The 127334-nt window shown below is 36.3% G+C and overlaps 1 protein-coding gene and 1 long non-coding RNA gene across 2 annotated transcripts; one reads left to right on the top strand and one right to left on the bottom strand.

Annotated features, from left to right (window-relative positions):
- Window positions 1-40130: 40130 nt before the first annotated feature.
- LOC140712919 (uncharacterized) lies at window positions 40131-124610 on the bottom strand. The gene is made up of 3 exons (XR_012094757.1): window positions 124482-124610; window positions 51505-51759; window positions 40131-40312 (listed from the first exon to the last, which is right to left on the bottom strand). It is a non-coding gene; the product is annotated as an uncharacterized lncRNA (long non-coding RNA).
- CYP1D1 (cytochrome P450 family 1 subfamily D member 1) lies at window positions 76451-100345 on the top strand. Its single transcript, XM_007969498.3, is given in 7 exon segments — window positions 76451-76908; window positions 80495-81333; window positions 83194-83317; window positions 94017-94106; window positions 94187-94307; window positions 97251-97337; window positions 99976-100345. Coding segments are annotated over 6 exon segments (1614 nt in total). The 5' UTR covers window positions 76451-76908; window positions 80495-80511.
- Window positions 124611-127334: the final 2724 nt, after the last annotated feature.

The following is a 127334-nucleotide window of genomic DNA, read 5'->3' as shown; positions in this document are numbered from 1 at the left end:
AGTTTCCAATAAATTCCTCATTTCCGTCTGAGACTTCATCAGCTTGGTCTTCACTGTCCCTATTTCTATCACCATTTTGGTCACAATCACTTAACCAGTTTCCAAGAAGTTCCAAACTTTCTCTCATCTTTCCGTCCTCTTCTGAGTACCCCCTCCTCAACAAATTCTTCGAATTTCTTCCTGTTACCCAGTTCCAAAGCTGCTCACATTTTCAAGTATCTTTATAGAAATGCCTCACTCCTTGGTACCAATTTTTGATGTTAATCCATTTTATGTTGCTATAAAGAAATACCTGAGACTAGATAAACTAAATACACTTTTTTAAAGAGGTTTATTTGGCTGACAATTCTGCAGGCTGTACAAGCATGGCACCAGCATCTGCTCTGCTTCTGTTGAAGCCTCGGAAAGGTTTTACTCATGGCAGAAGGCAAAGAAGGAGCAAATATGTTATATGGTGAGAGAGGGAGAAAGAGTTACATTTTAAAAACCTTCCAGTTTTGGTTGCATTATAAATATTTATTATATTGTCAAAGTATTATGCAGTAAGTAATGATTTCTCTGAAAGCCATTGCTTTTTAAAATAATTATTGTATTTGGAGAATACAAAACTTTTGGTTTGCATTTGCTTGCTTGAATTTGTTTTCACATTTTAGAGTTATACATACATATCCAGATCTATAACCACAATCCAAATTTATCTTCCAGGCCCTGGCTTTACATTTCAACTGCTTGTCAGATAACTAAGCTAAATGCCACACCTCATCATGTAGCTGGGTTTGCAAACCTGAGAGCCTGCATATTTGTTTTATGTGAACTGTGCAATGCTGTACAAATTAGAAACATTTAAAACCCCAGATTTTAACTTCTTCAACTGTCAGAAGACCTGCAGAATAGTTTTAGCCTGTCTGCTACCCATTAAAATCACCTGGGGAATTCAAAACAAACAAAAAATAAAAGATTCTGATTCTGTAAGAACAGTTTGAGCCCAGGTGTGTTTAAAGTGCCTTAGGTAATTCTAATGTGTGGTCAGCTGTCAGAACCATTGAGGCAGCTCTGGGTTCCATTTCCTCATAGTGGAACCATGAAGCTGAGTAGTAAAGGTTTCCAAAGTTGGAGCAACATCTACATCCACTGGAAACCTTTTAGAAATGCAATGTCTGACCCCATCTTAGACCTACTGAATCAGAAACTCTGGGGTGGGGCCCAGCAATTTGTGGTGGAACAAACCCTCCAGGTGATTCTGATTCATGGTCAAGTTTGAGAATGACTGCACTCCGACATAGACCTCGATCTATCTCTATTATTTATTCTAGTCTACTTTCACTTAGGTTACTACCTAGTCCTTTATTTTATATTTTAAGACCACTAAAGGAACTCATTATCATTTTTGCAAACATAATCTTTTTCTTGAACTTCCTGTCTCTGATTAGAACAAAACAATACCAACCAAACTTCAGGCTTTGGCAGTTTCTTAACTTTTTTTTTTTTTTTTCTGTTAAAATATTAATCTTATTTAATGAAACAAATTAACACTTTCAACTTCCCAGTGTCCTTATATTTTAGATTTAGATTTTAAAGAGCATATAGCTGGACTGTTTTTTAATCCAATCTGTCTTTATTTAATGTTTATGTTTAATAGGCATTTAATGTGTATATATTTACTCCTTTCTTTATATCTATTGTAATAGATATAAACTTGTGCTTTCTTTTTGTCTTTAGATCAGTTAGGATTAAATTTGGCTGCCTCTGATGGAAAACCCAAAATAAATATTCAAGATGGAAATGGATTCTTCTCTCACATAAACAGATTGTAAGTAGGTTGTCTATGGCAGCCATGGTGTCAGAATGGAAAGACAGAAGCTGCTTCCAGTTCACTGCTCTAACATCCCTATGGTATGGCTCTTTACCTCTTCATAAGAGAAGACTGCTATAACTCCAACTATTACATATAAATTCCAGGGTTCAGAGGAAAGTGACAAAGGTCTAGGGGTTCATCTACATTTTGAGGAGGTTTCCCTGAAGCTTGGAGCTCATTGACCTTAGCTTATTCTCATATCCTAACACCTACCCATAAGGGTAAATAAAGATTGTAAACTTTCTCTAGGTAGCCTGGTTCATAGTTAAAAATCAGTGCCTGTAAGGGCTAATATCCAGAATTTACAAAGAACTTAAATTTACAAGAACAACCCCATCAAAAAGTGGGCAAAGAATATGAACAGACACTTCTCCAAAGAAGACATTTATGTGGCCAAGAAACATATGAAAGAAAGCTCATCATCACTGGTCATTAGAGGAATGCAAATCAAAACCACAATGAGATACCACCTCACACCAGTTAGAATGGCAATCATTAAAAAGTCAGGAAACAACAGATGCTGGATAGGATGTGGAGAAACAGGAACGCTTTTACACTGTTGATAGGAGTGTAAATTAGTTCAACCATTGTGGAAGACAGTGTGGCGATTCCTCAAGGATCTAGAACCAGAAATATCATTTGACCCAGCAATCTCATTACTGAGTATATACCCAAAGGATTATAAATCATTCTACTATAAGGACATATTCATACATATGTTTATTGCAGCACTATTCACAATAGCAAAGACTTGGAACCAATCCAAATGCCCATCAATGATAAATTAGATAAAGAAAATGTGGCACATATACACCGTGGAATACTATGCATCCATAAAAAAGGATGAGTTCATGTCCTTTGCAGGGACAGGGATGAAGCTGGAAACCATCATTCTCAGCACACTAACACAGGAACAGAAAACCAAACATCGCATGTTCTCACTCATAAGTGGGAGCTGAACAATGAGAACACATGGACACAGGGAGGGGGAACATCACACACTAGGGGCTATTAGCGGGTAGGGGGGCTAGGGGAGGGATAGCATTAGGAGAAATACCTAATGTAGATTATGTAGATTATGGATTGATGGGTGCAGCAAACCACCATGGCATGTGTATACCTATATAACAAACCTGCACATTCTACACATGCATCCCAGAACTTAAAGTATACATATAAAAAAGAATTCAGTGCTTGTTTTATTAAAAATGGGGAGAATGACTATTGCAGAGGTAACTAGCAGTTTCTGCCCCATACTCTTCTTCTTGCCTATCTTCTGTTTTACTGATTATAATTTATTTATTTCTGGCCAGGCGTAGTGGCTCAAGCCTGTAATCCCAGCACTTTGGGAGGCCGAGGTGGGCAGATCACTTGAGGTCAGGGGTTTGAGACCAGACTGGCCAACATGGTGAAACTCCATCTCTATTAAAAATACAAAAGTTAGCCAGACGTCGGGGCACATGCCTGTAGTCCCAACTACTCAGGAGGCTGAGGCAGGAGAATCACTTGAACCTGGGAGGCAGAGGTTGCAGTAAGCCGAGGTTGTGCCACTGCACTCCAGCCTGGGCAACAGAGGGAGACTCCATCTCAAATAATAATAATATTAACAATAATGGTAATTTATTTATTCCTACTTTTCCACTTTTGTTCTTGTTTGGAAGAAATGCTTTTTGTAACCTAAAAATTGTAACAAACTTACATGTAAATTTAATTGCCATTTTTTTCTTACAAAGAATTCAGGGATTTTTGAACACTCTCATTGTCCTATTCTACATATTATAGTTATCTGTTATAAATTTTTGTTCCACCTTGATTTATAGCACCCCAATGAGTCATAATTATATGATTATTATTTTATTCACTCAATTCCTATTTTACTTTACTTGTTTAATAAATTTTCTTCACCTATTATTCATTATTTAATCTCAGTATTTCCTTCTTGGTTTAATTTCACTCTTTGAGAATCTGTAGAGGTTCCCATTCTCGACCCGTCTTGTCAGGAGATTGTGAACTTTGCTAGTTTTTTTTTTTTTTTTTTTTTTTTTTTTTTTTTTTTTTTTTTTTTTTTTGAGACAGAGTCTCGCTCTGTTGCCAGGCTGGAGTGCAGTGGCTGGATCTCAGCTCACTGCAAGCTCTGCCTTCCGGGTTCAAGCAATTCTTTTGCCTCAGCCTCCCAAGTAGCTGGGCCTACGGGCACATGCCACAACACCTAGGTAATTTTTGTATTTTTAGTAGAGATGTGGTTTCACCATGTTGGCCAGGATGGTCTCCATCTCCTGACCTCGAGATCTGCCTGCCTCGGCCTCCCAAAGTTGCTGGGATTACTGGCCTAGTTTTTCAAAGAATTTTGGGCTTTGTTGATCCTTTCTACTATATGTTTGTTTGTTTTTATTAATTTCTGTTCTTATTGTTTCCTTCATTCTATTTTCTTTACGTTATTTTGACATTCCTTCTCTAACTTCTTGATACTTAGATAATATAATTTTCCAGCTTTTCTTTTTTTTTTTTCATTTAAAGCCCTAAATTCCCCCTAAGCATTCCTTAGCAGCATCCATAAATTTCTGTATAGCATTTTCTCTTTTACTCAATTCAAAATACTTTTTAACTCCCATTATGATCTTTTCCTTGATTCATGGGTTATTTTGATGTGCACTTTAAAATTTCTCTATTGGTTAGTAATAAACAACCTCAAATTCTTTGTAGCTTACAAGAGTAAGGCTACTTTTTATGTGCTTACAAGTTTAGAATAAATAAATAAATACAACACAAATGTGACATATACGTTCCATTTGTTTCTTCTTTAATTTTTCACAGTCTTTTCTTTGGTACTTTTTATATTTAGTATAAGTGATAAACTTGGCTTGGATCTTTCTAAGCTTTTCCAGACTTACTGAGGTATACTTGACAAATAAAAATTATATATATTAAAAGTATACAGCTTTATAATTTGATATATTTATACATTGTAAAATGATTACTAGAACAAACTACCACATCAATCATCTGTCATAGTTACGATTACAATTCCTTGTTGTATTAGTTTGGAATTATATATTATCTTTACTATTTTTTTGTGGTTATTCTAGAAATTGCATGTATTTTTTAATTTATCAAAGACTAAAATTAATTAGTACTTTTACTCTTTTCCTCAGCGAATCCAAACACAATAGAACATTTTAAATTCTATTTACATCTCTCCCAACATATATCATTGCAACATCATTGTTGCTGGGTATTTACTTAAATGTTTGAATGTATATTTATATTACTGGATGTTCTAGTTTTTACTCTAGATTTATTTCACCTTTTTTTGTGGTGAGAACACTTCAAATCCACTCTCAGCAGATTTCAAGTATGCAGTACAGTATTATCAACTATAGTCACCATGCCGTACATTAGATTTCCAGAACTTATTCATCCATATAACTGAATATCCATACCCTTTGACCAACATATCCCCATGGCCCCCACTTCCCGCACCTGGTAACCAACACTTTTCTCTTTGCTTTTATGAGTTCCACTTTTTTAGATTCTGCATGTAAGTCAGGTCATGCATGTCATTCTGCGTCTGTCTTATTTTACTTAGTGTGATGTCTTCGAGATTCATTTATGTTATTGCAAATGGCAGGTTTCCTTCCTCTTAAAGGCTGAATAATATTCTACTGTATATGCATCCCACATTGTGTTATTCATTCATCTATCCATGGATACTTAGATTATTTCCATATCTTGGCTCTTGTGAATAATGCTGCGATAAACATGAGGGTGCAGATATCTCTTAATGATACTGATTTTAATTCCTTTGGATAAATAGTAAGTCCTCACTTAATGTCATTGATAGGTTCTTGAAACAGCAATTTTAGGAGGAATAGCATGTAACCAAACCCATTTTACCATAGACAAATTGATATAAAAAAGAGTTAAATTCCTATAGCATGTTTCTGGTCACAAAAACATCACCAAACTTCTGAGTAAGGACCAAAACACTTCTAATATTAAACATTGAAATAAATGTGAGCTATACATACATTTAAGAAAGATTAGTACAAACAAGATGATTATTTACCTGCTGATTCCATTTCAGGGTTGTGGGTCGCTAAACCTATCAAGCAGCTCAGCACACCGGGTGGTAACTAATCTTGACCAGGGTGCCATCCCATTGCAGGGCAAACTCACACAAACACACCTATACTCTTGCAGGCTGGGCCCACGTAGGCATGCCTGTTCACCTAACCTAACATGCACAGATTTGAGATGTGAGAAGAAACCAGAGCGCCCGGAGAAAGCCCACACAGACATGGGGAGAATCTGCAAACTCCTCACAGACCGTGGGCCCTGCTGGAAATCGATTTTTTTTTTCCTCAGCAATGTTATAATGAAAAGATGTTTAACAAAGCAATGTTATTGGAGGACCTGCTCTATACCTAGAAGTGAGATTGCTGGATTATATACTAACTCTTAGTAACATTTTGTGGTTTTTACTGTGCATGTCTTGTACCTGATCTTTTGTCACATCTATTCCTAAGTATTTCAGTTTCCCATGCTCTTGTAAATGGCATTTTAAATTTCAATTTTCTATAGTTTGTTGCTAGTCTGTAAAACGCAATTGATTTTTGTATATCGATCTTATATCCTGAAACCTTGCCAAACCCACTTGTTACTCTTATTATCTTTTGTTTTCCTGGTAGATTTATTTAGATTTTCTACATACGTAAACAAGTCATCTGCAAATAAAGACTATTTTACTTCTTCCTTTTCAATCCACGCCCCATTTCATTTATTTTTCTTGCCGGATCATGTTGTATAGAATATGCAGTAAAATGTTAAATAGAAGTAGTGAGAGGCAAATGTCCATCTTCTTTCTCATCATGGGACAACGTCTTAAATCTTCATTATAATGTTAGCTGTTGATCCGTCTTAGAGACCCTTTACCAGGTAGAAAGTGTTCCTACTCTTAGTTTGCTGAGAGTTCTTTCATTTAAATCATGAATGGATGGTGAATTTACCAAATGCTTTTCCTTCATATATTGAGACAATCAGATGGTGAATTGCACTGACTGCTTTTTTTTTTTTTTTTGATGGAGTCTTGCTCTGTTGCCCAGGCTAGAGTACAGTAGCCTGATCTCTGCTCACTGCAACCTCCACTTCCCAGGTTCAAGCAATTCTCCTGCCTCAACCACCTGAGTAGCTGGGATTACAGGTGCCCACCACTGTATCAGGCTAATTTTTGTATTTTCACTAGAAATGGGGTTTCACCATGTTGGCTATGGTTGGCCAGGCTGGTCTCGAACTCCTGACCTGAAGTGATCTGCTTGCCTCAGCCTCCCAAAGTGCTAAGATTATAGGTGTGAGCCCTGTGACCCGCCATTGAATGCTTTTTAAAAGTTAAACCAGTGTTCCACTCCTGGGATAATTCATACTTGGTGGTGAAATAGTAACTTTGTCTATACCTAAAATTTTAAGAATTTTGGCACCTCTGTTTCCGAAGGATATTATCTACAATTTTTTAAATGTTTTTGTTCAGTTTTGTTACCAGGATAATCCTGACTTCATAGAACGAGTTCAAAGCATTTCTTTTTCTTTGATTTTTTTGGAAGAGTTTTGGTAGATTTTGTAGTTACAGGTTTGGAGGCAAATCCAGTCTTTTTAATTTCCTCTTGGCTGGGAGCAGAAATCTGTTCTTTTGATTTCTTTTAAATGTTTTAAAAATCATTTATACATATACATAGCATAAAAATTCAAGTAGATCTCAAACAGATATTTTAAATACAACCAGACATTATATTTATATTGTTTTATACATTTGTTGAGATACATTTGTTTAGATATATTGACATATTTTTCCTTTCCATTGTTCTTTATTCCTGCATCTCCAAACTCATACCTAGGATAATTTTATCTCTACCTGAAAAATGCCCTTTAGTGATTCATTTTATTTCTTTGAGTGAAATTTTGCTGGTGATGAATTCTACCAGATTTTCTTTTTTTTTTTTTTCTGGTCTAAAGATGGCTTTGTTTTACCTTCATTCTTGGAGTAAATTTTGGCTGGAAAAGACATTGTAGGTGGGCCGTTATGTTAGCACTTTGAAGATACCATTCCAATGCCATCTATTTCATTTGCTTATATTGTCCCATCAACTGTCAACCTAATGGTTGTTCCTTTGAAGAAAATTTGTCTTTTTGGTTGTTCTTGTTAATAAAAGTGTTTTCTTCTTTTTATCTGTTTCTTTTTCTTCAGCTTCACTGAGATGTTCCTGGGACTGGATTTCTTTTGATTTTCTTTTATTCTTCCTTTTTAAAAAAAAAAAAAAAAATAGATGGGGTCTTTCTATGTTGTCCAGGCTGGCCTGGAACTCCTGGCCTCAAGAAATCCTCCTACCTCAGCTGGGATTTCTTTGTATTTGTCCTGCTTCATAGGGCTTCTTGAACCTGAGTCTTTTTTTAAAAAAAAAATAAACTTTTATTTTAGATTTTGGGGTACATATGCAGGTTTGTTACATGGGTATATTATGTGAAGCTGAAGTTTGGGGTATAAATGATTCTGTCACTCAGGTACTGAGAATGGTATCCAGTCGATAGTTTTTCAGCCCTTATCCCTCATGCACTCTCTAGTAGTCTCCAGTGTCTACTGTTCCCATCTTCATGTCCGTGTGTAACCAATGCTTAGCTCCCACTTGTAAGTGAGAACATGTATTTATTTTTCTGTTTCTGCATTAATTTGCCTAGGATAATGGCTTTCAGCTGCATCCATGTTACTGCAAAGGACATAATTTTCTTCCTTTTTATGTCTGCGTAGTATTCCATGGTGTGTATGTACCACATTTTCTTCATCCAATACACCATTGTTGGGCACCTAAGTTGATTCCATGTATTTGTTATTGAGAATAGTGCTGCAATAAATGTACAAGTGCATATGTCTTTTAGGTAGAATTATTTATTTTTCTGTGGGTATATACCAAGTAACAGGATTGCTGGGTCAAATGATAGTTCTAAGTTCTTTAAGAAATCTCCAAAACTGCTTTCCACAGTGGCTGAACTAATTTACATTTCCACCAACAGTGTGTAAGTCTTCCATTTTTCTCTGCAGCCTCACCAGTATCTGCTGTTTTTCACTTTTTAATGATAGCCATTTTGACCTGTGTAAGATAGTGTCTCATTGTGGTCTTAATTTGCATTTTCTGATGATTAGTCACGTGGAGCATTTTTTCATTTGTTTGTTGGCTGCTTGTATGTCTTCATTTGAGAAGTGTTGCTCGTGTCTTTTGCTCACTTTTTAATGGGGTTATTTTTCACTTGTTGAATTGTTTAAGTTCCTTATAGATTCTGGAAATTAGACCTTTGTCAGATGCAAGGTTTGCAGATATTTTCTCCCATTCTTTAGGTTATTCGTTTACTCTGTTGATAGTTTATTTTGCCCTGCAGAAGCTCTTTAGTTTAATAAGGTCCCATTTGTCAACTTTCGTTTTTGTTGCAATTGCTTTTGAGGATGTAGTCATAAACTTCTTCCCAAGGCTTATGTCCAAAATGGAATTTCCTGGGTTTTCTTCTAGGAATCTTGTAATTTGAGGTCTTACATTTAAATCTTTCATCCATCTTAAGTTAATTTTCATATGTGGTGAAAGGTAGGGGTCCAGTTTTATTCTTCTGCAAATAGCTAGGCCACTATCTCAGCATCATTTATTGACTAGAGAGTCCTTTTCCCATTGCTTATTTTTGTCAGCGTATCAAAGATCAGACAGCTATAGGTGTGTGGCTCTATTTCTGAGTTCTCTATTCTGTTCCATTGGTCTATGTGTCTGTTTCTGTACCAGTATCATACTGTTTTGATTACTGTAGTCTTACAGTGTAGTTTGAAGTTGGGTAATGTGATGCTTCCAGTTTTGTTCTTTTTGCTTAGGATCACTTTGACTATATGAGCTCTTTTATGGCTTCACATAAATTTTAGAATAGTTTTTTCTAGTTCTGTGTAAAATGATGTTGGTAGTTTGATTGGAATATTATTGAATCTGTAAAGTGCTTTGGGGAGTATGGCCATTTAACAATATTGATTCTTCCAGTCGATGAGATGGAATGTTTTTCCACGTGTCTGTGTCATCTATGATTGAATCTGAGTCTTTATGCCATTCATAAGTTTAGGAAAGTTCTGAGATATAACTTGTGTTCTATTCTTCCTCTCCTTTTCTTTAAGAACTCAAGTTATGCTTTATTAGATTATGGCACTGCATCCTTTAGTCATTCATCCTCTCTTCTCTATTTTTTACTATTGTATCTCTTTGTGATTCATTATTGGAATTTTCTTCCACCCTAACCAATGTATTAATTCTTCCTTCAACTATGTCCAATTCCTATTAAACAGTTTATCCAGTGAATTCTTCATATAGGTCTTTGTTAGTTTAATAAATTTTTTTTTTTTGTTACTCTTTTTTGGTTTCCAAGCCTCTTCTGAATTTTTCAGTTTTGTCTTTTAAACATATATATTTTAAAGTCTATATTTGATAAATCCAATATATGAAACCTTTCAATTTCTCTTCGTATTGTCAGTTGTTTCTTCAGAATTTTGTTCCAGATTTCTTTTTCTATAATCCTGCTAGACATTATGTCTTAGGCATTGAATTTAAAATTTTGTGTATAGAAATAAGCACAGACCTATGACAATATTATATTCTTTCAAAGAATATGTGTATTTGCTACTGTTAAGCTCCTGGTATCTCTAGCTTTTCCAAACTAACACTGGACTCTAGTATTCTGGCATCAAAGTAAGTGGCTTTCATCAGAATTATTCCCACCGCTTCTCTGCATGCTCTGGGCTAAGTACCATGAAGTTGGAAATTGTGTAGCACAGCCTCTCAGATATTCAGGTATACCTTCGGTACTCAGAAAATTCCCCCAAAGTAAAGTTAACCCAAACACTGGGATTCCTTTCCAGGACTTCCATCTTGCCCTAGAATCTAGCCCAATAGTGTGTCACCATCTAGTTAGCAATTTTATGTGTTTAAGATATTTGTTTATATAAATATCTTGTCCAGATATTATAGTTGTTCTTCATGAAAGGCTTCAGTCCAAATTATTTGTTTTTCCATTATCATAATCAGAAGTTGGGAAACTTTCCTTTTTTTTGACATTTTCTTCATTAAAAATTTGGATTAAATAATATTTCTATGTAATCAGCTTATTTTTTTCTGTCAGTCACTTATACATGTCATCTTCTGTCTTTCTTTTCCATGATATTGTTTTTGCTATGATATTTCTAAATGTTTATTCTTTTGTGGATTCAGTCTGATACCTTAATATGGGTTTCATTGTTTTCATTAGTTTTGAAGATTTCTTAGCCTTTATTTTTATTAGACGTACATTGGACCTTCTCACTCTAACCTCTGTGTTTTTTCATCTATTTCAGGATTCCTGTATCTTGATCTCCTCTGCTGCATCCTAGATAAATTTCTCATATCTGTACTCTATTCTACTTAGTCTCTATTCAGCTATTTTTAAATTTGCTGTTTGTTTTACCCATTGAGTTTTTAATTTCAGTGACTTTATTTTGTAGAACTTATTTTGATCTTTTAAAAAACCATTGTGCTCTTTTTGGTATTGTCTTGTGTTGACTTCAATTAAAAAAAATAGTCTCAAATCATTGTTTAACTAAATAAGTCAACAGAATTATAAGATGGATTATGTCTTTATGCATAAATGAAAGAAGAAATTCTAAAGTTATTCTTCTGGACTTACTATAAATATCTCAAAGTAATTTACCAATTTAAATAGCATTAGTTAGGCAATACACATGCAAGAACATTTGGAAGATACATTGCATAAAACACAGCAATAATCTTCAAAGTCTGAATGTCTTAAAAGGCTTGTTTGTTTAAATAACACTTCCAAGGATGTGCTATGGAATAGAACAGGATTATACACTTATACAAATCTCTATATGGGAAAGAAGAATCATATTGAGATGATTTTGTAAATGTTCTCAATTTACCACATAATCAGAACTAAATGCAAGATATAAAATTGTATCTGTTCCTTTGTTACCTTGGAGGATGAAGAAACATTTTATTCTATCTTTCTGATATTCCTTTGATAGGCATTTGGGAGGGGCTGTAGTTTTAAGTCTAAGTGCTGAAACACTGACAATGAGTATGGAAGGAATAACTTTTTTTCCCCACCCACACCACAGCCCAGGTTAAGAGCTATGATCATGTTGCCTTCCCATCCAGGCATTCAGAGAACATATTTTTCTATTATACTCTTTCGTGACTGTAAGCTATTCAAAGATGTGACCTCTGAGTTCCTGCTTCCTCTTCATGCAACCCTGACTGCTCCCCTTACTTGGCTATTAAGCTATTTGGCTATTAAAGCTGAAAATTCTCAAGGGCAGGAATAGTTTGTTTACCGCCCAATTCTTAGTTTCCTCTTTGTTCTTTTGACTTATTGAGATTTTCTTCCTTTCTTATCTAGCAAAGTATGCATTTGATGGCTACTTATTATATTTGTATCTTGCATTTTTAGTTGTGTTTTAGAAGAAGAATTTTCACATTATCTAGCTTGCTATATTGAGAGAAATGGAATTTTTTTTCAATCAGAAGAGAAAAACAGTCACAGTCATTTAAAGAAAAAAACCCACTGAGCTATAAATCTGCTAGATTTTTATAGGTCTTCATTTTGAGTTAGTATTTATTTTGTGAAGCTTTTTCTTATGAAAGCAATTGATATAAGAAGATGTTCTTTCTTACATTATAGTTTTATTTTTGCTTAACTGTCATGTAGATACACAAATGCATGTGTGTTGGAAGATCTTTCCTAATTTGAATATGTTCTTTCACCCTTTCCCTTTTACAGACACTCTTGGTTAATTTACTGTTAAACATTACAAAATTATCTCAGTTTGTTATTTTTCCAATATAAAGTTTTATGTTTGTATTTAGATAGAGTTCCACATTGAACCTAAATTCAAGCTAAAATCCATGCCTGTTGAGACATTTTTAAGTGTGTCTGGAGGAATAATTACACATGGCCTATCAGGAGCGTCTTTAAAAGATGGGATAAGATCTTCTTGGAAATATCAGTCTCTAAATGAAGACAGCAGCACATAAGTAAATTTGGGTCTGTAATATGCTTTGATTGTCAGGGATGAGAGTTGTATCTGATCTCAACTGGCCATTTGCTATTGAGATTTTCTTTCTGACCCAGCACCCTCTCTCAGAAAGATGGTCTCTAATTATAATGGTAGAAACAAAGTAGGCTGAAATTAATAAATAAAAAAGTGCTTCATTAATGAAAAGTCATTCTCCATCATAGGCAGAGAAATTACAGGGGTAAGTGATTCATTTTTATTATCCACATGATAAAGAAAAATGCAAAAGGGAAGAGAGACATATTCTACCCACAGTGGCTTAGGGGCATGAATGAATCCAGAAAATACATTATCGCTGGCATTTTTGAAGATTCCTGTATATTGCTCATGGCAGCAAAAATTCACAGGAGATAGGGTAACCAGGGATATTTGATAGCAGCCAGGCTGCAGGGGGATATTGCAGCTTAGTAACCACCAAAAGTGAGATTGTACCCTTGGCTCTAGTATCAGCTTTCTTACGTTGTAAATGGTGGCAGCGAGGTACTGTCAGATGACTTTATGGAAGCAAAAGCCATGGTAAGAACCCTCACTAAAAAGAATGAAAAAGAATGAATCAAGAAAGGAGAAGCAGATGAGACATCACACAGATTGGCGATTGCCAGGGGCTGTGGAGAGTGGGAATAGAGAGAAACTGCTTAGTAGGTTAGCGGTTTTACTTTGGAGTGATAGAAATGTTTTGAAACTAGATAAGCGTAGTGGCTGTAACACTTTGAGAATGTACTAAATGCCACTGAGCTGCTCACTTTAACATGGTTAGTTTTATGTTATCTGAATTTCACTTCAATAAATTATTTTGAAAATATAAAAGAGAAGCAGAGAGATACTCTTTCAAGTATAATAACCCAAGACCTACCCCAAATAATGGATGATTTTTTGATAGGGGATAGAGACTTTCCAACATCAGAGATATTAAAAGCCCAAGAAACACAGTTTTTATTATTTTGAAACTGACTCAGCAATGGATGCACTGGGGAAATGTACATTTCATACCATTTAAAATATTTTGTTCCTATGTTATATTGGTTCAATTGCAAGTCTTAGGTATTGTGATGATATAAATAACGATTAGCATGTATTGGATAGATCTTCAGGAATATTCTAAAAGGGTAACTTTTGTATATATTTTTTGTTATTTCTGATCATTTTCTGAAAAACTAAAGATGATTTATCTTATGTTCTCCCTCATTTAAAGACTAACACAAAAGTAGATATTAATTTATAATATTAATATGTCATCCTCATTAGTTTTGGGAAGGACCTGTACAAGATCCTGATAATTAGAAACTCATTTCTCTCTGAAGTCAGATTGCAACAGCTTTATAGCAAGGAACATTAATGTAGAATATGGGATTCAAACATTTAAAAAACAAATGGTATATGAACCTAAGAAATAGTTTCCCTCAGGTGATAGTATCATGGTCTGTCCTGGACCCAGATTTCAAAGCCTCTCTCTAAACCATTGTGAGATATTTATCCTACGGTCTAACTTTCCTAGCCAAAAAAGTAATGGAACATTTCTTTCCCATATATTCCAATATGAAGACTGATTTCTTAAATAGATGGGTCATAAACTCCATAAACACGTATTATCCCCTAAAATTATCTGCAGTCACTCCAATTTATATCTTCAAGAAAATGGATGTCAACAATTCAAAGTCTTGGAAAGGCTATGGTTCATTTAGTTTCACTTAGCATTAACAAGTTTATTTTCCATTTCCAAATAAGCAAAAGAAAAAAACAAACAACCCCATCAAAAAGTGGGCAAAGGATATGAACAGACACTTCTCAAAAGAAGACATGCATACAGCCAATAGATACATGAAAAAATGCTTATTATCACTCACCATCAGAGAAATGCAAATCAAAACCACAATGAGATACCATCTCACACCAGTTAGAATGGCAATCATTAAAAAATCAGGAAACAACAGGTGCTGGAGAGGATGTAGAGAAATAGGAACACTTTTACATTGTTGGTGGGACTGTAAACTAGTTCAACCATTGTGGAAAACAGTGTGGCGATTCCTCAAGGATCTAGAACTAGAAATACCATTTGATCCAGCCATCCCACTACTGGGGATATACCCAAAGGATTATAAGTCATGCTGCTATAAAGACACATGCACACGTATGTTTATCGCAGCACTATTCACAATAGCAAAGACTTGGAATGAACCCAAATGTCCATCAGTGACAGACTGGATTAAGAAAATGTGGCACATATACACCATGGAATACTATGCAGCCATAAAAAAGGATGAGTTCGTGTCCTTTGTAGGGACATGGATGCAGCTGGAAACCATCATTCTCAGCAAACTATCGCAAGAACAGAAAACCAAATACTGCATGTTCTCACTCATAGGTGGGAATTGAACAATGAGATCACTTGGTCACAGGAAGGGGAACATCACACACTGGGTCCTATTGTGGGGCGGGGGTAGGGGAGAGATAGCATTAGGAGATATACCTAATGTAAATGACGAGTTAATGGGTGCAGCACACCAACATGGCACACGTATACATATGTAACAAACCTGCACATTGTGCACATATACCCTAGAACTTAAAGTATAATAAAAAAAAAAAAAGAAAGAAATTAAGTCTTGAATCCAATCCCTCTAAACTGCAAAATTCTAAGAAGCACCCAACTAATGCTAAAAATACTTTCGTTGTTGTTGTTGTTTGGATTTTAAGAAGCAACCATGTTCATAGACTCTACTTTGCTCTACAGAATTGCAAATTATTCATTCTTTACCACTTGACTCAAGTAGATGTCTCAGGGGAATTGAAATTGACATTATGTAACTATTCTTAATTCAACTACCATTTGAGGTCATCTGATGACTGACTCTTTAGAAATGCTTTTTATGTTTCTTCATATCTGAGCTGCCAATGATATGTGCATGTAAAAATTATTTTATCCTAGTCAACATATAGAAAGTGGCCAGTGGAGTTCTTCCTCAAAAGTGTAAAATGGGAAATTCATAAAATTGGGTTAATAAAATAATTCTTTCTAAATATAAACCAAGGACAGAAAAACCTTGGTGCCTCAGTCTCTTGTAGGCATCTGGCATAGAAAAGGCATTTCACTCAGTAAATCCATACTAAGTCCTGTGGCATTCTGGATTCATACCAATGAAATATCCAGCAGCTGATGATTCTATTCCACGTGCCTGGCATCCTACACTCCAGTGTTTTCAATTGTTGGAATCTTGTTCATCATCCCAAATCAAACTTTCAAAGAATTATGTTAACTAAAACACAAACAGCGACAATGACATCTGGCAATTATTTCTAGCTATTGTGAGCATGATTCTGCTCTAAATGCTTTATAGGTCTGTGTCCAAAGTATTATTATTTCTTCCATTGTACAGATGAGAACACTAACATTTGGTGAGGTCAATAATACCCCCAGAGTTCTACTGACCTCCTAGCCATTCCAAGTCAATTTAGTCCCTACCTCCTGTGACTGGCCACCCACTACAGAAATTTGATAATCTTATTTTGATATATCTCTTCATCTAGCTCCCATAAATACTCTGGCTCATCATTCTAGTATAAATTGAGGGAATGGCCTGCGTCACTCAGCTTTGTACCAAATGTGGTGCAGAGGGAAATGCTTTGCATATGATAGAATCTTTCATAATTATTTTCACATTTTGAAAATTACCGACATTGATGTTAAAGAAAAGTACCTAGATTTGGGTATAGACCACCCAGTATCTATTCAATGAATAGCTAATGATTTATTAGTTCTAAGTTTCCCAAGCAATAGTTCAACTTGAGTTGGCACAGATAGGATACTCATATTATAGTTTAGAAACAAGATTCCCAACCAGCATACTTGGTCCAAAGTATGAAAGTCATTAGAAAAGGTCATTTAGAAAGTCATTAATACCAATTTTTCATTTACAAAACTATGCATAAACTGCTTAAGAAAACAAGAGACCTGGTGAGGATTTTTTATGATTAATATACAAGGCTATTTCCACAAAACTGTGTATTTATTTGCCTTGTGAGACAAGGAGACCATGACCATATCACCTCACCAGTGTTCTTAATCTGTGGCAATTTTGTGTCACTAGTTTTTTTTTTTTCCTCTTAGTTTGAGGTTAATTTATTCTGTGATCACATTGTTATTCTGCCAACTTTGTTCTCATAGAATAACTAAATATATAGATGTTTTGGTGACTAGAAAAAGATTATATTTCCTTCTCTCATCTCTAGTGAAAGAGAGAGAAATTATGAGAATCGTTCATAATTCAGTTTGAAAGTAGAAAGCCCCAAAGAATTTTTATGGACTTTTCTTCCAAGAAGATATCGTTAGTGTGTTACTTGATCATCTCCACATTTGGAAGCATGTTCTTTACATCTCTGTTTAGTGTGGATTGGGCTGGTGTTCTTCTGCTAGGTAGACAACTGTTACTCCCTCTGAGGGAGAAACTGATACTTTCCCACCAAAATCGATGACCCTCATCTTCCATAGCAATAATACCAAGGCTGGCACATTACTGCACAGCACGTTTCCAGAAGTTTAGCATGCCACTTCTTGGTCTGTGATTTTAGACATTGACTGGACCCCCTCCATGTTCTCCCGCTTTCCCACCAGCAGGAAGCTAGATGAGGTGGAAATTCAGGTCTGATCATATAAATAGTGACAGTGCCAAGGATATAGAAGGAATTTGGTCTATGAATGATCTCAAAGAATAAGGTTTTCCTGAAAACCTGGCGTGAACTCATGTGGACCTTTATGGGAGAAAGACATGGGCTGCTCTGATCAATAGGCCACTGGATGTTGGACATCATTTACAGTAGTTTAGTCTTATCCTGACAAACACACCCAGTCTGTGAGTGGATATCCCCATACTACAGGGATTATAGCACTAACACAAGAACAGAAAACCAAACGCCACATGTTTTCTCTCATAATTGGGAGTTGAATAATGGGAACACATGGACACAGGGAGGGGAACATCACACACCAGAACCTGTCAGGGCATTGGAGGCTAGGGGAGGGAGAGTATTAGGGGAAACACCTAATGTAGATGACGGGTTGATGAGTGCAGCAAACCACCATGGCACATGTATACCTGTGTAACAAACCTGCACTTTCTGCACACGTGTCCCAGAATTTAAAACATAATAAAATAAATAAATCAATAAATATTTATCAGTTTCACCTTTTACCCATGAATTTTTTATTTGCCCAGAATCGACTTTGTCTTAATGCTGTCCTAACACAATTTATTGAATAGTTCCTCTTCTGTCCCTCTTCCATTCTGCCATAAATTAATTTTTAATACATATATTACTTTGTTTCTGTTTTCTTTATTTGATTGAACTCAGTCTTTGTCCAAATACATACAATTAGTTTACATAATATGCATACAATTTTGTATACAGTTTATTTCAAAAGTTACAAAACCACTTTCCAGATTTCCACAGTTTTGTAACTATAATATTTATGCCTACATACATTTTTACAACATGTGTTCTATCCATTTGCTTACTGTTGGCCAGTTAAGCTTTTCTCAATATATTTGATATTATGGAGAATGCTAAATGATTATTTCATGCATATATCTTTTTCCTCTGCTGAATAATATCCTTAGATTATAATCATAAGGATAGAAATACTAGGTAAGATCAAAGATATTTTATGGTTTTGAATATTATAAATGAAATATTGCCATACTCCATTCCAAATGATGATTTCACTTTAATATTTTTAAGTCCCTGCTTCCAAGTTGTTAGTAATAAATGATATGTTAGCTGAGTTTTAATTTAAATTTATTTGATTGCCTATAAAGCTAAACAAGTCTCCACAAGTCTCTTTATTGTGCCTTTCTCTTCATGAGTGGGCCTCCTGCTCATTCTCTTTATACTGAAGTCTTAATGTTCACATGAAGATTTGAATGAGCTCTCTATAGGCGATAGGTTTATACTAGATAATATATAATTCAATTTTTTAAGAACCAAATTTATTTTAAGCTCCTACCTAGCTTTTCTTTTTCTTTTTTTTTTTTTTTTTTCATTTCATCATAAGGAACCCATCACTCAAGATTAATCCTGAATTTTTGAATAGAGGTAATGGATGCTTTTTTCAGCTACATTTTGGCACAGACATGGCATCATCTCTCTGAAACCACTGTCACTTATACCTCTGGGAACTGGAGATTGAATTACTGCTCTGCTTGGAGTTACCCGCAAAGACTGGCTTCAAAGATGAGGGTTTAAGTTTTATCCCATTCACAGCAGTGGCAGGCATGGAAGCAGAGCACAGTGAGTCATCATCATCCTTTTCTGAGCACCCAGCTTAGCTGGTACTCACATCTGACAGTGCTCAGCTTTTAGGTGAAGGAACATCAAGTGCTATGTTAGTTAATTACACCAAGCTTAGAACGTGACTTCTGTACTACCTGGGAGGAGACGCACACGCAGCCTTTACTTCTTCACATTGGTTATTCACTAGCACGCAATAAACCACAAAAGTTTCCTTGGACTGAACCCCAAGAAGAACTAAAAGATCTCATGCTTCTTTCACTCATTTTAGCTAAAATGTACCCCTTTCACTAGTCTAGGTTTCATGATGGAAAGTGTTTTACAGATAACATCATGGCCCCTCATTCTCCCTCTCGCCACCCTCACACAGCTAGTGAGTCTTGCTCATTCAGGATTCACACACTTTGTGTATATCCTCTCTTCTTTAGCTATATTGTTATCACTCATCTGGATTACTTTAATTCCTCAGTACAGCTCTCTGCTTCCGTTTTTTTCTGACTTTTGCTTCTGATATTAGTGAGAAGATTTTAAACTACAAATACGGAAACTCAAACTATGCTAACAAAACAAAACTAAACCAACGGAACTTATAGAACCAAAGAATTGCAGTAAGAGAGTTGGCTTCAAATATAGCTGGATACAGGGGCTCAGATGATGCCATCAGGATTCTGTTTCTCTATTAATCCTCAGCTCTACTTTCTGACACTTTTGCTTATAATCTTAATCATACTGTTTTATAATTATGATTATATATCTTTTCTCTCCTAGATTTTGAGCAATTTGAAGGCAGAAATCATTTTAATTGTCTGCTTTCTCCGCCAAACCCTGTACTATAGCTCCTAGCTAATGCCTGAACAAATACATGTTGATTAACTGAATGCATGCATGAAATAAGATCCCAGATTTTTGTGTTAAAAGATTATTGAAGGTCTGATGTTTCCAACCAAATGAATCTAGTTGCTCAAAAAGTAATTTGTGCTGAGGGACCTCATCTAATAATGTGACTCAACAGGGTGGCAGAAACATGTTGGCACAGTAATTTATTTGCAATGCTGAAGACATTCTGCGGTTTGGAAGCATTTCCAAATAGTGGAGTGAAACATTATATAACAATCCAAGAGACTAAAGTCCTGAATAATGCAGTATATTAAAAGTATTTCCTTCTGGGACTTGGATCCCCTGGCTCCCATCCAGTACTCTGCATTTCTAACTACTTATATGTGAACAGTTGCTTTAAGACTCACACATTTTAGATAAGACAGGGCATAGTATGTGTTCATGAAATATATGTTTGAATACATTTTAATTTTTTGTATGTTTCCCTCTCATGGATATCTACAAAATGGTTGTTAAAGAACAGAAGACAACCATTTTAGCAAGACGTGAACTATTATGATCAAGCATACCCTGAAACTTTTTACTACGTGGCCTTTCTCAGAGCAACTGTAGATTATCGCTTTCTTTTCTACTGACCCCCTCAAGTCCTTACCAAAGAAGTGATTATTTTCACTAAGACAAGGGCATCAGAGTCACAGAATTCTGGGAGACACTATTCACACATAAAACAATGTAGTCACATGAAATTCACTTGTGTTTACTAGGGTTCTGATGTCTGTAAGTCAAGCTAGAAGTAGAATTGTGGTGCAAACAGCAACACCTACCACAAAAATGCTCTTATGGGTACCACCACACCAAATATAAACAAGATTCCAGGTGTATACACAAGGAGTATGCCGTGTTGCAAAAGACCATAAACAAGGGCCTTTTGTGTTGTAATGAGGTGCAAAGTTATGCGAATGCCATGGGAAAAGATAAAGGTGTAGATTTTCTTTTTGTGGATTATATAACAGTGATATGAAAGTTAGTTTATTATCTTTATCAGCAAATGCTGACTTACTGGGCAAGAAATTAAAGGTCACACTCTAACATATAGATTAAATCCAAAGAAAACTGAACTCTCCTCAGATGAAAAGACATAGTCTTTGTCAAAAGATGCTGTATGAAGTCATATGCCCATTAGTGATTTTTATTTCGTGTATTAAATTATCATCAAGATGACAGTCACATTCAGAACCCTGTGAGATGCACCTAATGGTGCCATCTGGCAGAGATGCCACAGTTCAGGTGTGCTCTTTATTAACAGAATCATTCTTTTACATATACACACACACACATTTGTAAATAATATATATTCTAGACTAGTAGTTTTATCTTTACCCAAGGTATTAGGGTGTAAGGTCTTAAGACTAGGAACTGATTTAGAGATCATCTAGTTTCACTGTTTCATTTTGCAGGTTAAAGGAGTAATAAAGAAATATTCATTAGGTATTACAAACTAGCTACAAAATACCGAATACCAATTATTTAGGCCAAGTGGGAGCCTATTAATGATTTGTGAATGCATCCAGTCCCCCTGCAGTGATAATTTGCCATAATTATTGAGCAGTTTTCCAAAATGCCTTTTTTCTCATTTAGGGCTTTACATTTTCTATAGCGGTTTCATAATTTTCAGAAATGTGAGACAAATAGTTGGCCATTCAGTGGTGGTGGGGGCAGTGATGAAATTGTCTGCAGGTATCCAAATAGACACAACATTTTAGGGCCCCCCCACTTCAGTGGTCCACTTTGAACTGTGGATTATTGTTTTCTTTTTCTTTTTCACTTCACTGGAAAGATATTTTGTCCATTTTCTTCTGCTTCGTATCCTGAGTCAATCTGAAAGAAGATTCTGATCTACATTTTTGGCTCTTTAACGAGTAGATTTCTTGATATAGTCTCAAGTGTTAGTTCTTTGATCTTCTACCGAAGCCTGCTACCCACAGAGGGAGTTATTGTGTATGCTGGGGTTTGGGGAAAAGTGTGCTTTCAATAACCCTACCTCTGTTCTATGTTACTGCTCAGATCTTTATCTCATGTCCCTTAGTATTTTGTAAACCCTTTTCAGCTGTTGCCAGCATTACTCGCTGATAGCTTAACTACATGATGGGAGATGTGTTTATGAACAATGCAGAGTGTCTTTCATTCATCTCTGGGCTTTTCATGATAAACAACCAATTTTCTTAATAGTTAACCTCACGTGTTTTGAAAAGACATATGAAAAGACTATGCTGAAGGATTAAGGAAATGCTGACTTTCTCAAACAAAATCCAGAACTTCAAAAGATTTCTCACTGGAAGCAGAGTCCCCACGGAGACGTCCATTTTGAACAAAGTGACTCCAACCTTGTTCTCTTGAGTTTCCACTTTCCCATGGTGCTGGTGGTAGGGGAGAAAGTTCTTTCTACATTTTACGTTATTTTTTTTCCTCTCCATACAACTAAGCCAGGCTAGATTTTCAGAGACTTTTATATACAAAGAACAAAAAGGAAATAAATGCAGAAAATACATGATGGACTTTCTTTTAGTGAAAGATATGTAGATCTCCTTCAGGGCCAGGAATTAGCCTTATTTCTCTAAATCCCTGACACTTAGGACAAATCTTGACACGTAACAACTGTTTGATATCTTGAATTAATGAATATTCCAGTGACTAAAATATGTGAGTAATCTGGATAACAGAGTACCCATGGCTAGCGTGCAAGTAGGTTCTTTAAGTTTCTAAACCACTGCCCCAAAAGACTGGACTAATTTTATATTCCCCTTGCTTTGCTTTCTTGTTTCCTAGGTCTGGCCTCTGGAGAAGTGGAGATCACTATCTTAAAACCCTTGCCCTTCAGTTGCCTCCTGGACATGCAGGCAAAGCCATAGTGAGGAGAGGCGGATCCTATTCTGCTGCTCAAGGAGGCTCCAGGCTGTTGAACAGACAGATGACACCCAGAATGTCTCCATCTCCACCAACCCATGCCCTACGGTGCAGGCAGAATAGTCTTTCAAAATACCAAAAGGATCACTCCATTCCTTTCCTCAGAAAACCAAATACCGCATGTTCTCACTCATAGGTGGGAATTGAACAATGAGATCACTTGAACACAGGAAGGGGAACATCACACACTGGGTCCTATTGTGGGGAGGGGGGAGGGGGGAAGGATAGCATTAGGAGATATACCTAATGTCAATGGCGAGTTAATGGGTGCAGCACGCCAACATGGCACATGTATACATACGTAACAAACCTGCACATTGTGCACATGTACCCTAGAACTTAAAGTATAATTTAAAAAAAAGAAAGAAAAACAAAACTCTTCAAAAATTTACTCTTACTTGTAGGCTAAAGCATAAAATTCTTGACAAGGATTACAACTATTTTTTAAATGGCATATATATATATATCTTTAATATGGCTTAAACAGTATTTTTCAACTGACAAATCAGAAAATCAGTCAAAGTAATTGTCAAACTAAAATGTAATGTCAGTTCAGTAAGTTGAGACCAGCATTTACAAAAATAAAATGCAGTGGAATATGTTAGTGTGTGCTGCATGTAGAAAGAGTCAGTATTATTCACGAACTTAAAAACAAATGATGCTTATGTAACCATATGTGATATATTACAAGTATAAACTATATTAAATATGACATATAAATATATCACATTGTACATTACCTCAATATTTGCTGGAAATGATGAAAGTTTCTGAATGCACTATCTCTGAGAAATAACTGTGTCATGGGGATAGGGTACCTAAGCAGATTTTTGAAAGTTAAGCAGCATGACTCATTCAAAGGAACACACTTCTAAGGAGGAATCTAGGCTTCTGTTATTAGCAGGACATTCTGCCCAGGTTTCTTTTCAAATCTGGCCATCATAGCCAAAGTTGGGCAATGATCCGCTGGGTCCACAAATCTTACAGTGAGAGCACTCAATGCAGAGAATTCTTATCAGGATTAAAGTTTCTTAGGAGTAGTCCCAAGTTCAGAATCTCAAACTCTTTTCAATTCTTTACCCCCACCAACTTCATAATGATGGTGTAGAAGACCTACCTTTGTAAATCGTCTTCCTAGGCAACTTTGTGATGTTTGAAAAATCTACAGTTTGCTCTATGTTTTAGGAGACTATGAAGCATAAACTGTTTTTCTTAAGCCTATTGTAAATCAAACCAGTCTGTTAAAAAAAATGCTTTGAAAGAAAACAGTGAATCTAATCTAGATGTCTTCTGGGGTTACAAAATGACTTAACAGACAACTTTTGGTGAATACATCACAGGAGTTACCAGAAATCAGATAATGTGCCTGGGAATGTTAGTCAGTTATTAAGAATTATCCTCAAAATTGTTCCAAAAGAGTTAATTTGACTTTATGTACCTACTAAAGAACACAATATTATATGTAAAGTCTGCCTGCATTTATGAAATTTAAGCTAAATACTGGCAATGGGAAGCAAAAAGCAGAATAACTGACTAAAATATCCCCCATAGAGACGAATCATTGAGATAAGTATAAAAATAGGTGCAGAAATACAAAAATCATCATTTTAAATAATTTTTCACAGTCTATTGACAGCTGCAATTTGGAAAATTCTCACAAAAAAATTAAAACACTGGATTAAGTGGAGAGGATCCTGATTCCAGTCAAGAGTCAGTGTCTCAGTTCCAGTCATCCGAAAGTCAACGATGTAGGCCTGGACAAGGACAGGTGCCAGGCTCTCAAGACCTCCGTTCCTAACTGGAACACAATGCTTTAGAGCACATGGACCTGCCTTTCAAGCTCTGTGCTCCATGATTCCACGTCCACTTTATTCTCTCAGGCTGCTCATTAAGGTACTTATTTGCCATGGAAATTCAAATTATGTATCTATAGAAAACAAATTTAACATTAACATGAAGTTTTCCAACCTTAAAATTAAACTATTTTGCATGCAAATATTTAAGGAACAGCTGACTTAAGTTTTCTCTATTAAATATAATATAAATACAAAAAACAAAATCCTTATCCCCACATCAGGTTGTAGATAAAGTTGTTAATCATCAACTTGCACTGTTAAAAGCAATTGTGGTTGAACAGCTTTCAGCTTTCACTGCAGCAATCTGTTTCAAGGTCAAGATTCAGATAGCTGCTTGATTTTTACATGTTGGATATGTGGGCAGTAAATCTATAGATAAATATTTTTGCAGTTAGGCATCACACTGATGACGCTGCATTTTGAGAGAGGTAAAGAGGAGAACTGACTACACAAACGTAGTTACATAATAACAAGAAAGAATTGCTTTATGGTGAAAGCTTTTGCCTATATACCATTTCAAAAGGCCATATGCAAAGTGCTAAGTCATTCTATTACAACTGGGGTTAAATTAGTTTGATGGTAAAGTTCATAGATAAGAGAAAAGTTACTCTTTAAACCACCCCTCCCCCGCCTGAATGCTTCGTGATAGGATGTCATCGTTAATGATTTGAGTTCCCTAAAGAAAGCTCCGTAGCCTTAGGAGAAAGCTAACGACCTGTAACAGAAATTTACTAGAAGGATTCGTTGTTTTTCTATACTTATACTAGACTGTATAGTACAAGAGGAAATTATTTTAAATAATATTTCATCTGATATTTATTGAGCATCTGAAACATTCTTGGCATTGTGCTCTACATATAAGGGAAAGAAAATGTTGAATAGATCACTAAATATTCTGCCAATCTTGGCCCTTCTAATTTTTTCTCCACAGAGGCAGTCCATTCCTTGTAAAACACAAATGTAGTCATCACGCCACTGCTAATGAACAAGCCTGTTCAGTGTCTCCCTGTTGTACTCCAGCTGATAAAATTCAAACTCCTTAGTGTGCTGTGTTAAACTTCCTTCATGTTGTAGGCCTAGCTTACCACCTCTAACAGCCTCACCTCTGTACTTCCTTGCCCATAAATTGAGCTTCATCATGTTACTTTATCACCCTGAATAGAACTCCCTCTTTGGCTTATGGGAATTGGAATATGATATTTTCTCTATCTATATATTTTCCTCTCTCTCTCTCTTTTTTTCTTCTTGCCCATCTTTCCTCTCTCTCTCTCTTCATTTGGTTAATTACTATTTCAGGTCTCAACCTTGATATGACGTTATTCTAGGAAACCTTCCATGGCTCCTTAGCAGTGGGGTCAGTGTCTTTCCTTCATGTGGTCTAATAGATGTTTGATTCAAAGCATCTAATGACTTCTGATCATGGAACTTACCACACTATGGTGTCTATGAATCTGTCATTTGCACTTAGCTATTACAGGACTGTGTCTTGCTAGCACTGTATCCCCAGAAACTAATATAGCACGTGACTTAAAGTAAGTCTGTTCAATACATAATTATTAAATATAAGAGTAACACATATCATGGTCCTAGAGGGAGATGCAGGAAAACATTTTCTTTGTGTACCATATTCATAGCAGATTTTTACAAAAATTGTTCTGAAGACAAAGTACATTAAATTGTTAATCACCATGATTCCAAAGCCTAAGGTTTGTTCCAAGAGAGCTGTGGGCAGCAAAATATGGAATTATTTAGAGACTCTCTGGCAGTAACATTGGAATTGTGAGGAGATTGTTTAATATAACAACGTAGAGTAAGTCCCTGGGAGGAGTATGCCTATAAAAAGTAACTGTGCTTCCATTTTTAGACATCTCCCTTCAGCATGGTGCCAGGTACATGCCGTCTCTTGTTTGGCAGCCCAGCATAGAGTTACACCCTCTGCATTACATTTCATTCCCTTTATAATTTACATAATCCTTCTGCCTGTGCCTATCATTTTACAGAGCAAAAGGAATCCCATCATGAGTACACTAAGCCATATACTTGGCTGCATCACACAAATGTTTTACCTGGATTATGTCTGGCAGTGCAAGCCCCCAAGTGATGATAATTTCATTGTACTTAACACAAAGTCTCCCTAGAGACAGTGGGAGCTGGGGGAGAGGATACCTGAGGTATAGAGAAATCAAGCCTGCTAAGCATAATCACCCTTGATAACTTGTCACCTTTCAACAACTTGTGCTTTTAGACATGCATTCTCATCTAGGGTATTTAAAACTTACCTATTTCAATAAAATGGTTCCAGTGTCAGCCCCTTTTGAAAACTTTATACTCACGCCAAACTACCACTGTGATCACTTGTGAAATACTGGCGTTGAGAGGAAAGATGGTTCAATTTTTTTTTTTTTCTGAAATGATGGTGCTTATTAGATCTCTAAATATTTTTAAAGATAAGACAGGCCACCATGTTAACTTTTAAAAAAAATGTATCAAATGAAAATACATAGAAATTACCAGAAGTAAACTGAGAAAGAAGCAATGCTCTGAGTAAAGGGATACACAGTAAATCTTGTCTGCAAACTATAAAACAATTATGATAGTGCTCACAGTTCATTTACGTTTGCACAAATTTACAGGCTAATGAAAACAGAGCACTAATGCATTCAACTGTCTGAAAGTGCCAAAAGAACTGAGTACCATTTCACTGGTGTACTTCAGATAAATTTTTTGATAACAAGATGAAGGGAAGTAACAATGATATTTGAGTACATCAGTGTGGTTTTGTTCACCAATGTCCTACAAGAGATATTTTACTTCTCAAACAGAAGCGCTAAAGCTAATTTCACAAAGATTTTGTTGATCACTCTTTGGCATTCAGATGTGCCCATTTGTAGAGCCAATAATCAGAGGGCCAATAATTTCTAAATCATCTTTAAAGACAAGAAATATTTAATAAAAATTATTCATTACTCATATTCTCATTTATTTTTTGCATGATTAAAATATGACTATGCTGTCATTAACTTCTTCAAGTTAATAAAGCCCTGGAGAAGTTCTGTTTCAAGTATTACCCAAATAATCTTTAAATACAGGTGTAAGAGGAGCTTGATGATCACACAAATGTAGGGTCTTGGGCGATTAGATCTAGGCTGAGTCTAGGCACTTGCATTCTAGGCTGATTCTACCGACCTGGGGCAATTCTGTTTTGCCTTTCACTAGTCAATGGTTCTCAAACTCGTAATCACCTGGGCAACTTGTTAAAATAAGAATTGAGGTCTCCTATCCCCAGAGTTTCTAATTTAGTAGATTGGAGTGGTGTCCAAGAATCTGGATTTCCTAACAAATTCGCAGATAATTACTAATGCTTCTGCTATGGGACATATTTTGAAAACCAGGGCAATAAACACATGTCACAACTTGCTCTTCTTTACAAGAGGGCAGCAGAGGGGTGACAGATGTAGCATTGTAGAATGATCTTTGGATGACAACGTGGGAGTAGCGTGCTTTCATGGGAATGGAGTCACAAAAGGAGGGAGGAAGAAATTTTGGATCTAACTCCCAATATTCTCGGTTTATTTTAGCAAAAAGAACATGGGAAATGAATTGCAACCACGTTCAAAAACCCAGAGTAGACTAGAGAAGAGTGAAGAATGTGTCAGAACATTCTAAGCACATTCGCTAGCTCTGTCCTTGCCCTACTTATATCCTGGAGCTTAAAAATCCAAAATTATACGAGTGTAAAGGGGCAAAGCCAACCAACAGCTATCCTCCTGGGGGGAATCAAAGGTCTTTCCTTACATACAAAGTGACAACTCTCATCAGCTTTGTATTTAAAGAAGAACAACAAGGTTGAATGTATTTTGTTAAACAGAATGTGAAGAATTACTGTGTTTTAACTAGACTATGTTTAAATTTAAACAAAAGTAGACATGTAATATAATATAAATACATATTCACCTTTATGTGGCTAAATATGGCATTATAAATTTATGAAAAACATATTTTCTAGTAGGAACACCAAAATAAGAAAAGATTTAGTTAGTTCATAAGCTTGTAAGTGATATCAAGATGGAGCTCCCTTTTTAAATTCTGGAGTGTAAATCCCTCTGTTACTATTGTAATTAAGTAAATGTATGTGAAAGAATGTTTTTTTCTACGTTTTAACTGGTGTATTACTTACTACAAGCAGCATTAAATACAATAAAATGTTAGTATAAAAATTGTTCGCAAAGGGAATTTTTTTTTTTTTTTTTTTTTTTTTTTTTTTTTTTTTTTTTTTTTTTTTTTTTAGCAGAGTCTCGTTCTGTTGCCCAGGCTGGAGTGCAGTGGTGCCATCTCATCTCACTGCAAACTCTGCCTACTGGATTCAATTAACTCTCCTGCCTCAGCCTCCTGAGTAGCTGGGATTCCAAGCGTACACCACCATAAAAAAAAATAGCTAATTTTTGTATCTTTAGGAGAAATGAGGTTTTCGCCATGTTGGCCAGCCGGGTCTCGAACTCCTGACCTCAAGTGATCCACTTGCCTCGGCCTCTCGAAGTACTGAGATTACAGGCATGAGTCATGGCTCCTGGCTTGGATTTGTTTTACAAAAGCTATTGTTTCTTCAAGAGATGAGGCTGCATGCTTTTCTTATTCGCACATCACTTTCTGCATAGAATTCTCCTTTGTCACTGCAATTCACTGCCTCTTCAGGGAATTACCAGACAATTCAGCATATTTACAGGGCCATGAATTACATTACTGAAATAAGTATTACAATGCCGCCCTATTCTGTCATGAAAAGAAACATAACAAGACATCTGCTTCCGGAAACTGCATGAGCACTCTGTGTAATTTTCAATGAGAAAGAGAACACTTTGATAACCTAGAACCGGTTTGTGTCATTCACCCATAAAAGTCATTCAAGTTCATACCAACTAAAGTCCAGACATGAAGTTGTCTGTGTAGTTGTCTGTACAGATTTTGCAAACTCAAAAGGTTCAGTAAGAGAAAGACTTGCAATTTTTAAATAATTAATTGGCCCTCAGTACTGTAGACACTTTTTTAGTGACTGGCCTTGGGTAGGAAAATTTATATAAAGCACTAGACAAGAAAAGCTTATAGTATGATCTTTCCAGTATATACTTTTAAAACAACATAATTTGTAAGGAAAACAATTTTATATGATTTTCTGTTATAAAAATTTGGTCTTTTTCGCCTTATCAATGTGTCAAACAAAAGGAAGTTAGTTTAAGATATATGTATTTTAAAGGTATAAATAATTTGAACAAATAAAATTATGATTAATGAAAATATTTAATTTCTGAAATAGGTACACAGATTTGACAGATATTTTTACACATTAAATTAATGCAAACTTTATGTTCAAAAATTTAAGTTCAATTAAGTAAAAGCACATCAAGAATTTGAATAATATGTATCCATTTACTTGGAGAGGAAAGATTATTATATTTGATTTTGCTTCTCACATAATGGTGACAATAATAGTATAAATAATATAATAAATTTTCAAGACTTTCTTCCATAAAAATAATGCATCTTGTCTCTAAAAGTTGAACAGTCTTCAGAATATATAGAAGGAATATAAAAGTAGAAAAATTGTATAATATAACTTGGAATAAACATTGAGTTTTAAAAAAAAGTTTGGTATATTTTTGCAATTCTTCTATTGTGCCAGGGGCTAGCAGAGTTAGTGGTGAAGAATGAATATTCTAAATTGTGTTCATAATTTTATTTTTCAAGTTGCAGCTTTAAAAACATATATAAAGCACCAAATTTTTCCTGTCTCTTTCCTCTACATCAAAAAACCACTCTTATTATCAAAGAAAGAAGCTGAGTTTTTCACTTTTTTTCTTGAAAGTAAAAACAGGCAGGCAAAGTTTGATCATGTTAGAAGATTTGAAAATACTTTTTTGTTACTGAGGCAGCATCTGAGTTATTCATATTTTGAGCAGAAAATTGTGAATGTAACCATTATAAATATAAACGTCACTTTTTGACAAAAAGATGACAGTTGCAAAGTTAATAAGCAAATACAGGGAAACTAATATTTTAATAAGGTTGACTTCTATTACTCTACAAAATCTTTTCTATAAACCTCATATGTTTTATTGAAATTATTACTTTTTTGTATTTGATTAATAACTTATCTTTTTAAAACATAAAGAGAGTCTTGCTATGTTGCTCAGGCTGGTCTAGAACTCCCGGCCTCAAACAATCCTCCTGCGTCAGCCTCTCAAGTAGCTGAAATTTGATTAATAACTTCTTTATACGAATATCATTTTAAAAATGTTTGCCATGTAGTCAGATACCGTATCTTTAGAAAATCTAAAAGCATATCTGATGATTACTAAATAAATATTTGAAAAATTTTATAGTAGCTATATAAACTAACTGCACCATCCTGCATAGTAGCTGCAGGCCACATGTAAGTGCTGAGCACATGAAACATGGAAAGTATGACTCAAGAACTGATTTTTAAATTTTACTTTAAAAAATGTTAAGTCTGGGCATAGTGGCTCATACCTGTAGTCCCAACACTTTTGGAGGCTGAGGCGGGCAAATCCCTTGAGCCCAGGAGTTTGAGACCAGCCTGAGCAACGGGAAGAAACCCCATCTCTACAAGAAATACAAAAATTAGCCGGTGTGGTGGTGCATGCCTGTAGTCCCAGCTGCTCAGGAGGCCGAGGTGGGAGAATCACTTGACCTGGGAGAGCAAGGCTGCGGTGAGCCGTGATCGCGCCACTGCACTCCAGCCTGGGTGACAGACTGAGACTCTTTCCCAAGAAAAGAAAAACGTTAAATAAACTTGGAATAACTTTCTCGATCACAAATTTTATAAAATGTAAATACAGATAAAGCATATCTGATGAAAATTTAGCTTTTGGATTGAGATTTGCTTTAAGTATAAGACACACAATTATGAAAAACAAAGAAAGGGAAACAGGTATTGGTTTTTAATATTGTTTATGAGTTGGATTAATAATATTTTGGATATGTGGGATTAAACAAAATATATTATTGAACTTTTTAAAAATTCACCTATTTTAATTTTTTAAAAAAATGACTCCTAGAAAAATTTAAATTACATACATGGCTTATTATATTTTAAACTGGACAACATTGATCTACATTGTAGATAGAAATTAAAACTCACCAGTCTTTGCAGTTTATAAAGTCTGTGGCCAATTATCATATGTATTTTTGAGCTTATCTATTAAAACTGACTAAAGATCAGGTTTTCATAACAGCCACAGCTAAACTAATCACACAGGGCAAAAATTTCTCCTTAACTTGTGGGACCATTTCAATTGCTAGTAAAGTGCTCAGAGCCCCATATTAGGTTAGTTTTTATTTTTAGTAAAAACCTGAGTTTATAATATCCAAGTATCTTTGCAGGGTCACAGTGTACAGTTGGAAAGGTTATTTATAACACAGGACTGCCGACTAAAAGACCCAGTTTGTACTACGCTCATGAAACCTTGCCCCTGGCAAAAACCTGCATTTGTCTGGCATAAGGAGCTTCTTTCCTAATTGGCACAAAGACAGCATACAGGCTAGCTAACTCTGCATGTTTTCATCAACATGCAATATTATAAAAAACATTCTCAGATGATTGTTTTCTGCCCAAATCATCCAGGTGGAGTGTATTACTGAAAGTAATATGCAGTGAAAATTCTGGGACCACCTTACATTTGCCAAAGGTTTTACTATTCCCCCAACTATCACATACATTTTATCAGTGTTCTTGTAGTAATACAAGGAGATGTTAAGCAGCTATTGTCCTCATTTTACAGCCATGAAACTGGAATTGAAATGTCTCTTTGGATTGGTATAGAATTCAGAATAATCACATTTGCCCTTTGCAATAAAATTATAGTTCCTATAGCTTGTGAAGCAGTCTCATAGACATAAACATTGCAACTAAAATTGAATATAACATTTATAGGCTAAGAACAGACCCAACCATATGTCTCACTGAATTTTGGTTTCCAATAAAAACATGTAATCATATTTTATTATTTAATTTATGTGTTTTAATTAAAAGACCCAAAGAGTATACATAGTATCTCCCCAAAGTTAACATATTTTTATAATTACTTCTATATAACTTATCTACCTGAATCCATGAATAAAAGTTCTCCCTTGAAAATGTTCCTGCAAATAATAGCTACCTTTAAGAAACAACTTTGCATTATAGTCAGTTAAAACCTATTTATTTTTAACATTGTTAAAAATAAACAATGTTTTCATGCTATATATTTTATTTAAAGATAAGGGAAACAACTTAGCTGGTGCTTTTATGAATCTAGAGGGCTCTGAAGAGAATATCTTTAGGATAATTCCTTAATATCCCTTTTGGAAGAGTATTAGTAGTTTCTTATTCAATGTAGATTTCTTAAGTAGCTGACATTTATTTTATTTCCTACCACCTGATCTTGGTACCTTAAAATCTGTTTTTTATTTGTTTTACATTTATTCATGTTCTAATGGCTCCTAGTGATTTTCAATTAGAATTTTCTTAAGGAATGAGTTTTAAGATCTTTCTCCCTATACAATAGTATTGTTGGTACCTATATATTTAAAAAGATCTGTATTTTCTAAACAGTGATGACTCATTGATTATACTTTTAATAGTTACTAATTTTAAACCACTAAATTGGAAGCTTATAGTTACTTGAATGCAGTAAATGGCAAGTATATTTAATTATATCAAATATTATGCCCCTTTTGGTGTTTTTATAGATATATTTGTGCACTGAGATTCAGAACAGGCCTACCTCACATAGATTTTGAAGAAAGTCTTACGTTTATAACAAAAGTTGGCTCCCCAAATCTATACCCCTAAGCGAAGTTTCCTTTTGGGGTATCAAACCATACCACAGTTGCCAGGTTTTCAATATGATGGAAACACTAATATTTTATGTTTATTTCATTCTCATGTTTATCAAACCCTTGTGGTCACCAAAAGATTATTCAGGCATATACTTCATCCACATGGATTTGAAGGGGAATTTTAATAAAACATGACAAAATGGAAATTTATTTTAAAAGTAAAAATGTGAATTCACACACAACTATCACACACATTACTCATTTGGTAAATCATTTAATGGACATTGTCATTTTGACATGTAGAACATTTCTCTTCCTCCATCACCTTTGAATTAATTGGATTGTAAGGGCGGGTAAAGGAAAAAGAGGTGGCATTTGGAATTCCCAATGGCTCCCATTGCTATTTATATCATTGAATCATTTTGAAGTCAGGTAGATGTTAACCTAATAAGGGAAGCCCCACTGGCTTTCTGTCTCCTCCAGACAATACAATGGCATAATTGTGTCTGTGCTTCTCTTTTCAATTGTTCTACTATAACACAGATGGAGAACTAACCACAGACTCTAATTAACTCAAATTAGACTAATGAGAGAGATGATAAGTACTACAACATGAAGATTAAGAAATTAATCCTAATTTGAAACCTCCAAGATGTTGGGTACAAAGGAAATAAATGTTAAAAGGACAAATTGGGCCACTACTTCATAAATGTTGAAAGCAAGACTAACCAATCAATGGCTGTAGCCCATTTGAATAAATGTTTCTGACTTTCTAGAAGGAAGAATTTCAGCACCTACAGAAAAGCAGACCAAGTTTCATAATGATATTAAAGCCTTTTCTTACATTTAATTCTCTACTTATCATTAGCTTGGAGATGGGAGGAGTGGAGGTGGCAGGAATAGAAAAATAACTTATTGATTTAAAAATCTGTGCTCAGCAAGTTTTTTCCAAGTATAGAAAATTTAGAAAAAACTAAACGATTACAATATATTTTGAAAGACATTATGTAAAAGTATAATGAGAACTTTTAATTTTATTGTTTGAGGAAACCCTTAATTATACATGTGCATTAAGGAAGTTTCTTATTTGAAATGTTCACACTTTCTATTTTCCCATGATTTACAACTCATTAAAATGTATTTCTTTTACAATGAGCACTCAGCTTTTATACTGTTGCTTCTAATGCTCACTCATTTCTCTGAATTTGCAGTTATTTACTATGAAAATAAACTGATAGAGAAGAGATAATCTTATTTAGTGTTACAGAATTCTATAACAGTCTGGTTTGAAATCCATTTTATATATAAGTTTACTTGTAAGTATATGTTTGTATTTTGAATTATTGTGGTTCTACAAAGGATATAAGGCAGCAAAACTTAAATACAAATTAAGCGTTATATAAAACATAGAGCAATATTATCAGAATTAAAAATAAAGGCCACACAAGGGAGGAAAACGAAAATAAAAGCTGTTTGGATGATATTAGAGGACATATAATTGAACATCAAACTTAACACAGACTTCTCTGGAAGCCAAAGTAAAAAAGGTAAAGTAAGCTACATGACTCAGGATTTATAAAAGTAGAATATCATTAATTCCTCAGTGCTTTCAAGAAATATTTGAAGTCTTTAGAACAGGAACTCATATGTGGGACACTAAGTAATCATTCTTTCAACACCTGCAGTTTATAGTACATACTTGGCACATTTGTAAGAAAAATTTGGATTGATATTCCAAATAATACTAAAAAGAGAATTTTGGTAAAGTGCATTTAGGCAGTTTTTCCATTCACCGTTTTTAGCCTCTTTCAGTTGATTTTCTAGTACACTCGCTTTTCTCCCTCTTTCTCCACATTAGAAGTAGCTATAAGCTCTATTTCCTCTCTCTCTAACATACCAGGTGGGATGTTACATGAAAGCTGGTTTCTGACAAAATTTAGCATATGACAGATTTGTTGTCAAGTAGGTACAAAAACATTCGAACAATCGGTTCTTTAAAGTAAGTGAAATTCCATCTCTCTGCCCTTTAAGCACTGACCAGTACTTTGCACAAAATATTCTCTGGAAGCCCAGTGACAATAGTCTTGAGGAAAAATGTGCTAGTCATCTAGCCGTAATTAGGTGAATCCTTTATTACGCCAATGGCCCACGGATGAGAACAGGAGTTCTAAGACTAGGACACAGCTTTTAAGGATGTTAGGCTCCTGGCTCCTCAGGTTCTCAAAATGGAAAAATGTGTTTCAAAGAGCTCTTCTGTTCAAATGCAGATGGAGGTAGTGATATTACAGTCATTGTGATATGAAGTCATTGCACTTGGAATAACCTCCGTTATGAAATAATGATTGTGACCTTTGTTTTTTTGTTTTTGTTTTTATTTTTGAGACAGTCTTGCTCTTCATCCATGCTGGAGTACAATGGTGCCCTCTCGGCTCATTGCAACCTCTGCCTCCCGGGTTCAGGTGATTCTCCTGCCTCAGCCTCCTGAGTAGCTGGGACTACAGGGGCGTGCCACCAGACCTGGCTAATTTTTGTTTTTTGGTTTTTTTGGTAGAAACAGGATTTCACTATGTTGACCAGGCTGGTCTCGAACTCCTGACCTCGTGATCTACCCGTCTCAGCCTCCCAAAGTGCTGGGATTACAGCCGTGAGCCACAGCACCCTGCCATGATCTTTCAAATGCTCTAACCATTCCTGGAGGGTAGATCTCTAATTATAATACTTCAAATGTTAACAATTCACTCTAGCAAGTAGAGTACAGTTAACTTATTCACTCATCTATGGCATACTTTGTTTTCCTGCACTTCACTTCATTGTATGTCACAGATACTGCATTTTGTACAAACTGAAGGTTTGTGACAACTCTGCTTCAAGTAGGTCTATGGGCACCACTTTTCCAACAGCATGTGCCCACTTCATGTCTCCATGTCACATTTTAGTAATTCTTGTAATATTTCAAACTTTTTTATTATTTCATCGCTGTTATGAAGATCTGTGATCAGTGATCTTTGATGTTTCTACTGTAATTGTTTTGGAGTGCTATGAGCCATGCAAATGTAACAGGGTGAACTTAATTGATAAATGTTGTGTGTGTTCTGCTCCACCGAACAGCCATTCCCCCGTCTCTCTCCTTCTCCTCAAGCTTCCCTGTTCTCTGAGACATGACAATATTGAAATTAGGTCAACGTATAAACCTACAATGGGCTTTAAGTGTTCAAGTGAAACCAAATGTTGCACAACTCTCACTTTAAATGAGAAGTTAGAATGATTAAGCTTAGTGAGGAAGGCGTGTCAGAAGTCAAGATAGGCCAATGGCTAGGCCTCTTGGGCCAAATGGTTAGCCAAACTGTGAATGCAAAGAAAATGTCCTTGAAGGAAATTGAAAGTGCTGCTCCAGTGAACACGCGAATGATAAGAAAGTAAACAGCCTTATTGCTGATAAGGAGAAAGTTTTAGTGTTTTGGAAAGAAGATCAAACTGACCAAAATGTTCCCTAAAACCAAAGCCCAATCCAGAGAAAAGTCCTAACTCTTTTTAATGAAAAGAGTTTTTTTCTTTTTCTTTTTTTGTAATAAAGTGTTTTTAATTAAGGTATGTATAATTATTTGGTAGACATAATCTTATCCCACACTTAATAGACTACTGGAAAGTGTAAACATAACTTTTAGGTGCACTAGGAAATAAAAAAATTTGCGTGACTCACTTTATTGCGGTGGTCTGGAACCAAACCCACAATATCTCCAGGCTATGCCTGTGTCATACAATCTATGATGAAGTATTTAAAGTGAATTGCAGGTAACATGACAGGAGTTGTTGTAATCTACCCATAAGAAAACATTAAGTTTTACTGAGATGTCTACATCAAATCTTTCCCTCAAATGTCTACTAATAAACGCATCATTCTTCATTAATTACACAACATATTTAATGTATAATAATAAATGCAAACATTCTTTTTAGTACTTTATTATGCATAGTATTTTGTGTTTCAAATTATTTCCCATACATCATTTAATTTAGTGACTAAAACACTGTAAATTGGAATACAATAGTGACCAGTACCTTTATCATACAAAAGAAGACAGAAGGACTCACTCTGGTAAAATCTTTTTTACCAGAGCCACACAGCAAATCGTGACAGACTTGGCATGATCTATTGAGACAGACCATGGTTTTCCAATGAGTAATCTTTCTTAGTGATCTTTTGTGAAGTTTTTTCAACTGTTTTTCCAGGAAAGTCTACAAGAGGAACGCATTGATATTCTTTTATATGTTTCACTTCCTTTCATTATCCAATAAAATGACTTTAAAACATACTTTTGGCTGGGTAGAAGTTCTTTAATGCTTCCTGAAAAAAAAAATTCTTCAGGATGAAATTTAACTATAAATCGAGCACCATTTTTATTTAGCAAAATTTGAAGCCTGTACTTCACAAAACTCAAAACCTTCACCATATAATAAGCCTCACTTAAAATATAAGTGGGAAATCTTGTCCATTTTTGTTATCTGGGAGATAATTAGGTTGAAACTGTCTTAGTTTATAATGTATTTCTTCTCTACCTTCAATGCTTTCTTTAAAACAGAATTAGCTCCTCCATGGAAAATACTCTTGATTCACAAAAACACGCTAAATACAAGTCATACGGAATGAGTTTTTGTCTTATTTGTGCCAGTTATTTGCTAATTGACTGCCTCATTCTTATAACTGCATTAAACCTAGATTGAATCTGAAAAGAGGCAGTCATATGAATTAGAATGTTTTAGGGTTCATGGGAGTACTAAATAGGGGCAAAATATGTTAGGGTCTGGTATCTGTTTTCCTGGAAAGGTCTTATTTCTTCAGATTCCAACTCAGCAAAACCTCCTCTGAGCATCTGTCTCTTAAATGTACCCTCTTACCCACCTTACTAGGTACACTCTTCTCCGTTTTTTGCTTGTATCTGTAATTGCATTTTGTGCAGTGTTTACCTGATTCTTTGCTTCTCTTGTAAGACTAGTAGTCCATGGAGAATAAGAACACGTTAGTATGTAGCTCCACTCCAAGTACAGTGCTAGATACAGAGCAGATTCTCAAAGAAGTTTGTTAAATGAATGAATGGATAACAAATGAATGAAATCCAGTGGAACATAGGAAATATTTACCCATCTATCTTGCAGGATTGTCGTGAAGCTCAAAATTGATAATGTGTGATAAGTTAAATGAAACCTTGTAAACCTAAGTGCCATGGACAGTTTCCCTTAACTTGCATAACTTAAGTAAAAGGCTGGGGATTTGAAATAAATTAACTAAAACCCAACCATACTCAGTTTGTAAATGCTGACCTTGTGCAGACTAAATCTAACAGCCCTTGAGTGAAGTCACCTACCCCAGCAATTCATCCTCCTTGGCATGGCCCTTGCTAAGGTTAATAGGGACTGTGGATATCTCAGACTGCCAAAACATAAGGAGATATGACAGGAAACCAAACGGGAAACTGCTGGCTGCCTTGGGCTCACTGAGATCTGTGTCTAACAAGGCAGACTTGTCGCTGGGCTCTTTGGAGGTGAAATGAAGCGATGGACTAATGCTGGGCACAGGAGGCGCCAGGTCCTGACAGGCTAAGGTGTGACCTGCTGAATCCTAACCATCCCAGACATCTTTGGAAGAACAGTGAGCTGGGCGATGGCCAGGGGCAGGCAAGGTTGCAGGGGAAGGAGGTGTATGCGGAGCCCACAGAGAGTAGAGAAAGAAAGGGCAAGTGAGATTACTGGTCATCTGGTGTCTTAGATCACACGCAAAACAAACGTCAAGCACAACAGCAAACACAACCTTTGAGCATTACTGTCTCCAAAGAGTATTTACCAAGTGCTGTCTGGCTTGATCTCCCAGACTTGGTTAAATATGCATTCTGTTAATGTTGTGTTTCTGACTTTCTTTCCTTTCCTTTTTTGTTATTGTTATTATTTCTATTTTTAAAAATGTAAGACTTTACTTGCTTTGACACTGAGGAAAGGAAGGTATAAGAGTGAGAAGAGGGAGGAAAATTCCACAAAGCATTTTTTAAAAAACTTTTCCAATAGAAATATAAAATGTAATTAGGTATGTATAATCATATTCTTAAATATAATTTATTAGTAAGCATATTATATTATTAAATATAATATATAGAAGATTCTTTATATTATTAAATATAACATATACATAAAATTCTACAAGTTATTCTTCATTTTAAAATACTAATACTAATACTGACAATTCATTTAACTCGTCATTTTTATAAGCTACCTTTCTTGGAAAAACAATATCAGTAATAACATTAAAATACATTTTACTTGATGACTGAAGGCATACAAATGCATCAAAACATTTAAATATATTATTGTATTTTATTATATAAAGAAGAATTGAAAAATGAGAACGTATAAATGAGGTGAACATTTTTATATACCTCTATTGTGGCAATTTCATCACTTTTTTTTTACAGTTCTTTGTTTATGTGAACTCTGTTCCAAATGAATCCAAGATCTAGGGAAATACGAACGATATCTTGCTCATCCTCGAATTTTCAGCATCTAGCAAAATTTGGGGGGAATAATAGGTTCTTAATTAAGGATGTACAATAAATTTTAACATCATAGCAAAACTAAGTGGAAAGTATAGAGAATTCCCATATACCCTCTTTCTCCACAGAGGCACAACTGCCAACTATTTGACCTCCCACACCAGAAGCGTGCATTGGTTACCATTGATGGACCTGCACTGTCAAATCACTATCACCCGAAGTCCATAGTTCACACTAGGGTTCACTCTTGGTGTTGCGCATTCTGTGGGTTTGGGCAAATATAAATGACATGACTCCATTATTGCACTGTAACACAGAACAGTTTCACTGCCCTAAAAATCCTCTGTGCTGTGACTATTCTTCTCTCCTCCTGCAAACCCTGGCAACCACTCATCATTTTACTGCAAAATTTAGCCTTTTCTAGATTTCCCTAGAGTTGGAGTTATACAGAATGTAGCATTTTCAGACTGACTTTTTCACTTAATAATAGGCATTTAAGCTTTCTCTATGCCTTTTTATGGCTTGATAACTCATTTCTTTTCAGCCCTGAGTAATAGACCATTGTCCGAATGTACCATGTGTACTTATTTACCTACCGAAGAACAACATGGTTGCTTCCAGGTGTTGGCAATTGTGAGTAAATCTGCTGTAAACATCCATATGCAGATTTCTGTGTGGACTAGTTTTCAATTCATTTGGGTAAATACCAAGGAGTGTGATTTCTGGATCATATGGTAAAAGTATGTTTTATAAGAAATTGCTAAACTATCTCCCAAAGTGTCGGTACCATGTTGCATTCCCACTAGCAATAAACAAGAGCCCTTCCTCCTCCACACCTTTGCCAGCATTTGGTATTATCAGTGCTTTGAATTTTGGACATTCTGATAGGTATGTCGTGGTATCGCATTGCTGTTTTAATTCTCAATTTCCTACTAACATAGAATATTGAACCTTTTTTCCTATGTTTATTACCATCTGTCAATTTTATTTGGTGACTTGTCTGTTCAGGTCTTCTGTCCATATTTTAATAAATGTGTCCGTTGTCTTATTGTTGAGTTTTAAAAGTATTTTGGTATATTTTGGGTAATCATCCTTCATCAGATGTATCTTTTGCAAATATTTTCTTCAGTCTGTGGCTTGCCATCTCATTTTTAAAAACATTTTCTTTGGCAGACCAGAAGTTTTTAATTTTAATAAAGTTCAGCTTATTATTTATTTATTTCATGGGCCATGCCTTTAAGGGTATATGTAAAAAGTCAGTGTTATACCCAAGATCATCAAGGTTTTCTCCTATGTTACCTTCTAGGAGTTTTATAGTTTTGTCTTCTCACATTTAGATCTACGGTCCATAATGAGCTATTTTTTTGTGAAGGCTGTAAGGCATATACCTAGACTTATTTTTTGGCATGTGGACTTCCAGTTGTCCCAGCACCATTTGTTGAAAAGACCATCTTTGCTCCCTTATATCTTTGCTCCCTTGTAAAGGCCTTTGTTCCCTTGTCTAAGATTAGTTGACCCTATGTATGTAGGTATATTTCTGGGCTCTCTATTGTGTTCCATTAATGTATTTGTCTATCATTTTGCCAATGCCATACTGTCTTGATTACTGAAGCTTTACAGTAAATTTTGAATTCTGGTAGTGCAGGTTCTCCTACTTTGTTTCTCTTCTTCAACATAAAGTTGGCTATTCTGGGTCTTTTGCCACTCCATATAAACATCAGAAATAGTTTATCAAAATCCACAAAATAACTTGCTGGAATTTTGTAATTTTATTCACTGTATAAATCAATTTGGGAGAATTTATATCTTGGTAATATTGAGTCTTTGTAGCTATACAACTGAAATATCTCTCCGTTTGTTCAGTTCTTTTTGCTATCTTTCATAAGTGTTCTGCAGTTTTCCTCATACAGATCTTGTATATATTTTGTTTACATTTAATGGAAAGTATTCCATTTTTCTGGAGTGCTAATGTAAATGGTAACATGTTTTTAGTCTGAAATTCCACTTGCTCATCCCTGGTATATAAGAATGCAATTGACTTTTGTATGTTAACCTCATATATAGCAACGTTGCTATAATCACTAATTAGTTCTAAAAATTTTTTTGATTATTATAATGTCTTTTTCTGGTTTTGATACTGAGATAATGCTGGCCTCATAAAATGAGGCATGGAGTATTCTCTCTGCTTCTATCTTCTGGAAGAGATGTAGAAAATTGATACAATTTCTTCCTTAAATGTTTGACAGAATTCACTAGGGAACCAACCTAGGGTGTTGTGTGTTTTAGAAGGTTATTAACTATTGATTCAATTTCTTTTTACATATAGGCCTATCCATATTGTCTATTTATTCTTGTGTACATTTTGGCACATTGTGTCTTCTAAGAAATTGGTAGAATTTTGGAGTATAGAGTTGTTCATAATATTCCTTTATTTTCTTTAATGTTCATAGGTTCTACATTGATGTGCCATCTGTAATTTTAATTTTATGTATTTACTTATTTATTTGTTTTTTTGTTTTGTTTTGTTTTGTTTTTGAGACAGTGTCTCACTCTATTACCCAGGCTGGAGTGCAGTGGCACAATCATGTCTCACTGCAGCCTCGATCCTGGGCTCAATCTCACTCCTGGGCTCAATCCTCTTGCCTCAGCCTCCTCAGCAGCTGGGACCACAGGCATAGATCACCAACCCTGACTATTTAAAAATATATATTTGTAGAGATGTGGTCTTACTATGCTGCCCAGGCTAGTTTTGAACTCTTGGATTCAAGTGATCCTCCCACCTCAGCCTCCCAAAGCTCTGGGATTACAGGTATGAGCCACTGCACCCAGTCCCATCTTTAATTTTTCATGTAAGTAATGTCTGCCTTATTTTTTTTTTAAAGCTAGCCTGGCTAGAGGCTTATCAAGTTTATTTATCTTTTCAAAGAATTAATTTTTGGTTTTGTTGATTTTCTCCATTGATTTCTTGTTTTCAATTTCATTAATTTTTTTCTCTAATTTTTTTTTTTCTTCTGCTACTTTGGGTTTAATTTGTTTTTTTTTTTCTTCTAGTTTTCTAAGGTGGAACTTCAGATGATTAATTTTAGATCTTTATTCTTTTCTAATATATGCATTCAATCTATATATCTTTCTCTAAGCGCTGCTTTAATGCTTTTCACACATTTTGATACATTGAATTTTCATTTTGTTTTAGTTGAAATATTGTTAAATTACCCTTGGGGTTTATTTTTGGACACATGTGTTATTTTGAAAGGTATGGCTTAATGTTTAAGTATTTTGGAACTTTCTAGCTATTGTGTGGACATGTTTGTAGTTCATTTAGGTAAATACCAAGGAGTGTGATTTTTATTAAACTTGTTCGGATATGTTTTATGGTCAAAAATGTGGCCTATGTTGGTGAATGTTCCATGTTAGCTTAAGAAGAATATGTACTCTGCTATTGTTAGATGTAGTCTTTAGATGTCAATTTTATTCAGTTGATTGACAGTGCTGTTGAATTCAATTATATCCTTACTGATTTTCTGCCTGCTAAATCTATCTGACATATAGCTCTGACAGACGGGTGTTAAAGTCTCCAAATATACTAGTTGATTCATCTATTTCTCAATAAAGTTCTATTAGTTTTTGCCTCATATATTTTGACACTTGGTTGTTAGGTACATACACATGAACAATTGCTGTGTGCTCTTGGAGTTTGATTCCTTTACCATTATATAATGCCTCGCTTTACCCCTGATAACTTTTCTTGCTCTAAAATGTGATCTGTCTAAAAATAATGTAGCTACTCCCACTTTCTTTTGATTAGTGTTAGCATGATATACTTTTCTCCATTATTATTTACTTTTAATTTGTATTCGTCTTTAACGTAGTTTTTTGTAGATAGTATATATTGAGGTCTTGTTTTTTTTGATTCATCCACACAATCTCTGTTTTATAACTGGTATATTTAGATCACTGATGTTTAAAGTGATAAAGTTGAATTAATATCTACTATATTTTTTACTGTATTTTGTTATCCTTGTTCTCTGTTTCTATTTTGGTCTTCCATGCCTTTTCCACATTTTGTGGTTTTAGTTAAACCTTTTATATGATGTTCTCTCCTTTCTTATCATATTAATTATACTTCTTTTTTTTAACCCTTTTTAGTGGTTGCCATAGAGTTTGCAATATACGTTTACAACAAATCTATTTTCAAATAACACCGTACTGCTTCATGGATAGTGTAAATATTTTATAAAAATGAAATGTTCCTAATTCCTTACTCCTGTACCTTCTATAATTGTCATTCATTTCATTTATACATAAGAACATATATACACACACACATACACATTTATATGCATATATAATCAAATATATTGCTGTCATTATTATTTTCAGTAAACTGTTAACTATTTGATCAATTAATATTTTCAGTAAACTGTTAACTATTTGATCAATTAATACTAGAAAACGTTTTTTACTTTCAATTATTCTCTGATGTTTTTCATTTTTTGTGAATACCTGAGTTTTTGACCTATATTGCTTTCCTTCTCTCTGAAGAACATCTCTTAAATTTCTTATAAGACAGGTCTACAGGCAACAAGTTTCCTCCTTTTTTTTTTTTTTTTAAATAAGTTTTTATTTCTCCTTCCTTTTCTTTTTTTTTTTTCTTTTGACAGAGTTTCATTCTTGTAGCCCAGGCTGGAGTGCAATGGCGTGATCGTGGCTCACTGCAACCTCTGCCTCCCGGTTTCAAGCGATTCTCCTGCCTCAGCCTCCTGAGTAACTAGGATTAAAAACGCCTGCCACCATGCCTGGCTAATTTGTTTTGCAGTTTTAGTAGAGACTGGGTTTCATCATGTTGCCCAGGCTGGTCTTGAACTCCTGACCTCAGGTCATCTGCCCACCTCGGCCTCCCAAAGTGCTGGGATTACAGGCATGAGCCACCATGCCTGGCCTCTCCTTCACTTTTGAAGGATTATTTCACAAGTTATATAATTCTAAGTTGGTGGATTTATTTTCTCTCAACACTTTGAATAATTTACTCCACTTTCTTCTTGCTTGCATGGTTCATTCAATCATGATTTGTTGAGGTCTGTGTGTGGCAGGTAATCTAATAGAAGACCTGCCCTACACCCAGAGAGAAGGAATCCTTGCTTTAGTAAGTCAAGGGGCAAGTTGTCCTTGGGACCAAGGAAAATGTTTTTCCCTCCTAGACCATGATCTGGGTAGCAGAAGCCTGAATTCCCTGTCCAGATAGCTCTGAGCCCCTTTCCAGTGCTTAAATAGTCGACTTAGGCAAATGTAATTCTCTTTGTTCCTCTATAGGTAAGGTGTTCTTTCCATCTGGCTTCTTTCAAGATTTTTCCCTTGCCTTTGATTTTGTTGTTTGAATATGGTATACCTAGGTGTAGGGTTTTTGGAATTTATTCTGCTTGTTATTCCCTCGGTTTCCTAGATCTTTGGTTTGGTTTGGTGTCTGAGATTAATTTGGGGAAATTCTCAGTCATTATTGTTTCAAATATTTCTTCTCCTTTTTTTTCTTTCAGTTTTTTTCCCATTATCTGTATGTTATACCTTCTGAACTGTCCCACAGTTCGATATTCTGTTCTGTATTTTTCCAATCTTTCTTCTGTTTGCTTTTCAATTTGGAAGTTTCTATTGTTATATCCAGAAGCTCAGTTATTCTTTCTTCAGTTGTGTCCAATATACTAATAAGCCCGTCAAAGGAATTCATTTCTGTTTCATTGTTTTTGATCTAAGGCATATCTTTTTGATGCTTTCTTAGAATTTGCATCTTTCTGCTTACATTATCTATCTGTTTTTGAAGGTCGTTCATTGTTTCTATTAAGTCTCTGCCTTATTTTGAATGTTCCCTCCAAAACTCATGTTGAAACGTAATCCCCAATGTGGCAGTATTGAAAGGCAGGGCCTTTAAGAGGTGACTGGATCATGAGTGCATTTATCCATGAGTGGATTAATGGCTTATCCTGGGAGGGTAACTGGTGGCTTTATAAGAACAGGAAGAGAGACCCATGCTAGCATGTTGGCATGCTTAGCCCCCTCACCACATGATGTTCTGAACTACCTCAGGATGCTGCAGCGTCCCCACTAAAAAAGAATGCTCTCACCAGATGTAACCCTTGAGCAAATTGTTAAATATTCAATAATTTCAGAATAGGAAAGCTTTTTTTTTTCCTATAAGAAGGTAATTCATTTTCTTTATAAATCACCCAATTTTAGATATTCTGTTATAAGCAAAAGAATGTATACAAATTACATTCTGAAACTTACTGTAAGTCAAATTAAATCACTTTTGTTAAAGGTCTAAAGGATCTAGCAAATTGTGTGTTTCAAAAGGAAAAATATATATTCTTCTTACTGCTTTATGTATTCTAAATATATGTTCTAAATACCACATAAAGATAAAAATTTGGCTGGGCGCGGTGGTTCACGTCTGTAATCCCAGCACTTTGGGAGGCTGAGGTGGGTGGATCACCTGAGGTCAAGAGTTTGAGACCAGCCTGACCAATATGGTGAAACCCGTCTCTACTAAAATTACAAAAATTAGTTAGGAGTGGTGGCAGGCGCCTGTAGTCCCAGCTACTTAGGAGGCTGAGGCAGGAGAATTGCTTGAACGTGGGAGGCAAAGGTTGCAGTGAGCCGAGATGGCACCACTGCACTCCAGCCTGGATGACAAAGCAAGATTTCAACTCAAAAATAAAATAAAATAATAATAAAAAAAGACAAATGTTTATTATGGGCTTTAGAGAAAGTGCCTTATAACCTTCAACTTATTAGAGTATATTCATATAATAAGTGTCTTCTCCTATTTTCTAATTTTCATAGAGCTGAAAATACAATGTAGTCAATTAAATATTCATTGCCAATGATAAGCCCATTGGAAAATCTACCCGCTCAGACTTCTGGTTTCTGATTCAGCATGCAAGGAGCTTACCATGCTCATGTTTGCCTGTCTGAGTGTGTGTGGGGTGATATTCTATTGCTACATTCATTTGTTTACATTCCGTTAGTGAAGTTGAGCATCTTATTAATATTGTTGGCCATCCATAATTCCTCTTCTGTGAAATGCAGCACCTCTTCTTCTTTTCAGTGCAGGATCAAAGCTACTTTTCTTTTCAAGGTCTGAGATCAATATAGCAATAGCATGTTGTTACCACCTTATTGTAACAACAAGTAACAAGCTGGACAAACTTAAAAATCAACTCTTCCAAATCCATCAGAGAGGTGAGGCCATAGGAAAAACTGCTACTCCAAAATTTTAGAGACAGACAGGCAGATATAGAGAATTACAACTTACTGTACCAGAAACCTCCGTGGGAATCAATTCCAGGCTAGGAAAATCTAAGTTGTAATTAACAAATTGTTGGAGTCTCAATGTGAACAAGTCTGAGAGCTAAAACATGCAGGGGTACTAAGTCATAGAGGGAGGCCCACACTCCATTGATTGTATGATTATATAAGCAATGCATAATCTTTGTAAAACTTCAAAGAATACACCAAATTATAGGGAAGGATGAAAAAAGTCCTTTGAAATCCTGCTACTCTTATATATACTGATGTGTAGTATTTTGGTTAAATTCATTGATGTATTTTTATGTAATATCACACTTATGTATAAAACAGCATAAATGGAAAAATATCTTACATACTGGGACACATATTTAATAAATACTGTTGTTTTTGTGAACTGACGTATCTTCTCCCTGTACTCAATCCTACCCTCCCTACCTCGTCCCCCACTCACCAATTATGCAACCAAAAGTTAACCGCCTGGTATATATCTTTCTATAACTTTCTCCATTATCTTAGATTCGTATACACATACATACAAATATGCATGGTACCTATGAAACACATTTTGCCACTTTGTTTTACATAAATGGAATATTGTATCTGTTTCTCCATACTTGCTTTTTTCCTTTGGTGTTTATCAAGAACATATTTCCAGGGAAATATATATAGATCTGGGTCATTCTTTCAAATGGCTAGGTGATAATGTATGAAATTATCACAATATATTAAATTATGCCTCATTGTGTAGACATTTACTTTGTTTCCAAAATTGTCAAATATCTCTTTGTCACTATATCCTTATGCATTGAAACTTTTATTTTTATGGTATAGAATACTAAGAGTAGGGTTACTGAATAAGAGGCTATGTGGATTATTAATTTTAACACATAGCACCAGAATGCTTTTCTAAAAGGCTATATCTGTTTATACTTCCACCAGTGATAGATGAGAGTTTCCTTCCTCTCTTGTTACCATGCTCATGTTTGCCTGTCTGAGTGTGTGTGTGTGGTGATATTCTATTGTTACATTCATTTGTTTACATTCTGTTAGTGAAGTTGAGCGTCTTACTAATGTTGTTACCGTCCATAATTCCTCTTCTGTGAAATGCACCACCTCCTCTTCTTTTCAGTCCGGGATCAAAACTACTTTTCTTTTCAAGGTTGAGATCAACGTAGCAATAGCATGGAAAATTAAAGTGCTCTCTGTGAGGCCGCGTTTTGGGGAAAATACAAGCACTATACGTAAAATAGTGGTTTACTCACAAAACTCCAGACCATTCTCTGAATTGATTTGAAGTTGATTAACAAAAGTAAAACAACCATTTTCCTGGAGTAAAAACTAAGGAGTTAATCACCTTAAGCCCCTGACAAACACTAATCAAATTTCTGTGTCTGTATACTTGCCTATTCTGAACATTTCATATGTAAAGGACATCATACAACACGTTACTTTTTCTCTCTGGTTTCTTTCACATGATAATTTCAAGTTTTGTCCATTTTGTAGCATGTATAAATTCTTCATTTTTTTTTTTTGTTGTTGTTGCTCAATTATATTTCATTGTACGGCTATACCACATTTGTTTATTTATCAGTTGGTAGGCTTTCGGGTCAATCTAATCTTGGTTCAAATCCAAGTTTTAACATTGATTTCCTTTTTGAAGATGGGTATGTTAAAAGAAAAAAGTTTAAATTCAATTTTATCAGCCTCAATACACTGAATTATACATATATACATGTATATGAGATTGAATATTATATATCCAATACACTGGAATACACACACACACACACACACACTAGACCTCACAGGGTTTGTGAAGATTAAGTAAAACAATATATGTAAAATACAGTATCTGGCCCATGTAATAAGTACTCTTATCAGTCAGGAAATCGGAAACCACACTAATTATAATAACAGAAAGAATTTAGTATGGGGAATAGCTAAAGAAGTAAAAAAGGAACATGAAGGGAACAGATAAATTAACTGCAGGAAGTAGCTTTGCCAGTAGGACTGAGGGAAACAGGAAGGTGTTGGGGTGGGTTATCAGAGCCCAGACGCTGGGAGGGGTTCCCACAGAGCGAGATCCAGACAGTTCAGGGAAAGATTCTGCTTGCCTTACTCTGTTGACTTTTAAGATGTTGTTTTTACTGCTGCTAGGAAAAGGATCTGAGTAGGGAAATGTTGAAAGAACAGTAAGCAAATAGGATGGAGTCTGCCTTCCTCCCTTCTGCCTTCCGTTCTCCCGCCAGTGCCTTCTACTAACAGAACCTAGAAAGGCACAATCTGGTAAGAGAGAAAAGTAGATCGTAGAGTCTCCACTGAGCATAGAATGAAGAGTTTGAAACTGAGAAAAACTAGTCTAATAAACTGGCATAGTTCACTCCTTTGACTATTCTACATCTATACACCTTTCTATTAATTTTTGAATTTCCGTAAAGCAAAAGCTATGCTATTGTCTAGAAAGATGAAGCAACTATCCATCCTTTACTCTCTCCTCTCTCTGAAAGACAGAGCCATAAAGTCCCAACCACAGTAACAATTTCCAGAAAAAGTCATGGTATCAATTTCTCAGTGATGTTCATTACTCCTCAAATTCTATCACAGTCCCACCTAGAAGTTGATAATATAAAGTCTAAAGTGTAAAAGTGCCATGATCCAATGAGTTATATGTAAAATAAGGAGTGAAAAACAGAAAGAAAATAAATATAAATTAGCTAATTTGTATTACTACAAATATACCTGTAAGTAACAAGAAAGGCAGAAAGTTTACATCACTGTTCTTGTCCTCATTTCTGAAACTAATCACGGGAGCATGGTTAACATTTCTATCTTTCTTCTTTTGACGTCTATACCATGCCCACCTTGTCCTCAGCTGACTCGATTTCTTTACTAGTGGGCTTATCTAAACTTTTGTTTCTGAAGGATCTGAATCCTCAATAACAGGCTTTTGTGTAGTTGCTTCGTTTTCTAAGTGCAGTGGCACGATCTTGGCTCACTGCAGCCTCGACCTCCAGGGCTCAAGCAATCCTCCCACCTCAGCCTCCTGAGTAGCTGGGACTACAGGTGCATGCCACTATGCTCAGCTAATTTTTGCATTTTTTTGTTGTTGTTTTGTTTTTGGTAGAAGCAGGGTTTTGTCATGTTGCTAAGGCTGGTCTTGAACTCCTGAACTCAAGTGATCCACCCACCTTGGCCTCCCAAAGTTCTGGGATTACTGGCCTGGACATAAAGTGTTAATAGGTGCTCAGAATATCCAGTCAGTGTGCCCTCTGCCTCCCTCGCTGTTTGGAAGCTAGTCAGGTTCCCTTTGGTAAATATGAACATCAATTGCTCTTCTCCATACAACAACCTCCTTCAAGTGTTGACCCAATGGTGTGAGCCCAGGGTGTCCAGGCTACAGTTTTAACTTCCAGTTTAATGGAGTTTTTGGTGTCTGTGTGTACATTCCTTCCTTGGGATCTAACCTTCTGTACACTAAGCTCAAGGTTTTCTTTCTCAGTTATAAGGAATTCCCTTGGATTGAGTGAGAGAAGACAATGAAGATGGAGTAAGTCTCAAAGGACGTGAAGGACAAATTGAGGCATTGAACCACCTTCTCATGTGCATCTCTAGCAAGCATATCCACTTGATGATTAATTGCTTACCAAACTTACGGCTTGGTGGACCATATAACACCCAGTTTATGAGGGGCAGTTCGGATTGCACAGTTATTTTGATGTTCCTTGGTCAGGCTTTCAGGCTCTACAATTATCAAAAGCATTCCAGTAACTGTTTCTCAAAAAAAGAAGCGAGTATGTTGAAGACATAGATTTGCTCCCAAACCCTAGAGGTCTGCATTGTAATCCTCCTATGAGGGCTTGCAAAAGACTCCATGTGGTGCCCCTGTATACCACAGATACTTACGATCTTAGGAACTGTTGCTGATCTTCAAGGGGAAGTATAGCTTGCACTACAGTCTGCACTTGCTGGAGAGCCTTCGCTTGCTCTGGTCTCCACTCAAATTTGGCAGTGTTAGATGTGACTCAATAAATGGGAACAGTAGCTGGGAATCAGATCTCTGAAGAAAGGATACTTGCTTCATGCTAGTACTACCAATGGGGTATGAGAAGGCTTGCTCTGGGAGTGCTGAAGGAAGCCGGGGCACTGCCGGGACAAAACCTACAGAAACAACAAGCAAATAGGAAGACCATGTTCCTTCTCTTCTTTCTGTCTTTAAATTTCCCTTAGCTCCTTCACTGGTTTTTAACAGGAAAGCAGCTAGAAGGGAGCAAGATTATTTGCAGAGTTGTGACCTCAGTGTCAGAAAACTAAGCCAAAAGGGTAAGATAGCAGATGACACGGAATAGCTTAATAATCAGCACAGAATGAAACTGCTCATCGACTTACTCTACTGCACAACATTTATAAAAGCATCTTACACTGGCTTATTTTTCATATTACAGAAGTTGTGTGTATTTATTGTGGAAAATTTATAAAAAAGAATAAAATAAAAATTATTCACGATCACACTTTTTCTAAATTTAGCTTCTACAGCCCTTGTTATACACACATTGACACATTTGGAATGTTTTAAATGTTTTCAATAACTTGTATTAATAAATAAATACTTTTGTTGAAAATTGTTTGCAGTTAGTGATATGCTAAATTATGAAGAAATGTCTACTCTACCCTTATTACACTGTGTTTGAATCTTAGAGATATTTACTCTCTATATAAATTCTTCCAAAAGTAGTATTTGCCACGTAAAGAAAAGCAATTTCTTAGAGATATTTACTCTCTATATAAGAAAAGCAAAATCTTTGAGATGTTTACTCTCTATATAAATTATTTTAAAAGTAGTGTTGGCCACATTTAAAAAAAGCAATTTCTTGAATAGAAGCTTAAATGCAAACTTCCTCCTTCTCTATCCCTTCCTGTCTCTTTCCCTCCCTTCCTTCCTTCTTGTCTTTCTCCTCCCTCCCTTCCTTCTTTCCTTTATTCTTTCCTTCTTTTATCATGTTATGGTGTGAATATGAAGACATTATTGGATTATTGCACATTCCTTTCTGGAGCAGAAATTATAACGAAAAATGCATATGAGGAAAGAGTTTTTGACTGTGGGTAGTGACGAGAACAGCTGGGATGTAGACTGCAGGAAATGGCAAGGACATTCAACATAGATATAAATGGAATTGCTTAGCAGATAAACTTGGAGTTTCTTGTGCTAGGAGCATACATTTGAATCAAATATATATATATATTCTTTCTTATAAATATAAAATGCTAAATCTTAAAACCATCTGTGCTCTCTCTGAAAGTTTGAAACTTGAATTTAGGTAAGTCAAATTGAAAAAGTCTAGGGATGCTGTTGTGTTGCCAAGCAACATTACTAATCTAAGATCTCACAATCAAGTGCCGTGAAAAATTTGGCCACAATAAATGTGTTCCCAGAGCAAGTGAGTCAGCATCAGCTATTTCAGGAAGAATTTGTAGGGAGCCCAAAAAGTCTCTCAAGAGGATGAAATTATCTTCAGGATATTTTGCCTTTCTTTTGCAATGCAAACTCTTACACCTCAACTCAGTGGTCCCCAAATCAGACATAATGAAGGAGATAAAATGTATCCTAGTCCATCCTATGAAGGTCCACACATTGAAATGAGAGGATCACCTCCATATGCAGAGACTAGAAACCCATGCCCTTATTCAGAGGATGGAAGCCCGTGGCTAGAATCGACTAACTGGGAAGTGGGTGTCCCGTCTCGATCACCACATCAGACTGAAGAGCAAGAAGAGGATGAGAAAGTGTGCTTGTGCTCTTTTTCCTGGAAATGTTCCATTTAAATTCCAGTATTTCTTTCCTTTCTTGTTCAAATATCAGTTCCACTTGCCGTTATTTTTTTCTTTTATCTTGTTTTCCCTGCCCCAAAAGAACTGTCCTAAAATGAAATTTGTTAAAGATAGAAATTTGTCATTCTCTTTAATGAGTCTGGCCAAAGTGGAACTTCTGAGAATGGTAAGAAAATGATTTGAAATTGCTAGTTGGGCCTCCTCCCCGCCTATGAAGACATATGTTTATTTAAAAGCCAAAGAACTTTAAGCCTTGATTTCCTAAGGAGTTAAGAAAGAGAATTGACGGAGATAACCCAGAAGAAAGCCCTTCTCCTCTCTGACGAGAATAAGAAGCGTAGAATGGATAATGACATTAACGTCCACAAATTGATTTATATCTTTAAAAATTTTTCTTGGAATGCATACACCTTTCATGGCTGTTCTTGAATGAAGATGTCAGCATCTGTTAATTGTTGGCCTAGAAAGTTGTGATTGGATTTAACCCAGTAGGGAAGGTCTGTTATCTACCAAAAGAATGTAATTAAACATGGAAAATACTTTTGGGTTTTAGTCTTTGAGAAGGTAGGACCCTTTACTTTTTATTATTCGTCTCCCATTCAGACATATATAGTTATTTTCTATAAGGTTAAGTTATGGTGTTTGGACTAGCTATTATAAATTTGTGTGTACATTGCTTATATATGACAGGGCAATATTGTTAACCTGTTATTGTTAGTTATTATGTCAACTTATAGAAATGATGTGATACTCCTGTATTCCTTTAGTGTGCCATTGTAGAACATTATTTGATGTAATTTTTTGAATTTTATAAAAGCGTTTCAATACATCTACTATGAATTTATTATTTATGTTACTGGGGTACTGAAACTTATTTCATGCCAAACCAAATACTAAACTTGGAATTATATGGGTTATTGTTTTCAGGTTATTTAGGAGATGTTTGCTATTTCAAATTGCTAATCTTCTCAAATAAGTAATTATTTATTTGATTTTTTGTAGCAGAATTTTGTAACACTGTGTAATGATTTAAACGTTATACCAGCTGATACTAGAAATTAAGGAAACATTAGAAACACTTAAGAGAAAAAAGTTATTCTGCATTTGCAGCATTCAAAGATGTAAAAGGTTAATTTCCTTCTAGTTTTTAACTATCTTTGACCCTTCTGATCATTACAAAATATCTTTCTTTTTCTCTAGTAACAATTTTTTGTATTCTTCTATGTTATACTCTATGATTTTTATATATTTCTATGCAAAAACCATATATAAAATAGGTAAAATGCTGTTGATCTGAAATACTACATGTATTCTATGTATATGTAAATACTGTGTGTAATACTACATATGCAATATATATAGAGATAAGAAAATAATCTTTTTATTTAATTTTAAAGAGTAGTACTAGTTTCTTATGTGAATCCAATGCCATATTAATAGGTCTATTTGTGGTGATCCAGTAAGTCAGAAACAACGAAATATGTATTTTGGTGGCTGTAATATATTTTTGCTCCATTATAAATGTGCTTGATTCAACAGTAGTGTGTAATTGTGGTTATTGTTTTAAACACTTACTTCTGTTTCTTTGGAAAACATTTTATGTTGTTGTTGTTTCTTAATATAGCTGTGGTCATGAATATGGGCAAAATTACAAGTTTTGCCTTGAGATTTGCACTTAATCATCTCTTATTTTCTTTTTCTGAAATATGAAATTAATATTCTATAGGAAATAAAAGAAATTTGTAGTGGTTTAAACAATAATACTTCTGAAGAGGAATCATAATGTTGTTTAGTAAAATAGCTATATCTAATTTGGGATGTTTATTTTGGCAAGTATGCTTTCAAAATATTAACGTTTCCAAATTTGTGGTCGTTTTTAGTAATATCCTGCCTACGTTGTATCTGGAGAAGAATGGTTAAAGAACAATATTGAATAAGTGCAAAGCGTTGCTGTCATTCTCAAAAATAATCTAAAATTTGACCTTGCTCAAATGATCAATGTTATCTAAAGATAAATCATAGTCTCTGAGACTTGTAAATGTTTGTGAATGTACTTCCTAATGCATCTAGTATGATTCACTAACACCTCAAATTTGTTTTTATGTGGCTAATCTAAAAGTGTAAATCTGGGACTTAGATAGATAAGCCTGTGGAGAAATCACGCCTAGAATCATATATACCTATAATGAAATGTATATCATTGGAGTCTTTAATCCATCACAAGCACTCAGTGAATAGCACAGCATAATGATTTAAAACACTGACATTGGACTAGATTGGCTGGCTTCAAATTTTGCTTTTGTCATTTACAAGCTGTGTAACCTCAGGGAAGTTATTCAGTCTCTTTGTGCTTTAACTTATCATGTGTAAAATGGGAAAAATAATAGTACCTGCTCTTGTAAGAATTAAATGCGCTAATATATTTAAAGCACTAAGTCTGGCATATAGTAAGTGCCATGAAAATATAAGCTACTTTTCTGGTTACTGTTAACTTAGCACCCTTCTATGCTCTATGAGGACTTTAAAAATGCCTGCTTCCAAGAAAGGTTAAAATATAATACAGGAGATAAGAATTATACATAAGATACAATAATAACAAAAATGTATTAGTGTAGTATTAATCTTCTACTTTTAAGATGACGTTATTTCTGACATTTCTCATCTTCAGTATGGTTATAGCCTTTACCCCTTCTAATACCAACAAATCTACCAGGTCGGTGACTTTGGAAAAGTTACTTAACCACTCTGTGACTCAGTTATTGTGAGGATTAATAAGTTAATAAGTGCAGGGCTTAGAGCAGTGCCTTGCAGACAGTAAATTCTCCATGAGTATTAGCTATCATTATCATAATCATATTTTACATTTTACATAAGGCTATAGTCTTCACAGTTTCAGTTTAGTGGTAACAAATCCTTACTGAGTGCCTAAAATGAGTGAGGCACTACTAGGAAAAGTATGCTGAAAGACATTTAAAAAGTAGTTTCAATTAACAGTCATAATATTTATTAACTATCTTCTGTTACACAATGTGTACTGTTGCAAGCTCTAATTATATTATGAAGAAAGAGTCAGAGCAAGAGTGAGTGAGAAAGAGAGAGAGAGAAGTTCTGATAAAAAGAAATTTATAGTAGAAAGGAACCAAAAATTTTTCTTTCTTTCTTTCTTTTTTTTTGGAGACGGAATCTCATTCTATTGCTCAGGCTAGAGTGCAGTGGCACGATCTCTGCTTACTGCAACCTCTGCCTCCCAGATTCAAGCAATTCTCCTGCTTCAGTCTCCCGAGTAGCTGGAATTACGTCCCCACCACTATGCCCGGCTAAGTTGTTGTGTTTTCAGTAGAAATGGGGTTTCACTATGTTGGCCAGGTTGGTCTTGAACTCCTAACCTCATGATCTGCCTGCCTCGACCTCCCAAAGTGCTGGGATTATAGGCGTGAGCCATCTCGCCCAGCCAGAACCAATAAATTATTAAATGAATAACCAATGAAGTAACTTCAGATACTTATTATAATATGAGAAAACGTAAAAGGAATAAATGATTGAGAGTCATGGCATAGAATGTTCCAGCTAGGTTAGACAAGTCATTTTTGGAAATGTGACCTAAAGAAAAAAATTAAAAACTTCAAAACATAAAAGAAAGAAAATGAAAATCTTTCAAAATACCAGAACTGCCAAAAAGGAGCAAAAGAAATGTATCATATATATGTTTATAGTCAATATAATATAAAATGGTGGAACCCAGTTAAAATATGTAAGTTATAACAATGTATAAATGGACTTGTTTTTAACTTACTAAAGGCAGATATTTAGATTGGTTCACAAAACAGAAACAAAACTCCACATTGTAATGTGAAACATGGTTTTAAAAAAGTAATTCAGAAAGTTTAAAATGAAAGGATGGACAATATATTTCCAGGAAAACATAGCAAAATGTCACATTGTTGATAACACTACTAGATTGATAACACTACAAGGTATAATTCCACCTAAAAATAATTTAACAAGATTAAGAAGAAAACACTAGGATGCTTAAGAAGTCTACAAGTTATAATAAAGATAAAATAGTTACCTCAATAATAACAAATATATCTGATTTTTAAGTATTTACGAAAACATTCACCCAAATTGATATTCTATTAGATCACATAAAAGACCTCATTACATTCCAAAGAATAGACAATGCAAATAACATTCCCTGAACACAGTTCAACTAATTAGAAAGGATCAATTAATTTCCACTTGGAAATAAGCATTTCTATTAAATGATCATTGAGTCAAAAGGGAAGTACAAACAAAATTTCAGCATAGAAACAATAGAAAAAATAATAATTAAGACATTATATGCCAGAATTTGTAAGATTCAGCAAAAACAATGCTTACAGAAAAATTTCACCTACCTTAATGAAAAGAAAATACTAGTGGTACTCAAATAGTTTCAGAGCATAGGAAAGAAATACAAATGTCCAAATTTGTTTTATGAAACAAGAGCAATACTTTTTAAAATTAATAATTGAAAAAATAAATTATAGGATAACACATTAATATTGATGTCAATATCTTAAATAAAATATTAGCAAGTAGAATCTTACATCATTAATATATCCCAGTCAGATTTGGTTTACTCTTGGAATGCAAAAGTGCTTCATTATTAGGATAATATTAATAAATATTAGAAAATAACTTATATAATCACCTCTAAAGGCATTTGACAAACTTAAACATCCATATAGACACCCTCAGTTTTATATATATATATGCACATATATTTGTGTTATATACTTTATACCAAAAGTCAGCATAATACTGCTCATATTATTTTATGGCACCCAAATGATTAACTTATAATCCATCTAGCCTTTAGCTGTAGCTTCTTGTTTACAATATTTTAATAGAGGTAGGAGGAAGAGAAATTCTAGTCAGACAGGGGTGTGTGACCAGTGAAACAAAAGCTTTAAGACAAAAAAAAAAAAAAAAAAGTGGCCAAAAGTGAGAACTTCTATTCCTATTTGCTCACCCTCTCCTGACTGATTTTTTCTGAATAATGCCCTTTTACCAATAGAATGTTGCCTTTTCCAAAACTACCTACTGCCTACCCCATCCCCATCCTGTGCCTATAAAGACTCCAGACTCAGTTAACAAAAGGGGAGATTGCTGGACTTCATGGAGAAAACTTGAATTTGGGGAATAGATGGCCAAACTTCGGGGAAGAGACAGCCGAACTATGGAAGAGATTACCTGACTTCAGGGGAAGACGACCTGCCCATTCTATCCCCTCTCCAGCTCCCCTCTCTGCTAAGAGCCATTTTCATTGCTTAATAAAAACTGTTTGTTTGCCTATTGCCTCTGGATGCATTTTTATTATGATAGCTGTGTTGAACAGTTGCAACAGAGAGCATAATGCTCACCACAACCTAATATATTTATCATTTTTAGAGAAAGTTTGTTGACCCCTGTTATAGGCTGTGCTAGGAGTTTTGCCTTTGTGAAAAAGTAATAGAATGTCTTCATCTGTGTGGGAAAGATGCCTCTTGTTATAATGTGGTGAACTCACTGAACAATCAGTAGATTGATTATAAAGCCATGAGGCAGTAGTTCAGGTGAGAGATGAAGATGTATTAGGTGGTATCTCACTGCGGTTTTGATCTGCATTTCACTAATGATTAATGATGCTGAGCATTTTCATATGCTTATTGGCTACTTGTGAATATTCTTTGAAGAAATGTCTTCAGTTCCTCTGCTCATTTTTTAATTGGGTTTTTTTTTTTATGTTGAGGTGTAGGAGCACTTTGTGTATTTTTGATATTTACCCCTTGTCAGATATATGATTTGCAAATATTTTCTCTCATTCTGTAGGTTACATTTTCACTCTGTTGACAGTGTCCTTTGATGCACAGAAGTTATTAAGAATAATATAGTATAATTTATCAATTTTTTCTTTTGTATCCTGAAATTTTCATGTCATACACAAGAAATAATTGCCAAATCCAATCTCATAAAGTTTTCTGCTATACTTCCTTCTAAGAATTTTATGTTTTTATCTCTTCCATTTAGGCCCTTTGATCCATTTTGAATTTTGATATATGATATAATGTAAGGATCCAAGTTCATTCTTTTGCAGGTGAATATTCAATTTTTCCAACACCATTTGATGAAAAGACTGTCTTTTCCTCATTGAATCATCCTGGCATGCTGGTTTAAAATCATTTGACTACATATTCAACTGTTTATTTCCGAACTTTCTATTTGATTCCATTGGCTTACATATCTGTCTTATGCTAAATAGAACCATACTGTTTTGATTACTATAGCTTTGTAATAAGTTGTGAAAGCAGGAAGTGTGAGGTCTCCAACTTTTTTCTTTTCAATACTGCTTTGTCTATTTAGGTCCCTTCAATCTCAAATGAATTTCAGGATGGATTTTTCTATTTATGCAAATAATACCATTGGGATTTTGACAGAGATTACACTAAACTTGTGGATTACTTTTGGTAATATTGACTTCTTAACAATATCAAATATTCCAGTCCATGAACGTGAGCTGTCTTTCCATTTATTTGTATCCTCTTTAATTTCTTTCAGCAACATTTTGTGGCTTTTGGCATGCAAGTCAAGTCTTTCACCTCACTGCTAGGTTTTGTCATAAGTGTTATTTTTTGTTCTTCTTCTTTTTTTTTTTTGATGCTATTGTAAACAGAATTTTTTAAATTTCCTTTTCAGGTTGTTCTTTATTAATGCATAGAAACACAACTAATTTTTGCATGTTGATTTTGTATCCTGCCACTGAGCTGATTTCATTTATTAGTTCTAACAGTTTCTTTTTGGTGGAATCTTTAGGGTTTTCTACATGCAAAATCATATCAGTGAACAGAGATAATTTTACTTTTTCTTTTCCAATTTGTTGCCTTTGATTTCTTTTTCTTGCCTAATTGCTCTGGCTAGACCTTCCAGCGCTATGTTAAACAGAAGTGGCAAAAGTGGGCATTCTTGTCTTCTTTCTGATCTTGGAGGAAAAATCTTCAGTCTTCTACCAGTAAGTATAACATTGGCTATAGGTTTTTTATATATGAACTTTATTATGTTGAGGTAGTTTGCTTTTATTCCTAGTTTACTGCATAGTTTTTTATTTTTAATAAAATCATGTTGAATCTTGTCAAGTGCATTTTCTATAACAATTGAGATGATCAGTAAATTTTTGTCTGTCATTACATTCATGTGGTGGATTACATTGTTTGATTTTTGTATATTGAAATATTGTTCCATTCCAGGGATAAATTCTAATTGGTCATGGTATATCTCTTAGTCCATTTGTGCTGCTATAAAGGAATATTTGAGGCTAGGTTAATTTATAAAGAAAATTTGGCTCAGGGTTTGGCAGGCTGTGTAAGAAGCATAGTGCCAGCATCTGTTTCTGATGAGGGGTTAAGGCTGCTTTCACTCATAGAAAAAGGTGAAGGGAAGCCCATGTGCAGAGCTCACATGGCCAGAAAGACCAGAGAGAGAGGAGAAAGAGGTATCAGGCTCCTTTTAGCAACCAGCTCTTGTGGGAACTAGCAGAGCAAGAATTCACTCATTACCACAAAGATAGCATTAAGCCATTCATGAATAATCCACCCACATGACCCAAAGACCTCCTAACTAGGATTCACTTCCAACATTGGGGATTAAATTTTAACCTGAGATTTGGAGGGGACAAACAAACCAAATTATTGCAGTGTACAATCCTTTACCTACACCATTGAATTCAGTTTGCTAATATTTTGTCGAGAATTTCTGCACCAATGTTCATCAGGGATATTGATCTGTAGTTTTCTTATACTGTCTTTGTCTGGTTTTGTTATTAGGATAATGTTAGCCTCATACAATGAGTTTGGAAGTGTTCCCTCCTCTTCAGTTTCTGGAAGCGTTTGAAAAGAACTAGTGTTAATTCTTCTTTAAATGTATGGTAGAACGCACCAGTGAAGACATCTAGTGCTGGGTTTTTCTTTGTTGGGAGAATACTGATTATTGATTCAATCTCCTTACTAGTCATACTTCTGTTCAAATTTTCTTTTTCTTCATGATTCGGGCTTCATAGCGTGTATGTTTCTAGGAATTTATTTATTTAATCTAGATTATCTAATATTTTGGCATACAAACCATTCATATTCTTTGGTAATTCTTTTAACTTCCAATTTGTAGTCTTTGCTCAATTTATGAGTCCTTAATTGTCCAGTTTCATATTGTGTTTCATGGCTGGGCCAATGACTCTTTCTCTTCTTGGCCCCACGGGATTCGCCCCAGCCAGTAAGTCACAACCACACTCCTAAGGGCCAGACCACCATCTGAGCTACTATGGCCACTGTCCTGAAGGTGTTTTAGAATAAGGTGTTGTGGTAGTGATGGAGAAAAGTGACTGGCTTGAGGTTTGTTTAAGAGGAAAAATAAAAGACTTTGTGATGAATTGGATATATGAAATGAAGGAGAAAAGAGGTCAGAGAAGACTTGTGATTTCTGGCTCATGCAACCAGAGAGAAAGCAATATCATCCACTGAGTTAGAGAATGCCTAAAGGAGGACAAGTGTATTGCTTATTGATTTTCACTCTGGGGAGGAGATTATGAGTTAAGTTTGGATGTACCAATTTTGAAGTTACTTTTAAATATCCAAAAGAATATATATATTAGACACTTGGATATACAATTCTGGCATTTAAAGAAGAATTCTAATTTCATATACATCTTCTCCTATGGGTTATTGAAAAATTTAGAACCAAGCCTAAGAGATAAATAAATATGAAAGCCCAGGATCAGAATTATTCTGAAAATATTAGATATGAAGACCTCTTCTCATTGGGATTTGATCTCCCCCAACATAAGGGAGAAACTAGAGAATGGCAGGAATCCTCTATAGGCAGGTATCAAATGGACACAGAAGAGCTGGAGGAGGAAAACATATTCCACTGATGATGGACTACTCCAAGAGAAAAAGAAACAGACAAGATGCAGGGCTATTCATGAGCAAGAACTTCAACACCAATTATCTCCCCCAATAGAGGAAGCTATCACCAGTGAATGCCAGATTCTCACTGAATTTACCAAACAGGCAAACTATTTCTCTATCCAAGGGAGAAATGGCAAGGTAGAGGGAGGAACCAGAAGCATTTGTTCTCATACTGTTCTGTGTTAGGGAATGGAGGCTGAAATACCATTTCTTTTATGACAATGTGAGGCATTGTGATAGGGTGAAGTTGAGTGGCTAAAGGTTTCCCTTTAATAAAATAAACCAAAATCATGTAAAGAACAAAGAACAGGAATTTGAGTTCAAAATTATTTTGTTATATTCTAATTTTAGAAAGGAGAAACTATGGAGCTAAGTTTATATAAAAGAAAATAATTAACATAATTACATTTTTAATAAACAAAGATGATGGTATATTAGAGTACATAAAAAGATATTATAAGAAGCCTACAGATGGCTGCCTAGAAGTAGCTTTCCAGGGCTTGGCCATTGTCATGAGCCAAGTGTTCATGGAAAGAGAAAACCTCCACAGCTTGAACTTAACCAACAATAACAAAGCCTAAATGTTTTATCTCTTGAAGATATTCACTGTGGTGAATAGCAGATTTAATGTAATTGGTCTACTAGGAAATATCTTACAAGACTTTTTTAAGTACAGCTGCAAAACAGTTCCACTCTTACTTAGCTATTATTCCATACAGAGCTACTATAGAGCTAAATTTTGAGCTCTTACTACTATGCTGGTTAATCACTGATTGACTATATTTTCGGTGGGAAAATAATAGATATCTTGTTACAAAGTTAAACAGCCTTTTATATAAGTAATATCTTTTGTTAGTAATGCTAATGGGGAATTTTCTTTTATAATTTTAAGTTTTGCCTTCTAGTTGTTCATAAACTCAAAAGGTATGCATATTTGTTGTTAAAACTCAAACATTATGAAGGTAGACATAGCATCAGAATACTGTGTGGTATTCAGAACTTAGTACCAGCCGCTTCTCTCCATCTCCACCGACACCTTATTCTAAAACATCTCATGACAGTGGCTGTATAGTAGCTCAGACAGTGGGCTAGCTTCTGGGAGTGTTGGTGTGACCCACTGGCTGGAGTGAATCCCATGCGGCCAGTTTTTGCACCTTCTAGAGGGCATTTCACCTTCTCCCTCTCTTTCTCCAGAGTATCATAATTCACAATTCCCACAGTATACGTTTACAGAACTTTATTCATGCATTTACACATTTATGTAACTTTTCTAACATACGGAAAATCATACTACATAGTACTAATATTTTCATTATTTCCCTTGGTACTATTTTTATTTAACTTGCTTTTTTGACTCCACCTAAGCCTCTAAATTGGCACATATAGAACTGCTTGGTTAACTGCAACAACTGCAAGGTAATATTTAGTACTGTGTGAACACAAGATGTTTTGCAGTATTCAGAACCCAAAACAACATTTTTATAATAATACTTAGCATAATATTGGCAGACCTTTGGAAATAACTATTTTAGCTGTATGTTGAAACTACAGACCGCTTTTTATAATTATTTTCACACGAGATACAGTGGAACTTAACAGAAAGACCACTGGACCAGAATGAGCCCTTGAACTAACTTAGTCATTTGACCTTCTGGGATTTACTGTCCTTATTTGCAAACTAGAAGATGTTGGTCTAGATTTTTTTCAATAGTCCTGCTAGTCCTAGAATGGTATATATGTACAGTATTAGAATTCCTAGTTTTCATTAAGAACATTTCCTATTTGGAAAGTCTTAAAAGCCTACCTTCACTCAACCCTATGGACAAACTGAGTAACAACAATATATGTTATCTGTTGTGCATGTCAGATATTTATTGGGAAATTATTTTTTCTGGTATCTTCTTCAATGATTACCTCCAACAATAAATATTTCCCAAAAAGTACTGGCACCATTTTAGATATTGAGTTCAATTTAAAATAAAGAAATTAAGAACCTGAGTAGAAATTAAAGTATAAGTAGTTTGAGGGATAAAATCAAGTGAACTAAAATAAAAATTTATGTTTGAAGTGAAGAGGGAATGTCCCTTTAGTTGTGGCAGATACATGCAGGCGGAAAAAAACACAAATAAAAAATGTATGGAAATAATATGTGGGAGAATAAAATGTTTGGGTAGCAATTGCTGGGGAAAGAAACTATGGCGTCATTCTGCTTCCTGGAAAAGAACTGCTGCTCCCCCTTGTGGCAAGTGTGAAAAGCTGGCATCCTGTTAAAAAAAGTATTTCATTCTAATGCAAAATGATACAAGATACGTCTGAATTGTAGTGACACGCTGCTTTGAAGGGGGAAATAAATGGCATATGTAGGCAACTCAAGTAATGATTCTATCCCAGATATAGGCTTAATGTCACCAAAAGAAAAGGACAGAGGATGTTAGGTTGTGGCTAGAGAGACCACAAAGGCTGACTGTGGTCAACACATGTAATTGGTGAGTCAACACCTACTTAACAAATATGTGTTAAGTTAATGTCAACAATTTTGTAAGTTTTGGAAGGTCAGTACTGAGAATAGCACAAGGTAATATTAAACAGTCATTTTTCAAAAGTGTGAGACTCAACTGGAAAGATAAAATATAAAACAGCCACAAGGAGACAGTTAATTATAAGGGAGTAGATTCTGTACCATACTGAATGGCTTAGAATAGAGAGATTATTGTGGTTACAGAGAGAGGCTTTTAATATGTCAAGTAGAAAAGCATAATAAGCAGGAAAATAGTCAATATTGCTAGAGTTTTGTCTGTATAGACTAAAAGCAAGAAAGAGTACCTAGGGTCAGATTAAGCAACTTTGCACTAAGTGCTTTAGATTTTATCCCATTTATTTTATAGATGAATGATTGTATAGATGAATAGAGAAGTGGCATATGGTCAAATGTTTCAGGAAGTTTAATCTGGGAAAATGTATGCAATACATTTCTCTTAAGTGCATGTAAATTTAAATGTTTAAAAGAGGTATGATCAAAAAATAAAGTCGTACCTCTCTAGTCCATCAGTCCCTATTCCCTTACTCTGCTTTTTTCATATAATTTATTACTACTTCACATTATATTATTATACATGCATTTTTCTGTTTACTTGTATCCCTAACTGGCTGTAAGTTTCATGAGGGTAGGGGCTCTGTTGCTTGTGTTTACTGGTGTAACCCTAACTTCTAAGATAAGATATTTGATTAATAAATGGACATTTGATAAATATTTGTTCATATTAGAAATAAATCTATATTGAAAAACAAGAGGCTTGAGGCAGGAAGAACAATCATCTGTTTATCAAGATGATAAAACTTGCTCTTGGAGAGAGGAAGGAAATGAGGATAAAAAAGAGACATTCAATATTTTGAAGACTGAATAACCTACACTTGATAACTCACTGAATATGGCTGATGAGGAAGAAAGAAGAATGTCAAATTGCTGAGGCTTCAAGATTATGTGCATGGGAAGATGGTGACAGTGGTGAAAAACATTGGGGCAGGCCGGCATAGTGGTTCACACCTGTAATCCTAGCACTTTGGGAGGCTGAGGCAGGAGGATCACTTGAAGTCAGGAGTTCAAAACCAGCCTGGCCGACATGGGAAAACCTTGTCTCTACTATAAAAAAAAAAAAAAATTAGCCAGGCATGGTGGTGGGCCCCTGTAATCCCAGCTACTCAGAAGGCAGAAGAATTGCTTGAACCCGAGAGGCAGAGGTTGCAGTGAGCTGAGATGGTGCCACTGCACTCCAGCCTGGAAGACAGAGTGAGACTCTGACTCAAAAAAAAAAAAAAAAAAAAAAAAAAAAAAGGCATAATTATTCTGAACTTAAAAAGCTGTTACTAAGGATTAAATGAGATAATGTGTGCAATGCTGAGAATTGTAAAGTTTTTCGAAAAGGTGCACTGAAGGGCTTATTCGTGGTGGGGGTGGGGAACAGGGCAAGAGGAAGGCCATTGCAAACATATTCTTCTTTGTAAGCAGAGTACTAATGTACAAAATTTAAAATTCCAATAAAAATTTCAACAGTTAAACCTCCAGTGGCAGTTTCACCCTTTGCAGACTTTTACCATGGGCTCCTGGTTTCTCCTCCAAATGTAACTCAAAGAGGGCCTTCATTTTTAATGGAACAGTTTCTTCAAAATAAAAAAAAAAAAGACTTCTTAATCAACACTTTTAAATTTTTAAACCACAAGAGTAACTGTTTTTGGAGAGTCTTCATGTGCACTCTTGGTTTCACCAAATAGCTAACTAGGTGCACAGCAGGCTTTTTGAGGATTTTCAGGATTTAAGCTTCCCTGCCTCCTTTACATCGTCATATACTGATGATAATTCTCTTTAATTAAGAAAAAGTTTACCCCTGCTTACTTCAAAACATTAATATATTAGTGGAAATCACAAATTCAGTGAACCTGACTTCTTCTTTAAAAAAAGTACAGTTCCCCTAGCAGATATAAGCAAATTTATGGAAATATGTTTTATGTTAACAGACTGTATTATTTCCTAAGTAGGAAGAATAAAAAGCACACATTTTATTAAGAGCACATGGTTAAATATGGGTATTTCGAAACTGGAATAGTATTACTAAGAAGTAGAATATGCTCTAATTAGAGTCTTAGAAAAAATAAAATAATAATGGACCATCTTTTCCTGAAGTGAGTGAGTCCTTCTTAGAACAGACGAATTAGATGTCTTGTTGAGTTTGTTTCCAGCCTTTTAAACCAATTCACTGTATTTTCAAGAGAAATCCAGACTTCTTAGTATAGTAACAGTAAGTACTCCTAGGGTCAAGTATTCTTTAAAATTGTCTTTATAAAAGAAGAGAAGCTTTTATATTCATTTAAGAAAATTTCAAATATTCTAATGCTGCCATTTTAAAATAAAGGATTAAAAAAGGGTCTTGGTTTACTCAGCTCTCAAATGTTTAGCAGTAATACATGAATAAAGGATTAAGCTAAAAAGAAATGTTTTTGCAATCAGCAAGAGGAGATGCTTGGAAAAGAAGTTTAACCACATGTCCAGTTTTTCTAGTTATTCCACAGCAACAGCTGAATGAGAAACATATAATATGTAACCTGGAACTGTATTATAATGTTATAAACTGAAAAGGAAGCCCGATGTGTGCAGAATTTTTTTCAGTTGAGAGTTTCAGTCATTTTCAAATTGTGGTAATGTATACTAAACATAAAATTTGCCATTTTAATATTTTCAAGTGTACAGGGCAGTGGCATTAAAGTGGCATGAAGTACACTCACATTGTGATATAGGCATTGCCATCCATCTCCAGACCTTTTTTCATTTTCTCAAACTGAAGCTCTGTGCCCATTAAATAATAATTTCCCATTTGCCCCTGCACCCAGTTCTGGCAACCGTCATTCTACTTTTTGTCTCCAGGAATTTGACTACTCTAGAGACCTTATATTAGCAGAATCATACCACATTTGTCCTGTGACTGGCTTTTTCACTTAGCATAGGGTTTTGAAGCGTCATTCATGTTGTAGCATGTGTCCGAATTTTCTTCCTTTTGAAGGTCAAATAATGTTTCATGGCTTATGGATACCATATTTTGTTTTTCCATTTATCATTCAGTAGGCATTCAGATTGGTTGGACATGGGTGTACAAATTATCTGTTCAAATCCTGTTTTCAATTCTTTAAGATACATGCCCAGAAGTAAAATTGTTGGATCATGTTAAAGAAAAAAATCATTCTGAAACTGATGAAAAGGGTAAAGAAAATTTTGGACTGTTGTGATAGGTGGCAAGACTATCGCCTTAGGGGAGAGAGAATACAGCAAGGACAGCTGGGAGTCCAGAGACAATCAGCAGAGTGACTGAGTCAGTGGACAGAAAATTACTAAGAGGACACATGAAGGTAAGATGGTTCTTTCTAACCTGACTTAACAGAATTCTTGCTGAAGCCAGACCGTGGTGATTTGATATCAAATGTAGGGGATGAGGAACTTGATCTGATCCCAAGGGTGATCAGATATCAAGGATGGCGGATTTTCTCTAAAGGGACTTAGCAGGACTCCTGTTGTAGTTGGACTACGCAGGCCTAAGACAGGGCCCCAAAGATGAGAGCTAGTTAAAAAGAGGGCTGAAGAGAGACTAACTAAAGTTAGGTCAGAGAGAGAGGGTCTCGTCAATTATACGCAATTCAATGTTTCATTTTTTTGGGGAACCACCATACTGTTTTCCGCAGCAGCTGCATCATTTTACATCCCAACAGGAATAAACAAAAGTTCCAGTTTCTCCATGTCCTTGCCAGCATCATTTATTTCCTGTCTTGTTTTTCTTTTGTTTTGATTTTTAATAGCAATCTTAATGGGTGTGAAGCAATATCTCATTGTTGCAATTTTGATTAGCGTTTCCCTGATGATTAGTGTTGTTGAGCATTTTTTTCCATGGGCCTGTTAACCATTTGTGTACCTTCCTTGAAGAAATGCTTATTCAGGTCTTCGTCTGTTTTTACACCAAGTTTTTGTTGTTGTTATTGAGTTGTTAGGAGTTCTTTTTATATTCTAGTTGTGAATTTCTTATCTGACATGCGATTTGCAAATCTTTTCTCTCATTATGTGAGCTGCCTTTTTACTCTGTTGAGAGTGTCCTTTAATACAACAAAGTTTGTAAATATTGGCAAAGGACAAATTGATCTTTTTTAAATTTTGTTCCCTGTGCTTTTGGTGTCACATCCAAGAATTCATTGCTAAACCCACTGTCATGAAAATTTTTAACTATGTTTTCTTATAAAAGTTTTATAGTTTTAGCTGTTATGTTTAAGTTTTAATTTCTGTACATGGTGTAAGGGTCCAAATTTATTCTTTTGTATGTGAATATTCAATTTTCTCAGCACCATTTGCTAAAAAGACTTTCTTTTCCCCATTGAATACTGTTGGCATTCTTGTCAAAAATCATTTGACCATGTATGTGAGAGTTTATTTCATGACTCTCTCTTCTATTCCATTGGTCTACATCAGTCTTTATGCCAGTACCACACTGTTTTGACTAGCGTAGGTTTGTGTACTTTTTGAAAACAGGAAGTGTGAGACTTCCAACTTAATTCTTCTGTTTCAAGTGTTTTAGCTCTTCAGGGTCCTTTGTGATTTCATATGAATTTCAGGATGGATTTTTCTATTTCTGCAAAAACACCATTGGGATTTTGATCCATGAACATGAGATGTCTTGCCATTTATTTTTTTCTTATTTAATTTCTTTTAGCAATGTTTTACAGTTTTCAATGTGTAAGTTCTTCCTCTGCTTAGTTATGTTTATTCCTAAGCATTTAATTCTTTCCAGTGCTATTGTAAAATAGAATAGAATTGTTATTCTCTTTGCTGTGGACCCATGTATTAGATACAGAGCGCATTAAGCTAATAAACTGCATCACAAACCAACACATGTGATTATGATTTACTTGACAAGCCTGAACACACACACATGAAAAATTAAAGAGGAATTTATTAGTATGGCCTTCACTTTTTAAAAATGACATGTCATGCATATTGTTTATTATTTAAAATGTAAATGAACATTCAGTGAACTCCCTGTTGTTATTGTTTTTGTCTTCACTTTCAATGTGTACAATGCTCAATGGTAATTTTTCACATTACTAATGTGAAATTTACCAAAATAAAAAATATTTATAAAAAATTATATTATAAAAAAATAAAAAATGTTTGAAAGAAAATGTTTGTGGTTTGTAGAAATTGAGACCGAGTAAAAAGTTTAGCACAGCAGAACATATGCCACAAATCAAGTGTTGTTTATCTGAAGGCAAAATTATTTGTGTGATTTCTGCAATGGAAAATTGGAGTCTCCAAAGAATGAGCTAGGGAATGTTAAATTAAAATTTATATCGCATCGTAGATAAGTGACGTAAAAGAACAAGTTCTTATTCTCGAGCTGAATCTTTATAACTTACGAAGTAAAAACTTGGTAATATTTTACATTTTTAAGAAAAGTGGCTGGGTGTAGTTGCTCACGTCTGTAATCTCAGCACATTGGGAGTCAAAGGTGGACGGATCACTTGAGGTCAGGAGTTCAAGACCAGCCTGGCCAACATGGCAAAACGCCATCTCTACTAAAATTAACTGGGCATGGTGGTATGCACCTGTAGTCCCAGCTACTTGGAGGCTGAAGCAGGAAAATTGCTTGAGCTCAGGAGGCGGAGGTTGCAATGAGTTGAGTTTGTGCCACTGCAGTCCAGCCTGGGCAACAGAGCAAGATGCCATCTCAAAAAAAAAAAAGAAAGAAAGAAAGAAAAGTGAGAATTTCATGTGTTGTAGAACAAGATGTGTTGTAGAATAAGAATACTTTTTTCCTTACATGAATTATCTATTTCAAATGAGTACATTGATAAAACTCATCATGTGATTTTCAATATTACCTTTCCTGATGTAGCAGCAGCAACAATATTAATAATAATAGCAACCATAACTTCATTAATTGAGATCTTCCTATAAGTCAGCATTTGACATATACTTTTCTAGTCATCACAGCAAACTGCAAATGAGAACAATGAAGAGGTTCAGAAAAGACAGGGGAGCTTCCCAAAGACAACTGGCTAGTACCATGCGATCTTTCCTCTTCTATATACTTTGGCATTAGTAATCCCCTATTTCCTTCTGACACCATCATGTCTATCACACAAGCATGACAAGACAAGCTTGTTGGTTCCATTTGTATTTTCTCATTAGTTCGAAAGCTAGTGTATAGGGACCACATTTTCCTCCTTAATATAGATGCTGGTCATGTCAGAATCCATTGTGTGTCAGTAGCATTTCCTGTCAGTACCATTTCCTGGGAAGGTTTGCATACTACTAACTTTGTATCTTCAAATAATGTTAAGAGTTTTAGCATTGAACTATGAGAACAACACAAACAATATTACAATAAGGAAACATAAGAACCATTTTAAGTACAGAAATGGAAATACTGATAAAAATTTTGATTTATAGAAGCATGATTTAAAAATCAAAGTAGATTAACATTTTATTAACAGAATAATGTATGCTCATTGTAAGAAAATAATCAACACAGCAAAGTATGAAGAGAAGGTAAATCTCTTCATGAACACATGAGAATATGCCTCCAGATATCATCTCTTTACAGATATATGTGTATGTGTTTGGGCACGTGTATAATTTTATATAGATAATTCCTTCCTATGCATGTGGTGTGGTGTCTACTTTTTTACTCAGCAATGTGGCAGGGACATCTTCATGGTTATAAATATTGAGATAGTGCTATCATTTTTAATAGATGCAAAGTATTCTTTATGTAAAATGCTATATTGAAGGAAACATAGATAGTTTTAAAATTTCACTGTCATAATCAATGCTATGATTAGCTTTTTTGTGCATGCATTTCAATTCCCTTGGCTAATGATCTCTTCAAGATAAATTCCAAGATGTTGGATATTTGGTTCCAAGGGTAGAAACATGATGTTACAGTATAAACCTGTAAGCTACTTGGTTAGAAAAGTAGAAACATGTTGTTTAGCTACTTGTATAGATTTGCCAACCTGTATATACAAATACCTCTAACATGTAAGGAATAAGTCCATTTTTATTTTTCTATGAGGTATTTCTGAGTAATTATTGATTTTTCCTGAAGAGAATAATGTTCTCTCAAGGCTTTGTGATCCTTTTTTGCTACTGACCTTGTCGTCTAACACAGGCACCAAGTTTAAGAGGCACAATTATAACTATTCTCAGAAGTTCCTGATAGAAGTCACAATAATCCACCAACAAACTATAAATTCCATACTTCCTCAATTCAGACATATCAGACACTAACAGAATGGCAGGCCAGAAAAGTTAGTCACGGGCTCATTAGTTCCTGATCCCAGATGTAGATAGCCAGATTGAAATAACTTTCAGAGGAAGTTTTTGTTGACAAATATTCTTGGCACATTCTTCCAAAAAGGTATCAATGTGAGGAATCTAGCCTGAGCATCAAAACAGTAGCATGAAACTCATATTTTATTGCTTTCTTTTCCTGTATCTCAGCCCCCAAATAGTTATCATGAGGCTTAGCTTTCATCATTCCACAACCTGATTTTTAAGAAGAAAAAAATGGTTGGATTGCAGCAAAGGCAAAGAAACAAAGGCAGCTAACATCTTTCATACTTCAGTCACACAGAATTATCTTCAAGTTCTTGCATCAAACTCTATTTCAGTTATCAGAATTGTAGCAAATGGTTTTCTTTCATATGCATATCAAGCAAAAGGGATTTAAGCTGCTTTTCTAAAAGGAGCCAATACGGGTGGTTTATATTTGAGACTTTATGAGTATCTCCTACTCATTGTCAAGAACACTGCTGTGTATATATGTGAGAAGTATTTATGTGTGTGGTGGTAGAGGGGTGGATTTGGACACATGTGCAAAGGATGGAGGGGCAATGCTAATAAACAATGCAAGTCTTCTGTGCACAGAAATTTGGTACATTCTGATACAGACATTTGTGTCTATAGAGTTGTGGCTTTTATGATTGCCATTTTGATAAGACAAAAGGAGAAATATTAAAGTTTCTATTTTGCGGGGAGAGGTAGTGGCAAGTCTTCCTAACAGCATCTTCTCTAGAAAATCTTTCTTCCTATTTTAAATGCAAGATGTATAAAATCCTTCTAGTATCGTGGGAGCCCAAACTTCCATAGCAGAGCTGACTGCAGGGGGCAGTCAGTTTATAAATATGCTAAATATCATTACACGGCAGCATTGTCCAAAAGAATATATTTAGTTTGGCACAAATGCCAAGAGAGCTGTTTTTATTGGGTGTTCTGGAAATATATCCAGAATGGAAATTTTTATGTCAACATTTTATTGAGAACTATCAAAAGATACACTTTCGAGGAAATAGAGAAAGCCAATTTGGGCAGAAGGTGAACACAATCCACAAGGTATATGTGGGTGCAACCAAAGTCTTAATCCATCTTCTAAGGAGCTCTGGAGCTGGAATGAGGCTTCACAGCTTCCTTGGACTGGATCAAAACATCAGGGCCTTTGTGTCTCTACATTCATCAATTGCTGACTGTAGGCCACCTGAAAAGAAGGAATATCTCGTGTCCTAAAACCAAGAGCAAAATTTCCTGAGATGCAGTTAAGAACCATCAGCAGCAGAAATTCCCATCAGCTGCCTGGATGTATGTGTGGACCCTGAAGAGCAGATCTGGGCAAGACACCACAGTATCCACTCCAACAGCCAAGGAAGGAAAAAGGGAGAAAGCAGGGCTAGGTTTCATAGAATCAAGTGTGTCTTGAAGACTGGTGTTTTCAGGTCTACAATGTAGAGTGTAAGGACGTCCTAGGCAAAGAAAACATTGAATACTACAGCACAAGGACTGGTAAAACTTAAAAATGTGATCAAAATTCTAGGTCCGTACTGACTAAGAGGAAGGTGAGAGAATCAAAGCAGATAGTACAAAATGAAAGGGACTCCATAGCAAAAGATGATACTGGAAAGGCAGATAAGAGTCAGTCACAGATGATAATGAATGAAACTCAAAGCACTGTGCATCCTGCAGTAAGTGAATAAGCAATGTGACTGGACTTGTTCATTTGAAAACTGATTAGCCCAGCAGAGTGGAGTATGACTGGGGGACAGACTAGCAACAAACCCACTAGATCTGAAGCACGGCAGGCATGTTAGTTACTCCCAATATCCAGTCTACCTGCCTTCCTAACTACCCTTTCTTTTCTTTGCAGTGGCAGTATTACAAGCCAAATACTTTATCATCCTCTTGGATATGATAAAACTTAAGCAAAAGTCTACTGGTGGCTTTGGGGAAAGCTCAAGTTTCTTAAGTGATAGAATGATACAGATGTGGCTGACATAGACTTTTCCCCCTTCTTTTGTTTGGAACACAGATGTGACGGCTAGAGCTGCAGCAGCCATATAGCAACCAAAGGGAAAGGCCTAAAGAATGGCAGAGATATCACCCCAAGTGTCACGAAGGTACTGAACCAATGGAAGCAGTCACCCACATGTAGGTATTTTGTTATGTAAGAAAGATAAATGGTGTGCACTTAAACCATTTGTTCTTACTGGCTGCTGAGTGTAATATACAAAGCTATTAAAATAGTCCAGAAAATATTTGATGGGGACCAGATCTAGGTAACAACAATTGGGAATAGAAATGCCAGGACAATGAGAAACATATAGACGGCTGAATCCACAGGACCAAGTCACTAGCTGTGGGTGACAAGGGAGACTGAAGACTCAGGAATCACTGAGATTCTGATCTAAGAAGATTTTTTTCCATGTTCACCTCCTGCCATCTTGTATCTCACTTTATTTCTTAACCATATTTAGTTCTTTTGAACCTCTCTTCCTTTTAAAATGTTCTTCTCTACTACATTGCTTCATTCCAACTTCACCTAGTAAGCTCGCATTAATACTTTAAATTTACTTTAAATATCACCTTCTCCTTAAAGTACTGCCCACCTAATCCCTAAAAATAGAATATTCCTCTTCTGTGGACAAAACTACTATTTTTGAATGATTATCATTGTGCCAGATATTAAATGCTTTACAGAGATCAAATAATTTTTATTCTTTTAACTATGCTCTGAGGCAGGTACTGCTAGATGGATCTTATATGACAATTTCTTATATGAAGTCACATCAGTGAGGATGGTTATTGTTTACAGTAGAAGCTTCAGGTTTCAGCTGAAGAATTCTCCACTAGAAGGTGGCACAATCAAAGGCAAAGGGCACAGATATTAAAATATTTGGTTTTAAATCTTTTTTTCCACCACTCACACACTGTTAGCCTGAGCAAATTTTTAAGTTCCCTGGGCCTCAGAGCTCATCATATGTAAAATGAGAAAAATAATTGCAACCCCTTTCAAAGGTTGGCTATGAGAAATAACTGAAATACAAATGACTTTAAAATGCCTTATCCTTGTAAGCACACAATAAACACGAACTGTAACAATTATTATCGTGGAATGGATTTTCCTCTTAACCAATGGGAATACAAGGCAATTCTCATTACCCTCTCCATCAGACCTTTTAAATAGCACATTATTAGTCAGCTACTATCAACTGTCTATAAAATGGGTACTTGCATAAATAATTTGATAGAGCTACCTAATACATTAATCCAATGTGCAGTTAGTTACATTAGAGAAGGAGAAACTTCATGAAAAAACATTAGAAGTAAAACCTTTTTTTTTTTTTTTTTTTTTTTAGCAGTAGCTAAGTATGACATGATTAAATGTCAATTACCAAAACATCTGCCAGTGGGTCAGAAAATTCCTGTGGTCTGTAGGCTCCTGTCAGATTTTTTTGGTTGTGTGACTTTTGAAGTCTAGCTATTTAGAAACCCATGATATTTTTTTGAACCTGACACCACAGTAACACAGTAGGTCATGGCCTGAAAGTTACTGTTGAGGGAATATAGGTTGAGCCCTTCCCTTGGGGGCTGGCTTTCTCCCCTTTTCGAGAAAGTACTGACTGTCATTGATTATTCTTGGCACTCTCATTAAATCTGACCTTGAAACTCAGAATATTTAGGAAACCAAAAACTTCAGTGCTAAAAAAAGTCTATTATGTAATAATTTGCAGACACCCTGACAAGAAGGTGGTCCAAAAACCACAGGTCATTTACCCAGTTACACAGAAAAACTTGCATTATGTAGAAAAACTGGCATTTATCCAGATTGGGCAAAAATGCCTTAGCGCAGATGGGAATATTTTCTCAAACCAAAGCTACCAATATTGCACTCAGAAGTTAACTGTTCTAGTTGTGGAAGTACAGGTCTGTCTGGTTGGTGAAGACTCGCGATGAATCCACCAAGCTTATCTGAGAAGGTGGACCTACGATCCCTTTATTTTGTGTTTCATCGATCCTCCTGTCCCTGCACTTGCTGACCACTCAGAGAACTGCGCGCATTTTCCTGGTGCCAAAGTCCAGTTTGGAGAAAAGGAATTCAAAACTAACATCACAGCAACCTCTCTGTACAGCTCCTCCCTGTTTCTCCCTCCCTGTTCCTTGTTATACATCTTTCTATCCTACCTTCATTTGTCACCAGCAATTTTAAAATGATTTCGTCTTTCCATCTCCCTTCTTCTGTCTTGCTTTCTTCAAAGATCAATTTCCATCCTACTCCCTCCTACAGAAGCCTTAGCTCCAAATGCCTTCCCTCTGACTCCACTCACAGTGGAATCTCCCAGCTTCCCAGACCCAATCCTAGCCACAAAAGCCTCTCCACCCCTCTCTCCTGCTCCCAGTGCCCTTGATCAAACTCCAAACTCCTCCCCACACAGGTCAAAGGTCCACCCCTCCCCTGTCTTCCAGAAAGGGGTGTTCTCACCAGGCCTTTCCCTCCAGGCAAGATTCTGCCCCTGCCCGCTACTGCTGTGGAAAAGACTGTTGGTGTTTCTTAGGACACACACAGCTTTGCCAAAATCCTTCTCTGTCTTCTGGTTCCTGCACCAGATTCCTCACACTGACCCGCAAGATTTCTGGGCACAGGTGAGCCTTCCAAGCAGTAACTGGGTTGAGGAGGTTTGTTAAAACTGTTGGATGATTATCCTGGCAAGTAGTTTTCCCCTAAAAAAGGTCCTCAATTTGAAATGCCCCATAGTCACATTGAAAAGCTTTTGAAAAATGCATCCATCCCTAGAGATTTTGATGCAATTGGTCCATGTGGACACTGCTATGTTTAACACCTCCTGAGGGAAATCTAATGTGTATGTATAGACTTCAGAATCACTGTAGAGACCTTCAACCTATGTATGTCTTTCTCATCAGGCTTTAAAAAAAATTGCTTAAAATTCACTTTGAATCCTCAGTGGTGTAGCAGTGCACCCTTAGGGAGCCTCACATCCCCTGTCCTCTGCCTGAATTTATCCTCAAAACACCAGGAACAGAATGTGCTTCAGTGCTTTCCAAGAATGTTGCTGAGAAAGTTGGCAAAGCATCTGAGCCTGGTAGATCGCCAAACAGAATTTAGTAAAAGAAATGAGAAGGGCCCAGGCTGAGAAGAAAAAAAAAAAAAAATCCAGGGTAATCACACAGTTACTTACATTTGTTGATGAACTGCTAACTGTTTCAGAGACTCTGGAAAAATAGTATTGTTGGGCAGTTGACAATGTACATCACACTTGCTTCTGCCTTTTTTCTCCTTTTAGCTTTCATTATTGAAGTTTGGAGCTAGCCTTAGACATCTTCTACTCTTCTGCTCTGACATGACCATTTTACAGATGAGGAAACTGAGGCAAAGAAAGATTGTAATTTAACAGAAATTCCAGAGCTAAATAGAGGAAGAGACAGGCTGGAAACACAGTAATCTTTCTGAGTCCAGTGTTTTTCCAGCCATACATACCTCCCACCTATTCACTACTCAGCTTTGGAAATGAAACTGATTTTTGTTGGTGTAGAAACTGCAGTTTTTTGTGTACGCTCAAGAGAAATTGAATTTTCTCCTAGGAAAGCACTAGATGTAAATAATTGGTGATTCGTTATTAAGCTCAAGGTTGGAAATAACTGGGAAAAAATGACTTTATCTCTCTAAGTCTCCCCATAGCAGGATGACTTATTACCTCCCAGAGATGTGAGTTTTGAAAGACAGTGCAGGCTTTGTTTACTGCTATATCTGCCACTTGGTAAGACTGCAATTAATAGTAGTTTTTCAAATTGTGGATGTTACATTGATTAGGTACTCAGCATATTTTTTTCTAAGTTTAAATGCATATTCAGGGTTTTTTGTTTCCCATAAAAATATTTATCTCTCAATTTTAACTCCAAAATTTATCCCTTAAAAAATAATGCCAAGCAAATTGGTGTACTTAGCCACATTTTATCCATGAAGTTTAGAAAGATGAAATAAGGCCCGGCACAGTGGCTCATGCCTGTAATCCCAGCACTTTGGGAGGCAAAGACGGGTGGATCACCTGAGGTCAGGAGTTCAAGACCAGCCTGGCCAACATGGTGAAATCCCGTCTCTACTAATAATACATAAATTAGCCAGACGTGGTGGTGTACACCTGTAATCCTAGCTACTCAGGAGGCTGAAGCAGGAGAATTGCTTGAACCTGGCAGATGGAGGTTGCAGTGAGTGGAGCTTGCAGTGAGCCGAGATTGTGCCATTGTACTCCAGCCTGGGTGACAAGAGCGAAACTCCATCTCCAAAAAAAAAAAAAAAGAAAAAAGAAAAAGAAAGGTGACACATGAATGACAATGTGTTTTGTTGAATGTTAACAGTGGGAGCTATTTATGCTGAGTAAGGGCTTTAAGATAAATCTACCTTTGACCCTAGGTTCTTTTTCTAGGAGAACAGATTGGAATGGTTTTTACCACCCTGTCACTTTCATCTGAACTGGAAGACAAATTCATTGCTATTTGCACAATAATCTTTCCTTTTATTAAAATTTATTATTTTTAAAGCTGAGAAGAAACGAAGTGTTGGTCTTCTCAAAAATCAAAGAGAGCTGGACATTTACACTAGCCAATGAGTATATCCATCAATGCTTTTTGTCTCTGTAATTTGAGAAGTGTGAACAGTTTAGTTGTGTTTTTTTATAAGAGAGAGGAAATACTAAATTTTCCTTTCTAAGTCACTAGGCTGCTTTCTCTATCAACTTTCCTCTTCTTCTGTCTACAGTTACCATAAAATACAATAGTTAATAAAAATATTCTGCATGTGTATAAAGCATTATTATTATTATTATTTTGGTTAGCATCCTCTTGGTCAAAAGTAACAGAAACCAGTTCTAGTTAGTTTAAGTGGGAAATAATTCAACCTAGAGACAAGAGTGTACCTAGGTCTCCTGAAGGTAGAAATGGTGAATGTAAGATCGTGAGGCCTGTCTTTATCTTTTCTTTCCTTTCTACTTCATTCATCTTTCCAACGTGCTTTCTTAGGTCCACCTGATGAATGAAAGACCAACAAATCATATCTTCGGAACTTAGATTTTATAGATCTAGCTGCCCAGAGAAAGGATGATCTTTCACAGTCCCCTTCCCTATTCCTATGGAGGATTGATCCTGGGCTAGTGGCCCATTCTTGGATTAACCACCCATGGTCATAGAGCAGAAAGAATTGAGAAAGTCACCCTAATAAACAGCCTGGGAAGTCCAAGAACAGAGGGAGGAGGCAAATAACCAATTAGATATCCATTAAATGGCTTGTAATTCACCGAGTACTTTTTTTTCTCTCTCTCTCTTGAGACAGAGTTTCGCTCTGTCGCCCAGGCTGGAGTGCAATGGTGTGATCTCTGCTCACTGCAAGCTCCACCTCCCGGGTTCAAGTCATTCTCCTGCCTTGGCCTCCTGAGTAGCTGGGATTACAGGCATGCACCACCATGCCCGGCTAATTTTTATATTTTTAGGAGAAACTAGGTTTCACCATGTTGGTCAGGCTGGTCTTGAACTGCTGACCTCAAGCGATCCACCCGCTTTGGCCTTCCAAAGTTCTGGGATTACAGGTGTGAGCCACTGCACCTGGCCCCAAGTACTTTTTAAAAAATAATAATCTGATTTGATCCACAAACAATGACAAACTACTCTGCATCCAATTCTCTTATAGCACTTTCCACTTTCTAATCTTATTTTTATTTACCTAGTTTCCTCATTAGTCTGTAAATTTTTGTTTTGTATTCTTAGTGCTTGATATTAGGGGGTGTGGTAAACATTTACTGAAATAATGTGACTAAATCTGTGAGGCAGGATAGTTAGAGGAGAAAACTGGGATTCACTGAGGTTAAGTGGAGGCACTGAAGTCCTGTGAATGAGTATAAAGTCAGCTGCTGGAGCTTCATTCCTTTTCCAAGTCACCAGACTGCTTTCTCCATTGACTTTCGTCATCTTCTGTCTATGGTCAGTGACTCACCTCACAGAATTTCAGTCTGGTGGTTAGAACTGTGAAAAGAGTCAAATTAAGATAAAAGTGCCATTCATTTTGCAAGAATTTGATTTTGCCCTCTCAGTGCATCAGGTAAAAAGGGCTTTCAACTAATCTCAAAAAGTCTGTACTTTCCCCCTAAAGGTTTAAAGGAAGAGAGGCTACTTAGTCTATGTCTAACACTACACAAATAAAATAGACATTTTTCTGTTTTAGGTGATATATTCCTGGAAATGATTCTCAACCTGGCAGTCACTCCTGGAGAGGTGACCACTTCTCTCATCATTTTGGTGATGGTTTTTGTTTTTGTGAGAGCTCTCAGGAGCAAGGGCAGAAAGCAGCCGTCTCCTCCTGGCCCTTGGTCCTTCCCCATCATAGGGAATCTTCTCCAGCTTGGAGAGCATCCTTACCTTACGTTAATGGAGATGAGGAAGAAATATGGAGATGTCTTTCTCCTCAAACTTGGCATGGTGCCTGTCTTGGTGGTAAATGGAATGGAAATGGTGAAACAAGTACTACTTAAGGATGGGGAGCATTTTGCAGGCAGACCTAACATGCACACATTCTCTTTCCTGGCAGAAGGAAAGAGTCTTTCATTTTCAGTGAATTACGGAGAGAGTTGGAAACTGCATAAAAAAATTGCCTCTAAGGCCTTACGAACTCTTTCTAACGCAGAAGCAAAATCCTCCACTTGCTCTTGCTTACTGGAGGAGCATGTCACTGAGGAAGTTTCTGAGCTGGTGACAGTCTTTGTGGAGTTGTCTTCCAAGAATGGTGGCTTTGACCCCAGAAACGCGATCACCTGTGCGGTGGCCAACGTTGTCTGTGCCCTTTGCTTTGGCAAGAGATATGATCACAGTGATGAGGAATTTCTTAAGATAGTTAAAACGAATGACGACTTACTCAAGGCCTCCAGTGCCGCTAACCCTGCCGATTTCATACCATGTCTCCGCTACCTTCCACTGCAGATTATAAACGCTCCTCGGGAGTTTTATCGGGCCCTGAATGGGTTTATTGCACTACACGTACAAGATCATCTTGCTACATATGATAAGGTAAGGATTTAATCTTATACCGGGACAAGGGCTTTGGTGAGAAACAAAAGATAATGGTGAAATGCTTTGAATATCATGGGTTCTTTTCACTACATTTTGCCACAATGACCTGTACCCAAGCTATTAGTAAATTTGAGGTCCAGACAGTGAGATTACATGACAGCATTACTCAGTTCTCATAAAACCCTAAGAAAAATTCTGAATTCTTTAATCCTTAAAAAATTTCCCCAGAAACATAAATTTTCTCAGTGTGTGGGTAAGGCATATGCTTGTATTATGAACATAAATATAATTGTTATTTAATCTAAATCTGTTTCTAACTTTTTTTCATGAAGGCTTATACTTTTAAAATCCAACTATGGTTCTCTGATGTATTTCCAACTTGCTGCTTCTAAAGGTTGTTTAATATTTCACGACGTGACCCCCCAGCTCCATATATTTCACCCATCTCATGTGGATACCCTGATTGTTTGCAACTCCTGGCTTGCATAGAAAGTGCAGATATTGAATATTGTGATAAAACTAAGTAATTGCCTGATAAATGATGAAGAAAAAGTGAGTTCCTTGAAGAAACAAAGCAATAATTTCACCTCTCCAATTTCATATCTGTCACCATGATCTCAGATTTACAGGTATCACAAATATTAGCATATTTTTGTCAGATAGTATTTTTGAATAATATAAAGGATATTCTATAGGAAGCTTTCAAATTACCTTCATTTTCTTCTTGAGTTTCTTTGTTATACAGACATGAATTTCAAGATGACAACACATGTATTAAGTTTCTGCAGGTGGCAGAGTGGACCTTTCTTTTGAGGCTATTAAATTATTTGGGGCCCACTTTGATGGTCGGCAGAAGAATAAATTTCTGTCTTGAAATATGTATGTACTAGGAAGAATCCTAGTTCACAAGGGCAATTTGCTGAGATGAAGTCATCAACAAAGAAATAAAACATGAAGAGGTGGGATCATTAAGCAAATGAAGAGGTGTAAGTAGTTAAGTTCCTTCCAATGAAAAAGAAGAGGCAGAAGACAATCTGTTTCAAGGTACCAGAAGGGAATTCTAGATCAGGTATAGTAAGTATCAGCATTTGTAAGGTGTATAAACTTTTATTCCCATTCTCTCAAATACCCCAGCCCTATCTCTTTCTCCATGGTGCCTGAAGTGAACACAAAATCCTTCCAATAGATTTAAAAACCTTTTATTGGCAAGGTACGGTGGCTGATACCTGTAATCCCAGCACTTTGGGAGGTCGAAGTGGGCAGAGGAGTTTGAGACCTGCCTGACCAACATGGTGAAACCCCATCTCTGTTAAAAATACAAAAATTAGCCAGGTGTAGTGGTGCGTGCCTATAATCCCAGCTACTCGGGAGGCTGAAGCAGGAAGATCACTTGAACCCAGGAGATGGAGGTTGCAGTGAGTGGAGATGGCACCACTGCACTCCAGCCTGGGCAACAGAATGAGACTGTGTCTCAAAAATAAAAATAAAATAAATAAATAAATAAATTTTCTATTCATTGCCAAGCAATTTCTCTGTAATAAGTTATAGGGAGAATGTTTATATTTTCAAGTTGTGCTTATAGAGACAGGAACTCTTTTTTATTTATTGAAAGAAGTTCTGAGGAGAAAATTGAATTTGGTAACTTGGTTTTCTATTCCACACTATCAAGATTAAGCATTGCCAATTTTAAGCAAAAATGGTTGCAAGGTTTAAGATGATCTATTTACATTCCTTATATTCCAAGACTCAATGGGTTCCCTTCAAGTTATATGGTGATATGGCTCTTCCTGCGTGGGATTTAAATTGATATGAAACATAGACAGGGATGAGTAGTCATGCTAAGATTTGTCTCCTCAGGATCATATCCGAGACATTACTGATGCTCTGATTAATGTATGCCACAACAAATATGCTGCTACCAAAACAGACATTTTGAATGACAGTGAAATCATAAGCACTGTGAACGACCTCTTTGGAGCTGGTATGTGACAGAATTTAGCAACATGTAAGACCCATACAAATTAGCTGCAATTTGTTGTTATCTATTGTTTACAGTTTAGAGGACTTTGCTCTTCCTATATAGGCCATTTTATCTAGTTGATCTCACATCGTATAAATTTGTTATTCTACCTTCTTATGTCATTCAGAAAACTTTATTTTGATCTCAGGAGTAGAGACTTGAGTTAATCATTGCCCACAGTTAATGGTGCCTTCACATTATTGTCCATGAAATGACTGTCCTTGTTTATTACTTTCACTTCCAGTCCCTTCACCCAATCCATTGACATTTATTCTGAAACTATTTAAAGTGTTATTGTTTTCATTTTGTGTATTCTCATAAAATAGGCTTTTTGTATTATCATGTACTTTGTAAATATAATTGCTACTTACATCTAAATCTGTTTCTAACTTTTCTCACGAAGCTCTGTACTCTCTTACAATCCAACCATGATTGTCAGGTGCATTTCCAATTTGCTGCTTCTAAAGTTCATGTAATATTCGATGTCTGGCACCCCCCATATTTTACCCATCTCATGTGGATACCCTAACTGTTTGCACCTCCTGGCTTGCACAGAAAATGCGGATATTGAATGTTGTGCTAAAGCTAAGATGACCACTCTTGTACATGAGTTTTGCCTCCTTTTGAAATACCACCTTATGCTGAGAAGCAGAATTTCTGGGTCAACTAATGAAAGAATGATTGAGTTTTGATACACACTGCTAAATTCATTTCACAAAGATTGTACCAATTTGTACTGCTACCATATTACTCTCATTCTTAAATTTTATAGTTTTCTTTAAAAGTCATTTTTATCGTTCACATTTGTTAGAGTTCCTCTAAGATGCTAAACTGCAGGAAGCCAATTCTCAGTATAAGAAAATACAAAATATTATAAATGTTTTAGCAGTTTCATTTTATGTGGAATACTCTTCCAATATATTTTTCTTCTTTATACTATATTTATTGGTAATTGAGTTCACTTGTTTCTAGGATCTATGCATTTGTGATCATGAATTCTCTCTGCAAATAGAGGCATTTGTTTTGATTTCTATTATTTTTTCTCATGCAAATGCACGAGCCCCCTGTGTGTGTGTGTGTATTTATTATTTTAATCATGACTTCAATTTGATGGATTATTTCATCTGATTATTCATCATAAAAATGTGACCAGGCTGTACTTTGTATTTTCTTCTGACCATCTAAATAATGCTATGTACAAATATGAGTATTTGTCAGAACATTTTAAAATGCCTGAACATTAGTGAGTACTAAAGACTGGGTGTGTGTGGATGTGATAAATACATCAAGTGAGTTTTATTTTCTTATTTGTTTATTTTTAAATTGGCACATAAAATTGTATGTATTTATAATATGCAACATGATGTTTTAAAGTATGTATACATTGTGAAATGGCTAAATCTAGCTAACTAAAATATGCATTACCTCACGTAGTCATCATTTTTGTGGTGAGAACACTTAAAATCCAGTCTCAGCATTTTTTAAGAACACAATATATAATCATTAACTATTGTCATCAGACTGCAATAGATCTCTTGAACTTATTCCTCCTGTTTAATTATAATTTATTTTGATCTTGATTCAGTGAAATAATATCTGAATATATTTCAGAAATATGTAATACTTCCAAGATTATCAAGTAATCAGCAAATATAAAATTATGGCAGATGACAAAAATGTCTAGGATGGAGAATAAAACCATCTGACATGTACAACACAGTTAAAAAATGGTTTGGATAAAATGTGTACAAAACAGTATTCAGTAGAATGGATTACTACATAAAACATTTATTTGCTAAATAAACGTATCTCATGGAGTGTATATTTTAATGTAAATAGAGAAATAATGAAAATTAATAAAACCATAAGCTTCCACAGGTACCTGCTACCTCACTAGTGAGATGTAATAAAATATTTTATTAGAATAAATCAGTGAGCTGTAAACCATATATTTTAGTGGATAAAATTTGCAAGCACTCTGTTCCATTATATCTACTATATTATTAAGATTTATATTTCCATATTTAACTTTTGAAATTGATTGTGGAAATAATTTAGTTTCTTCTTTGGGTATAGTAAGGTTTTCCCAAAAATCATTGATTTTACCCTCAATGTTTCAATAATCTACCAAGATAGATAACTTAACTGCTGGTTGCTTAAGCCTTGATATAAAAAGCGAAATTTATGATAATCAAAATATAGATCCTGATATTCATACAGATAGTTAAAGATCTTGGATATAAGGTCCATGGCTCTACCGTGAGTGAGAGCAGTGTTTTGCATGTACTATTCATGGCATGTTCTTTATTTTAGAGAATAAAGTTCTTTATGCTAGAGAATAGAGTTGATATATTCCACATAGAAGTCCAAATTTTCACACTACACTGTACTCTGCTGTAGACATCATGGTCAGTAACTTTATTTGAACAGTTTACTTTTACATTAAATTATTACAGTATGAAGTCATATTAAAAATTTTCTGAGTTAAGAACTGAAGAAGCCACTGGCTCACTATGAGAGACTGCCATGTTCAACAGATGTGAAAACAAGCTTAAGAAGTGAAGTTTGGAAAGGTACTAACTCTGTTCTGCAGCTATACCTGGGTATACTTATTGTGCATATTGTGTTGCAAGTTATTTATAAAACAACTACCTTTGTCTCTTGTGTGACCCATGTAAAATATTTTACCATTTCTATGATGCAAGTTTCTCATTTTTAATGTGACGCTAATTGTGGCCCTCATCTCAGATGACAATGCATTTAAGCGGTCAATGTTTGGTAAACATATTCACCATTACCTGTGTTGTCATCATCATCAGGAAAATCCAGAAATTAAATATATTGATTTAAAAACTCATTTTTTGCTAATGGTTTTATAAGATTTGAGTAGAAAACACAAATAACATTACTTTTAGAATTAGGTCATCATAGAGGCAAATTTACAATTAAAACAGTCTAGAAGAGCTTTTTAATGTGGCATTTCTGAGTTTTAGGTTTCAAGAACTGATTGAGTACATTCTTCGATGTAGTAATCATAAAGTAGCCCTTGAAAAAAGATGAAGTTTGGCATACGGGGTTCTTTGCTTTTATTTTCAGTAATGAAACCATTTAGCTGAAGTATGGATAATCTCAAAAAGAAAGATGCTCTGTTTAAAGAGTGAAATCGAAACTATAAAATATACATTAAAACTTATTCAAATAAATTGAATCTGGTCAACCCTTCATTATGTGCTCATATGATGTCCAAGTTTAAGTATTGGCTCTGCCTTTTATGAGTTCATTCACCTTGGGCAAAACCCATAATGTCTTTGAGGCTCAGTAAAATTAACATAGTTAGTTATACATTGCTTATCTATATTATAATTTATAAAATATGTTATATATGTGTGTCAATGTATCATAAATTATGTTATATAGTGTATGTATACACACACATACACAGAGAGAGAGAGAGAGAGCACACACTCTTGGATCAGAATAAGTACTCAATAACTTCTTATTTTATTTTATTTTTTTATTATAGTTTAAGTTCTAGGGTACATGTGCATAATGTGCAGGTTTGTTACATATGTATACTTGTGCCATGTTGGTGTGCTGCACCCATCAACTCGTCAGCACCCATCAACTCGTCATTCACATCAGGTATAACTCCCAATGCAATCCCTCCCCCCTCCCCCCTCCCCGTGATAGGCCCCGGTGTGTAATGTTCCCCTTCCTGAGTCCAAGTGATCTCATTGTTCAGTTCCCACCTATGAGTGAGAACATGCAGTGTTTGGTTTTCTGTTCTTGCGATAGTTTGCTGAGAATGATGGTTTCCAGCTGCATCCATGTCCCTACACAGGACACAAACTCATCCTTTTTTATGGCTGCATAGTATTCCATGGTGTATATGTGCTGCATTTTCTTAATCCAGTCTGTCACTGATGGACATTTGGGTTGATTCCAAGTCTTTGCTATTGTGAATAGTGCTGCAATAAACATACATGTGCATGTGTCTTTATAGCAGCATGATTTATAATCCTTTGGGTATATACCCAGTAATGGGATGGCTGGGTCATATGGTACTTCTAGTTCTACATCCTTGAGGAATCGCCATACTGTTTTCCACAATGGTTGAACTAGTTTACAGTCCCACCAACAGTGTAAAAGTGTTCCTATTTCTCCACATCCTCTCCAGCATCTGTTGTTTCCTGACTTTTTAATGATTGCCATTCTAACTGGTGTGAGATGGTGTCTCATTGTGGTTTTGATTTGCATTTCTCCGATGGCCAGTGATGATGAGCATTTTTTTCATGTGTCTGTTGGCTGTATGAATGTCCTCTTTTGAGAAATGTCTATTCATATCCTTTGCCCACTTTTTGATGGGGTTGTTTGTTTTTTTCTTGTAAATTTGTTTGAGTTCTTTGTAGGTTCTGGATATTAGCCCTTTGTCTGATGAGTAGATTGCAAAAATTTTCTCCCATTCTGTAGGTTGCCTGTTCACTCTGATGGTAGTTTCTTTTGCTGTGCAGAAACTCTTTAGTTTAATTAGATCCCATTTGTCAATTTTGCCTTTTGTTGCCGTTGCTTTTGGTGTTTTAGACATGAAGTCTTTGCACATGCCTATGGCCTGAATGGTATTACCTAGGTTTTCTTCTAGGGTTTTTATGGTATTAGGTCTAACATTTAAGTCTCTAATCCATCTTGAATTAATTTTCGTATAAGGAGTAAGGAAAGGATCCAGTTTCAGCTTTCTACTTATGGCTAGCCAATTATCCCAGCACCATTTATTAAATAGGGAATCCTTTCCCCATTTCTTGTTTTTCTCATGTTTATCAAAGATCAGATGGCTGTAGATGTGTGGTATTATTTCTGAGGACTCTGTTCTGTTCCATTGGTCTGTATCTCTGTTTTGGTACCAGTACCATGCTGTTTTGGTTACTGTAGCCTTGTAGTATAGTTTGAAGTCAGGTAGCGTGATGCCTCCAGCTTTGTTCTTTTGACTTAGGATTGTCTTGGAGATGCGGGCTCTTTTTTGGTTCCATATGAACTTTAAAGCAGTTTTTTCCGATTCTGTGAAGAAACTCATTGGTAGCTTGATGGGGATGGCATTGAATCTATAAATTACCTTGGGCAGTATGGCCATTTTCACGATATTGATTCTTCCTATCCATGAGCATGGTATGTTCTTCCATTTGTTTATCTCCTCTTTTGTTTCACTGAGCAGTGGTTTGTAGTTCTCCTTGAAGAGGTCCTTTACATCCCTTGTAAGTTGGGTTCCTCGGTATTTTATTCTCTTTGAAGCAATTGTGAATGGAAGTTCATTCATGATTTGGCTCTCTGTTTGTCTGTTACTGGTGTATAAGAATGCTTGTGATTTTTGCACATTAATTTTGTATCCTGAGACTTTGCTGAAGTTGCTTATCAGCTTAAGGAGATTTTGGGCTGAGACAATGGAGTTTTCTAAATATACAATCATGTCATCTGCCAACAGGGACAATTTGACTTCTTCTTTTCCTAACTGAATACCCTTGATCTCTTTCTCTTGCCTGATTGCCCTAGCCAGAACTTCCAACACTATGTTGAATAGGAGTGGTGAGAGAGGGCATCCCTGTCTTGTGCCAGTTTTCAAAGGGAATTTTTCCAGTTTTTGCCCATTCAGTATGATATTGGCTGTGGGTTTGTCATAAATAGCTCTTATGATTTTGAGATATGTTCCATCAAAACCGAATTTATGGAGTTTTTAGCATGAAGGGCTGTTGAATTTTGTTAAAGGCCTTTTCTGCATCTATTGAGATAATCATGTGGTTTTTGACTTTGGTTCTGTTTATATGCTGGATTATGTTTATTGATTTGCGTATGTTGAACCAGCCTTGCATCCCAGGGATGAAGCCCACTTGATCATGGTGGATAAACTTTTTGATGTGCTGCTGGATCCGTTTGCCAGTATTTTATTGACGATTTTTGCATCGATGTTCATCAGGGATATTGGTCTAAAATTCTCTTTTTTTGTTGTGTCTCTGGCAGGCTTTGGTATCAGGATGATGTTGGCCTCATAAAATGACTTAGGGAGGATTCCCTCTTTTTCTGTTGATTGGAATAGTTTCAGAAGGAATGGTACCAGCTCCTCCTTGTACCTCTGGTAGAATTCAGCTGTGAATCCATCTGGTCCTGGACTTTTTTTGGTTGGTAGGCTATTAATTATTGCCTCAATTTCAAAGCCTGCTATTGGTCTATTCAGGGATTCAGCTTCTTCCTGGTTTAGTCTTGTGAGAGTGTAAGTGTCCAGGAAATTATCCATTTCTTCTAGATTTTCTAGTTTATTTGCATAGAGGTGTTTATAGTATTCTCTGATGGTAGTTTGTATTTCTGTGGGGCCAGTGGTGATATCCCCTTTATCAGTTTTTATTGCATCTATTTGATTCTTCTCTCTTTTCTTCTTTATTAGTCTTGCTAGCGGTCTATCAATTTTGTCGATCTTTTCAAAAAACCAACTCCTGGATTCATTGATTTTTTGGAAGGTTTTTTGTGTCTCTATCTCCTTCAGTTCTGCTCTGATCTTAGTTATTTCTTGCCTTCTGTTAGCTTTTGAATGTGTTTGCTCTTGCTTCTCTAGTTCTTTTAATTGTGATGTTAGAGTGTCAATTTTAGATCTTTCCAGCTTTCTCTTGTGGGCATTTAGTGCTATAAATTTCCCTCTACACACTGCTTTAAATGTGTCCCAGAGATTCTGGTATGTTGTATCTTTGTTCTCATTGGTTTCAAAGAACATATTTATTTCTGCCTTCATTTCGTTATTTATCCAGTAGTCATTCAGGAGCAGGTTATTCAGTTTCCATGTAGTTGAGCGGTTTTGATTGAGTTTCTTAGTCCTGAGTTCTCGTTTGATTGCACTGTGGTCTGAGAGACTGTTTGTTATAATTTCTGTTCTTGTACATTTGCTGAGGAGTGCTTTACTTCCAATTATGTGGTCAATTTTGGAATAAGTGTGATGTGGTGCTGAGAAGAATGTATATTCTGTTGATTTGGGGTGGAGAGTTCTGTAGATGTCTATTAGGTTTGCTTGCTGCAGAGATGAGTTCAATTCCTGGATATCCTTGTTAACTTTCTGTCTCGTTGATCTGTCTAATGTTGACAGTGGGATGTTGAAGTCTCCCATTATTATTGTATGGGAGTCTAAGTCTCTTTGTAAGTCTCTAAGGACTTGCTTTATGAATCTGGGTGCTCCTGTATTGGGCACATATATATTTAGGATAGTTAGCTCTTCCTGTTGAATTGATCCTTTTACCATTATGTAATGGCCTTCTTTGTCTCTTTTGATCTTTGATGGTTTAAAGTCTGTTTTATCAGAGACTAGTATTGCAACCCCTGCTTTTTTTTGTTCTCCATTTGCTTGGTAAATCTTCCTCCATCCCTTTATTTTGAGCCTATGTATGTCTGTGTATGTGAGATGGGTCTCCTGAATACAGCAGACTGATGGGTCTTGACTCTTTATCCAATTTGCCAGTCTGTGTCTTTTAATTGGAGCATTTAGTCCATTTACATTTAAGGTTAATATTGTTATGTGTGAACTTGATCCTGCCATTATGATATTAACTGGTTATTTTGCTTGTTAGTTGATGTAGTTTCTTCCTAGCCTCGATGGTCTTTACATTTTGGCATGTTTTTGCAATGGCTGGTACCGGTTGTTCCTTTCCATGTTTAGTGCTTCCTTCAGGGTCTCTTGTAAGGCAGGCCTGGTGGTGACAAAATCTCTAAGCGTTTGCTTATCTGTAAAGGATTTTATTTCTCCTTCACTTATGAAACTTAGTTTGGCTGGATATGAAATTCTGGGTTGAAAATTCTTTTCTTTAAGAATGTTGAATATTGGCCCCCACTCTCTTCTGGCTTGTAGAGTTTCTGCCGAGAGATGTGCTGTTAGTCTGATGGGCTTCCCTTTGTGTGTAACCCGACCTTTCTCTCTGGCTGCCCTTAAGATTTTTTCCTTCATTTCAACTTTGGTGAATCTGGCAATTATGTGTCTTGGAGTTGCTCTTCTCGAGGAGTATCTTTGTGGCGTTCTCTGTATTTCCTGAATTTGAATGTTGGCCTGCCCTACTAGGTTGGGGAAGTTCTCTTGGTTGATATCCTGAAGAGTGTTTTCCAACTTGGTTCCATTTTCCCCCTCACTTTCAGGCACCCCAATCAGACGTAGATTTGGTCTTTTTACATAATCCCATACTTCTTGCAGGCTTTGTTCATTTCTTTTTCTTCTTTTTTCTTTAGGTTTCTCTTCTCACTTCATTTCATTCATTTGATCCTCAATCGCTGATACTCCTTCTTCCAGTTGATCAAGTCAGTTACTGAAGCTTGTGCATTTGTCACTTATTTCTCATGTCATGGTTTTCATCTCTGTCCATTCGTTTATGGCCTTCTCTGCATTAATTATTCTGGGTATCAATTTTTCCACTCTTTTTTCAAGCTTTTTAGTTTCTTTGCGCTGGGTACGTAATTCCTCCTTTAGCTCTGAGAAGTTTGATGGACTGAAGACTTCTTCTCTCATCTCGTCAAAATCATTCTCCGTCCAGCTTTGATCCGTTGCTGGCGATGAGCTGCGTTCCTTTGGAGGGGGAGATGTGCTCTTATTTTTTGAATTTCCAGCTTTTCTGCCCTGCTTTCTCCCCATCTTTGTGGTTTTATCTGCCTCTGGTCTTTGATGATGATGACGTACTGATGGGGTTTTGGTGTGGGCGTCCTTCCTGTTTGTTAGTTTTCCTTCTAACAGTCAGGACTCAGCTGTAGGTCTGTTGGAGATTGCTTGAGGTCCACTCCAGACCCTATTTGCCTGGGTGTCAGCAGCAGAGGCTGCAGAAGATAGAATACTGCTGAACAGCGAGTGTACCTGTCTGATTCTTGCTTTGGAAGTTTCCTCTCAGGGGTGCACTCCACCATGTGAGGTGTGGGGTGTCGGTCTGCCCCTAGTGGAGGATGTCTCCCAGTTAGGCTACTCAGGGGTCAGGGACCCACTTGAGCAGGCAGTCTGTCCGTTCTCAGATCTCAACCTCCGTGTTGGGAGATCCACTGCTCTCTTCAAAGCTGTCAGAGTTGCTTGCGTCTGCAGAGGTTTCTGCTGCTTTTTGTTGTTGTTGTTGTTGTTGTTGTTGTTTAGCTGTGCCCTGTTCCCAGAGGTGGAGTCTACAGAGACTGGCAGGCCTCCTTGAGCTGCTGTGAGCTCCACCCAGTTCGAGCTTCCCAGGGCTTTGTTTACCTACTTAAGCCTCAGCAATGGTGGGCGCCCCTCCCCCAGCCTCGCTGCTGCCTTGCAGTTAGATCACAGACTGCTGTGCTAGCAATGAGGAAGGCTCCGTGGGTGTGGGACCCTCCGGCCAGGTGTGGGATATAATCTCCTGGTGTGCCTGTTTGCTTAAAGCGCAGTATTGGGGTGGAAGTTACCCGATTTTCCAGGTGTGTCTCTGTTCCCCAGGCTAGGAAAAGGGATTCCCTTCCCCCTTGTGCTTCCCAGGTGAGGCGATGCCTCACCCTGCTTCAGCTGTTGCTGGTCGGGCTGCAACAGCTGACCAGCACCAATTGTCCGGCACTCCCCGGTGAGATGAACCCAGTACCTCAATTTATAATGCAGAAATCACCTGTCTTCTGTGTCGCTCGCGCTGGGAGCTGGAGACTGGAGCTGTTCCTATTCGGCCATCTTGCTCCGCCCCCTCAACTTCTAATTTTTATTACAAATAATAGCCATTATTATTATCTGCATCAATGGTGTTTATTATGTAATACAATGCTTCCTATGTTTTCACGAGTCTTGTAAATAGTACATACATATTTTTAAAATTTTAATTTATTTTTAGTCATGTTCACAAATATACAACATTTTTAAGTGATATAGTTTACTACTATTGAGCATATTCACATGGTTGTGCAACTGATCTCTAGAACTTCTTCATCTTGCAAAACTGAAATCCTGTGCCCATTAAACACTAATTTCCCCTATCCTTTCTTGCCCTTGACAATTTCCTTTAGGCTTTGTTTCTATGATTTTGACTACTTTAGAAACCTCTTGTGAGTGAAGTCATATAGTATTTGTCCTCTTGTGATTACCTTATTTCACTGAGTCTAATGTCCTCAAGGTTTATTCATGTGGTGGCATGTGACAGAATCTACTTTCTTAAGACTACATAATATTCCACAATGTATACATCACAGTTTCTTTATCTATTCATCCGTCAATGGACATTTGGGTTGCCTCTACCTCTTAGCTATTGTGTATAATGCTGCAATGACCATGAATGTGCAAATGTAGCTTACAGATCTTGCTTTAAATTGTTTTTGGATATGTAACCCAGAAGTAGGATTGCTAGATAATATATAAATACTATTTTTAATTTTTTAAACTTAAACTTCCATACTGTTTTCTATAGTAGCCACACCATTTTGCAATATCCTAATGGGTGAGAAGTTACCACTACAGTTTGAAATTAAACTTAATAATAATTTTATAGTGATTCTATTGTTTTTTGGCTAGATTTCTTTCTGTTAATTCTTATTCTTTATTTGACTTCTACATTCTTAATCTAATTTCTTTAGATTTCTTTCTGCTAGTTCTTAGCAGTCAAATAGGAAATAAAGTGAGCAAACTGATTTAACTATGCTTTTTTCCATGACACTTGGTCTCTTGGTTCTTTTTTAGGGTTTGAAACAGTATCAACATGTCTATATTGGAGTTTTCTTTATTTGATACACTATCCAGAAATTCAAGCCAAAATTCAAGAAGAAATTGGTAATATGCTTTCAAATGAAAAATACAGTTCTTACAATTATCATTTTTCTTATTAAATCAAAAAATAATTTTCTCTAAAGATGGAAACATTGGGCTGAAACCACCCAGATTTGAAGACAGGAAAATTTTGCCATACACAGAAGCTTTCATAAGTGAAGTATTCAGACATGCCTCTTTTCTTCCATTTACTATTCCACATTGGTAAGCATATAATTCTCCTTTAAAACAGCCACTAGTGGTGGGGTGGAGGCATTGAAGAATCTTAGACATTGGAATACTTTAAGTACTTTAAAATGTACATTGTATTATTGTTTTAATATTACTTTAAATCTTAGTTTATTTTTAAACACTATAATAAAATTTTTGTGTTCAACACAAGCATATTTTGTGAACATTTTTCATTACTAAACTATCTTGTCATTAACTTTTATTTTATGTGCACTAATCACAGTGTCAGAAAGATATGGAAAGTCCAAACAACAGATAATCCAACCATAATATGTATTTGGCTACGAAAAGTCATGCAAACTTGCTTAATTTCATCTGAGGAGCAGAATTAGCTTCTTTCTGGTGTGGATTTGTTTTTAGTCGCCTAGAATTTTGCTGGACAGTAAACTAAGGAAGCTAATGCTGTCACAAGGAGATTAAACAGAGTTTTCATTTGCAGATACTTGAAACTTTACTGAATCTTATTCCAGAATCTCCAGCACACAAATGTATGCCAGCATAGATTAGGTAGATAGCTTCATTAAATACATCTGTGGGGAACCAAACTTCCAGTAGTTTGTTCTGTTTTTATTCCAAACAATTAAAAATTATTAAAAAAAACAAACAAACCTGGAATTCTCAGTGTTTGTTCTTCCCTCTCCTTTTAAATAGTGAAGGAGTGGGAATATCTCTCTTCCCAGGAAACTGATGTAATCGTTTAGTAATTGGTGTGACAGCATGCAGTGTCCTTAGCTAAGTGTCCCAAAGGGCAAGACCGCCAGCTGAGCAGAGTCAAGGCCAGACAGCAAGTGACAATTCCCTGTATTTTGCCCCTTGTTTGCTCTCTTTATTCACACGCAGTGGCTATTTTTTCACAGTGATCCATTTTGTTTTCTAGCTGCTATGTCAGATCCTCTCTCAGTTAAAGCAAATTTCATTTTAGCGTAAGTTTTTAAAGAAATTAAAAAGTCCTACCTATTTAAAAGCAACTCTTCTGTCCTAATAACTTTTATTAGGTGCTTCATAAGAGTATTATCCACACTTCTGCTAAGTACCCAGGAACAGAGAGGCTCTGCCAAGTTTATAGGCATTATTTGGAATGAAAGTGGTCATCTAATTAGGGCCCTGTAAACTCATCTGAGGGTCTAAGTGATAAGGAGAAATATGTATTACGACATAGATATTCATTGTATTATTAAAAGTAAGGAAATACATTAAAATGTGAAATTAAAAGAACTACTGCCTTGGCTAACGAAAGCAGAGTGATATGAACCAGGAATTCTGTGCACACAAAAGAGCTATCTTACTTATATTGTTCAGGACTGATCTATTGTATTACACTTGGACGTTTGTTGTTTTCCATTTAAAATGAAAAGGCACAAAATATGATAAAATAAATTTAAACAAACTAAATGAAATAAACTTAAGTAAAAGCAGCAAAAGTTTGCTATTACATATAACATATTTACACACATACAAAAACACACAGGAAAGACCAAACCATATCCTAATAAATATTTATTGCATGTGCATTTCTTAAAAGTTGTGTGGAAAACCACATACGCACATGAAATTTAAGGGACATAAAAGGAGAAAGAGAAACTTTATAATTCACTCTTATATTTTAATACCAATGAAATAAAATTTTACATACCAGGTTTCCATAAAATAGAAGCATGTAACTTCTGTGAGTAGAATCTGAGCAGCTGAATCCACAGAGGGAGTGTGGACCGGGATGTATTGAGATAGGCAAGTGGCTATGCATGAGAAAAGGTAACCCTTCCAAAAAGCGAGTCTATTGCTTGTATGGTCTTCCCCCTTGTTGGATTTTGAGCAACTCAATAAATAACATTCATATTATTTGCCAAAGCTCAGTACCAGCCACAAAATAGACACAGGTAAAATAGAAATTACATTATTAGCTTTTTAAATAATCAGAGCTAGTTTTCACAATGTGGCTTAGAACTAGATCAAGTAGACCTCGAAACTGACATACTTCTCTACTCAGTCTCTGGCTAGGTTGAACACTTTCAGGTCTCCTGTGGACAGACAAAATCTAACCCTCTAAGCTCAGCCTATTTCCGATTGTAGATGAGATGTATCTCCATTACAAATTAGCTAATCTGAAGAGAGAACCCAGAAGTAGCGAGACAATGCCTTCTCTCAAACTCATCAAATTGAAATGTTTCCGTTTCTCTTGGGGAAGTAAGTGTGAGAGTAGGTTAGCGAGGTAGGGAGTGCCACAGGGAAACATAAAATGATTGAATCCAATCCATGAATAATTATAGAGGCATAAAGGGGAAAGGCAAACAGGTTTCAGGAAGGAGATTGAGTATCAGACTAGAAAAATAGAATATTTGCTTTAGAGGCAACTTAGAGACCATCCAACACAACCAACAGCTTCATTTCATAGCTAGGAAATGGAGTCACAGAATAGATAATTTGCCCAATATCCCACTGAGGGCAGCATTCAAAGTTCAGATTTCCTTGCTTCAATTCCATTGTTCCTTCTACCCAGTACTAAAAGGTGTAACATTGTCTTTCTAATTTATTAATAATAGACACAAACACAGTGAGCACACAGAAGTACTGAATAATTCTCTTAATCGTTTCCTGATGTAAATTTGATCTGTCTGCTTATGGTCAGCTCTGTCACAGAAATATTGAGATAATTTTCTATGGAAATGTGTAGCTCATAGAAGTGCTTTGAATATATTAAGTGCACAATGTGCTTAACACATGCAAGAAAAATAAATTACTAATTTGACAAGAAGTGGAAATTGTTTTAATTAATGAAAGAATGAAGATGTATAAAGATATATTATTATAGTAAAAGAAGACATAAATAAAAATAGTCTGTGAGTTGCAGGTGGCAGTTTAGAGATGGGTAATTTGAACTGACAGGATATGCTGTAATGCTGTTTTTTGCTTTCTTAGTACTACAGCGGACACCACTCTGAATGGCTATTTCATTCCCAGGAAAACATGCACCTTTATTAACATGTATCAAGTAAACCACGATGAGTAAGTCACCAAAATTAATCTTTGGATAAATCTGCTTCTGGCTTGGTTGTTTACTGTTTATTAATCTGGAAAAGATTTACAGTCTTCTTAGCCAACCTTCACTCCTGTTTCTCTTGAAAGATATTGGAAAGTTTTTCTCCTCAGTTTCTCTCCTCATCTATAATGCAAATGGTGATATATTGACACAAATTGAGGAAAAATTCAATATAGGGTAAATCCAATTTCAAAAATGAGCTCATTAGGAGAGATTTGGGCCGAGGACTTTGCATGGTCATGTATAGTACATTGAAATGGAGTCTGAAATCCCCCACTGCAATGTAAGCCACCAAGCAGGGATTTTTTTTTTCTTTTTTTGTTTGTTTACTTGTTCCTCTACCCCAGCACCTCACATAGTTGGCACACAATAAATATTTGTTGAATAAAATAAAGTTAGAAGTTCATCCATATCAGCTATGAAAGAGAGGGCTGAGATGAGAGTATCTAATGCAGTGAAAGTGAGGATAATCACAGTGGTGATGGTGGTGGTGGTGGTGAGAATGATGATTACACCTAATATTTATAGACTCCTACTGTGGGCAAGGCACAAAACCTTGCAGTATTTTTCCTGAGCCTCAATTATTATTGATAATTGATCACGATGCATTGGTGCTATCACAATCTCCATTTTACAGATAAACAAACCCTCAGCCAGGTTACATACGTTGCCTAAGGTCGCATGTTCAGAAGGTGGCAGAGGTAGGACTCAAATCCAAATGTGTAAATTTTATATAATGGAAACCAAGCGCTTCCTGTCATGGTCAGGGCTTATGTCTCCAGTAACTGGCAGAGACTGCATTCTTATGCACTCAGCAGACAGTAAATAGGTTACACAGTCTTTTCTCTTCACCCAAGATCTCATCTGACTGATGTTTCAGGCTGCAAGCTGTTAGAGAGGGAAGTGATTATCCTGTGTACCTAATGGCAGCTTCACAATCTCTGTAAACAGAAAGGTGGTAGAAGACAATGCATATGCTGTCCCACTGCAACACTTACTGTCACAGAGATTGACACTTCCATTCTCCACACCTAGGCATTTTAAAACCATTATAAGAAGAAATACTGCAAATGTATATTTAATGACATTTATTCTTTCTTAGTATAATCCAAAGTATTCTATTAATAATATCCTAAGAACTGGTGATTATAAAGAGTATTGAGTAATGTGCAAACAAACTGAGTTAACATGGGTGCTACTAAAGAAATACCATTTGTATGGAGGCACTTGTTTAAGCTGAATGAGTATGTAATTTAAGACTTGATACTATGGGAAAATTCTTCATATTTAATTAATCTAAAGCATAGGTCACAAACTCAAGCACCTGTTGAGCAATAAAAAATACCAAAAATAAGTGAATTGCACTTGGTGAAGCATTGTGAAGAGGGGAGGTCATCTGCCACATTTAACTCAGCTCAGTGAATTGTTGGCAAGCAGGACATTGTCCCAATATTGTCAGCTTTTACGATTATAAAAGAGAACTTGGAAATGCACATTTTCATGTGAAATCTGATTTTTAAATGTTAGCAACAATGAATTATTTTTAAAAGATTATGAGAGAAACCCAAAATGTGTTGGAGGACTGTGGAGAGAACTAATCTCTAGGTCTGTGGCCTCTGGTACAGACAGAAACCAGTTTTTCCTTCTAGAGAGATGATGACATCTACACACAAAGAGGGCCAGTTCTTTGTAAAGCCAGGTGGGTCCCTGATATACGGTTTAGGCCTACAGAAAACATGCTAGCATTGGTCGTCATAAATAAGCCAAATATGGTGCGTGTAACAAAAGATAGAGATAGAAGAAAGAATCAGGTACACAGTGATTTGGGAACTGTGGGCAATCCCTCAATTAGAGCTGCTTTCTGGAGACCCAGATCCTCTCTGTATTGTTGTACAAAGGCCATTTCCTAAACATGTTTTTTACCAGAGTGAGAGATGTGGCCCAGTCTCATCATCCTTATTCATTCTGCTTAAAGCAAAATATATTGAATATGTATTACTTTTTATTTATGTCACCATTTTGGAATATTCTTATGAGAATTTTATGGAATTCTTCATTGAAAATAATTAAATTCATGGCTAACCCATACCTTGAAGTTAGCTTGCAGGAGAGCCGAGCTAGAACTGGCTCCTGTGTATGGGTTAGCCATGAAGCCAAAACCATCCTAACTCCAAGCAGAACTTCACTCCTCAGGTAGTTCATCTGCTTAGATTCTCAGACTGAGTGGAGGGTTTCTTATTTAATTCAGAAAAATTGATGAAATAGATTTTCAAGTATTTTATTCACTAATGAATTGGTAGTCATTTCAGTGAAAATTAGGTATAATTGTACTAAATCTTTATCATAACTAGATTTGTCAAATATTAAAGGAAAAAGTGACATATTCATATTATATATAATCACATGTCTCCATAAGTACTTATACATATAGGTGTATATATACTTCATTTATATATACCTCCTTTCTCTATATATAATTTATAAGGAATATTCTGAACTTAAAGTAGTTCATGCAAAATAAAATTATTGTGGAAAAGTTGCCAACAATAGCAAAAATGAGAAAATAATTTCTTTTTACGTGTTGTTTTTGTCTCTTTTATGCAGAACTATTTGGGATAATCCTAGCTTATTTAGACCTGACAGATTTCTGAACGAAAACAGAGAACTGAATAAAAGCCTCGTCGAGAAAGTTTTGATATTTGGAATGGGCATCCGGAAGTGTCTGGGAGAAGATGTTGCACGCAATGAGATATTCATTTTCATCACTGCTGTTATGCAGCAGCTCAAGCTGAAAAAATGCCCCAGAGCCAAACTAGACCTGACTCCTACATACGGGTTAGTCATGAGGCCAAAACCATATCAACTTCAAGCAGAACTCCGCTCCTCAGGGAGTTCATCTGCTTAGATTCTCAGACTGAGGGGAGGGTTCCTTACTCAATTCAGAAAAATAGATGATTTGCATTTACTTCACTAGCAATGCGTAGTTTATTCCCCTGAGCTATGCTATGCATTCAACTCTGACGTGTTTTATAAAGTATGTGGTATAGCTTTATTTCCAACATGAGACTTAATGTCGTGTGAGGATATTTTAAGATAATAATAAAGTGTGATGTAAATCAGGGGGTTTAAAGCCAGATCTCACACAGTGGTGTCCCAGGTGTCATGTGGATGTGAGTGCAAGGGAAAGTGAGTGGCAGATTGACCAGACAGACAAGGGGACTCTGTCTACCTTCCTTTTACGCTAGCTTCAGATAAACAGGCATACTCATCTTTGCTTTAAATATAGGGTTCAGAATAAGAACAAGGTTCTGATGTTAGATATTTTCAGTGATCTTGGGCATAGGTGCTCAGGAGGGCCAGAGAAGGGAGCTAGAGTAGCCTAGCAGAGAGCATTGCATGGTCACAGTAGATGAGCTGGGCTAGAGTTAGAGAAGTAGAGAAAAGGAGATGACAGGGATTGCCTCAAGCCCATTTTTGTATCAGATTACGTATTTTTGTGTATTAAATTTTTAATTGTAAGGCAAATTGGTGTTTTCACAATGTTACCAACTTCTTTTGGTACATACTAAATATATATATATATATATTTGTATTATTAATAGTTTACCAGGACTGCGATAATAAGAGAATACCAGAGGCTAGGTAGTAGAAACAACAGAAATTTACTTTCTCACAGTTCTCAAGGCAGATAATGCAAGATCAAGGTGCTAGCTGACTTGGTTTCTCCTGAGGTCTCCCTCCTCGGCTTGCAGACAGCTGCCTTCTCGCTGTGTCCTCACAGGGCCTTTTCTCTGTGTGCACACAACTCTGGGGTCTCTCCCTCTTTTTATAAGAACAATAGTCATAATGTATTAAGGCCCCACCCTACGAGTCTCATTTTAACTTCATTATTCCTTTTTAAATTTTTTAAATTTTTATTTATTTACTTTTTTGAGATGGAGTCTTGCTCTATGGCCCAGGCTGGAGTGCAGTGGCACGATCTCGGCTCACTGCAACCTCCACCTCCCGGGTTCAAGTGATTCTCCTGCCTCAGCCTCCTGAGTAGCTGGGATTACAGGTGTGCACCACCACACCAGCTAATTTTTATATTTTTAGTAGAGATGTGGTGTTTCATCATGTTGGTCAGGCTAGTCTTGAACTCCTGACCTCGTGATCCACCCACCTCAGCCTCCCAAAGTACTGGGATTATAGGCACAAGCCACTGCACGTGGCCAACTTCATTATTCTTTAAAGACCTTATCTCCCAATACAGTCACATTCTGAAGTACTAAAGGTTGGGATGTCAACACATAAATTTCATAGTCGAGGGGGTGGGGGACACAATTGAGCCCATAATAGCATGTAATGAGAATAAAACTACATGCTGATTTTTAAAAAATGCTTTTAAATGTAAGACTCAGCACTAAGTATATGCTTTATTCATTGAATTTGTTAATGAGTTAAGGCATATAAGTTAACTTAAAACGGACAGTGAAAGAACTAGTATCTCATATTGAAGGTTTGAGGTGGAGTTGCATCATAAAGGATGTGCAATACAAGCTAGGAGGTAAGAGAACATCTGGGGTCTAGTTCAACTGGGAAGAGCAGTGAGAGAGGTATGCCTCTCTATATAATGATGATCTTGGCCAAGATGTGACAATGGAAGAAGGGAACTTTTAAGCCATTCAGAGACAATGAAAATTAAAGTCAGGGCCGGGTGTGGTGGCTCATGCCTGTAATTCCAGTACTTTGGGAGGCCGAGACGGGTGGATCACAAGGTCAAGAGATCAAGACCATCCTGGCCAACATGGTGAAACCCTGTCTCTACCAAAAATACAAAAATTAGCTGGGCTTGGTGGTGCATGCCTGTAGTCGCAGCTACTCGAGAGGCTGAGGCAGGAGAATCCCTTGAACCTGGGAGGTGGAGTTTGCAGTGAGCCGAGATCGTGCCACTGCACTCCAGCCTGGCGACAGAGTGAGACTCCATCTCAAAAAAAAAAAAAAAAAAAAATTAAAGTCAAGGCTTGTCTTTTTTCCAATATAAATAAATTCAACATTCTCCTTGCAAATGAATAATTGAATTGCTTGTGCTTCCTTAAGAGCTTTTGAAATTATTTATATTACCCTTATGGCAGTGTGTCAAAAATGAAACTATTCTTATATTCTTACCATAAGAAACTTGTGAAATTTTCTGTATACTCAAGAAAAATGGGAGAGCCTAGAAACTGAAAATCTTGGTATCTATCTATCTGATATTTTCTTTAAGGAATTGCATTTTTCTAACCACCTTATATATAAATAAACAAAGCATAGAATTTCAACACCTTGTATTGTAAAATGCTTATTTGCATTCTTCCTCTGCTCCTAAGGCATAATTAAATAGTATACTATTGGGTTTTTTGTATAATTTATGTTTGTATTTTATGTATCTTTAGAAACAAGGATGAGAATAAAACTGAGCAAAGAAAGTGTGAAAGTAAAATAAGAATAGCTTTTCTTTGTCATTTAATATGTAATGATAAGTTCATTTTAATCATGTGTACATGCTTATCCTAAAGTAATAATTTCTTTCATGTAATATGTAATCAGAAACAACATAGTATAACTCTGTGTGTGTGTGTGTGTGTGTACATACACACACACACATACTTGTACTAACAAAGACACATTGAATAATAATCTGGAAACCATTCACAGAAATCATTATGACTATAGAGAAGTTTATAATATATGGATATATGCATCCACTGAGAATCCAAGATGAGCGAAGTCTTAGAGTCAACATGTATGAAGTACAAAAGCAGAGTTATAGCAATTAAATACCCTGCTTCACACAAGTATATGCAGACACATATCTCCTAGGCCTCCTTGTAGCCACAACCCCTGGGGGTTCTTAGTAACATTATAAAGACAAAGATCAGTCTGGAAACATTATCCACTCCATGATGCAAATGAGTGCAGAATGTGCCTGTTCTCAAGTCTTTTAAAGAAGAAAACTTGTACCCAAAATTTAAAAGAACAGGATCACCTCCTACATTGAAATTCTCTAATTTATTCCCAGTTAAACCTATAATTCAGATGAAATATCAACCCATATTAACACAAGAAGAAATCTGAACTATTTTAAAGAAAGGCAGAAGGGGTCTTTGGGGATTTTACTATCTACATAATTATTAATTAGGCTGTGAAATCTGTCCTGGTTTGCAGATGGTTCCAGGACTCTGGAAGTGTAGATACACAATTTAATATTTCAGATTCACATGGGATCTCCTCACAAAATTCAAGTCATGCTTTAAATAAACAAATAAAAAAACCCACTATGCTACATGCACTTTAAATCAGAAATAGCTAAAGGGAGTTGTTTTTATGGTTTAAGAAGCTATAAAAACAAATTCCCTGTGAGGGATACCTCCACTGCATTTCTCTTTAGATAAACAAAAAATGCAGGATGCAGGCAACATATTTTCTATCATATACATTGTTAACACTGGAAGAGTCAAAATACATAAACATAATAAAAGTGTATAGGTCTTTTATCCTTCAAATTGTTTCCAGAGAATAGTGTACTTCCACTGAGTTTGACTCTCAGGCCCCACAAAGAGTAAACTCTACACAGGAAAGTGCTGTTTTCATCTGCTATCCCTGCGTACTGATGCATGGTGCGTGAATACATTTCCCAGCATAGTGAGATGATCAACTTACGAAATGTTCATTTTAATGGCTCTTAAAAGTCTTCCTGAGTGTCTAATGTTTTAAGATTCCTTTATTAAACGTAATTTTCTCTTTTCCAGACATTATAGTGCCATTCAATTTTATAAGGTACCGCACTGGAGTGTAATCACTGGATGATCTCTTGGTTACATCCTCCATCCCTGCCCCAATACCTGGTTCCATTCATTATTTTAAGGCTGATCTCTACCACCTTGCAAGCTCTGCAAATGCAGGGACCAAGTCTGTTTTGCTTCCCATTGTATCCCCAGTGTCTAGCACTACTTGAGGCATGTAGTACACATTTAATTGGATGGAATTGGCTACAAGGAGGCCGAACATTCAATCCATTCACATTGGATTGAATGTTCGGTAAATGGTGGAATGAATTAATGATGAAGGGAGTGGATCCAGTGAGAGAACAGGAAAAGCTTTAGCAAAGAGGAAGTGTCTAAGAATGTCTGGTAAAGATAGTATTTCTGATATCTCTGCTCACATTTTAATTTCTACTGTGTTGCTTGCAACTCCTCGGCCTAAAAGTCTGTTCAGTCTTCTCACACTTTTTTAATCTACAAGATCCAAGGTCCAAGTCTCATCAAAGAAGCCCTTAATTTTTTTAAATGTTTTTTGTTATTATTATTAAAAATGGGATCTCACTTTGTCACCTAGGTTGGAGGGTAGTGGCACAATTGTAGCTCACTGCAGCCTCAAAGTCTTGGACTCAAGTAATCCTACTGCCTCAGCCTCCCAAGGAGCTGAGACTACAGGTGTGTGCCACTACACCCAGCTATTTTTATTTTTATTTTTTTTGTAGAGGCAGTGTCTCGCTACGTTGCCCAAGCAGATCTCGAACTCCTGGCCTCAAATGATGCCCTCACCTCAGCCTCCTGGGGATTACAAGTGCACACTACTGCTCCAGGATCTGTCTCTCTTCCTTTCATTTTTATGGCACATTTTAATGGAAATTAGCCCTCATGTGTCTTTCCAGAACCATAATCAAAGTATGTCCTTGGTATTTAGGAAACTTTCCAAAGCCAACATCTCAGGTGCGTTCCAAAATGTCACTGAACTTCTCCCTCTCTTCCCATTGCATCTTGCCAACACCAATCCATGGGTAGCTAACAGTGTCATCAGCTCCACCAGAAACATTGTTGTCTGATGGCATCTGCCACGTCTTCTGTCTATTCTGAAGGAGAGAAGAATCCCTATTCTCTCCCTGGACAGTTTGTATCTAAGCATGGGTGTTGGGATTTACCTGTTTTTCAAGGGTGTAACTGAGATTTAGCTGTAATTTTGAAGAAAATTTACTTGCAGGTTTGGGGCTATTGGAAAGGATGACTCCAGAAAAACGAAAAAGTTCTGTAGCCTACTGCTTAAGCACAGACTCTTCCCAGACTGCATCCTGGAACCGTTCCTTGCATTCTTTTCTCCCTGTGAATAGGTCCTCCGACCCACTCCCCATCCTGACCAATACGATCCCCACTAGAGCTGTTCACTCCAACTGATGAACACTTTGAGGTTGGTAAAATAAAGAAACAAAGGAGCCTTCTCTGAGCCCCAGAGAACTGTCTCTTCTGGCCCTTGTCCTGGGCAGAACTCTGAATCTTCACTTCCTGACCTAGGATTATCTAGGACTCACAAAGGGAAAGTCTGATCCTATAACCTCAACAGATATTCATATTATTGGTTTCCAAAATGTGGGATATTCATTTTTATTTGTCATCATCTTGTTATGCCAAAATCAGATAAGCAAGCATTCACCTTGATTTGTTCTGGTTCTCTCAAGCTATTGCTATTTCCTTTCACTGCCAGAGATCAAGTCCCTAACAGTATACTCTGTGTGTCAGGCAATACAGTGGATATTTCTGAATTACTAATTTTAACACAAACCATGGAACAGGCATTAGTACTAATTTTTTTTTTTTTTTTTTTTTTTTTTTTTTTTTTTTTTTGAGACAGAATCTCATTCTGTTGTCTAGGCTGGAGTGAGGTGGTGCCATTTCAGCTCATGGCAACCTCCGCCTCCCGGGTTCAAGTGATTCTCCTGCCTCAGCCTCCTGAGTAGCTGGGACTATAGGCATGTGCCACCACACCTGGGTAATTTTTGTGTTTTTAGTACAGACAGGGCTTTACCATGTTGGCCAAGCTGGTCTCAAACTCCTGAGCTCAAGTGCTCCACCCACCTCAGGCTCCCAAGGTACTGGGATTACAGGCATGAGCCAACGCGCCTGGCCTAGTACTAACTTTTTGCAGAAAAAGAGGCTCAGAAAGATGAATATGCCCAAGATACTCTTCAGGCAAGGCTTACTGCAGAGTTAAAATCTACATCAAACTCAACTCAATACTTATGTAGTTTCCATAATGGCAATGGTTTCAACACTATATGCCTTAATTTAAAAGAATTTCTGGCAACATATCAAAATATAAAGTTGTGTTTGTGGTACGTTCCAAAGTTATACCATTCAGAAAATCAATTTCAGGTAGGTTAAAGACCTTCATAAGAAAAGTCAAACCTTAAATGTTTAGAAGAATAAAGAAAACTTTCTTAAACAAGATACTGAAAATGTAATCCATAAGAAAATAATTCATTTTCTACATTGGAATTTTAAATTTCCGCTCAAAAAAAGGCATAATACACAAAAGCAAAAGAAGCTACAGAGTGAAAAATGATATTTGGAAGACATAGAGCAGACAGAAGAGTAGTATCCAGAATTAAGAAGACTTCACTCAATTTAATAAGGAAAAAGTCACCAATCTCCATCCCAATAAATGGGAAAGGCTTATAAATAGGTGAAAATAGGAAGGGTCAACAGCATGAAAAGGTACCTACCGCAGTAATAATCAGTGACATACACATTAAAGCAACCTACAATACCATTTTGCACATAGCAGGTTGACAAACAATCTACAATTTACAAATAGGGCAATACAAATAGTGCTAAGTATTTGGAGACAGGAGAACTTGCATTTACTCTGATTGGGTATGTAAATATGAAGAAACATTTGAAAATTTTTAATAAACTTGAAGATGACTTGCTTGGGATTTAGCAATTCCATTAGAGAAATCCTCACACGTGTGCAAAAGAAGGCATGCATTATCCATTCCAGCTTTTTATAAAAGTGAAAAACTAGAAACAACCCAATGCTCATAAATAAGATGTTGGATATACATAATTATGTTGTAGTCATATAATGGAATTCAGTAGTGTAAACAAGCATGCTAGTGTTACATAAATCAACATGAATACATTGCTGAAACATTCAGTAAAAAAGTACATTGCAGAAGTACATATGGAGCAAGATATTATAATATTTATTTATTTTTATTCTTTTTTTGAGCTGGAGTGTTGCTCTTGTCACCCAGGCTGGAGTGCAGTGGCACCATCTTGGCTCACTGCAACCTCTGCCTTCCGGGTTCAAGCAATCCTCCTGCCTCAGCCTCCTGAGTAGCTTGGATTACAAATGCCTGCCACCATGCCTGGCTATTTTTTGTACTTTTAGTAGAGATGGGGTTTTGCCATGTTTTCCAGGCTAGTCTCCAACTCCTGACCTCAGGTGATCCGCCTGCCTCAGCCTCCCAAAATGCTGGGATTACAGGCGTGAGTCACCATGCCCGGCCTACATAAATTTTTTTAACACCTGAAAAATCATGCTGTATTTTGTATGGACATATTCAAGTGTTTACACTATGGGAATAAACGCTTAAATGAGGATGATAAACACAAAATCCAGTATTCTGTGGAGAAAGGATTTAAGATGGAGAGGGTATCACAGAGTTTCAATGATATAGTATGTAATTTCATAGAACTTGATGATGAGTTGAAGGCTGTTCATCACATTTTTTATTCTAGTTTTCTCTCTGTTTGAAATATCTCAAACTAAAATTTAAAACTAAAGTGTGATACATGCATGCAGATGGTTAATATTTCCTGCTATTTAATGATTGTTGTGGAAGTTTATTTTTTGGAATGAAGGGATAATATATTATAAATAGCAAGTGTAAAATACTGCACGTACATTTTCATTGATTTTGTTAAAAATATAGGAAAGGAGAAAGATGTAGCAATGTGTTATAAATAGAATGCTGACAAAACTATGATTTTTTCCAAAAAGCATAATACTATAAATACAGTTCTATATTTAGAGCATAAGCCTAATATAGAGCATATGGTGTTTATTTAAGATTATACATTCCCTTCACATCTGTGAACTCATGTATATGGTAAAGAAATGTTTAAGGGTGGCAAGTATCTGTCATAAAGTTAGTGGAGCTGGTCTAGAGGGAGAATGAATCTTCAGACTCTCAGACTAGGCAACCGAACTGTGAGTTGAAACTGCAGGATATAGAAGTTTTGCATTAATTAAATTGAAACAAAAGCTGGCAACTGAGAATACAGGAAGACAAAAAAACTGCAAGTATGAAACCTTAGATGTTTGAAATTATTCATTGATCCGTCAAGAAACTCTGCATACCTCCAAAACACTTTTATTTTGTGTTAATGAGTGTTTTCAGGCCCCTAGTCTAAGCCAGGCACTTTAGGTGCCAAGCGTAAAAAAGAGGACTAATGTAATCCTAGTACTTTGGGAGGCCGAGGCGGGTGGGTCACGTGGTCAGGAAATCGAGACCATCCTGGCTAATATGGTGAAACCCCGTCTCTACTAAAAATATAAAAAATTAGCTGGGCGTGGCGGCGGGGAAGCTGAGGCAGGAGAACGGTGTGAATTCGGGAGGCAGAGCTTGCAGTGAGCCGAGATGGCGCCACTGCACTCCAGTCTGGGCGACAGAGCAAGACTCTATCTCAAAAAAAAAAAAAAAAAAATTGACTAAAATATTATCCCTAAGTTGCAAAACTCCTTAGAGTAGACATAAATAATGATAATACAATTTTATATATATATGCATTTATATACACAGATACATGTACCTAATGTGTATATATAGTCATACAGTTACATACACATACTTTAGTTGTTCTTTCTAAGACTGGTCATAAATATTCAAGCTTCCTCCTACCCTCCTTACACATATAAATGGGGTATGCATTTGAAAATTGCTTTGCAATAACCTCTTTTTGTAAAACAGACCTTGACATTGGTACAGTAGGGCTGGGCTCCCGGCTGAACTCCACCCTTAAGCTTGGAACCTCAGCCCTAAGTGAAAACAGCTAACCCCATTTTTCCCACCCAAATGTTGCCTTTTTGGCCTGCCCCACCCCTATCCTATGCCCATAAAATACTTCAGCTGGCAGAGCAACACAAGCAGTTGAGTATCAAGGACACAAGCAGCTGAGTGGCGAACAGAGAAGCAACTAAGCGTCAAAGACAACAGATAAACGTGGCTAGCTTCAGACAGTGCAGCTTCGGAGACGGGCCCAGCCAGATATGGCTGGGTTTAAGGGAAAGATCACCTTCCCATTCCCTTTCTAGCCTCCCTTTCCACTGAGAGCCACCTACCGCTCAATAAAGTCTCTGCGTTCATCACCTTTCAGTTTGTGTGACCTGATTTCTTCCTGGATGCCGGACAAGAACCTGAGTGCTAAGAGGACAGAAGCTGCCACTCTGACCTTCCACTGAGCTGGCTGGCACTTGGCAGTCCCCGGACTGCAGCTCTGAAAGAGCATTGGTTGTAACATGATTTGACACCGTTGTGGGGCCCACACAGATCCTGCCCCCTCCAGAGAGGAGCAACTGACTGGTGCTAGAGTTCATTCACTCCGGTTCCCTCACTCCCTCGTTCGCATGCTTCCTCCCGCAAGGAGTAGCCAGTGGCAGCCTGAGTGAAATGAGCCACTTCAGTTCCTCCTGGCGAAGGGGGTCAAGGGAATAATACCATCTCAACATGATGGATGGTTTTTCTTTGATAAGCATATTTGTATAGCTCTACCAATTTACGTCTTTGCACAGATGGTCACTTTTCTAGAGTCTTCATTCCTTGACTACTCCATGTCAACTTCACCTAGCTTACACTATTTCCTAGCATTCCATACTTGCAGTCCTCATTGGTCCTCAGTGTGCCTCTTACCGTTCTGCCTGGCATTTTGACTTTTGTCTATCTTTTTAGCATTGCTAAAGGCTTTTGCCATCTCAGAGTAGGTGAAAACAGGGTAGTTTAGAAATCCAGCAGATTAGGAAGAGAGTTTAACACATGTGAAAGGCAGAATGTCACCTATTGTCTTAGCAGTACTTAGCTAAGTGACTTAAATGTAAAGTCATTGAACATTACTGGATAATTCATGACCATTTAAAATATTTATTGATTGGTAATCTACTTCAATAGGCCTTTGTGGGTCATAGAATAATATTGCTTGTAAAGGCTTCCAAAGGTAAAATTGCCATGGGCAGTGAAATGATTTAGAAGATAGTATCTCTTGATTTAACAATTGATATGGTTTGAATGTGTGTTTCCTCGCAATCTCATGTTGAAATGTCATCCTTAATGCTGGAGGTGGAGCCTGGTGGGAGGTGTTTGGGTCATGGGAGCAGATCTCTCATGAATGGCTTGGTGCTATTCCCTTGGTGATGATGAGAGCTGGTTGTTGAAAGGAGCTTGCAAGAGAAGGGATTAAGATGGTGGATAGGAGCAGGGCTAGCTTGCAGCTCCCTCTCAGAAGGACACACCAGTGTGTGGAGATTCATATCATGAACTTTTGCTCCAAAAACTACTGCAGGAACATACCAGCAAAGCTGAGAGAAACCACAGACCTTTTGAAGGAGCTGGATCACTGCTGGAGGCTGCATGAGACACTGAAAAACTGTGAATCGGCTTGCTTTCTTAACAGAGAGGCTGGTGGTCTGGAGCAAGTTCTCAGCCCTGGTAACTGGCTGCCTGAAAATAGACTCAGTGCTGTTGGGGGGCACAGTAGGAGTGAGACTGGCCTTTAGGACTGTGGGTGGTGTGGGAACAGAGTGAGGCCTGTGACTACTGGCTTTTTCCGACGTCCCCCGTAACCTATATGACTCAGCAGAGGCAGCCATAATTCCCATGAGAATATAACTCCATTGGCCTGGGAACCACACCCCTATTCCCTACGGCAGTCACAGCAAGCCCTGCCCAAGGAAAGGCTGAGCTCAGACATGCCTATTTCTTCCCCTACCTGGTAGTCTTTCTCTAGCGATCCTGGTAGCTGAAGACAAAAGTCATAATCTGGAGCTCTATGGCTCTGCCCACTGCCTGAGAAAACTGAATACTTAACCAGGTGTCCCTAGGGAAGGTCTGCATCCTCCCTATAGGACCACAGCTGATATACTCTTGAAAGCGCCACCTCCTGGCTGGAGGCCAACCAACACAAAACCAGTGCACTAAACAAAAACACAACACAAACTCACAGAGTCCACTTCACTCCCTTGCTACCTCCACCAGAGCAGGCACTGGTATCCAGGGCTGCAAGACCTGAAGACAGATCACATCATGGGACTCTTTGCAGATACTCTCCAGTAACAGCCTGGAGCCCAGTAGCTCAACTGAGTGACTAGAACCAGAAGAGCAAAAACAGCCGCTGTAGTTTGGCTCCTAGGAAGCCACATCCCTTGGGGAAGGGGGAGAACACCACGTAGAGGGAGCATCCTGTGGGACAAAAGAAACTGAACAGCAGTCCTTGAATCCCAGATCTTCCCTCTGACATAGTCTATCCCAGACTATGAGAAGGAACCAGAAAAACAATTCTGGTAATATGAAAAACAAGGTTCTTTGATACTCCCAAAAGATCATACCAGCTCACCAGCAATGGATCCCAACCAAGATGAAATCTCTGAATTGCCAGAGGAAGAATCAAGGAGGCACCAGAGAAAGGTGAAGTAGAACTTAAAGAAATAAACAGCATGATACAGGATATGAAAGGAAAAGTCTTCACTGAAATAGAGAGTATAAATAAAAACAACCACAACTTCTGGTCAAGGAGGCACTTAGAGAAGCAAAATGCACTGGAAAAACCTCAGAAGTAGAATCAAACAAGCAGAAGAAAGAACCTCAGAGCTCGAACATAAGGCTTTTGAATTAACCCAATCCATCAAAGACAAAGAAAAAACAATTTAAAAAAATGAACAAAGCCTCCAGGAATTTTAGGACTGTGTTAAATATCCCAAACCTAAGAATAATTTGTATTCCTGAGGAAGATGAGATATCTAAAAGTTTGGAAAACACATTTGAGAGGATAACCAAAGAAAACTTCCCCAGCCTTGCTAGAGATCTAAACATCCAAATACAAGAAGCTCCAACAACAGCTGGGAAATTAATCACAAAAAGATCATTGCTTAGGCACATAGTCATCAGGCTATCCAAAGTCAAGATAAAGGAAAGAATCTTAAGAGCTGTGAGGCGAAAGTATCAGGTAACCTATAAAGAAAAATCTGTCAGATTAACAGCAGATTTCTCAGCAGAAACCCTAAAAGCTAGAAGGGATAGTGGTCCTATTTCTAGCCTCCTTAAACAAAACAATTATCAGTCAAGAATTTTGTATACGGTGAAACTAAACTTCGTAAATGAAGGAAAGATACAGTCTTTTCTAGAAAAACAAATACTGAGAGAATGTGCCACTACAAGAACTGCTAAAAGGAGCTCTAAATCTTGAAACAAATCCTCAAAATACATCAAAATAGAACCTCCTCAAGGCGTACATCTCATAGGACCTATATAACAATAATGCAGTGAAAAAAACCAAGGTATTCAGGCAGCAAATAATATGATGAATAGAATAGTACTTCACATCTCAATACCAACACTGAATGTAAATGGCCTAAATGCTCCACTTAAAAGATACAGAACTGCAGAATGGATAAGAATTCACCAATCAAGTTTCTGCTGTCTTCAGAAGACTCACCTAAAACATAAGGACTCACATAAACTTAAGGTAAAGGGGTGGAAAGAGATAGTCCATGCAAATGGACACCAAAAGTGAGCAGAAGTAGCTATTCTTATATCAGACAAAACAAACTTTAAAGCAACAACGGTTAAAAAGACAAAGAGGGACATTATATACATTATATAATAATAAAAGGACTAGTCCAATAGAAAAATATCACAATTCTAAATATATATGCACCTAATACTGGAGCTCTCAAATTTATACAATAATTACTACTAGACCTAAGAGATGAGATAGACGGCAACACAATAATAGTGGGGGACTTCAATACTCCACTGACAGCACTAGACAGGTCATTAAGATAGAAAGTCAACAAAGAAACAATGGAATTAAACTACACCCTAGAACAAATGGACTTAACAGATACTTATAGAACATTCTACCCAACAACTGCAGAATATACATTCTATTCATCAGCACATGGAACATTCTGTAAGGTAGACCATATGATAGGCCACAAAACCAGTCTCAGTAAATTTAAGATCAAAATTATATCAAGTATTCTCTTAGATCATAGTAAAATAAAATTGGAAATCAATTCCAAAAGGAATCCCCAATACCATGCAAGTATATGGAAATTAAATAACCTGCTCCTAAATGACTGTTGGATCAACAACAAAATCAAGATGGAAATTAAAAGATTGTTTGAACTGAACAATGGTAGTGACACCACCTAACAAAACCTCTGCGATACAGCAAAAGTGGTGTTAACAGAAAAGTTCATAGCATTAAATGCCTACATCAGAAAGTCTGAAAAAGGACAAATAGGCAATCTAAGGTCACACCTCACAGAACTAGAGAAAGAACAATCCAAACCCAAACCCAGAAGAAGAAAAGAAACAAGAAAGATCAGAGCAGGACTAAATTAAATTGAAACAATAACAAAATAAAATACAAAACATAAACAAAACAAAAAGCTGGTTCTTTGAAAAGATAAATAAAATTGATTTACCATAAGCAAAATTAACCAAGAAGAGAGATGATCCAAATAAGCTAAATTAGAAAGGAAATGGGAGACATTACAGCTAATACCACAGAAATACAAAAGACATTCAAGACTACCATGAACACCTTTATGTGCATAAACTAGAACACTTAGAGGAGATGAATAAATTCCTGGAAATATACAACCCTCCTAGATTAAACCAGGAATATAAAGAATCTCTGAGCAGACCAATAACAAACAGCAAGATTGAAATGGTAATAAAAAATTGCCAACAAAAGAAGTCCAGGACCAGATGGATTCACAGCTGAATTCTGTCAGACATTCAAAGAGGAATTGGTATAAATCCTATTGACACAATTCCAAAAGATAGAGAAAAAGGGAATCCTTCCTAAATCATTCTCTAATCCTAATACCAGTATCATCCTAATACCAATATCATCCTAATACCAAAACCAGGAAAGGACATAACAAAATAAGGACATAACAAATTAAGAAAACTATAGACCAATATCCATGATTATCATGGCTGCAAAAATCCTCAACAAAATCCTAGCAAACCAAATCCAACAACATATCGAAAAGATAATCCACCCTGATCAAACGGGTTTCATACCAGGGATGCAGGGAAAATTTAATATAGGTAAATCAATAAATGAGATACACCACACAAACAGAATTAAAAACAAAAATCACAAAATCATCTCAATAGACGTACACAATCATTTGACAAAATCCAGCATCCCTTTATGACTAAAACCCTCAGCAAAACTGGCGTATATTAAGGTCGTAAAAGCCATCTATGACAAATCCACTGTCAACATTATACTGAACGGGGAAATGTTGAAAGCATTCCCCCTGAGAACTGGAACAAGACAAGGATGCCCATTTTCACCACTTCTATTCTATTCGACATAGTACTGGAGGTTCTAGCCAGAGCAATCAGACAAGAGAAAGAAAAAAAGGGCATCCAAGTTGATAAAGAGAAGTCAAACTGTTGCTCTTTGCTGCTTATATGATCATATACCTATAAAACCCTAACGACTCATCCGAAAAGCTCCTAGAACTGGTAAATGAACTCAGCAAAGTTTCAGGATACAAAATTAATGTACACAAATCAGTAGCTCTGCTATACACCAACAGCAACCAAGTTGAGAATCAAATCAAGGACTCAACCCCTTTCGCAATAGCTGCACAAAATTAAAATACTTAGGAATATACCCAACCAATGATGTGAAAGACGTCTACAAGGAAAACCATGAAACACTACTGAAAGAAATCACAGATAACACAAACAAATGGAAACACACCTCATGCTCACGGATGGGTAGAATCAATATTGTAAAAATGTCCATACTGCCAAAAGCAATCTACAAATTCAGTGCAATCCCTATCAAAATATCACTATCATTCCTCACAGAACTAGAAAAAAACATGGCAAAATTCATATGGAACCAAAAAAGAGCACGCATAGCCAAAGCAAGACTAAGCAAAAAGAACAAATCTGGAGACATCACATTACCCGACTTCAAACTATACCATAAGGCCTTAGTCACCAAATAGCATAGTACTGGTATAAAAATAGGCACACAGACCAATACAATAGAATAGAGAACCCAGAAGTAAACCCAAATACTTACAGCCAACTGAACTTTGATAAAGCAAACAAAAACATAAAGTGGGAAATGGACACCCTATTCAACAAATGGTGCTGGGATAATTGGCAAGCCACATGTAGAAGAATGAAATTGGATACTCATTTCTCACTCTATACAAAAATAAACTCAAAATGGATCAAAGACTTAAATCTAAGACATGAAGTCATAAGATTCTGGAAGATGAGGTGGGAAAAACCCTTCTGGACATAGGCTTAGGCAAAGACTTCATGACCAAAAACCCAAGAGCAAATGCAACTAAAACAAAAGTAAATAGATGGGACTTAATTAAACTAAAAAGCTCTGCACAGCAAAAGAAATAATCAGCAGAGTTAACAGACAACCCACAGAGTGGGAGAAAATCTTCGCAATCTATACACCTGACAAAGGACTAATATCCAGAATCTACAAAGAACTCAAATCAATCAGTAAGAAAAAACAAACAATTCCATCAAAAAGTGGACTAAAACATGAATAGACCATCCTCAAAAGAAGATATACAAATGACCAACAAGCATATGGAAAAATGCTCAACATCACTAATCACCAGGGAAATGCAAATCAAAACCACAACGTAATACCACTTCACTCCTCCAAGAATGGCCATAATTAAAAAATTAAAAAATGATAGCTGTTAGTGGGGATGCAGTGAAAAGGGAACACTTTTATACTGTTGGTGGGAATGTAAACTAGTACAACCCATCTTGGAAAACAGTGTGGAGATTCCTTAAAAACTAAAGGTAGATCTACCATTTGATCCAGCAATCCTATGACTGAGTATCTACCCAGAGGGAAGGAAGTAATGATACAAAAAAGATATTGCACACACATGTTTATAGCAGCACAATTTGCAATTGCAAAAGCATGGAACTAGCCCAAATGCCAATCAATCAATGAGTGGATAAAAAAATGTGATACACACACACACACACACACACACACACACACCCCATGGAATAATACTCAGCCATAGAAAGGAATGAAATAGTAACATTTGCAGCAACCTGGATGGAATTGGAGGCTATTAATCTAAATGAAGTAACTTAAGAATGGAAAATCAAACATCATATATTCTCACTCATCTGTGGGAGCTAAGCTATGAGGAAGCAAAGGCATAAGAATGATACATTGGACTTTGGGGACTCAGGGGAAAGAGTTGGGGGTGGTTAGGGATAACAGACTACATGTGGGGTACAGTGTACATTGCTCAGGTGATGACTGCACCAAAATGTCAGAAATCACCACTAAAGAACTTATTCATGTAACCAAACACCACCTGTCCCCAAAATACCTGTTGAGAATGAAAATAAATAAATGAAAAATAAATAATAATAATAAATAAATAAAAATACACATTAAAAAATAAAAAAAAATAAAGTAGCTTGCCACCTCCTCCTTGCTCTCTCTTGCTCTCTCTCGCTCTCTCTCGCCATGTGATGTACCAGCTTCCCTTTCACCATCCGCCATGATTGTAAGCTTCCTGAAACCCTCACCAGGAGCAGAGGCAGATGCCATGCTTTCTGTACACCCTGCAGAACTGTGAGCCAATTAAATCTCTTTTATTTACAGATTACCCAGTCTTAGATATTCCTTTATAGCAATGCAAACAGACTAATACAGCAATATTTTTATTTTACATAATGGAATCGAGTGTATGAAAACTATTATTTGAAGCAGGTGTAATATTAGCCTTTGGCTTTGAGGTAAGAACCGAAGATGTTGTTTTTCCCAGGCTATTGGACAACATATATATGAAGTCCGTTATCCTATAAAGAGAAAGTAGCTGTTTGCATTTTAGTTATAAATTTTTATAAATGATTCCCTCTATTTAAGGAAAATTAACTTGCTCACTTCTCCTACTTATTGCTTCCAGCTCTGTACTACACACATAAAACTGTGTTGGGAATCTTTTTATTAAAAAATAACATACATACAGAAGAGCATACAAAACATAACTATATAGCTTGATGAATTTTTACAAACTGAGAACTACCAGCATCCCAGAACCCTCTGGCCTCTGATTCCCCTTACAGTCTCTGGTTTCTGTGCTCCAAAGACAGCCATTATCCTGACCTCCAATGCCCATAGTTTAGCTTGTTTTCTAATTGTATATAAAGGGAAGTAAACAACACATGCTCTTTGTGCCTGACTTCTTTGTGCCACACTGCATTTGAAGATTCATCCATGTTGTGTTTGCAAGACCTGTTTCCATGTTGCATAGTCGCACTTCATTTCTTCTCATTGTTGTAGAGTGTCCCATTAGGTGAATAAAGCAATTTATGAGTTTGTTCCGCTACTAGTAACCACTTGGACAGTTTCTAGTTCGGTTCTATTATGAATAGCGTTGCTTAGGCATTCTTGTGCACACTCTTTGGTGAACATTCTTTGGTACACATTTCTGTTGACCATATAAACCTAAGACTGGAACCGCTGAGTCACGAACATTCATTTGTTTAATTTTTGAACTGCCAGCTAGTTTTTCAGTGTTGTTGTACCAATTTACCCTCCTACCAGTGCCATAAAACAGCTCTCTGGTTGTTCCACACCTTCTTCAACGTTTGATATTTTCTGTCTTTCCCATTTGAGCCACTTTGATGGAAAACATTTCCTTATTAAAGACACAGATCATGAAAAACATCCCTGACCTCCTACCTTAAGTGAACTTAATTTTGGCAATGTTAGCTAGTTTATTCTTTCTTAATGAAATGCATCTGGGACAGATTGAGTGCATTCATCTACTGAAGTCCTTCAGAAGTTAATGATCTCCCATTCTTCCCCACCTCCTACCAAATACAAATGATATTAGCTCACGGTTACCATGGCCCCCGAGAAAGCTGTTTTACCAGTACTTCCTTTTTATAGTTTCTTTCAGTAGAGATGCTATGGGATTTTCTCCATTAATCAGATCAAACTCTACATCTGAAATACATATCCGTTATCACAATGTCTACATTTTGTTCATCATTTAAGAGTCATCTAAGAGTAATAACTTATGTTTATCGTGGTATGCCTCTTTTATGTTTTTGAGAATTCTATTTTTCATTGCCATGATTGGACTGAAAAACAGGATGTTTTTTTCTATTGACTCACATTTCTAAAATTCCTTCTTGGTCAAAAGTGCAAGTCTGTTGACCCTTTCAACTTTTGTTTGAAAGGGACATTTTTGAGTTCTTATTAATTGTTTTTCATTGCCTTTGTGTTCTTTTGCTCTGTTTTATTCTGTATCTTTTCGAATGAGAACCATTCTGCTTCTTATTTACGTAGTTTTAAAATAAAGAATTGGAGTGATTTTTCATGCTTTTCTAGAAATACCATTTCATTAGAAAGATATTTCTGGACAATAAAAGCTTAAGTGTTAACTGTAAAATAGTTTTATTGATAAAATTTGTAATTTCTCTTTCTGTTGCTTTTACAGTTTGATAATCCTATGAATTCTACAGAAGGAATTCACATGTAATGATACTTTAATAACTAGTGCCCTAGAAAAATAAACCTTTTCTACACTTAATTTAATTTTCAACACTTTAAATATCTTTAAATTTGTTTCTTCATTTTGTTTCTGCTATCTTTTGCTTTGTAGAAATATGTAATTTTAAAATAGCCAAATATATCTAGCTTTTCCTTTATGGTTTCTGTTAAACTTGGGAATATCTTTCCCATCTCAAATTTATACAAATAGCCTTCTAAATTTTCTTTCAATGTTTTTCTTAGAGCAAGGATTCAGTTTTCTTCTACATGGATAATCAAACATACAAGCATCGTTTATTAAATTAGACACTCTCACTAAGTCTGATTAAAATCCTATAACTACTAAATCTTTCTATGGATGCTCAGGCATATGTGACTAATATATTTACCTATTCCTGTGCTAATATTATACACTTACCTTTGATTACAATTACTTCACAGTTATTTTAGTATCTGTAAGTCTCCTACTTTGCCTTCTTATTATTATTCAGTATTCATAAATTTCTTGACTATTTCTAGAGATGTATTTTTCCACACACATTCTAGAATCATTTTATATTGTTCAACAGAAAAGCTTATTAAGATTGTAATTTAAGTTGCATAACCTTTCTATATTAATTTTAGAAGTAGTGACATTTCTATAATAGTCATATCATTAGAAATATTTTATGTACTTCATTTGGATTTTATAAATTAACTTTTATATAAATCTTATGCTACTCCTGCTATATTTAAGTCTAAGAATTTTCATGTTTAGTCCCTATTATAGATGAATCTTTCTTTTTTTTCTTTTGCTTCAACCTTGCTATTGACAGAGAAAAAGTTACTGATTTACTTAAGGTATACAAAGTTAATTCTAAGGCTTTTCAAGAACTGCTAGAAAGAGATGGAGACATTCTTTATTCCTGGAACAGAGATTTTGGCAAACATCTTGTCATAAGGAGTCTGAGACTCACTCAACATGAAGGAAAGTAGAATCTAAAGGTAGAGACATGGCAGGTTCTGGAGCTATTATTTGAACTCCTAGAATAAGCCATATTTGAAACCATTACCAGTTATCTTTCACAATATTCCCTGTGTTCATTTAATTTACATAGGTTTAGGCCGGAAACAGTGGCTCATGCTTGTGATCCCAGCACTTTGGGAGGCTGAAGTGGGTAGATCACCTGAGGTCAGGAGTTCAAGACCAGCCTGGCAAACATGGTGAAACTCCATCTCTACTTAAAAAAAGAAAGAAAAAAAAAATTAGCTGGGTGCGGTGGTGCATGCCTGTAATCCCAGCTACTCGGGAGGCTGAGGCAGGAGAATCACTTGAACCTGAAGGCAGAGAATGCAGTGAGCCACGATCATGCCATTGCACTCCAGCCTGGGCAACGAGAGCAAAACTCCATCTCAAAAAAAAAAAAAAAAAAAAAAAAAAAGTAGGTTTAAATAGGTTTTATTTCTCATTGTTCACCAAATAAGATGGTATGGAAATTTCAATTTGGCTTCCCCAGATAATTCTTATGCCAGTAATCTTCAGAAAAAAATACCAGGACCAATACACTCTATTACTATCATGAGAATATTTTGAAAAATAATTTAATGGTATAGAGTTGACCATAAGAGAGTTGCTTCAATGTTACCAGAGATGTATCGGATAAAGCTGAAATTGCTTCATTAAAGAGCTGAATTTTAATAGTTACCGATACAATAAAAGTATAGAAGGCTCTAAATGCAAAACTATAAAAATGAAATAAAGTAATTGTGTGAAAGGAAGGTGAAGAACATTTACTCTATTGCTTGTGAAATATAAATATATCAAATTTATATTCTGTATCAAATTTACACAATATGGATTTGATATATGTATATTTCTTTTCCCATGGAGAACTTAGAAATTCACTAGACAATCATTACTTTATTCAAGGCAATTTTATGAATTAAACAAGATGTTAATTATACTATCAATAGCATAACTGTGGTTTTTCACTCAAAGAAAATATAACTTGAACCCACAGTGATGTGAAGTTTCTTCCATATAGATCTTTGTTTATCCTGCTGACTTGTTTCTTCATTATTGACTTCTTAAGAAATCATTGCTCAACTCTGATTTTGTTTGTGTTTCAGCTTTAAAGTCACATTGAGGCCAAAGAACATCTTTCAAGTATTTGATTATATTTGCGATTATATGTAGGGAACTTCTTTTCTTCCTGTTGAAAAATGGTTGGGACTCAAATAAAAGTAGGACTGACCATGTATCACTCAGGGTGCTGTAACATAACTTCTGCATCATTGGTCAATTCATTTATTCAATCTTTCATTTCACTCCACACCCGTATGGAGTGACTATGATGCAGACATGTTTATATACACAGCACAAACATCACTGGAAAAAACAGACAAAAGTTCTTGCTGTCATGGAACTTAGATTCTGAGAAGGAAAGATATCAAATAAACTCTAAACAAATATAAATACACTACAGATATAAAAATTATGTAAAGTGGTGGTAAGTGCTGTGAAGTAATGTGAAGTAGAGTAAGGGGGATAGAGAATGATCATGGAGAGGGGGACGGATGCCCTTTCATATGAGAGTCAGGAAAATCTCTGATAAGGTCACATTTATTCATGAAGTTGTAGTGAAGGAGAAATCAAACTGAATATCTAAGGGACATACCTTCCAGGCAAGTAAGGACCCTGAAACAAGAATATTCTAAGTATATTCAAAGAATAGCAAGAAGGTCTGAAGGGGAGGATATGATATTCGTTTTAAAAGTTTGCTCTGTTTGCATATGAGAATAGACTGTAGAAAGGCAAGTGTAGAAGGTTATTACACGCTTGCTAGATGTTTACTGAGAAATGACATTCAGTTTAGTTTGGTGTCATGAATCAGGGTTTAGAGAAGAGAATGAACCTGGATGGACAAATTGAAGATACTCAGAATGACTCTGCAGATTTGGCTTGAGTAACTAGAACTGCATGAAGATCAGGGGTGTGTGTGTGTGTGTGTGTGTGTGTGGGCATGGGTGTTTGCGTGTGTGTGTGTGAGAGAGTGTGTGTTGAAAAGGAGTAGATTAAAATAAATCAAAGTCCAGTTTCAGATAACAGAAATTTAAGATGGCAACTTGACAATAGATGTGAGCCAAAAAAGTGTATAGTCAGGTGTATCCAGGAGATGTTGGGACTAAAGATATAATCTGAGGAATTTCAAGCATATAGTTGGTATTAAATACTTGGAATTGGATGAAGTCACCTACACAATGAGTACAGATGGAGAAGAGTTTATGAAAATAAAGAGAAATCAGCAAAGGAGACAGCACATAATTTTTTTTTCCAAAAAGAAAGCAAGTCATTAGTTATATCAAAAGCTATTAATAGCTTAAGCAAGATGATTATGAAGAAATGACACTGAATTTTTCAGTGTAGAAGTCATTAATGACCTTGACAAGATCAGTGTATGAAAAACATTTTGTGTTTCAATGGGCAACTATACATAGTCTGACAACTCTTTTAGGGTATCAGATTCTAGTCCTGCTCACTGTCTTTGAGCTATTTTGCAAATCTTTGTAAGTAGTAGGTAACTGATAAACAAATTCTGACTTGTCTGGTAGTGACGTTAATTGACTTTCTGTGTCCAGTTTGGTAGTGATCTAAATGAATGTGGAAAAATTAGTTTCGTCTGCAATCCAATTAATTTCAACATTCCTGTGCTCTAGATAAATTAGTGCTGTTTGACTTTTCCTTTGAATCAGTTGTAACATCTCCCTGGCTCCCTCATATTATGTAAGTAAAATTATTTAACACATGTTCATTTTCATATCTGCATGACGGTCATGATTTCACCTTTTTCTGAAAATTATCTTTTAACATTAGCATTGGTGTGGTGATGTGGGCAAAAGACTGGCTCAGATGTACTTGACAGAAAATGGAAAATGGGGTCAAGATGGTTAATTTGATATTCGGAAAAACCTTTTTTGATAAAGCACATTGAAAAATCTCAACACACTTTAGCAATTTTTAAAATTATGGTAGGAAAGTAAAAGTAAGGGAATCTAGAAGCTTGATATAAGAAGGCAATCCAGGCCTGGTGTGGTCCCTCAAGCCTGCAATCCCAGCATTTTGGGAGGCCGAGGTGGAAGGATCACTTGAGGCTAGGAGTTTGAGATCAGTCTGGCCAACATGGCAAAACCCCGTCTCTACTAAAAATACAATCATTAGCCAGGTGTGGTGGTGCACACCTATAATCTCAGCTACTTGGGAGGATGAGGCACAAGAATCGCTTGAACCGGGAGGCGGAGGTTGCAGTGAGCCAAGTTTGCGCCACTGCATTCCAGCCTGGGTGATAGAATGACACTCTTTCACAAAAATAAATAAAATAAAATAAGAGGGCAATCCAGAGGGGTGAGTGAGTACTGGATCTGCTAATGTGGAGGGTCATGAGCTCTTGGGACAGGAAACAAAGCTTGAGACTAGAGCTCTGGTGGGATCCCCAGCATAATGCCGGGAGTGGCAAAATCTCAAGGCAAAAACCTGACTTTGCTTTAAAATGGAGATGTCCGAAATATTTGCTGTCCGGAACTTAGCTCTAGATAAGCCAGAATAAAAGATGAACAATTATCAGCTGAGAATTTCTAACCACAAGGTGGCACACACCTTGTTTGTTGAAGAACTGAGATACAGCAGGTGTGGCCAGAACACTGAACCAGAAGAATTGTGGTATGACTTTAGTTAGGTCTTGGCTGTCAACTCCTTGCTACTCTAACATAAAAGGTGGTGAACAATAACTTCTCTATTTCACTGGATAATTCAGCCATGAGGCTATCTCTTGATTCACATCACAAAAGCCCAAACATTATTCTTTTGTTGCCATGCACACTTGTAGGTACAAGGATGTTAAAATCTATGCATCCCACCCCTCCCTAATTCTCATCTTGCAAAAATTGGCCTGTTATATAATAAAGATATTTCCCTGAATTTTTATTAAGTAGTATATTTACCCAGAAAAGAACATTGTTTTAAAAAGGTGTTCTTACACAATTCTCCCCACTTCTTGCATTTTTTATTTTCTTTGGAACAAAATGTTATTTGCCTTTTTTTGGCATGGACAGTTAGTTACATTTTTAGGGAAAAATCTCAGAATAAGAAACTAAACTTGAACTAAAATAAATATAAGTCTTAGTAAAAAATCTGAGAAATCATATGTATTTATTTAAAGGAAGTTTAGATCTTTTTTTAAGCTCAAATCCCGTGATAATTCAATCTCAATTTATTTTGGTGCTCTCTCACTCACATCCATCTTATGAAAACCAAAGCATTTGGGGGTCTTTTACCCATCCGGTTACCACCGAGATGCCTTGTCTAAACTTACAAGGGCTACTAAAATCTGAGAGCCTTGGGTTTTAGTGTCATCTGGAAGCCCAGTAAACTATGCAAAGGCTGTGAAACAGCCTAAACTCCAGCCCCTCAGGCATACTAGGCAGCCGCACCCCTCCCACCTAACCCCAAACTTCGCTCACCTCCTGCAATGCTGTGAAGGAGCAAGCTGTAGGTTCCCTGGGAGTCTGCGGATCTCTCTTCCCATCCTGGACTTCTGCGCCATTCCTCCCCTCCCACCTTCTCTTTTCCACAAGGCACATGTCTCCCTTTCCCCTATCTGGCATAATTCCCTCAAGGAGTGCCAGGAAGGCAGATCATCTGCTGGATAATTAGCCTCTCTGTCCTACAGCACAAACCTCCTGTGAGGTTAAAAGCACGAAGGAGCTGGCTGCCTTCTTGAAGTGGACATGAATGGAAAAAAGATCCATGAAGCACAAAACACAAATTCTGTCTTGATTAGTTATGCTGATTCACAGCTTGCAGCCTCTCCTCACAACCTGAAATACCTGGTAAAGGAGGGCATGCTCCATCAAAACACACTGTCCAATTTGTGAGTGGTTGAAGGAGTGCCCCAAACCTCCATCGGTGGTCTGGCTTTTATAATCTTACACTCATAGTGTTTTATTCCTGAAATCTAAACCCAAAGGAGAAAACTTAAATTACAAAGTCATCACTCATTTACTGAAAAAATTATCTCCTTCTGTATATGCAGATGCTTCATATTCTCTTGCAATCTTTCCAAGCCCTTTGCACTAGCTGTATTCTTTAGCACATTAAAGAAATAAAACCATTTCTTGACTCCCATGGGCAGATGAGATGGAAATGGCAAGATACTGCTGGGCATAATAGGCAGAGGAATGTTGCTTTTGATAAGAAACAAATAGAGCTATACCTACTTTCTTTTTTTATTTTTATTTTTATTTTTATTTATTTACTTTTTTTGAGACGGAGTCTCGCTCTGTCGCCCAGGTTGGAGTGCAGTGGTGCCATCTCGGCTCACTGCAAGCTCCGCCTCCCGGGTTCACGTCATTCTCCTGCCTCAGCCTCCCGAGTAGCTGGGACCACAGGAACCCGCCACCTCGCCCGGTTACTTTTTTTTTCTTTCTTTCTTTCTTTTTTTGTATGTTTAGTAGAGACGGGATTTCCGTGTTAGCCAGGACGGTCTCGATTTCCTGACCTCGTGATCCGCCCACTTCGGCTTCCCAAAGTGCTGGGATTACAGGCGTGAGCCGCCATGCCCAGCCTCTTCACACAGTTTTTCTTTTTCTTTTTCTTTTCTTTTTTTTTTTTTTTTTTTGAGACAGAGTCTCGCTCTGCTGCCCAGGCTGGAGTGTGGTGGCACAATCTCGGCTCACTGCAAACTCCGCCTCCCAGGTTCACACCATCCTCCTGCCTCAGCCTCCAGTGTAGCTGGGACCACAGGGGCCCGCCACCACGCCCAGCTAATGTGTGTGTGCGTGTGTTTAGTAGAGACGGGATTTCACCGTGTTAGCCAGGATGGTCTCGATTTCCTGACCTCGTGGTCCTCCCACCTCAGCCTCCCAAAGTGCTGGGACTACAGGAGTGAGCCACTGCGTCCGGCTGACCTATACCTAGTTTTTATACATGTCTTCAGTGACACATTTATAATTAAACTAAAGATGTTGGAATGAAAATGACAAGTGATCATTTCTCAACATACAAGAAAGTCTATCTCAGTGTATTAATGGGTCAGGAAGAGACTATACTTTAATAAATGTGTGTGTGTGTGTTTTTTTATTTTGGGAACTAGCCCAGGCTGAGAATGGAAAAGCCTCTGCTAGTTCCATCAGGTCTTTAGTTTCCTGGGTGTGTATAACTCTGTATTATTTCGTTGAGAGATTAAAGGGTTTTCCTTCAGTATATTCTTAAATCATATTGACATTTTATTATTCTCATGTTTTCTTTCATTATGAGAAAATCGTTGGGGAGGTGAGCATTTGCAAACCTCTTTTTATATTACGTTTATTATGTGGAACTGGGACTCTCTGAAACTCCTTTTACTTTGTACTTACTAAGTGGCTATGGAAAACATCTTTCGTGAATGTAGGACAAAATCTCAGAGGAAAAATACTGAATGAAAGGTTTCAACTCTTGCTGGCATTACAGTATTTCCTCACAAGGGGACTGCATTTCAAATAGTCTATTTTTGTGTGTAATACAGAGAAAAGTATAATTTATTCTAAAGTTGACATCACTACAAAAAGTCAGTCAATGCTCAACTTCCGGTATTTGTTTGTGAGGGGTTTTGCTTTGTTTTGTTTCTGTATGTGGAGTGTAGAAAAAGGTCCAAGCCAGCCTTTTTGGATTTTGGAACTGATATACTCTAGCACCACCTACTGGGAAATGGTTTATAGTCCCCCAAATTACAAGAACCCAAACTCAAAATCTGATGCTTTCTCTCAAAACTTTCATTTATTTTCCTGCTTTTTCTTCTTTTCCTATTCTTTTATTTTCTGTTGATTTTTTATTCATTTTTATTTGTTTCCCTTTCTCTAGTATAAATACTCCAACTTTCTCAATGAATTCTCATACACAACTGTCTAAAACAATTGCCTAAAACAACTGCTTTTATAGCACATGGAAAGGTTGGAGATGAGAATAAAACAGGTCTATTTTAGGTCATATGTCTTCACCGTAAATGATGACTCATGGATATTAAATTCATAATGCATTATCTTACATGTTGAACATTAATACTTAATATACTTAAAATTAATATTTAATATTCTCAAGAATCCATTGAATCATAATTCTTCCACTAACTAGCTAGGAGGCTGTATAACCTCCCTAAGTCTTTATTTGCTTACTTGATAAAAAAGCAATGCTAATAATACATGTTGGATAGGAATGCTTTGAGAATTAAATGGTATGTGATGTATGCAAACTTCAGCAGAGCATCCTTCATGCAGTAAATGCACAATAAATGTTTTCCATTATAATTACTCTTCTGAGGACAAAGTTCATGTTTTCAT

The sequence above is a fragment of the Chlorocebus sabaeus genome, chromosome 12 (assembly GCF_047675955.1).
Source record: "Chlorocebus sabaeus isolate Y175 chromosome 12, mChlSab1.0.hap1, whole genome shotgun sequence".
Taxonomy (NCBI): domain Eukaryota; kingdom Metazoa; phylum Chordata; class Mammalia; order Primates; family Cercopithecidae; genus Chlorocebus; species Chlorocebus sabaeus.
This window is presented reverse-complemented; position numbering and strand designations above follow the sequence as displayed.